The following is a 107,111-nucleotide window of genomic DNA, read 5'->3' as shown; positions in this document are numbered from 1 at the left end:
ACCAAATCACTGCACATAGGAAGCTACCATATGAAGAGTCAAACCATTGGCCCATCTGTCTCAATATTGTCTACATTGACTGGCAGCAGCTTTCCAGGGCTTTAGGCAGCAGTCTCTACCTGCCGTACCTGGAGATATTGAGGACTGAACCTGAAACCTGTATTAAAAGCAGAAACACCCCACAGCTCTTCCCTGAAAAAAACTGGCGACTGGAGTCCTCTGGTTCTGAATGAAGGGCTGATTTGATACAGGAAGCTGCCATATGCAGACTCAGACACATCTAGCTCAGTGCTGATTACACTGACTAGCAGCTGCTCTTCAGGGTTTCTGACAGGATCTGGATACTGGGGCCTGAACCAGAGACCAACTGCGTGCAAAGCAGATGTTCTGACACTGAGCTAATAATGCACAATAACTCCGTGTTCTTTAGATTTTTGGACTGTGTGTGCTCTATCACTGTAATCTTATGGATGGTGATTCCCAGGCAATTATTATGGGATTGTATAACCTAAGCCACTTATGAAGCTCTTGCCTGTCCCATCAAATGCTTGCCTAAATGAAGAGGCTGACTTGCTGGCAGGTACTGGTAGTTCCTGTTGCAGTGGCAAAATTCCTAAGCCGAATGTGTAAGAAGTTGTACGTTGAGATCTACACAAATGGGCAACGGCTCACATATGGGCCAGATAAGCAGGCAAATGGGGCAGGAACCTATGAGCCAATGGCCAGGTAAATGCAGCAATGTGCAGGAAACTCCAGTTCAATGTACATGTAGATTCTGTGCCTTACTGTGGTATTTCGGGGGGGGGGGAATATTCGCAACCCTACCTGGGGATTGAACCTGGGACATTTTGCATGCAGAGCAGATGCTGAGCTGCTACGACACTTTCACAGGACACTGGAGGCCCTCGTTGAATGTCCAGTTGGCATCTTTGGCACTCCTGTCCACGTATTCTGTGGAAGGCAGAGATTATCTGGTTAGTTGACATGATTGCTCTTTAAACACCCCTCTTTCTCTGATGGGAGCCTGATCAGCTCCTTAGTGTTCTCTGCTTCCCATGCACAAAAGCTTATTATGCTACAGCAGGAGTCGGCAACCTTCGTCCCTCACACCATGTGGTGGGCCAGACTAAATTTTTTTTGGGGGGGGGGAATGAACTAATTCCTATGTCCCACAAATAACCCAGAGATGCATTTTAAATAAAGGCACACATTCTACTCATGTAAAAACACCAGGCAGGCCCCACAAATAACCCAGAGATGCATTTTAAATAAAAGAACACATTCTACTCATGTAAAAACATGCTGATTCCTGGACCGTCCGTGGGCCGGATTGAGAAGGCGATTGGGCTGCATCCGGCCCACGGGCCTGAGGTTGCCTACCCCTGTGCTACAGGTTTTGAAAGAGAAAAAGCTTCACCCCTTTTTAAATGTTGGGAAACCAACATTATTATTATTATTATTATTATTATTATTATTATTATTATTACCACCACAGGACTCTTATTCTGCCACCCTTTGCTTTGAGGTCTGTGGAGGAGGCCCTGTGAGTTGCAGGCACCAAGTACAGCATAGTCAATGGTCAGGGATGATGGGTGTTGTAGTCCACAACCTGGAGGGCCATGGATTTCCCATCCCTGATTTATATTACGTGGCGCTTCAAAGCATTTCGCCCTCACAACATCCTTGCAAGGGAGGCTAGGCTGAGAGCCGTGGCTGCCTAGAGAGCTTTGTGGGCCGAGTAAGGATTTGCACCGTTTTTGTTTTCAGGACCCTGTAATCCGAGGGAGACTGGCCTAATGGGTTCCCCAGTGAGCTTTGGGGCCAGGTTGCATCATCACAGCCACCATCAGACAGAGAGCTTCCTGCTGCCAAGTTCGACTTAAAACCATTTTTGTCCTCTCCCACAACAACCCTGCACAATAGGCCAGCCTGAGAGAGATTGGGAGTGGCAACACCAGTCACCCCATGAGCTTAATGGCAGAATGATTTCAGCCTCCCAAAAACCCTGTGAGGCAGTCTAAGCTGACACATCGTCCTCAGGGTGGCCATTTGAACCCAGGTCTTCCTAGTCCTATTCTCCCACACTATATTATTATTATTATTACTACTACTATTATTATTATTTCTCCACGATGGTGTACATGGTTCTCTCCACCATTTTTTCCTCACACAACAACCTGGCCAGGTAGGTGAGGCTGAGGGGACAGTAGTTGGCCTGAGGAGTCAAACTAAAACCATAACATAAACCTTTACTGTACAGTATTGGGTTTTGAAAGGGAGTTTTTATTGTCTGTCTTCTGTGGAGGGGAAAAAGCAGGAACTGGGCCCTCGTCACGTTTGGAGGTTTTGGGGGCGAACTGAGGGCAAAATGGCTCTCCTTTTCCCCGCCCGGCGCGCGAACTATTTCGCGAGGCGGAGGGAGCCGTTTATTGATTACAGGGCCATTCACCTCCTTCTCCCGGCGTTCTCAGCGGAGGCTATTTGTGACAAGCGGAGGAGGAGGAAGAGGGATGGGCTTCTTGTTATAGATCTATGTTTTCTCCCTCCCCCCTCCTCCCCGCTCTCTCTCATAACGCCTTTCTTTCTACTCGCGCATGCGCGAAAAGCCGCCTGACGGATCCTCCCCTGTTTCTCTTTCTCTAGGGGTGAGGGAAGCGCGCCCTCCCCTCCCCTCAACTGCGTGCCGAGGAGCGCGAGGCGAAGGAAGGATTTAAAATACGGGGTGGGGAGAGAGGAAAGGGGCGGAGCGTACATAATAAAACGCCGAGAGAGAGAGAGAGAGCCATGGTGGGTGGGGCTTGGGCGGGGCCAAAGGGGAGCGAAACGGCCGTGCGCAGAAGTAGGGAGGGGAGGAGAAGGAGGAGCAGCTAGGCCAAGCAGTTAATCTGAGAGGAAGGTGGTGGCGGAGGGGGGGAAGTGGGCGGGGTTAGGGGAGTGAGGGGGCGGGGCAGGCCGAGCGGTTGGTTGGGGGCGGCGGGTGGGGAAGGAGGGGAGGGCTGGCCGGCCTTTTTTTCTGCCTCTCGCGAGAGGAGGAGGAGGAGCTAAAGCCGGACGAGGAGGCCCGAGGTCTGCTGTAGCAGCGCTCCTGAAAGGGGTGGGCGAAGGAAGGGAAGAGAGACCGGGCAAAAAACTGCCCGTCCCTTTTGAGGTTTGTGCGCACATGTCAGTCCCTCGGCTGCGACAGGGGCAGCAGAGCCTCAGCCAATAGCAAAAGTGGGCTGGGGGTGGGTGGCATGGTAAATTTGCATATAGGTGTGGAGCCTGTCAAGGAAATACATCTTAGCTCCCTCCTCATTTATTCCCTTCTTAGAAGGATTAATTCTTCCTGTAGATTTATTTCCTTTCTACTCCCCCCCCGCTATAAAAAGGTTCTCCAGAATCTCTTTTAGGGGTTAAGGTGTGAGATCGCGAAGGATAGACCTTGAGCGGGCTTCTTTGTTGTTGTTGCTTTAATTATTTCCTTCTAACGTCTTCAGGGTGCATGGCGGTTTGCAAGCTGCAGAGCAACAAGTCCTTGCCCCGAGGTGTTTGCATTTGGAAAGATTTTTTTTTTAAATCGACATCAGAGGGAGTGGGTGAAAGTGGCTTTAAAGGGGCTGAAGCAGAAAATCAAAAAAGGCTGATAGGATGAACCACACTCTCCCTTATTAAGGAAAGTCTCCTCCGCAGTTGGTTTGACGGGTTGAGGGTGAAGATAGGGAGGATTTCTTGAAATGTGATAGTGGGAAGTTGACATCGTTTTAAAATTTGGCGTGTTGGATGGGTGTATAGATGTGTATACATCTATATGTGCATGAAGCTTGTGGATAACTCTAGAATGAGAGCAATTCTGCCCCACCCCAAAAAACACCCATCTTTTTTTGACCCCCCTTTTTTACATGCCTGCATTGGTTGGTGTCATAGAAATGCCTGTGCACGCTTGAGTGGGAGCTTCAGTCAATCCTGGTGCCTTGATTAACATACCTGTATGTGGCATTTGCATAGCACAGGTTTTCATTAGGTGTTGGTTTGAACCCTCTTGATTGTAGATTTTAATTGTAGGTTTTAAAATACTATGTGTGACAAGGGCTTTTCTGTGTACCTGAGGCAGGCTATTTATTTGTAAAGAGGAATTATTCCTTTCATATGGAAAACCGCTGCTTGTTAGTGTACAGTTCTGGGCTAGATGGACCCTCAGTCTGACTTGGTCTAAGGCACCTTTTTGTATTGTGGCAGTTCTGGTCACAGTATTTCACAGTATCATTTTTGAAGGTTGGCGGCATAGAGCTAAGGAGCATATGCATTCTTGGGGTTGTATCTAAAGCTAGTCCTACTCAGAGTAGACCCATCACAGATAACATACAGAACTAACTAGGGTTTGTTAATTTACTCTGGGTCTAACTCAGAGTAAAACTGAGTTTTCTGCAACCCTTGGTCTTGAGGTAGTATATCTCTAAATCAGTGTTTCTCAAACTTGGGTTCCCAGCTGTTATTGGACTACAACTCCCATCATCCCTGGCCAGTGGTTATACAAATCCTCAAATTATTTGAGTATCTTTTTCCTGTGTTCTCCTTTGGCTCAGTGAATTTGGACTGATGGAAGAGGTCTCTGCTCCCTTGCTAGGATCCATAAGCATTGCAGGAAATAAGTTTTAGGAACATCCTTGCAAACGAAGGCTGAACTGTTCTTTGATATACTTCCTCTTCGTTAACAGCCAAGCCTTTTGGAAGGTGCCATTCTGTGTGTTTCCTTTCAGCCCTTAGTTATTTACTACTGTTACTAAGGCTGATCTGCAATGTGGAAGAGCATCAGGGAGCCTGCAAGCTCTCCTTTTCCTAGCCAAGCCAGTGATAAAACCCATTACTGTACTGAAATAATGGGTGCCTGCTTTCTTGTGCTGGGACCTTTGTGGAAGAAGGACATCCCTTGCCCACTGTAAAAATAAAGCCTCACAATGCTATTGCCAAAGATTTAAGGTTTAATAGACATGACTAACTTGGTTCCGTTAATTTAAATAGCTTTACTTTGTTGGATTCAACACGGATTTATTTATTTCAGCTATTTATATACTGGTTAATCCTCAGAGCATCTTGAGGGGTATACTCAATATTACAGAAATATACACTGTGTGTGTGTGTGTGTGTGTGTAATATTATATAATATTGTCTTGGATTGATCAATTGTACATACTGCATTTTTACTGTATATTTCTTTTGTAATACCATTAACGATGTTCACTGCTTTGTAGGCTTTACTACTCAGCTTTGAGCCATTGAAAATAACGGCCATGCTAACTTGGGTTGATTAATTTCAGTAGGTGTGCTCTTGAGTAAAAAGTGGCTGGATACAACACTATCATAAACAAACTATGCCATACCAAAATTATTAAAAACAGATGGGAGTAAATATGTCTACTCTTTCTCTGACCTACACTTTGATGTTTTTGTCCCCCAATGTTCCCCCCCCCATTGCAAACTCCAATATCTCACTTTTGGTGTCGTTTTTTTATGGCTTAGAAGTATTCATGAGCTCTTAGATTTTCCAGAAATTCCCAGACTTTACAGTTCATTAGCTGTAAGGATAGAAAGCAGAAGCCCATTTTTTTGGGGGGGGGGATCCAGGGTAAAACTCTGTCAAGTGTCCTCTTCTTCCTGGCCCCCCCCCCCGCCCCGCCCCAAGAGGCCTTATTGGGGGCACTCTGGTGTGCATTCAGAGAATCTCCCCATGCCGAATCATCCAATGCGGCAAGGCAGGCTGAGTTTCCCTCTTGTGGTGAAAGTGCGGTGGCGAATCCAGAGCTTGCATTTACTTGCCTGGGGTTTGGCTGTTTTCAGGCTAGGAGCTGGGAGGAAGAAGCAAGAGTAGCGGCGTCGGCAGAGATGGCGCGGCTGGTGGCAGTTTGCAGGGACGGCGAGGAAGAATTCCCCTTCGAGAGGCGACAGATCCCCCTCTACATCGATGACACCCTGACGGTAAGCGGCGGTTGAGCAAGTTGGGCTGTGTGCTGTGTGCACGGAGGAATTGCAACATACCGAGGCAGTATTTTGCAATGCCTAGGCGAGCTCTCTCTCTCTCTCTCTCTCTCGCACCCCCCTCCCGCTCCACTCCACCGCCCTCCCCGGGCTCTAGAAAGGCCCCAGCCCCGCCTCGGAGTTCTCCCAGGACAGTAATTGGTGCGCTTTGCTGCACACACTGTTGCATCAATTGTGCACAGTGCGCTTTCCCCCTTAACCACGTCTCTAACACACACGCATGCGGGGGGGGGGGAACCACACACACAGACGGCCTAACCAGAAGATAGTCGTAGCCATTTTGGAACCTAGGTGTCTGCAAAGAAGCGGGAGGCCTCTGGTGGTTTTGCCTGACGCCTGAAAGGCGAAAAGGTTTCTGTGCGTCTTAAGTGACCTATTAGCTGTCTTGTCACTCAGGCTGTCTCCGGTCCCAAAATCAGTTAGTGAACTTTCCAGGATTTGGTTGCAGTGGCCATGCTCCGCGCAGTTGTGTGGCTTGAGGTTTTGTGTGTGTAGCTATTGTGTGGTGTTCTTTAAAAACAACAGTGCACTGTGCAGCTGAAAAGGGATTTCTTCCTAGACTTATTCTTGCTCTTATTGCATTTGTATCCCACCTTTCTCTCTGAGGGGCTCAAGGTGGCATGCACAGTTCTCTCTCTTATTTAACCCCCACAACAATCCTGTGAGGTGGGTTAGCTAACCCAAGGTGCTCCATTGAGCTTCATGGCCAAGTAGAGATTTGAACCTTGGCCTCTCAGGTCCTAACCACTGCACTGCACCGGCTCTTGAAATGGTGCAAGAAGCATTTTGGATGTGTTACTTATATTTATGTAAGGAGCTTAGTGACCTGACGTATCTCTCCCTAACATGCGTTTCAGGACTGTTTGGGGGAGAGAAAGTGCTATGAGACGATCCAAATTCTGTGACCGCAAAAACTAGAGCTCCCACCTCCAGAGAGAAAGTCTGTCTTATTCTGCAGCCTTTGGTTTGATATCCCAAAGATGGGTGTGTGTCTGGCACTTGGGGCCTGACACTTGGATTATCCACTGTCAGAGGGAGGTTTGGTTAGGAAAAAACAAACTATCCCGCCATTCTCAGTGCCAAATACAGGCTGCTTATGATTATGGGAGTCTTAATTTTTGAGTGAGCTGAAATCAGCTTCCAAAAAAATGTAAGCTTCTAAAAGATGCTCAGGCTCTGATTTTGGTGAACCTCCACCAAGAGGAAGTTACCCAGGAAAAGGAAATAGCTGGGCAGCTTCTAAGATTACAACTCAGCGTCCCATGGCGGTCCCTGGTGATGTGGTTTAAGAATGTAGGAGGAGTCCTTCTGAGTCAGGCCAATGGCCGGTCTTGTCCAGCATGCTGTTCAAACCAGATAACCTGAGTGCAACAACACTACTCTCCCACCTGTGATTCCCGGCAGCTTTTATTCTGGACCTGGTATGCTGGAGAGAGTACCAAGCCATTGTGGCTTAATAGCCTTCTGCTCCATGAATGCCACTATCCTTTGGCACTCTCTGAGCCGGGTCCTCTTTCCTGGACAACTGGACCTCTTTCCGGGTCAACTGGATGGCACCTTTTTAATAGCAAATTTTCAAGCCTGTTAAGCCATTTTGTGTGTGTCATGCTGAAATTCCCTCTTCTACACCACTGCTGCAAGATGTAGCTGTGTCCTCATACACATCTCTCCTCCCCACCCCGCAATAAGAAGCAGATGTGCCCGCAGCCTAGGGGCCTCACTGGGGTCCTCATTCTGCACAGGGAGCTTCCTTCCTCTTCCCCTATGCAGATTATGTCTTAATATGTTTGGATCCGGTAGTTCATCCACTTGCTGCAGCCAGGCTTAATGGAGTGGTGATTACTCTAAGGCTATGTATACACTACCGTACATCAGCCATCCCCAAACTGTGGCCCTCCAGATGTTTTGGCCTACAACTCCCATGATCCCTAGCTAAGAGGACCAGTGGTCAGGGATGATGGAAATTGTAGTCCAAAACATCTGGAGGGCTGAAGTTTGGGGATGCCTGCTACACCTTTAACATTCTTTCCCTCAAAGAATTCTGGGCACTCTAGTGCACCTGTCCCTGAGTTACAGTGCCCAGCAACCCTTAACAAACTATGGTGCCCCTAATTATTTGAGGAAAAGAACAGGCTTCAAACAGGCTTTAGAGACATAGCATGTACAGTGGTACCTCTGGTTATGAACTTAATTCGTTCTGGAGGTCTGTTCTTAAGCTGAAACCGTTCTTATCCCGAGGCACGCTTTCGCTAATGGGGCCTCCCGCTGCACATGCGCCTCTGGTGTGTGATTTCTGTTCGCATCCTGGGGCAAAGTTTGCAACCAGGAGCAGCTAATTTCGGCTTAGCGGAGTTCGTAACCCGAAGCCTTCGCAACCAGAAGTGTTCGTAAATAGAGGCACCACTGTATACAGCCTTACAAAACTGCAGTCCTAAACACCTTTAATTGGGAAGGGCATAAGACCCCATTAGACACAGTCAGTGTTAGAAATTAGCCAGGCGCCAAGTGTGTTTTGCTACTGGCATGGGTCCAATAGCCACTGTGTGGAGATTTCTGGGCGACCACAGTTGAAAAACCTCTGTCTTAGTCCCTGGTTAACACCATTTCCATTTCCACAGTATGTGTTTCCCCATCTTTGATACTGGGACAAGTGAATTGTTGTAAGAGCAAGCTACAGTCAAGCAATGTAGTTGAGACCATAGAATCATAGAATTGTAGCATTGTAAGGTACCCCTGGGGGTCCTCTAGTCCACCCCCAAGCAAATAAACATTCCGTTGTGGCAACTGTAACATAGTTTTAAGGTGCCGTTTGGCACCTAGCTTATATATCAAGAGTTTCTAACGCTGGACACAGTGGCATATTTAACTTCCCAGCAAAAAAATGCAAGGATTTCACTGTACAGTACTTTAATAACTCTTTGAGATGTCGAACATCTCAAAAGGTGCTGAAATGGGTCACTGTGTGTTCCTGCAATGTAGTTACCAGTTGCAGGCCTTGGATTGGGGGACTCGGCGCTACAGCTAGGTGTTTGCTGTAGCCACAAGCTCAGGTGAGGCTTCTTGCATTTTGGTGGAAGGATTTGGATGAGATGAACCATTTTATCTGGTTCCTGCTGAACTGACAGTCTCCTCCTGATCCAAGAACTATCTTACATCTGAGACTTAAAAGCTTGGTCTAAAACACCTGCAGAGCCCCAAGCTGGGGACACCCTGATGAATGTGTCACTTCAGAAGCTGGCTGTGAAAGCTTCCCTCTTGTTCTGCTACGTCTGTGCCTCCAGCTTCTCCCTGACCAAAGCATCCTTCCCGCAGCTGCCTGGACTTGGGATAGTGGCACCCGTGCAAATCCATACTATTTGCCAAACTCCAAATATATTTGGTAGTTGTCAACAGTCAACGCGTACCAGGATTAGTTTGTGGCCCACTAGAAACACGAGCAGAGCAGGACGTGTGTGTGGCGGGGGAAACACACTTTTCTTCCAGGTTGCCAAACTTTGTTGCCTGGTCACCTGGAGGTGCTGCTTGGGTGCCCTAGGTGAGCAGCAGCTTGCAAGCCTGCTAGAGTTGTGGGCAGGGAGGGAGAGAGAGCTGGCGCCAGTCAATGTAGACCAGAAGCATCGTGCACCAGGTATTTTGGACTGCAGCTCCCATAATCCCTGACTGTAGGTCATGTTGGCTGGGACTGATGGGAGTTGTAGTTCAGCAACATCTGGAGGGCTCTCCCAATACCTGATAACCTGGATATGCCAGGATTTGAACCTGGGGCTGCTCTGCTGCTGAGCTGTGTCCTCTTCCCTTTGCGTGAGTGTTGCTCAGTTTCTGTGTCAAGGTGCATATCCTTTCCTTTGATACAGTGGTGATTGGTAACTATAGTGCAGGGCTAGTCCCCTCCCCTCATGACACACCCTCTATGCAGTGTTAGAAATTAGCCAGGTGCGTTTTGCGACTGGTGCAGGTCCAGTTGTGACCACATGGGAGATCGCTAGATGCTAGGTTGGTGACCGACATTTCTCTCTAACTATCCCCTCCAGCTTAAGCAGGTAACCAGGAGAGCTTATTTATTGCATTTATAGTGCGCCTTTTCCTTCAAGCAGTACATGGTTTACCTTCCTCATCTGTTAATCCCCCCAACAACCCTGTGAGGTAGGCTAAGGGGCTGTGACTGACTCCAAGGTCACCCAGCGAGCTCCAGTACTGAGTGGGGATTTGAACCCTGATCTCCCAGGTCCTAGTCAGACACTAACCACTACACCACACTGGTCAGCTCTATAAATTAAGTAGGCAAATAAATAGGGGGAAAGCCAAAAGTCACTTATAGAAGGATCTGAAATATTTTCCTTGAAGCTTGAATTTGTATTATTTGATGTTTTGATGTATTGTAAACCGCTTGAGATTTTTTCTTTAAAATATAAAGCGGTATATAAATGAAACTATCAACAACAACAAATTAATTAATAAATTTCATTGGAAAAAAGGCACCTAGGCATTCCATAGTGGTGACTGTTACCTAGGTTTAAGGTGCTATTTGGCGATTAGCTTATATATCTGAGTTTCTAACACTGTCTCTATGGAAGAGCTTTTAAATACTTCTGTGTACGTTGCATAGGGCTAGAGAAAGGGTTAAGCAGATATTTAAGAAAAGCTCCCATCATTCCTGTCCCGTAGCCACACTGGCTGGGGCTGAGTTGGGAACCCCCAGCAACATCCGGGTGCTGGTGGAAACAGGTTCCCCCAACCTCACAGTTTAAAGGACAGAAAAGATCCTTTTCAAACCAAAGGAGTCTGTGTTTGTGCTCATAAGGCAGCGGGAATGTTGGATTGGACCAAAGTTCACTCCTTTGCCTTCTGGGAGCATGAGTCATTCTTCTCTTCTCAGTGACCTCTGACCTTCTGCAGGATCAAGCCCACCACTTGCAAGATAAGGTTTTCTGTGGTTGGCTTTGAAGAGGGAGATCTGGAGTGGAGTTGGGGATTGGTAAAGTGTACTCCTCACCTTCCATAAATTCATTCTGGGGATTTCTGCCCCTTGCCCTCCAAACACTGAGTGGCTTTCCACATAAGCCAGATATACAATAAACACACAAGCAGTGAATCTAGAGTGTAGTATAAAAACAGCAATATATATATATATATATATATATATATAATTTTAAGAAACCAGATTAGATGAGAAGCTCTGGGGACATAAAATGGTCTTTGACTTTGTGATGAAAAATGAAACCAAATAGGGACAAGCAAATCTCTCCATTTCGATTTCTTCTTTTTCTTCCAGTCTTAAATTCAGCTCTTCAGAATTTTGTTTATTTTTAGATCTTCATGAAAATGACTATGAAAATTCTTCAATGTTTGCGTCTGAATTTCTAATGCACATGTCTTCGTATGCAACTTTGCTTAATATTATAATTTTTGTTAGACGTTCTCCCCCCCCCCCATACAAGGTATTTTTGTACATTAATTTCACTAATACGTGCTTCTAAAAATGTACATCTGACCTACCATGTGCATTTTTGTGCATGACTTGGTTGGGGAACTGCATTTTAAAATTTGGTGAAGTGGCAAGTTGTGATGAATATCTGAGTTGGTGCGTTGTTTCAGGAAGTGCAAATTAGGTAGAGCAGGCACCCCCAAACTGCGGCCCTCCAGATGTTTTGGCCTACAACTCCCATGATCCCTAGCTAACAGGACCAGTGGTCAGGGATGATGAGAATTGTAGGCCGAAGTTTGGGGGATGCCTGCGGTAGAGCAACCTCAGCCCTCCAGATGTTTTGAGACTACAGTTCTCATCATCCCTGACCACGGGTCCTGCTGGCTAGGGATCATGGGAGTTTTGGCCAAAAACATCTGGAGGGCCGAGGTTGAGGAAGCCTGAGGTAGAGTCCCATTTAGATTCAAACCAGGTCAAATTTCTCTCCCATCCCTAGCCTCAAGGTAGGCATCCGGGGGGGGGGGATCTCCTTTGGAAGGTTGTTCCAACATCAAGGTGCCACTACTGAAATGGTTCTTCTCCCAGTTAACCACCCAGTGCATTTCAGAGGACAGTTGCACCACAGAGAGGGGAAGGCAATGAAAGTAGGAGACTCCAGTCCAGTTGGCTACGTATGTGCCCAAGAGGCCTCTACTGCTCCTTCTTATTTGGACCTGGGATATTGGTTCGGTTTTGCTCCCATGAAACCATGTTGCAGAACAAACCTTTCCTTAGCTATAGATCATGGTTTCTTAAGAGCAGAACAAACCACAGCCCTTGGTTCAGGCAGGTCGCTAAGTTCGAAATTGGGTCCCAGTATGAATGGGGAGGATGAAGAGGGTGCAGTTTTGCTTATGCTCAGTAAACCATGGTTTGCGGCTTACTGTGATGTGTGAACTTTGAGCGAAATAACGGGGTGCGGTGCTGTGAAATCTAGAAGGACAAATGCTAAGAATATTCTTGCATGCTCATAACCAAGGCAGGGCTATTTCGGATGTGGGCATGTGCTGTAGTGGCAAGAGACAGTGCAGGGTGGTAATTAAAAGTTATATTTCACAAGGCAGGAGCGCAGACCTGCACACCGACTAGTTGTCACTGTTATGCCACAGTTGCAAAGCACGTGGAATGCTGTCTGCGTAGGGTAACTTTTGGACCTCTTTGAACAAATGCTGAGCCAAAGTACACAGAGAAGAGAAAATGAAAGAGAACTCATTTTTAGCCAGGCTGGTTTAACACTACCCATAGCTATATAGAATAAAGAATTGTACAGTTGGAAGGGAACCAAGGGTCATCTAGTTCAACCCCTTGCAATGCAGGAATCACAGCTAATTAATCCCTGACAGGTGACCATCAAACCTCTCTTTAAAAACCTCCAGTGAAGGGGAGCCCACCACCTTCCGCTGTTGAACAGCTCTTACCATCCAAAAGTTCTTTCTAAGGTTGAGTCGGAATCTCCTTTGTAGCAATCTGATTCCATTCATTTGGGTCCTACCCTCTGGACCAGCAGGAAACAAACTTGCCCCATCATCCATGTGACAGCCTGTCAGATTTTTGAACATGGCTATCATGATTTTTGTTTGGAAAATGAAAATAACAAAAGCCAGGCCGCTTTGCTTTCACCTGTTACACCTAAAAAGGGGCCACCAGACACTCCACTAAAGAGAAATGTGTTAAAGGTGTTAACTGAATTGCAGAGTTTTTTTAATTTTTAAGTGCCCAAGTTTGAAGCTAGATCTTAATTTTGTGAACCCCCCATCCAAAAAAGAACCCCCACATGCACCCTATTAAAAAGCACTTTGATTCTTTCTGGTTCTGTAGTTCTGGTTCATTCTGGTTCTCAAGAGCCACCTGTGCAGAACTGGCTTTGGGATGTTTGTTTTCATTAATGCCACCCCCAATTAATGCCACCCCCCCAAATTCAGAAGTTCCTGGGGGTTTCCTTTGAAAGGCGACGGGGAAATGAAAGTGTGCCGGATCCATTACGCAGACAGTGTTACCATCCAAATTAAGGCATAAGGGGGTGGAGGGTCCTTGGAGAAGGGAGCCACAGTTGTACCTTGCGTGTTCAGGACTTCTGTAGTCCAAACTTCTGATATGCAGAAGCCTCCTTCACACATTCTCTGCTAGAGTAGGAGGCTTCTGCACACTCTTCCAGCTTGTGTTTGCCAAGAGCTCAAAAGTGAGAGATTCTCAGGGGATGCCCGTTTCCGTGCCTCACAAGGTAGACCTGCCAGCCCTTGTTGGGTGTAGATTTACCAAGAAGGAATTGAATCCGGAAGTGTCACAAAAGCGCTGTGCCAATTAGTGTAAATCTGCAGGGTAGTCCTTGCTCCCAGCCGTTCCCCCACCCTCCTCACGCAAGGCTACAGGAGCAGAAAACATTGTACCTTGGAGTCACTTGTTTTTAATTAATGCGCTCCTAAATTGGCACTTTGGGAGAATTGGCTTCTCCCCCACCATTAAGCTGTCACACGTGCGTGATTCCCGCTCTGTAATTTTGTTGCTGTAATTAAGCCGTTGGATCACTTACTCTTGCGTGGCGTTTGGAGGCTGCTGACTACTTAGGAATTGCACAAGCCCTTTGATAAGCAGAAGGACTGTAGCTTAGGGGTTAGAGCACCTGCTTTGCATGCAAAAGGTCCCAGGTTCAATCCCCAGCATCTCCAGGTAGGGCTAAGAAAAGACTCCCTGCCTGCAGCCCTGGAGAGCCACTGCCAGTCAGTGTTGACAGTACTGAGCTAGATAGACCCATGGTCTGTCTTGGTACAAGGCAGTTTCCATTGTTCCTGTTTAACTGGCCGGCTAAACCAGATGAGAGTAGCCGATGGGTCTCAAACCCTCGGTGAGTTAGGGACTTCCCCTACCTGCGAAGACAGGTTCTGGCTGATGGAGCAGATGAGACCAATAGTGGGTCCAGCAGTCAAGAAGGCAGTTTCTGCACGTGCTGTAGAGGGAAGTGGGGGGCAGATGAGGCTCATCCACCTGGAGATGAAAAACTCTGATCCTAAATCTCCGCTGCCTCGTGGGACATCTTTGGGAGAAGAAAAGGCTAAGGAGCAAACCCTCCACAAATTGGGAGCGGAGTCCCTAAGATGGTTGGATGGTACACCTCCTTCCGGCAACTCCTGCAGCCAAGGTGGTGCCAGACATATTGCTCTGCTTCCCTTTGGACCACATCTGCAAGGCTGAGAGGGGGTGTGTCTTGTCATCTGGGCAGCCCAGGACCTCCATACACAGTGCCCAGGCTTGCACCCCAGAGGTGTCACTTTGGTGCTACAAATGCAGCAAAAATGCAGCATGATGGATCTCCGCAGCCACAGCAGCTGCTGTGATTCTCCAGCAGTTTGGCTTCACCCCCACAGGCACGCTCCACTATCTTTCAAGACAGACGGATGCCAGTGTCCTTAATGCTGAACCATGAGGACTGAACCTGGTTAGGAACAAGTTGCAGTGCGATAGTAGGGCATCTGCTTTGCATGCAGAAGGTCCCGCATTCTGTCCCCATAATCGACAAGGCTGAGAATGTCCCCAGTCTGAATCCCTGGAGAACTGCCTCCAGTCAGTGTAGATCAGAGTTCTTCAGTCTTGGGTAGGACTATACCTCCCATCATCCTTAGCTGATGTAGCCAATGATTGAGGATGATGGAAGCTGTGGTCTGACAGCACACATTCCTGAGCCAGATGGACCAGTGGGCTGACTCTGTGTAAGGCTGCTGCCTACCTTCCTAGGAGCATAAATGCTGTCCAGTGCAGCAGATCTTGATGATGTAAAATTTGAGGGGAGTTGCATCTAAAGGATCTCTAGAAAGTGAGAACCAGGGGCAGATCTACACTTGTCATTTATAATGTTAAAAATGCGTTGTTGAAATGTGACATCAGAGGGCGCTGCAGAGGCAATAGAAAACTGCTATTAAGCATTATAGAACTTTTTTTAAAAAAAGGTTTAGAAGGTCAGGAGAATGCTGGATGTGCTTTGAAGTGCAGTAGACCACTTCAGTTAGTGAGTTGGGACCTACCACAGGTTATGGCGTGATCCAAGGTGGGTAGCAACAAGAGCACTACCACCAGGCAGGTATATGACAACGTATTAGGAAGTGGGTCCCCAAATGCATGTTTGGCTAAAAGGTGGATCCTGAGTCTGATAAGACTGCTGCAATATATGCTCAGACTTTGAAAATAACTTTTGCTTAAAATCAAGATCATTGCTAAATGCACTATTCCCTATTGTAAGGGTGCTGTTGCGGCTACTCTTGAGTAAAGACGCTCAAGTCCGCTCTGTTTTTAAGAGTTTTATTGTGCATAGTATTTACAGTGCAGAGAGAGCAGAAAACATGACCTCTCAGTCACTCGCAGAATCCGGGAGTGGACGTTTCCGGCTGCGTGACCAGAACAAGAGCTTGGGCACCCCGAAACGCCTTCTCCTGACCTTACGTTTGGGGGCGTGCCTTAATTCGGGTGCCGGAAGGGGGCTGCATGTTCCCCTCCACCTGTTGGCCAGGGCGTTGCAAAGGCTCTCCAACATCACTGAGCCCTGACACCTCCGTCCCGCTGACTTCCTGATTCCCCTCACCTGACCTGCTGCTGCTGCTCTCATTGGGCGAAGTGCTGGTGAGCAGGAGAGGGGGAGGTTCCCCAGAGGAAGGCCCCCTGACACATATCATCTCAAGTTTTGCCCTTTTCACACTGCTTACAACTTTTTTTCTGATTTCCTCCCCCCTGCACCCCTCTGGCAATATCTGGCTGGATGTGTGACACCTGGAGGCCTCACTCCTGTGCCTTCTTTTTTCTTGCAGATGGTGATGGAGTTTCCTGACAACGTGCTTAACCTTGATGGGCATCAGAACAGTGGGGCGCAGTTAAAGCAGTTCATCCAGGTAGGTTGCTGCCATGCACCTTGAAAGCCGAGCACCAAAATGTCCCCAGCAACGTGATTGCTCTTCTAAGATTTTTTTCATTTTTCATTTTTGTTTAAATTGTGCATTCGTTTAATTGTTTGTTGCTTTATTGCACAAATGCCATGGCATGTTTAGTTGGTTTGACAGCAGCAGCAGAAAAAAACCCCACAAAACATTTCTGCCGCGATTACAATTTTATCATAACCGCAACACCAAAACAAAGATTAAGAAAAGAAAAATATTTCTTTCACAATTGCAAACTTACTGTGCTACAGTCAGGGGGGGGGGTGTAAAAAAAAATCTTAGCTTGTGCTGATATTTAAAAAACCCTATCCATTCTTTATTTTTCTTACTTAACGTTGAATTGGCTTTAGCAGCATGTGCTTTTCTAACATTAAAAAAATAAGTTTAATCTCATGAAACATATCAAAACCACATGGAATATTAGAGAGGTAAAGGTTACTCAGTATAAGCAGAGGCCATACTTTCAGAAATTTGTTATGTCTATATCCTGCTTCTTTTGATCTTAAACAATAAATTATTTTTGGCATTAAAGCTGATTGCCATGGCTTATTTATGTAGTCACTGCATAGAGGTAATTTTGGGATTTTCCAGAGTTCCATCGGGAGAGGGATTGCTTGTTAAACCCCTCTAGGAATTGTAGCTTCACATGAGGACAGGAATTAGGGGTCTCCTAACAACTCTCAGTGCCTGTAACAAACTACAGTCCCCAGAATCCTTTGGGGGAAGCAACAGCTGTTTAAAGTGAGATGATACTGCTTTAAAGGTATCATGTGGATGGGGCCCATGTCTCTTTACAAAAGGTGTTTCAACCGATCGCCCTTCTCTGAAACTCTTCCGCTAACGGCACTGAGTTTTTAACATGCAAATGAAAAAAAAAGCAGTTTGTGAGGCAGGGGTAAAAGATAAAAAACAAGCAGGTCAGTTAAATGCAATACAATATACTGAATATAGGTAGGATATAACAAGAAACACCCTGCGCTCTTTGGATCCTACTTTGTTTACTGTGGAGCCAAAGAGATACATTTTTGAAGAGAGTGCAGCTTCTGTGTACACTCATACCTCGGTTTAAGTACACTTCGGCTTGAGTACTTTCAGTTTAAGTACTCCGCGGACCCGTCTGGAACGGATTAATCCACTTTCCATTACTTTCAGTGGGAAAGTTCGCTTCAGGTTAAGTACAGACTTCCGGAACCAACTGTGTACTTAAACCGAGGTACCACTGTATAGAGTTCTGCATTGCAGTGTAGTGGTTAGTATCAGAGGGACCTGGGAGGCTGGGTTCAAAATCCCCTCTTGACCATGAAGCTCAACTTGGTGACCTGGGGTCAGTCACTCCCTCTCGGCCTGTCCTACCTCACTGGGTTGTTGTGAAGATGCCAAGGAGATGCAGAACGAAAAGGGGTGATATAAATGCAACAGAATAAATTTAATCAGGCCTTTACAAAAACAGAGAGAAGAAGCTCATTTCTCTCTTTCTCTAGCGGCACAGCATGCTCAAGCAGCAGGACCTGAATATTGCCATGATGGTGACATCGCGCGAAGTCTTGAGTGCTCTCTCTCAGCTTGTACCGTGCGTTGGCTGCCGCCGGAGCGTGGAGCGCCTCTTCTCTCAGCTCGTGGAGTCGGGGAATCCTGCCCTCGAACCCCTCACTGTCGGGTCCAAGGGAGTCCTCTCTGTCACTCCCAGCTGCATGAGGGATGCAAAGAAGCTCTACACGCTGTTCTACGTGCACGGGTACGCTGAAGGGGGCAGTGTGGCGGTCACTAGTTTGTGGGCTGGCTTAGGGCAGAATCATAGAATTGGGAGGGACCCCGAGGGTCATCTAGTCCAACCCCCTGCAATGCAAAAAATCTTGTTGCCCAACATGAAGCTCGAACCCGTGACCCTAAGATTAAGAGTCTCATCTTGGAGTGCAGCTCCTATCATCACTGGTCATTGACCTAATGACTGCTTTCTAGGGCTGACGATGGGATGGAGTCCAGCAAGATCTGGAAGGCTGTTGATTCTCCATGCCTGGTGTAAAAGCAGATCATGGATGGAAGGAACTACTGCTATTATTACTAACAACAATAATTTGTTGCTGTTACTAATTTGTTATTAATTTATATGCTGCTTATATGCCAGAATGGCTTCTGAGCAGTTTAAAATGGCAAAACCAGTCTGTAATTAAAATACATAATAAACATTAATTAAATCCTTAATTAAAATAGGCAACCAAACAAGCAATTCAAAAGCCCGACAATTAAAACACAGCGATGAAACCAGAAGTTCAGTTCCGGAGAGGGCTTTCCTAAAGAGGTGCACTTGCAGGAGCCGGCAGAATGCCCATATTGATGGGGGTCAGGGACTCTCGTATTTCAGCAGGGCGGGCCTTATAGGATACTGGTGCCGCCAGTGAAAAAGCCCGCCTCCACGTTACCACAAACCTTGTTAAAAGAAACGTGGGAGGAAGGAAATCAAATCTGCCAACAGTCTTAATGTTTTTATAGGATTTTGCTTTGCAACCTTCTAAAGTTTTAACTCGTGAGCAGCAGCACCTTGTAAAACGCTAATATTCGGCTGCAAGTTAATTGCGCAGCGGGCTTCTGCAATATCTTCTATACCTCTCTGTGGTGATTTTTTTTTTAAAGGTCCAAGTTAAATGAAATGATTGATGCGATTCCGAAAAGTAAGAAGAACAAGCGGTGCCAGCTGCACTCCTTGGACACGCACAAACCCAAGCCCTTGGGGTAAGTTCTTCAGAAGCAGTGTCCCTCTGTGCAGAAGCCAGAAAGGGGGCTCTTCCACGAGCAGGAGGGGGAGCACCTTCCCAGTCAAGTGGCTTTGTAAGCTGCTGCAAGCAGGGCAGCAAGGGTGAAAGAAGCAGGGTAGCTGAAATGTGCAAGGTTTAACACACAATTTAAGAAGCATCCCTATACACGGATGCTCTGTTAAAGTACCCAGAATAGTTCTGGGACACCCTAAAAGTGGCGGGTATGAAAAGCAAAGCAGTCCGTCTCACTATAATGTAAGCTTTATGTTGTGAACCGCTCTATGGATGGAGGGCAGTATACAAATTTAATAAATCCACCCCACCAGGCGGGGCCCACCTTCTAGCTTTTGGGTGGCAGGGTGGGATAGAATTTAATAAATCATAATAAAAACCTAAGTAGAAACTGGCCCCCTCTGGCAAATGTGACTCTAGAAAGACAAGCTGAATCTGGAAAGCCTGACTTGAGCTGTTTTGCTTATTCATCCAAAATAAGAGTATAAGAGAAGCTCTGCTGAATCAGAGCAAAGTCTTGGGAAGAGTCCTGCTGGGGGCCCATTTGGTCCTGCGTCCTTTCTCCGTAGTTGCTAACCAGATGCCTCTTCCGGGAAGCCAAAAGCAGGACCAGAGTGTAGCAGCTCACTCCTCCCCGGTTGCGATTCCCAGCAACTGGTCCTCTGAGGCGTATGGCCTCCCACAGTGAACACAGAGCATAGCCACCGAGGCTGTTGCAGCAGACCTCTAACAAGCTCCCGGAAAAGTAGGTCTTTGGTGTTTGTTCCACCTCCTCTTCAAAAGTATCCCAAATACCTCTATGTTGCTAGGTCAGCCTCCCACAACCTGGTGCTCTCAGATTACAGTTCCCGGTGCTGGCTGGGACAGGTGAGATTGGCAATCCCAAACACTGCTCTATTGGCAGCTGTCTTCCAAAACATCTGCAAGGCACCAAGTGTGTAAGACTGCATTCGATCTTACGGCTTGCTCCTGGGTTGGAAGGAAATCATTCCATTCAATGTGGGAATGAATGAATGAGGTTCCCTTGCTTTCCCTGGACCCCAAGAGCTGGGCAAACTAACAACAACAACAACAACAACAACAACAACAACTATTATTATTTTATTGTTTATACCCCGCCTATCTGGCTGCGTTGCCCCAGTCACTTGGGGCAGTTTCGAACAGATATGAATACATAAAACATCAAATATTGAAAACTTTGCTATACAGGGCTGCCTTCAGATGTCTGCTGGGAGGGCATTCCACAGGACGGGCGCCCCAGCTGAGAATGCCCTCTCCCTGGTGGTGGTTATTATTATTATTTATTAGATTTATATACTGCCCTTCATAACAAGATCTCAGGGTGGTTCATAAAGTAAAAATACCAAGTTAAAAACACATATTACAGTGAGGGAAATGCCAAAAGGCCCTTGGAGCTGGATAGCAGTGTCCGGGCTGGATGATGGGGGTGAAGCCATTTAGGGCTTTTAAGGGTCAGCAGTAGCAGCACTTTGAATGGTGCTCCTAAGGGTCAGGAGAGTTGTTGTGCCCACTGACGTAGCCGCTAAATTCTTGTCTTAACACTGTGTGCTGCAGCGAAGGGAACGGTAGCGCCCTGAGTGCAGAGAAGTTAGGTGCAGATAAAAGAAGTAGTGAAGACGACAGGAAGGAGAGCAGGTGTAGGATCACTTTCTACTATGGACCTTTCCAAGGAGCAGCCAGGTAAACGTGTTCCCGTTGCCTCCAGCCCTCCACACTTGGGGCGGCTTCGTTCTGCTTTAACCCGCACCGCTTTCCCCTCCTCCCCTGCAGGGGTTGCTGGATGGACGTGTGGGAGCTGATGTCTCAGGAGTGCAGAGACGAAGTAGTTTTAATCGACTCCAGCTGTCTGTTAGAAACATTAGAAACTTACCTCCGGAAACACAGGTGAGCAAATGGAAAAGTGTATTTTCCTAGAGTGGCGCTCGAGTTTCTTAACTCTCTGTCCAGCAAAGTTGGGTTTTTGTTGTTTTTTAAACGGCTTATATGCACGTGTGAAATCTCGGCCAGTTTCTGAAGCTCCTTAGAGTTCATGTAACATTTTTGCATCAGCAGCTAAGGAGCTTACGGGGCCCTTCCTGGAGGAGCACACCGCTGAGGGAGAGGGGGGAATGAGGCTCCCAGACAGCTTGACTGTTCAGCATTTGTCCTGATCTGTTTGCACAAAGCTTGCACTGAAGTTATACTGCGTTGTATAAAGCATTTCCCTGTGGTGCCAATGTGGTGCAGTGGTTAGAGAGCATTAGACCGAGACCTGGGAGACCAGGGTTCAAATCCCGGCTCAGCCCCAAAGCGCTCACTGGGTTACCTCGGACCTAGCTGTTCATTCTCAGCCTAATTTACCTCACAGGTTTGCTGTGGGGAGAAAATGGGGAGGAAGCAGAAGCATAAAGGCCACCTTGAGCTCTCTGGGGGGAAAGTGGGCTGTAAATGTAATAAATAAATACTGCTTTTTGTCATTGTACTTAATGTAAAAAGTCTGCAATGTTTTAAAAGGTGAATTATGCACAAGCTCCAAATCAGCTTCAGTGGTATAATCCAATTTTTTCCAGTATGTGGTTTGAATCCAGCCTGACAATAGCGGCTGCCTGGAAGCGCCCTAACAATTCTTCTTTTACATCCGGCACAGTCTGAGACTGGATGAGACCCCTGCTTAAAAGCATGGTGGGTGAAGAAGATGAGCAGAAGCTGGTCCCTGTAGGACCCAGGTGCATTAAAACGACATACAGCGGGTTGTATCCGACATTAGTCCTGCTCAGATTACACCTATGAATTTTTTTTTTAAAAAACCAAACTTTATTTCGATTCTTTAAAATATTACATAAAGAAAAGAAAATTTAATACATAAAGAAATAATAATCAAACATATACATCATTCAAAGACGTATAACCAAAAAGCAAAAAAAGACAAATAATAATAATAAAAGAAAAGGCAATAATCAAAGAAAACAAATTATCCAATCCAATAATATAATCAAATAATATATCAAATAATATATAATACAAAATGATAGTACAAAAAGAGAAAAGGGAAAAAAAGAAAAACATTAATAAAACTTTAAAAATTTGGCTTCCTATTGTTTGCGCACCGCTTTCCTTTACTTAATTTCTCTTATCTTGCTTTATCTAAGTTACTATTTACACATGTTCTCCATATTTCCCTGCATATCTTTCAATCTAAACAAATCAAGTCAGTATTCATCCCTTCTTTTTTCAAATAGTCCTCAACATATTTCCATTCTGTTTTGCAACTCTGTTTGGGGATATTTCTAATTGCTGCTGTCATTTTTGAAAGATTCATAAATTCTACTAATTTTTCCTGCCACTCTAGAATGGTCGGGACTCTTTCCCCTTTCCAGTTCTGTGTGATGAGGAGTCTGGCTGCTGCACATGCGTAAAGGAGAATATTTTTGGACTTCCGGTCTACTGCGCTGGCGAGAGGGCGCAGAAGCCTCGAGCTCCGAGGCTTCTGGCTTTTGTGGAGGGGGGGAATCCCGCGTGGGCGCGCGGACCCCCCAAAACCCCGGGTTGTGCTTCCCGGGGGCTTTTTGGCCCGGCAGAGCTCCTAAACGCGGCTCCTTCGCTACCCGAGAAGCCCGTAGAGCTCTCAAGAGTTAGCGGAGTGGTAGTTGCGGGAGCCATCTTGGGCACGTTCATCACCTCCAGAAATGAAGCCCTGATCCTTCAGTCAGTCAGCAGTGGATGCCTTCCGTAAATTAAAGGATTGGAAAAAGAACACGTGAGTAAAAACTTTAAGCGGCAATATTTTTTATTAAAGATGGACATGGTGGGAGATTTTTAAAAAACGGAAGTCGGTCTCCCACATTGAGTACTTTAAAATACAGTAATCCGATCCCTGACAGGGGAAGGGAGAGGAGCAACCAATTCGTCAGAAATAAGACTTTGAAACCCTCCAGGAGACCGGACCTTGGTTCCTGGAGAGATCAGTGAATGGACTTAACATTTTGTTGATATCATGATGAGATGATATGATTTATTTGGATTAATGGAATAGCCAGGACGGGACTTAAAATGGTTTCCACTATGTAATTTGATTCCTGCCACATCCGGCTTCACTATCTGCTGTTTTCCCACGGGACTTAAGAGCAATGACGATGGAAGTTCCAACACTATCACAGGATTTCTATTACCAAAAGGTCTACCTGGAACTTTTGTACATTAAAGATGAGCTGGACAAGAACAACACGCAATGGAGACAAATTCATAAAAGACTTGAGGAGCCAAGTGACAACATGGAAAAAGACGAGGAAAGAGGACAGACCAGCTCTGAGACAATAAAGGAAGAATTACAAATGACAGACAATAATGACATTCAAGAAGAATTTCAAAGTTACAAAGAAGAGGAGGAAGAAGGATGGCAAAATGTCCCACAAGTGAGAGATGTGGGTCTGATTCTGGACTTGATTAAAGAACCCCTCAACCGAGAACCAGGGAGGACCCTTGCACTCCCAATGAGAGAGGGAGTGCTGGGAAACCACTGGCAAACTGGGATGGGAGGAGGGTGCTGGGAAGCAGCAAGAAAAATGGGGAAACAATATGCTGGGTTCACAAAACATTGTGGGAAGTTTGCGGTAAGGGTGGGGGTGGGCTAAAAAGTTTATTCATGTGATTTAAGGCTGGATTGATTGGGAAAGTCTGACACTGGTATGAATTATGGAATTTGCTGGATTTTCTGGGTTACCTGGGTCCGGGGGAAGGAGGGAAGAATGAAGTATTAAAAGGGAATTCTTTTCTGATGAAAATTTAAGTTGGGGAATTAATTAATTAGAATGTATGTATATAAAAATTGAGTTAATAGATAAAAGTGAAAGGATATAATTAGAGAGGTAATTTTAATCAATTGGAAAATAATTGGTATTATGTGGAAACTGTTCCATAAGGATCTGGAAATGGGGAACCAAGGGGGGGGGACCGGGGGAGTCTAAATGATATGATGATGATATAAGATTATTAGATAATTTTTTCTTTTTTCTCCTTTTTGATGCATTTTTTGTCTTGTTCTGTTTTCTTTTTGTGTTTTCTCTTTTTTCCTATTTTTCGTATTTTTGTATGGTTTCTTTTATGTGGAAAATGAATAAAGATGAATTAAAAAAAAAGTAAAGGAGAATATTTTTCCTATCTTCTGGGAGATTCTCTGGCACCATACTTAGCAGAAATAATTCTGGCTTCTTATCAAATGTTATTTTTAGCATCTTTTTAAATTTCTCATATACCAAATTCCAAAATTCCCTAATTTTACCGCACTGCCACCAACAATGGTAATAATTTCCAATCTTTTCCTGACATTTCCAACATTTATTTGAATTTACCTTATAAATTTTAGCAACTTTCTCTGGGGTCAAATGCCATCTATACATTAATTTTAGCATATTTTCCTTTATCCCCACACACGCTGTAAATCTCATCCCTTCTTTCCATAATTTGTCCCACTGATTACTGTATATGGGTCTTCCGATATCTTGGGCCCACTTTATCATGGTTGCCTTTACTATTTCATCTTTCAGTTCCCATTCCAGAAGGTAATTATACAATTTTGCTAATGATTTTTCCCTATTTTCTATCAAAAATTCCTGTAATTTAGATTTTCCCTCTTGAAACCCAACTTCTTTATGTTTTTGGAATAAACTAGATTATACCTATGAAAATTAATGGACATGCCGCAGCTTCACTCTGTTAATTCCAACAGGTTTTGTGTATGTCTCTTTTGCTTTGAGTTTTGTTTTTTGTTTTTGCAAAAAGGAGGTTTTTGAACTATTAAATGATGTATAAATTCTTTCAAAGCAATAGATAAGTGTTTGTCGCAGTGCACAAAAAACCAAAACCAAAAAGATGCAGTGGCGCTGTTAATGCGGGTGCAAATTAAGATTTGGGATTGTAGAAAGGGAAAAGGAGCGGTCTGTTCCACCCCAAATTCAAGATGCAGCCATATAGTGCAGGAGGGAACTCCTGGTTGCTTCTGACTGGCAGCAACTCTGGGCAATGAGTTCGCCCAGCCCTGTTGCCTTAACTGGACTATCTATTTTTTTTTTTCTTACTAAACGAAAAGTTTGGTTAACATAGGCATTGGCAATTAGCTATAAACAATACAATTTGATTTTAATCACGTCTTCTAAAATATTTTGACATCTGTTTTGGTATCGTGCTTTTGAATCTGGGAGCCAACTTTCACCATTGTGGTTTCGTATTTTGGTTTGTCTGCAGCCACAGTTTCCTGGTTCAGATGTAATGAGAAACCATGGTTTAATGGACACTTCCTGGTTTTTCCATTCCAGGAGCGGAGCAGGAGCCTAGGGGGCTCCATGTGGGTGCACAAAACTCCCTTGTTTCTTGGCTTCTCAAGCCGAGATTTGGCTTAGTCACAGCTGTCCCCTGCTTTGTCTGTGAAAGGCCCTCGGTCTACCATAGTAGGGCTGGGAATGTCCCTTGCCCCAAACCCTGGAGAGCTGCTTCCAGTCCTACAACTGGAGGTAACCGATTTATACCAGCTGCCTTTCATATTTTTCAAGTTAAAAGTCATCCCAGGTACTTTTTGGGATCCCAATATGGATACAAGCATATCATAGTGATTTAGATAAGATACACTCAAGTTTCTTGAGACGTATCCTCGGGCTCCCAAAGTCAATCAAGTATGAGAGACGATGTGTGCAGAATTAGGTATACACATGATGGAATATTGGGCGTAGACTAGCACTATAAAACACTGGCTGCGTTGCCATTTTCATTCCCAACCTCTGAGTCCGCTTTCCAATTTACTTAAGGACTCCTATAAATCAAGATGGCTCCAACTCATACCCAGCAAAATTAGATATTTCGGTATTTACTTGGAATTATTGTATAATTCTAATGAGCAATATATTTATCACAATATCCAAATTAGATTAAGGGATATTGAAAAACAAAACATTGAGTCACCTGTAAGTGAAATCTGCTCCCCCAGGGTCTATGGTTTAAATACACCCTTTAACAGGATCACAGGCCCCAACTTGGTGGAACGCTCTTTCACTGGAGACCAGGGCCCTGTCATCTTTCCGCAGGGCCTGCAAGACAGAGCGGTTCCGCCTGGCCTTTGGGTTGGACTTAGTCTGATCCCTGTGTTTTTCCTCCCTCATGGCTTGGATTTATGGACAACTTAAAATCAGGCTGCATTTTAAATTTTAATACTGTATTTTAATCTGTATTTTAATCAATTTCTTTTTATGTTTTACTGTAATTTTATTGGTGTGAGCTGCCCTGAGCCCGGTTTTGACTGGGGAGGGCGGGGTATAAATAAAAATTTATTTATTTATTATTAATATTATTATTATTATTATTATTATTATTATTTCTCAAAGTTAATAATTCCAGCCCAATGCAGTGCATGTATGCTAGCCCGACTGAATGTTTCCCCCTCAGCTTTTGTTAAGGGCAGATATTTAAACATCCCTAGAAATGAGAGACATTGCAGATGTTATTTGAATGTGCCGGACACTGTAGAACACATTATTTTCTACTGTCTACTGTACAACTAGCTGCGTAAATGCGTGTTATCCCCCTTTTTGGGTGGTTTAACATCACGGCGCAATGAAAATATCAGATTCTACCTGTCCGGTATTAACCCGGAGGTAACTGCAAGGGTAGCTAAGAATCTGTCAATAGTACCGTGTTTCCCCCTTTTTAAGACACCGTCTTATAACTTTTTTTTCTCAAAAAAACACAAGGTGTCTTATTTTCAGGGGATGTCTTAATTTTTTATTACGATTTTTATTATGGACCCACCCTGGGGAGCAACTTCTTTTAAAAAGAGACACGGAAAAAAGAGCAAAGGTAGCGGTGAGGGAGGCACTTTGTGCATGCTTAGAGACCACCCCATCCCCAGCTATAAACCCACCCCGGCTTTCCAAGATTTCCAAGACCCCTTTTCCCCGGCACTGGACTGGCGGGGGGGATGTGAAGGGGGTGTCTCTCTGTGCATGCTCAGAGGCAGCCTTGTCCCGGGTGCCGCTATGGGAGGGGAGGGAACTCACCCAACCATGACCCAGATCCTGGCCACGATGAGGCGGCGTGCGCCAGCAACGGACTGAGCCAGAGCCCCTGGCGCAGGCCAGCGTTGAGCTCACTACTGGCCCCGCCGAGCGCAGCCACGGGCCCATCGCCCAGCCCGCCTGCCTGCCTCCCGCTTCCTGCCCACAAAATTCCGGCGGCGGGCCATGCAGCCCACGCTGCTCCGGCGGGGCGGAAGGGGCCAGCAGCGCTTCCGCTGCCGTTCGTGCCCTGGCGCCGCGGAAGGACCCGCGGGCCTCCCACCGCCGCTCTGCCTTGGGCCATGCGGCCCACAACGTTCCGGCGGCGCGGAAGGGGCCAGCAGGGCTCCCGCCGCCGCCCGTCACCCTAGCAGGGCCAGCGGGGCTCCCGCCGCCGCTCTGCCTTGGGCCATGCGGCCCACAACGTTCCGGCGGCGCGGAAGGGGCCAGCAGGGCTCCCGCCGCCGCCCGTCACCCTGGCAGGGCCAGCGGGGCTCCCGCCGCCGCTCTGCCTTGGGCCATGCGCTCTGCCTCGCCGCTCTGGCTCGGCACTCCGCCTGGTGCTGCTGGACGTTCCGAGCGCTCGGCGCTGCGGAACGCTCCACTCTGCAGCCGCCTGTTCCGGCGGCGGGGCGGCAGGCCTCCTTGGCCGGGCCAGGAAGAGGCCAGGCCGCTGGCTGGGCGCTCCGCCCGGCACTGCTGTGAGCTCTGAGCACTCGCCGCTGCGGAGCGCTCCACTCTGCAGCCGCCTGTTCTGGCGGGGGGCGGCAGGCCTCCTCGGCTGGGCCAGGAAGAGGCCAGGTGGGTGGCTGGGCGCTCCGCTCGGCACTGCTGTGCGCTCTGAGTGCTCGGCGCTGCGGAGCGCTCCACTCTGCAGCCGCCTGTTCCGGCAGGTGGCTTGCCGCTGCAGTAGCTGGTTCCAGGCCCTGCTGGCTGGCTGGGTTCCGCTGGCTGGCTGGGGCGCTTGGCGGTCTCGCTGTACACGGTATGAGAGGTATGTCTTATTTTCGGGGGGTGTCTTAGATATAGCAACTCCTAAAAAATGCTGCCATGGCTTACTTTATGGCTACGTATTAAAAAGGGGAAAACACGGTATCTCTTGGAGTGGTAAATGACACAGTTTAGCGGGAAGACAATGAAACGAAAATTTGTTACTATATAATCTTGCATGGCTGCTTCTTTGTACATATTTTAAAATTTGTGTATATTTTAAGATGGTCCATCTCTGTAATGCCTAATGAAGGTTTGGAGAAAGAAAGCTGCTGCCAGTCAGTGTTGACAGTGCTGGCCTAGATGGCCGGACTACTCTGAATCCAGCTTCCTCTGTCCCTGTGTACAAATCCTTCATCCTCCACCAGAGAGAGGTCTTTACATAGATGACATGTCCTCTTTCCCCTTTCCAAACAGGTTTTGCACTGACTGCAAGAACAAAGTCCTGCGGGCTTACACCATCCTTATTGGCGAGCTGGACTGCAGCAAAGAGAAGGGCTACTGTGCCGCTCTCTACGAGGGGCTGCGCTGCTGTCCTCACGAGCGCCACATCCACGTGTGCTGCGAGACCGACTTCATCGCCCACCTCCTTGGCCGAGCCGAACCCGAGTTCGCAGGAGGGTATGAGTATGTAATTTGCTAGAGTGGGCTATCTAGCACTTTTGCTTCCTTTTTAAAACATTTTTTTCTCCTTTTTACTGAATGTATATTTCAGATATATACATGTGGTGTGCGTGCCTCTCTTCCATCTCTCTCTGCTGCATTGTTGGCCCTTTTGCGGGGAGACAAGCTCACCTTCCTCGCGCAAACGCTACTTCCAAGTTGTGTGTGTGTGTGTGTGTGTGTGTGTGTGTTTGCAGTGTCATCTGGGCCCTAACTTGGTGTGTTGACTTGCAAGCAAACCTGGAGGCGTCTCTAGCTTTGTTTATTTGCATCTATTTTTAACCCGCCCTTCGCCTTGCGGTCCCGGGGCTGCTTATACACACAGCTCAGTGCAAAGGTACATGGGGCTACCTTTGAAGGTGACCCGGAAACTACAACTAATCCAGAATGCGGCAGCTAGACTGGTGGCTGGGAGCGGCTGCCGAGACCACATAACACCAGTCTTGAAAGACCTACATTGGCTCCCAGTATGTTTCCGAGCACAAGTGTTGGTGCTGACCTTTAAAGCCCTAAACTGCCTTGGCCCAGTATACCTGAAGGAACATCTGCACCCCTGTCACTCAGCCCGGACACTGAGGTCCAGCTCCGAGGGCCTTCTGGCAGTTCCCTCACTGCAAGAAGCGAGGTTACAGGGAACCAGGCAGAGGGCCTTCTCGGTAGTGGCGCCCGCCCTGTGGAACGCCCTCCCACCAGATGTCAAAGAGAAAAACAACTACCAGATTTTTAGAAGACATCTGAAGGCAGCCCTGTTTAGGGAGGCTTTTAATGTTTGATTGGTTATTGTATTTTATTTTTCTGTTGGAAGCTGCCCAGAGTGGCTGGGGAAACCCAGCCAGATGGGCGGGGTATAAATAATAAATTATTATTATCATTATTAAAAACATGCGCCCTGGCTTCCTGTCCACGGCTGAGCCAGAGTCAAGGTCCTTGTATTAATTTACAAAGCCCTAATCGAGTTGCCTTGTCCAAACCCTTATACCCCAGCTTGATTACGAAGATCACCTTCAGGAGTGTTGCTGGTCATCCTCCCAAGTTGGAAAGGCTCATTTGACAAAACTGAAACTGTCATTGCTGCCAGGCTTATGCGGACAACTAAGAAAAAAACTTTTCCGCCACAGTCAGCCGGGGGTATTAATTTTTGCATGGTTTTTCTCTGCATTGCAATTGTTGCATATCACATACAGTCATACCTCGGTTTAAATACGCCTCGGTTTGAGTATTTTCAGTTTAAGTACTCCGCGGACCTGTCTGGAACGGATTAATCCACTTTCCATTACTTTCAATGGGAAAGTTTGCTTCAGGTTAAGTATGCTTCAGGTTAAGTACAGACTTCCGGAACCAATTGTGTTTGTAAACCGAGGTACCACTGTACATGTTTCTAAATGAAACTGCAATACCCTAGTATTCTTATAAATAGATAGAGGTACTTAGCGCGTGAAACGGGAAGGATATTCTGATCTCCCACCCCTAAAAGCCTGTGCAAGAAATGTGTATGATGAGGCCAGATCCGCCTTTGGATAGTTTTTGAAATAGTTGTCTGCTTGCTGACTGACGAAATAGGAGTTTGCTGGATGAGGCCAGTGGCCCATCTAGCCTGGCATCCTGTTTTCACAGCAGCCAGCCAGGTGCCCAAATGGGAATCTCAAAAGCAGGACCCAAATGCATGTGCCCACTCCCCTTCTGTGATTTCCAGCATCTGGTATTCAAAAAAACTACTGCCTCCAGTTTTACTTGGGAATATTGACATGCTGCACAAAAACAGCTCCAGGGGGTTTATTTGTTATGATACGTATTTTTGTGTTCTTATATTGTAAATAGCCCCGTGATCTTTGGATGAAGGGCGGTATAGAAATTTAATAAATAAAAATAAATAATAATATAGGTCTACGACCGCAGATATTCTCTCTCAAAATATCATTGGACAGCTCTTCCTATCATACCTCTTGTTCCTTTGCATTAAAACGAGTTATATTTGTACTAGGGTACCCCCTGCTTTAAAAAGAAAGCAAGAAATGGTGTGGGATGCCTTTCTGTCGTCCCTGCAGTAACCCCCCCCCCCAAAAAAGGGAAATGGATCTAGCAGAAGGCATTATTTCATCCTCCTCTAATCCACATTTCCACCCCCCTCCATGCTTGCTTGCAAGAAGAGAAGTTTTTAAATTATATTTTTTGAGCTTAGGTGCACTTGGGATAGTTTTAGTTGTCAGCTAATGAGTGTGCATGCCTCTCTCAGCTGGTTGCTGGGGAGTTTTCTCTTTGCAAAGTGGCTTCAGCAATTGCGGTTGTGAATTGCTTGCTGTGATTTCTTCCACACGCTGGGGTGCGAGAACAGGAAACCCAAAGTATTTGTGTGTCCTCTGAGGACGTGTGGAAACCTAGGCCAAGCAATTTGCTAGAGGGCTCTCCTCTGCATAGGTGATGGTGCAATGATGCCATTTTTTATGTGTGTGTGTGTGTGTTTTCTGGCATCTTAACCTGCGTGTGGCATAAACTTCATTATAACTAGATGATGCTTCCCAAATACCTTTCGGGGCTCCAGTTTATCTCCACACAGCTGTGTGGCTCTTTGCAAGACCTGGCAGTTGGCTGACCATCGGTGCTTTTGCAGAGTTTCCCAAAGCCTCCACAGATTGCCAGGGCTTCAAAATGCTGCACACAGCTCTCTGCAAGCCATTATGTCGGGCGATTGACAGCTCCGCAGACCTGCGCACGTGTAAAAAAAGTAACCTGTAGGGGTGGGGGAGATAAAACAGGGATGTGGGGGCTGGTTGACTGCTCAATGGGCACTGAATTGTACCTTGATGAACAGGTGTACACACAATTGATTTGCTTGGGCATAACTCCCAAAGACACAAAACATCTGCGGTTGTAGTCTTTGTCTGCAATTCACAGTGCTGTTTGATCTACACGTTATAAGAATTTAGGTTTTAAGGCAAAGATGGGGAACCTCCAGCCTGGGGTTTAATAAGACCCTGCCCATTTGGTCTGTGAGGCTGTTTAGGCCAAACCAGGCCCACCTGCCCTACACCTGATACCAATATGATGCCAAGTGTAGGGTCCCGCAGTCAAAGCCTCACGCACCGGCAGCCACCAGTGGTTGTAGAGGCTTGCGCAGCACTGTGATGTCAGATGCGTGGGTCAAAGGTGGCCTGTGGAACAAATCCACATCCCTTATCCCTCTTCGAAGGTGCTTAGGAAACCCCATCCACCACCGCCCCATTTCCATGCCATCTGTTTTCATTTTAAAGCCTCTGTCATTTTCAAAAGCAGCCTGCCATGTGACATTGGAGGACCACTTGCTGTTTTGAGAGGCAGACAACTGAGGCACAGCCCTGCTGCACACACAAAACAGATGGTGTAGTCCCCTGGATCGAAGCTTGTACAGTGGTGCCTCGCTTAACGAATGCCCTGCTTAACGAAATTTCCGCTTAACGAAAGGATTTTTCGAGCGGAGGTTGCCTCGCTAGACGAATGCGTTTTACAAAAAATTCGTCTAGCGAATCGCGGTTTCCCATAGGAATGCATCGAAATTCAATTAATGCGTTCCTATGGGCAAAAAACAATTTTTTAAAAAATCAGTGCATTCCTATGGGATTCGCTAGACGAATTTTTCACTATAAGAAAAGACCCATGGAACGAATTAATTTCGTCTAGCAAGGCACCACTGTATCAAGAATGCAAAGGGAGGGCCAGGTCTCAATCTGGTGCTTGGAACGAAGAACCCTGCACTATCCGCGTACTTGGCTCTTTATAGTTTTAATTCCGATTGGTACAGATGCTTATTTTTAACGGTTCTTAATATTATTACTATTACACACCCTGAAATCTGGTGCTTTCTCCACCACCGAAGATCATAAGCACATCAAAAGGGTCCTTGATCAGACCCAAAGTTTGCTGTTCTCAGAGTGGCCAACCAACCAGTCGGATCTCTGCATCACTCCCAGTTCTAATCCAAAATACAGCAAAGAAGTCGCTCCCATGTGTGTCTTAAGTAGAAAAAAACACCCTTGGGACTGATTGGACTCTGTGAAATTCATCCCCACTGGGAAGGCTCCCACTCCAGCTCTTGCTATGAGGCCAGCATAGCTCCTAGATATGAGAGGAGCCAGGACTACTTCGAGAACATCCCTGTCTTAGACTGTGTCAGAATCATAAGTTGGATCGAGTATACCCAGAGCTGTTTCTTTGAAGGCCAGAGCTGGTATTCAGAAGCGTGCCACCTTTGACGCTGGAGGTAGGGCACAGCCATAGAAGTATTTAGCAGCAGCTTTTAAAAAGCGTTTTGCAAAAAGAACAATATAACTGGCTCCCTGGTAGCCGTGCTGAGGTTTTACACTGGTAAATAAACCTCTGGTCCTTTCTCTGTTCCAAAAATGGCTTCCAAAGCAGACTTGATTTGCAGGAGATCTGCACAAGGCTGGCAAATCGGGAGGAACTCCCCTTTTAACAACTCTTGTTAACCCTTTAACCCTCCAGGCGAAGGGAGAGGCATGCAAAGACAATCGACATCGCCCAAGAGGAGGTCCTGACTTGCTTGGGGATCCATCTTTACGAACGGCTGCACCGCATTTGGCAGAAGCTGAGGGCAGAGGAGCAGACTTGGCAGATGCTGTTCTACCTTGGCGTTGATGCTTTGCGCAAAAGTTTCGAGGTACAGTCATACCTCGGTTTAAGTACGTCTCGGTTGGAGTATTTTCAGTTTAAGTACTCCGCGGACCCGTCTGGAACGGATTAATCCACTTTCTATTACTTTCAATGGGAAAGTTCACTTCAGGTTAAGTACAGACTTCCGGAACCAATTGTGTTTGTAAACCCGAGGTACCACTGTACTGAAAAAACAGGGTGGATTTTTCCCACTTGCCTGCAACTAAGGTTTTAAAGAGCTGTTGGAGAAGACTTGAATTCAAAAGTTGAGTGTATAATGTATGGGGTGGAGAGAGAGAGAGAGAGTTGCTGCATTTTGGGCTGAGAAGATGTCATAATAGTTGCTTTGGGGAAAGAAAACCAAGTCTCCCTTCGGCTCCCAGGCTCATGCAACTGAGCATTTCCTCCTCTCTTGCTTTCCTGCACAGATGGCCGTGGAAAGAGTCCAGGGCATCAGCCGGCTGGAGCAGCTCTGCGAGGAGTTCTCCGAAGAGGAGCGGGTGCGAGAGCTCAAGCAGGAGAAGAAGCGCCAGAAGCGCAAGAACCGGAGAAAAAATAAGTGTGCGTGCGAGATCCCCGCTCCCTTGCAAGGGGTGGAGGAGAAGAAGAGGAGCCAGGACAAGGTAAGTGCTGGCCTTCCAACTTTGTACACCCACTCCTCAGGTCTGGATAGGATAGGGTTATATGAGATCTGAAGAGCACCGCAGCCAGCACCCTGGCTACTGCATTTTGGACCCCTTGAAGATTCTGAGTCATCTTCAGGGGCAGCCCCACGTAGAGCCCAGTGCAGTAATCCAGCCTGGAATTTACCAGAGCACGGAGTACAGAAGCCAAGTCAGTTCTGCCCAACAGGGGCTGTAGCTAGCGAACCAGTCATAGCTGGAAAAAGGCACTCCTAGCCCCCAAGGTCACCTCAGCCTTCAGCAACAGTGTTGAATCTAGAGGGCACCAGGTTGGCAAACACTGATGTTGCAGCAGATCTGTCTTAACAGACCTCCACATAGGGATCTCCACTTCTCAAAATGTTTCAAAACGTGCTGCTATGTTTTTGTGTTCTGAGATTTATGCTGTAGTTTTTTCATTTAATATTGCAGTGCTTTGTAATTTAGATTCTCAGTTTCTTTGTTTGCTGTATTCATCACTGTTTGGTAAACTGCTTAGAGATGGCCTCTAAATTTCAAGCGGTATATAAATTACCTTATAAACAACTAAACCACCAGGCCTGCCTGCGTTGAGAAAAGGAATTCCTCAAATGACATTTTTAATTTGGTTGCACAGGCTTGTCGCTGGTTGAGTCCAGGCCCTTCTCTTGCCCTCTGTCCTTCTGCTGCCCTCCATGTTTTCCTTCTTTCCCTCTCGTCCTCCAGGAAAACTTCTTGGAAAGCGGTTGCAAAGCTTGCGGCAGCACAGAAGAGAGAGGCAGCTGCATCGAGGTCATTGTGACCAACGAAAACACTTCCTGCACTTGTCCCACTGCTGGCACCTTACTGGGTTCACCCAAAATAAAGAAAGGTATGTTGAGCTGATTTGGTGGGATTCGTCTGGGGGGAAAAAACCCATCAAGCAGTAAAACTTCAGCGCTGTTCCTCTTGATCAGGGGTCAGCAAACTTTTTCAGCAGGGGGCCGGTCTACTGTCCCTCAGACCTTGTGGGGGGCCGGACTATATGAACAAATTCCTATGCTCCACAAATAACCCAGAGATGCATTTTAAATAAAAGGACACATTCTACTCATGTAAAAACACCAGGCAGGCCCCACAAATAACCCAGAGATGCATTTTAACTAAAAGGACACATTCTACTCATGTAAAAACATGCTGATTCCTGGACCGTCCGCGGGCTGGAATTAGAAGGCAATTGGGCCACATCCGGCACCTGGGCCTTAGTTTGGGGCCCCCTGCTCTTGATCCTCAGCTCTGATGCATTTTGAGCTGGTCTGCACTCTTTAGGGAACCCTTCTACACTGAAATATGGAAACGAATGTTTTGCAACAATATATGCTTACTAGGGGCCGCTCGCCAACCCACCACCGCTTCCCCCACAACTCTCCCTCCACAACTCACACCAAACCCCCCTTCCCTTGCAAGCAAGCCACTCTGAATTGCCTCCCACCCCCCTCCTTTAAATGTCATTCCTCAGCAGCTCACCTGGTCTGCCCAACACCTGCCCCACTTGCTTGCTTGCGAACGTCCCATGCTGCAGTTGACACGGCCACCTACTGGCAGACCAGAGAACTACAATACAATATTTACAGAACTAAGACTACAGTGGTACCTTGGTTCCCGAACGGCTTAGTTGTCGAACAAATCGGCTCCCAAACGCCGCAAACCTGGAAGTAAGTGTTCTGGTTTGCAAACTTTTTTTGGAAGCCAAACGTCCAACGCGGCTTCCGCTTGAGTGCAGGAAGCTCCTGCAGCCAATCGGAAGCCGCACCAACAGTTTCGGGAGTCGAATGGACTCCCGTAATGGATTAACTTGGGGAACCAAGGTACCACTGTATATACAAAGTGAACTGAAAACACTCTGTGTTGTATGCTACCTCCAGGACATGCCCTTTAAAACACCTCATTTAAAGTACCATAGTCATTTGTTTGCAACAGATCCATTCCTTGATCTAGACCAGGATTCTAAAATGCTGTTGTCTAAGACTAGATTATTATTATTATTATTATTATTATTATTACTATTACTATTAGTAGTAGTATTCTCTTGTACCCCACCCTTCTGGCTGGGTTGCTCCAGCCACCCCAGGCAGCTTCCAACTGTGTATAAAGGAACACACCAAAACATCAAAAGTTTCCTGAAACAGGGCTGCCTTCAGATGTCTGCAGTATGAGGGATTGGCTCAACTAAAATATGCCAGCTAAAATATAGGAGGGGATGATATTTTCAAAAGTGTAGTATTTTTCTTCAGAACTATTGTTCTTACTGGTATACAGATGTTAAAAAACCCCCACAATATTCACAGAATACTCTCAGCTTTGATGCTATATAATGTGATTTTGCTCTGCTGAGCAATCCCCTTTTTTCCTTTCTGTCTCTGTCCCTCCATTCTAGGTTTATCTGCACACTGCAATGGCAGCGATTGTGGCTACTCCTCCAGCATGGAGGGCAGCGAAACGGGGTCGCGGGAGGGCTCGGACATTGCTTGCACTGAAGGGATTTGCAACCACGACGAAAACGGTAGGCCTGGTGCAAAATGGTATGGGGCAGGGGCGTAGGATACACCTGCGGCCCCTGAGGCTGTGGGACTCCAACCTCCATCAGCCCTGGCTGGGCAGGGAATGGAGGGACAAGCAAGCAGAGCAGTGCATGTAAATTTTGCAGAGTAGCTTCTACACACATGCACACACCCCTCTCGACCACCCAGGCAAGCCAAGAGGACCTGCAAGCATTCAGTGAGGGCGCAGAGTGGGGCCTGTGTGTCTCCTGGGAACAGCCCCATGGGCCAGTGAGAAAGCGATCTGGAGGGTTGTGCTTGGCCCAGGGTTTCTTTTTAATTAAAGAAGACCACCTTCTCCCTGGCAGGCGATGACTCCTGCCTCCATCGCTGCGAGGACAAGGAGGAGGACGGGGACAGCTGTGTGGAGTGCTGGGCGAATTCGGAAGACAACAACATGAAAGGCAAGAGCAAGAAGAAGAAAAAGAAAAGCAAGAAGGGCGAGGCCGAACACGTAAGTCTGAGGTTTTTCTCGGGGAGCCTGCTCTGGAAGGCCGCATGCTCCTGCTGCTGCTGCTGCGGCCCAATGTCGTCTAGGGGGAGCCAAACCAACTCGAATGAATGAGTTTTCATTTCATCACATTTTTGGACCCGCTTTCCCTCCAAGGAGCTCAAGGGGACATACGTCCTTCTTCCCCACCCCATTTAATTCCCAGCCCAACCCTGCGAGGTGCAGGCTAGGCTGAGAATGAGCAACCTGCCCAAGGTCACCGGTGAGCTTCATGCCACACAAAGGTTGTTCTTCCCCTCCTCCCCTGCTCCTGCCCCATCTCGGTGAGTGGCAGCAGAGTCACTGCCAGGAGGGGTGACTCCATGGCGCATCGCCGGTTGCTCCTAATTTGGGTGTGGGTGTAAATGAGTAACCCTTCCTTCCTTCCCTGGATGCGCGCTTCCGGCTTCAGATCCAAAAGCTGAGCAACTGCGCCGTAGACCCGAGCAGCCACGAGAGCTCCGCCAATGCCACGCACACGGAGTTCCACCGGGACAAGACCAAAGACCCGCACACCGACACCTGCTGCCGCGCAGAGAAGGGCGGGCAAGCGTGGTTGGAGCACAGGAAAACGGCGCTGTCGTGCGCAGAACTTCCAGAGGCAGCCTCCGCTCCAGACTCTGGGAAAGGTGCCAAGAGCTTGGTGGAACTCCTCGTAAGTAGACGGAGAGACTTCCTTTTCTGGGTGGATGGTGGCGCCGAGCGGGCTGAGGGCTGCGTTGGTTTGCCTCTTAGCTGCCGAGCCAACTTGGGACTGGGCTAGCTAAAATGCCAAGGGGTGGGAGGCGTCCACCCAGGAGCCGAATGCAGCCCCTCAGGCCTCCCCAGTTGGCCCACCAGGCTGTTTTGCGAGAACCGCGCCCTTACCTGATGATGCTCCAAGTGAGTTTCCGGTTGTTCTTTGCTGGAGCAAAGCACACTTCCCAGTGCCCACGAACCAGCGGTTTCGACTGTGGCAAGTTTCCTAGGCCCAGCCACCAGATCCTCAAATATCAGGTCTGTATTTTGAATAAGAACATAAGCCTGCTGGATCAGGCCAGTGGCCCATCTAGTTCCAGCATCCTGTCCTCACAGGGGCCAAGCTGATGGCCAGTCGCCATCGATAGCCCTCCGTGAATTTGTTCTATCTTCTTTTGAAGCCACCCAAGTTGGTGGCTATCACTGTGAATTCTGTAGTTTAACTATGCGCTGCTTGAAAAAATGACTTTATCTGTCCTAAGCCTTCCAACACTCAGCTGGAGAAGGTGGTGGGGCTCTCCTTCACGGGAGGTTTCTAACCAGAGGTCAGGTGGCAATTCTGTAGATATGATTCCTGCATCTGATCAGATGACCCTGGGGGCATCCCTTCCTACTCTACTTTTCTGTTACTTTTAGCGGGTCCACTCTGAATAGGACTAACATACAGCAGAATGCCACCTGTTAATTTTAAGAAACTGGCAGAAAGTAGGGTTGAGATCAGCATCGGGATGCCTTGCGTGTTCTTTTTTCATCTTCCCTCCACCGCCTCTTCCCATTTGCAGGATGAATCCGAATGCACTTCCGACGAGGAAATCTTCATCTCGCAAGACGAGATCCAGTCGTTCATGGCGAACAACAAGTCTTTCTACAGCAATAGAGAGCAGTACCGCCAGCACCTGAAGGAGAAATTTAACAAATACTGCCGCTTGAACGATCACAGGAGGCCGGTTTGTAGCGGCTGGCTGACGACAGCCGGAGCGAACTAAACCCAATAAAATTAGCTCTGTCTTTCAATGAAAACTTTCGAGACGACTACTGCGCCTTTTCTGTCTTCGTAAACAAAACACTTTTCTTTAGCAACTAAACAAAAATCTTACCTTTAAAAAATCAATGTGGCTTTCTGTTTCCTTTCATTCTTTTTTTCCTCTCTGATGCCCCTACTCCTGTGCAGGAGGCTGGTGGAGGTGATAACTTTTAATTTTGGGTTTCTTCCCCCTCCCACCCCTCCTGGCACAATGTTTCAGGCTTAGATCTTTAGTTTTGGGTAGATTGAGGCAAGCCCTTAGACCTTCATAATTTAAGCCATTTCTGTCTCTCTCTTTCTTTCTTTCTCTCTCTCTCTCTGTCTTTTCATTCAATGTTTCTCTTAACTGTGACACTTAACAAACAGACAAAAAAAAAGAAACTTAGTGGCAAAAGTAATGTTGTACTTATAATTCTGTACAGAAATGACTGAACTCAATATAAAGATTTTACAAAGTAGACATCCATTTGCAAAAAGAGGAAAAATGTTCTGGATGTAATATGTTGAAGCGCAATGTGCAAAATTTAAAAATAAAGAATATTTATTAATATGCATAGTAAAATCAAAAAAAAAAAAAGGTGTGCATGTTTCTACTCCTTGCGGTGAAAGAATGCTGAAATGTCTCCAGAGCCAGGCATGTTTTCCCTATGTTAGAAGAGGGCTGGGAAATCTGTAGCTTGACCAGTTGGTGCTGGACTACAACTCCTACCATTCCTCTCTGCTGGCTGGGGCTGATGGGAGTTGGAGTCCAACAGCATCTGGAGGGCCACTGGTTAATCACCCCTGTGTTGGGACTACTTTTTGTAGTTGATTTTTTTGTTTCTTTCCCGCTGTTAGAGCAGCTCACAACCGTTCGTTTCTAAGGCCCCTCCATCTGCACAGCACAATCATGGCTCCTCCCCCCTGAGAATCCTGGGAACCGTAGTTTCATACAGGTGCTGAGAGTTTGTTAGGGCCCCTATTTCCCCTGCAGAACTACAATTCCCAGAGTTCTCTGGGGGAAGCTACGGCTGCTTAAAAGGGCATGGTACTGCTTTGAATATAGAGCGTAGATGGCAGCAGATTGTGAACCCATTGGATGCCAAATGGGGCAAAGAAATAGAGAAGAGGCAAGAGGGTAGTGAAGGCGATTAGGCAACTTCACGGAGGATAAAGCTACTAATGGCTGCATCGTACTTCCAATATCAGCTCTGAATACCAGGGGAACTGGAGAGGGAGACAGCCTTGTATGATGTCTTGAGCTCCTTGGAAAGAAAGGTGAGAAAAAATTGAAGTAAACTGAAAACATATCTATTATATTACATGCTTGCTGGAAGTGCCATGGCCCAGGTGGGTGGCCGTCAAAACCGGTTAACGTATTTAAACACCAACTCTGGACAGGCCGCACACGAGTCTTAGGTTGACAGTTCTTTTGACTTAAGGGTGGTTTTTCGTTTTTTGTTTGCTGCTTTTTAATATATTGTCAGTCCAACTGTGCCCCAGTGGTGGAGCATCTGCTTTGCATGAATGAAAGTCCAAGATCTGTGGCATCTCCCGGTAGGGCTGGCAAAGATCACAGTCACGCTTACCAGTTTGTGGGAACATTGTGGGGCTATCTAAGACCATTGCTCTGACGAAACCTCTTTCTATCCATGGTATGCTATTGATCTTCTGAACTAGTGAGGCTCCCACAATCCCTGACCCGTTCCCCTGGTGATTTGCAGTGGCACGAACCGAACCACCACTCTGAACTTGTTTGCACGGTTGGAAAATGGGTGCTTTTCCGATGGAGTCGGGCTGCATAGCCTCGGGAGAGGCGTCGAGCAAAGAGCTCTCTGCGTTGTACGTAGGCAGAAGGTTGAGTGGCCCTTTCAGCAGAAAAATGCTCAGCTTTGCCTGCAATGGCAGGTGGTGAAGCCGGTATTAGATTTACGCCTTCCCCACTTCAAGAAACATATCTTCTCACATCTGCTACATTCTCGGTAGCAGCACCCGCCCTGTGGAACGCCCTTCCACCAGATGTTAAGGAAATAAGCAGCTATCCTAATTTTAAAAGACATCTGAAGGCAGCCCTGTTTAGGGATGCTTTTAATATTTAATGCTGTATTGTTTTAATATTCAATTGGGAGCCGCCCAGAGTGACTGGGGAGACTCAGCCAGATGGGCGGGGTATAAATAATAAATTATTATATTATTATTATATCCCAGTCTAATGTCTAATAATGCGCGCACACATGTTCCAGAGCCACAGGCTGTTAAACTAACAGACTGCTCCTGTTGGACAGATGCACTGCAACAATTTGTTGCAAGTCCCATTTCCTTTAAGTGCAAATCTCTACGTGTGCTTTTACCACAAACACTTTTATTGGAAAGGTGCATGAACCTCATTTCAAACAAACCGCTTCTCAAAAGCAAGAATGCACTGGTGAATTGCAGTACAGTTTAAAACCTCTGGTTAAAAACTGCCTTTTTGTTATGTTTAAATCAGTACAGTACAATGCACTATGAAGAATGTAGAGCCAATTAATATGACGGTATAGACCAAAACCCCAGTAACAGCCACTGGCTACCCATTTAAAAGCAGCCTTAAAGAGGGAGGCCTTTAAGGAGCATATAAAGGCGTCCATGGACCGTTTAACAAACTGAAGGACATCATCTTTCTATGCTCCTCCCGATGGTAACATGCAGATGCGGACAGATAAACCCCTGCTTTAATAAGCCGTTTACATACTGTCTTCTCTCTTTAGCGACGAAATGTCTGATTACTGGAACGACGTCTGAGTACATCACAAGTGGACTCTTTGTTACTGCATTTGGAATTGTTTAAGATAAAACCTATTTTGAAAAGAAACTACTTTTGCCATTTTTATGGACGTTTATTGTTTGTTTACGGAGTTGCCTTGGTGATATTGTGCCAGTTGCAGTAGTCAATGTATCACCACCCTGTTCACTGTTTTATTATAAAAAAATACAACCGGTCCAGGGGGTGGCACTGCCTGTTAGCTTCTGCCTTCTTTGTGTTACCCTTGTAGAATCCAGCCGCTATAGCGCCATCTACTGTTGGACTCCCTGTTTTCCACCCTATGAGTTCCAGCAGTCACCAACCGCTGCCACCACCACCTCATGGAATTGGCCTCACTCCTGGATCTGCTACCCTGATTGTAAGCTGGTGCCTAAGATCCACTTCAGAGGCCCTGGTTGAGGTGGGTCTACTGCGAGATCAGGGATTCAGCTCACGTTTCAGCTGAGCAAAAAAAAGTAGGGAGTGGGGCAGGTCCAGGGGGGCCTGGGCAGAGTAGGTGTGGCTTGGTGTGAGTTCTGAGGGCCAGATAAAGAAATTCTGAGGGCCACAGCCAGCCCACTGGACCCGAGAAAGAAATTCAGCCTCTGCTGAAGCACCTTCAGAAAAGAGGTATCAATTTGCAACTGTGCCAGGATGCACATGTACGGTATATAGAATATTCCACCTTTTCTCCAAGAAGCTCAAGGTGGTGTATATAGTTCTCTCTATTCAATCCTCACAACAACCCTGTGAGGTAGGCTAGGCTGAGAGGCAGTGGCTGGCCCAAGGTCATCCAGCGAGCTTCATGGCTGAATGGGGAGTAGATAAATAGGAACCGCTACAGCGGGAAGGTAAACGGCGTTTCCATGTGCTGCTCTGGTTCGCCAGAAGCAGCTTAGTCATGCTGGCCACATGACCTGGAAGCTATACGCCGGCTCCCTCGGCCAATAATGCGAGATGAGCGCGCAACCCCAGAGTCGGTCACGACTGGACCTAATGGTCAGGGGTCCCTTTACCTTTACCTTTACCTCCCAGGTCCTAGTCCAGTCCAACACTCTAACCACTTTACCCAATGCTGGAACATTTGCAAACATCTGCTAGCTTATAGACAGGTTTTTCTTCTGTGCTACAGTGGTGTGGGGGGAAATCGAAACCCCAGACCCACTTGCTTCCATGGGGATGTTGGCAATGTTTGAAATCTACCCCCGCCCTCCGCTTGGTGGTTTATGTTCTGATCCTAAACATACATGCAAAAGAGTAAGGCTACTTAATACGGTATAGGTGGCTTGAACCATGCAAAGAACTGTACTGTACTGTGAAATTGTAGGACTCTTTAGCTGCAGTTTTATTGTATTTTATTATAGTGATGGTCACTGTGTGCCATTAAAAAAAAATAGTAGACACATCTCTCTTTTATTGAGGATTTTAAAAACTATGAACGACTTGTGGAGAATAAATTACAAGGAAGATCAAGCTATTTTTATAGGAAACCAGAAGGCAGGGTTGAGAGAGAGAGAGAGGCAGGCAGTATGGTCTAGTGGGTAGAGTCTTGCTCTAACGCTGGGGGGATCCCGGTTCAAATCCTCCACTGCACTTCTCCATGAAGTTAATGGGCCAGTCAGGCGCTTTCTCTCAGCCTGACCTACCTCGCAAGCTTGTTGTTTGAAGATGAAGCAAGGATATGCGTTTGATGACCACAGCGGTGCATGCGGCGTGTGTTCGGCGGGGGTGGCTTTAGACTAGAGGAACCTTCGCCAACCTGGTGCCCGCCAGATGTTTTGGCGTCCTGGGATTCCCCCTCCCCCCCAAAAAGGACCACGAGCCAGCCTGGGCGTGGGTGCAAAGAGTTCTGCCCGACCTGGGCGGTTTTGCCGAGGAGCCGAGCTGCGCGCTCTCGTTCTCTGTGTCTCCAGCAGAGGCTGCCCTTGGCGAAAGAGGCGCGTAATTACGCTCGTCTGTCCCGCCTCTCGGCGGGGATCGTCGCTGGGGTCTTGCGCCTGGGCTGGCGGAGAGGGAGGAGGAGGCGGCTGCCGAGGAGGAGGCGGAGGCTGGCCGGGGAGCCCCGGCGGACGGGCAGCCGGGGCAGCAGGCGGGCGCGCGGGCCATGGAGCGCTGGAAGGGCCGCGTGGCGCTGGTGACGGGCGCCTCGGTGGGCATCGGCGCGGCGGTGGCGCGGGCGCTGGTGCAGCACGGCATGACGGCGGTGGGCTGTGCTCGGAGCGTGGACAAGATCGAGGTAGCCCGGGAAGGGAGGAGAGGAGGAAAGGGGTAGAGAGCAAGAGGAGGAGTGGGGAAGACAGGAAAGGAGGAAGGAAAGGGAGATAGAGAGAGAAAGGAGAGGAGAGGAGAAAGGAAGGGAGAGAGGAAGGGGAAGAGGAGAAGGAAGGAAGGAAGGGGGATGGAGAGGGGAAAAGGAAGGGGGAATGGGAAAAGGGGGAAAGGAAGGGGAAAGGGAAGAGGAGAGAGAGAGAGAGAGAGAGAGAGAAGAACCAGAAAAGAGAGAAAGAACGAAGGACGGAAAAGGAAGGAGAGAAAAAGAAGGAAGAAAAAAAGGAAAGAGAAATGGGAGGGGAGAGAAAAATAAATCAAGGATGAAAGGAAGAAGGGAGGAAGAAAGAGGAAGGGGAAATGAGAGAAGGAAAGAGAGCAAATAAATGGGGGTAGAAGGAATGGGAAGTAGGAGAGGAAGAAAAGGAAGGAAAAGAGGTCGAGAAAGGGACGGGGAGAAAGAGGAAGAAAAGAGAGATAAAGGGAGAAAGGGAAGGAAAACTGGGGAGGAAAGGAAAAGGAGGGAGGGAGGAGGCGCAAGAAGGGGAATAGATGAAAGGAGGAAGGAAACGGGAAGGGGAAAAATAGGGATAGGAGGAGGGGCTTGGGGAGGGAGAAATGGAAGTGGAGGGGGAAAAGAAGGGATAAGGACACTTTTGGAAAAGGAGGAAAGAAGAAAGAGAATCGGAGATAAGGAAAGAGGGGAAGGAGAAATTGGTGCAGTTATCGCGAAGGGAAGGTATTTTAACCAGGGTGGTTGGGATTTTTTGGGGGGTGGGGGGAATCTTCCTTATTGGCTCTCTCAGAAGGGGAAGAAGACTCTAAAGTATGTAGGGGAAACCTCTGTGACCTCTCCCCGCCCCCCTTCCTCTCCATCGCCCTCTTTCTCTTCGCTGCTCCCGCATTCATTCATTCATTCATTCCGCAGACAATGCTCAGAACACATGGCGTGGAGGGCGGGCGACCTTCTCCCTTGCTTGGATCTGTTTACTCAGCGGGGACGGGGGGTGCGTGTATTGAATTGGCGGGTGAGGGGGAGCTGCGTGCGGTGTAGCAAGGGAGGGGGGCAAGGCAAGCACGCGCCGTTGGGTGCAAAAAGCAGAAAGGGGTGGGATCGGGGCGCGTATTTTCCATTAACTGAGCAGATGGGGCAGAATGGAAGGCAGAGGCGTCTCTGCTTGCAAAGGGTGCCTCCAAAGCGGCCCTTCTCCATTCTCCTTTGTTGGGGGAGGTGAGTGGGTTAGAAAGTCCAAAAACAACTCCCCCCCTCTACTTTTAGCCTTTTACAGAAGAAGGTGTTCTCCGTGTGTGGTTTTCTTTAAACTGAAAATTCTATCTCCCAGTGTTAGAAGAGTTTCTCATCAAAAGGATTGTACATACGGTATTGTGTCGTACGAGTCGCACCTTTTTTTTCCTGGTTTCTAAGATGAAGACACCTTTTTATATTGCCGGGCTATATAAAGTCCCGTTTCACTTTTCCCAAAGATCATCTCGACATTGGAAGAATTAGTTTCGGTTGAATGACGGCATTTACTTTTCGCAGAAAGCTTATAGGCAGTGCCGTTTCCTTAAATCTATCTTATCAATCTGCCTGCCTGCCTGTCCAGATAGATAGATGGCAAGCTTTTGAATTTATTTCAGGCCCCATCAGCACTTTACATTTAAAACAGCGTTATCTCACTTTTAAGCAGTCATGGCTTCCACTCAAAGAATCCTGGACGCTGTACAGTAGTTTGTTAAGGGCGTTGAGTCCATGGCAGAGAATCTGCTTTGCACGCAGAAGGTGGCAGGTTCAATTCCTGCCGTATATCAAATGGGAAAGACCCTTGGCTGAAGCCCTAGAGCTACCAGCCAGTGTAAGTGAGAGATGGGGAACTCCCACCTGTCCTAGGTGGCATGGTTAAATTGTAGTCTAGGAGCATCTTCCAGAGGGCTACAGGTTCCCCACCCCTGTCCCAGCATTCTTCACATTTCCCCAGACTTTGTTGGACTGCAACTCCCTTCCTTCTGGGCTGTTGGCTGACTGTGGACAATGGGAGTTGTAGTCCAGCAACCTGGGGCTCCCGACTAGCCTAGATTATGCGGAGGCAGAAGGACTTATTTTGAGCCAGCTCAAAGTGGAAAGTGTGCCTGATCGACTCCCAGCCCCCCATCCTCAGTGGGGCAGACCCAGAGTGTCTTGAAAAGGCTGGAGGAGTCCCTGTTTAGCTGGCGGTTCTGCAATCTCTTGGAAAAATCAGATAGAATCTCTGAGGGCAAAGTGTGCAAAGGAGTCAAAGGTTGCAGGTTTCAAGCAATTGCACGGTTTATTTGCGTTTGGAAGGAGGGAGTAAATACTGGCATTTTTTCCACAGTACACTCTCTCTCTCTCTCTCTCTCTCTCTCTCTCTCTCTCTCTGTGTGTGTGTGTGTGTGTGTGTGTGTGTGTGTGTGTGTGTGTGTGTAATACTTTGGGACGGAGGCTCTAAAAAGTTAAATTGGGGAACTCAATGCCACAAAGTGTGGTGATGGTCCCCAAAATAAGGTCTGTTCACAGGTGTTTACTTTTGAAACCAGGGATGGGGGACTCCCAGCCCTCCAGATGTTTATGGACTACAACTCCCACCTTCCCTGATCGTTGTGCAGATTGGCTGGGGCTGATGGGGGCTGTAGTCTGACAACACCTGGAAGGCACCGGGTTGGGGAAGGCTGATGTCTAGATTGCTTCTGAACTAGGTTACTGGTTTCTCTGTCTGAGCCTCTGTAGCAGGGGTCCCCAAACTAAGGCCTGGGGGCAGGATGCGGCCCAATCGCCTTCTAAATCCGGCCCGCAGACGGTCCGGTAATCAGCATGTTTTTACATGAGTAGAATGTGTCCTTTTCATTTAAAATGCATCTCTGGGTTATTTGTGGGGCATAGGAATTCGTTCATATTTTTTTTCCAAAATATAGTCCGGCCCCCCACAAGGTCTGATGAACAGTGGACCGGCCCCCTGCTCAAAAAGTTTGCTTAGCCATGCCACCCCACTCAGTTTGCCCCAGTGGCGGTCTGATCCTGCTGGACTCCCTGAAATTGTGGGTCTCCTTACCTGCAGGAGGTGTTGACTGACACCTTCATTATACAGCTTCCAGCTTTTGACACTTGAGGTGTATATTTTAAGGACCCACCTTGTTTTTGTTGCTGTAAGTTGTACCAGGGACCCAGGTGGCGCTGTGGGCTAAACCACTGAGCCTAGGGCTTGCTGATCAGAAGGTCAGCGGTTCGAATCCCTGTGACGGGCTGAGCTCCCGTTGCTTGGTCCCAGCTCCTGCCAACCTAGCAGTTCGAAAGCACATCAAAATGCAAGTAGATAAATAGGAACCGCTATAGCGGGAAGGTAAACGGCGTTTCCGTGTGCTGCTCTGGTTTGCCAGAAGCGGCTTTGTCATGCTGGCCACATGACCTGGAAGCTATACGCTGGCTCCCTCGGCCAATAATGCGAGATGAGCGCGCAACCCCAGAGTCGGTCACGACTGGACCTAATAGTCAGGGGTCCCTTTACCTTTACCTTTAAGTTGTTTTTAGGCTGCTTTACTGTTGTCACCTGCCCTGATTCATTGGAAATTTTTAAGTAGAGGTTGGATGGCCACCTGTCAGGGATTCTTCAGCTGGGATTCCTGCATTGCACGGGGTTGGACTAGATGACCCCTGGGGGTTCCTTCCAAATCCACAGTTCTATGATTCAGTAATAATAATAAGGATGATAATTTCACACTACAGATAAAGGATTCACCAGTCCACGCATCTTAAGTTAAACATATGTTAATATAAACCCTCCAAATAGGGTTTTGGTACAAAACTGATGTCTCACTAAATGTGTCTCACCTTACCTGCTTAGAATAACAAGACTGTACATCCATTGTAGGCTTAAAGGATAAAAAATAAATAAAATCAAAATCACAATAACTTCAACGCCTCTCAAATGGAGTGAATGTAGAAGCCGGTTAAAATGCCAGATCCTCGTTGGTGTAAAGTTAATGGCACATCCTTTTGCTGCGCGTGGCTCAGAGATGCCTGCGTGCGATGAGAATGCAGGATAAATATTCATGCATATATTTCTACCTTCTATACAAGATGTGCAGGAGCCCCCTTGGAAATATGGAAATAAATCTGGTGCTCTGTTATCAGGTGGTTGTGGCAAGCTCCTTAAGCGCCAGTATCCATGTCAATGTAACCAGGCCGATATTCCCAATAAATTGTCAACAGTTTAAAAGTCGTTTATTAATAACACAACCCAGGTGGGTGAATGGGTTGCCTGCCGCCAACAACGCGTGTCCAAAATAATTTCCAATATGCAGTTCCTCTTTTCCTGGTGTTCGACATTCTCATGGGTCTATTTTTTAAATTATTCTGTATGCTTATATCCCACATTTCCTGTAGGGAGCTCAAAGTGGTTCTCCCCCTCCCCCTTTCATCCTCACAACAACCCTGTGGGGGGTAGAGCAGGTCGAAAGCCCCGAACCATTATCATAGAATCATAGAGTTGGAAGAGACCACAAGGGCCATCCAGTCCAACCCCCTGCCAAGCAGGAAACACCATCAAAGCATTCTTGACATATGCCTGTCAAGCCTATGCTTAAAGACCTCCATAGAAGGAGACTCCACCACACTCCTTGGTAGCAAATTCCACTGCCGAACAGCTCTTACTGTCAGGAAGTTCTTCCTAATGTTTAGGTGGAATCTTCTTTCTTGAAGTATGAATCCATTGCTCCCTGTCCGCTTACATCCCACTGGCCCTTTCATTCCCCCAGCCCAGTGTTCTGCTTGCAGCAGCGTGGCATAGTGGTTAGAGCGGCAGTCGTGAGGCTTGGCGGGGTGGGAGGGGAAGACTTGAAACTGAATCCTGATAACACTGCAAAAAGTCAGTGGGTGTCCTATTCACTGTCTTTCAGCTGAACCTACCTTGCGGGGACTTGGGTGGTGCTGTGGGTTAAACCACAGAGCCTAGGGCTTGCCGATCAGAAGGTTGGCAGTTCGAATCCCCGCGACGGGGTGAGCTCCCGTTGCTCGGTCCCAGCTCCTGCCAACCTAGCAGTTCGAAAGCACGTCAAAGTGCAAGTAGATAAATAGTTACCGCTCCAAGCGGGAAGGTAAACGGTGTTTCCGTGTGCTGCTCTGGTTCGCCAGAAGCGGGTTTGTCATGCTGGCCACATGATCTGGAAGCTGTACGCCAGCTCCCCCGGCCAATAACGCGAGATGAGCGCCGCAACCCCAGAGTCAGTCACGACTGGACCTAATGGTCAGGGGTCCCTTTACCTTGCAGGGAGGCAGAGTGGAAACAGTACTGTGCCTCTGGGCTATCCACTCCCCACCTCCACCCCCCCAATCCTTGTCATTAGATGGGCAATGGACAACAACAACAACCACCCAGGAGATGGCAAGTGTTTCTGCATGCAGTTGGCTTGGCTTTTGGGAAGAGATGGCGATCCTCTGTCATCCTAAGGGCTGCATTTCATTCTGGACAACCCCTCCAAGGCAAATTCCCCCTTCTAGCTTGTACAACCTGCTACCTTTCTGCATTCTCCATCTGGACGAGTAAAGGGCATAGAATGATTGAATCATGGAATTGTCGAGGTGGAAAGGACGACGAGGATCATCTAGTCCAACCCTCTCATGCCTAACGCGGGGCTCGAACTCACGACCCTGAGATTAAGTCTCACTCTCTACCGACTGAGCATGATCAGAACAGCGTTAGAAACTCAGATATATAAGTGAATCGCCAAACGACACCTTAAAACTAGGTTATGGTCACCACGACACAATGTCTAGGCACCACATATTTTTTTTTGCAGCAAAATTGGTTGCTGCTGCTAGTATCCATTTCATATACATTTTAAAGAAAAAACCTCAAAGCGGTTTACAGCACATTCAATATCAAAGAAAGCAATCCAGGATAAAACAAAGTTAAGCTTCGAGGAAAACATTTCAAATCCTACTCTTAAGTGACGGTTGGTTTTCGCTGTTTTGTGGTTTGCCTCAGGGGCAAAACCCTGCAGGAAGGCAAAAACACAAAAAGTGGGTTCTGGCGAGGAGGTTTGGCCCGAGAGGGGGTTTGGCTTAGTAAGAGTCCCAAGGGGCAGACAGAAAGGCATTTGGCCCTCAGGCCTCAGATACCCAATCAGTGTTTGAAAGTGTTTTCTAGGGTAGGAATGGCAAAATATCAACTTCACCCGCCCTGGGTCTTCATGGACAGCAAGGGCTTCCTGTTTGAGCTGAGATTTGGCCTGGTCCCTGACAACATTCCTAATATATTGTGTCCCTTTGACTGCGATTCCTGGCTTTGTCCCTCCAGGCTGCATCCAAACTATGAGCCGTGGTGTGGCAACGGGCTCCCTTTTGCAGATAATATTCTTTTGTAGATATGTTATTGCAGAGGAATGCTATATCTTTCACGTGGCGTTGGGCACTCCCGTCTCAGAGGTCAGCATCCAGTGTATATTTAGCTCTCGAAGTGCACGCCCAAGTAGGCGTGGGCGTTATCAGCCGGTGCTGTAATCCTGTCTTGCAAGGTAATCAACCCTGGGCTGGGCCAGGCTTTGGGGGATAAGGTATCTTGCAAAGCCAGGCACCAAAGACAGCGATGCTTATCAGCCATTGTCTCTACGTGGCCCTGGTGTGTCACCCAGGGCTTGAAGGTTGGAAGGTTCAGGACCATCAGAAAAGCATGTGCTCCTTCTTCTTTCTTCCTCTTTGGCGATCACTCGTAGCCGAGTAAGATTGTCTTCCATAAACACGGTTTTAACAATGAGTCCGTAAGTGACTGTGGAGGCCAATTCTGGATCCACACGTCCTTCCACAGTGGGGACATTGGTTTCCAGGCGGGAGTTGATCACTGTGCGGGTTTGCCAAGCGTGCCTTCCTCTTAGCATGTTTCTCCCTTTCGTCCTTTAGTTCAAGCATCCTCAAAGCCCATGACACCTTTGGTAAAGGCTGTTCTCCAACTGGAGCGCTTACAGGCCACTGTTTCCCAGTTGTTGGTGTTTATACTACATTTTTTTATATAGATTTGCCTTGAGAGAGTCTTTAAATCTCTTATTTTGACCACCAGCATTACGCTTTCCATTTTTAAGTTCGGAATAGAGTAGTTGCTTTGGAAGACGATCATCAGGCATCCGCACAACATGACCAGTCCAACAAAGCTGATGTTGAAGAATCATTGCTTCAACACTGGTGATCTTTGCTTCTTCCAGTACACTGGTATTAGTTCACCTGTCTTCCCAGGTGATGTGTAAAATTTTTCGGAGACACCGTTGATCGAATCTCAGCCTGGATATCTCAAATGGTTAGAGCACGGGGCTGAGAATGCCAAGGTTGCAGGTTCGATCCCCGTATGGGGCAGCTGCATATTTGGGTTGGACTAGATGACCCTTGAGGTCATTTCCAACGCTACACTTCTGTGTGTCTATTTGTTGTTCAATGGGGATGTTCTTATGTTCTGCTGGTTTTGTCCCTTGTAGAATTGCAGTGAAACCAAGCCCTCTCTCTACATGACAGAGAGATCTGGGCATAGACCGAATGTATAATTGACCTCAGCATCTTCTTCCAAATCTGGTTTCTGTGAGGAATAGCTGGCGGCGAGGAAGCCTCGCTTCTCTGCCGGAAGCCTCGTAAATCAACCTACCTGTGGGTGTCACCCGTTTGTGTACTTTTCCTTTTTTTAAATTCAAAAGCGGTGTTCGCTTCTCTCTGGAAAACTGTTTTGCAATTGGAATGTTGTATACGGCTCTGTCCACACACACACACCCCTTGAAGAAAAATCTTCAAAAAGGATGATACAGTGCTGGAAAAGGTGCATAAAAAAGCAACCAAAATTACCAGTGTGGAGGGGAGGGTTGGAGTGCCACCTGACCTCTGGAGAAAAAGCACAAGAACCTCGGAAGAGTCGTGCATCTGGGTCAAGCCAAAGCAGAGCCCCCATAGCCCAGCATCCTGTTCTCACTGTGGCCAAGCGGATGCCCTGGAGGGAAAACGAGAGCAGCTTCTCCCCACTTGCAATCCTCAGCAACTGGTCTGGTAGACACCCCCCCAGTCCCCAGGCCACGCCCCTCACTGGCCATAAGTGTGTGGCTGGAAAAGTCCTTGGAATTGTGTCTCAGAATTGTGCCTCTTTCTTCCTGGATGGAAGATGGAGAGGGTGTGTGTGTGTAGAAACTAGCCTGCTTTGCTTTGCAAAGATGACATTTGCATTCCTCTCCCCACCCACTTTTGCGGCTGGCCCCGCCCACCCCAGCATGCGGCCCCTGGAAAGTTGCCTCGAAGGAATGCGGCCCTCAGTCTGAAAAAGTTCCCCGTCTCTGATCGTTTCACAGCGATATTGGTTATGAATGGGTTACTCTGTCTGCATTGCATTGGTGAGCTTATCCCATCTTGGCTAACTTAATGAGTTCTAGGAACCGCTCTCTTTTAAAATTTGAGATTATGTTTTCCTTTCTCTTTTTTTCTTCCGGTCCTCGGAGAACCTGGCCAAGGCAGTCTGTGCAGAGATTAGCAAACTCATTTAATAATCTGCAGCTGTTCGGAATCTCGCCTTCAATAAGATTAAATCGGATTAATAATGGTTTTCAATGCCCCCTTCAGGAATTACATTTTCGATGTCAAGGAAATGCATCATCCGTAAGGCTGAGCATGCTTGTCCATCTTCTTTTGTCGCTGTTCAGATGAACTTCCAGCTCCTGGGCGTTGGGAACCTTGTGTTCCAGATAGGCTTGCCTGTGCTTAACCCAGGCACTCCCAAACTTTGGCCCTCCAGATGTTTTGGACTACAATTCCCATCTTCCCCGACCACTGGTCCTGTTAGCTAGGGATCATGGGAGTTGTAGGCCAAAACATCTGGAGGGCCGCAGTTTGGGGGTGCCTGGCTTAACCATTCTGGGTAGAAAATGAAACCACTGGCCCATCTAGCTCCATATATTGTCTACACTGGTTGGCAGTAGCTTTCCAGGGTTTCAGCAAGGGGTCTCTCCTAGCCCTGCCTGGAGATGCTGTGGATTGAACCTCCTGCATGCAAAGCAGATGCCCCGCCATTGAACTTAAATAAGTTAAGATTCTAGTCCTCATAGGAAAGTAGGGGGCCACCCCCTTAGTTGGCCCCTTAGCCCATTTAAGCTCCCTATTGTTTACACAGACCTGCAGCAGCTCTTCATGGTTTACTTGGAGATGGTTGGGATTGAACCCGGAACCTTTTGCATGCAAGGCAGATGGCCTACCCACTGATAATAAGAATAATATATATTTTTTTATACTCCGCCCATCAGACTGGGTTGCCCCAGCCACTCTGGGCAGCTTCCAACAAAATACAGAGGGAAAGGGGGCGGGGAATCAAACGTTAAAGGCTTCCTGAAACAGGGCTGCCTTTATATGTCTATGAAAAGTTATATAGTTGTTTAACTCTTTGACATCTGCTGGGAGGGCATTCCACAGGGCGGGTGCCACTACCAAGAAGGCCCTCTGCCTGGTTCCCTGTAAATTTAATTCTCGCAGTAAAGGAACCGCCAGAAGGCCCTCGGAGCTGGACCTCAGTGTCTGGGCTGACAGGCTGGGGTGGAGATGCTCCTTCAGGTAGACAGGGTCAAGGCAGTTTAGGGTTTTAAAGGTCAGCACCAACACTTTGAATTGTGCTCGGAAACATACTAGGAGCCAATGTAGATCCTTTAGGACCGGTGCTATATGGTCCCAGTGGCTGCTCCCCGTTACCAGTCTGGCAGCCGCGTTCTGGATGCGTTGTAATTTCCGAGTCACCTTCAAAAGTAGCCCCATGTAGAGCTCATTGCAGTAGTCCAAGCAAGAGATAAGCAGAGCAGGTACCACTCCGGCGAGACAGTCTGCAGGAAGGTACGCAGGATCTCAGCCTTACCTTTAGAGCCACAGCCCTTTTGCTCTTTTGACCCACCACTAAGTTTCCATGCCACTGAAATGCCGCTACCGACATTGCTTTGTGCCATCGATTCCTGACCGTCAAAGTGGCAGAGTGAAAACAACAAATTGCTTAGATCTGCTTCTATAATAATAATAATAATAATAATTTTTTATTTATACCCCGCCCTCCCCAGCCGAAGCCGGGCTCAGAGTGGCTAACACCAAATATAAAACAACTGATTAAAATAAAACTCAACAACAAGACTACATACATCAAAATTAAATTTATTTTTTTAAAACAGAGCCCATTTTCCATTCATAGCAGTTTCTCACTTGATGAGGGGTTCTCTCTTTCTGTCTCTCTCCCTAGTGCAAGGTATAACCACCGTGTGAATAATTTTTAATTCCCCCCTTCCTTAAATGTAATTTGATCGCTACCCTTTGACATCCATCTTCCTTATTCAAATGATGCTCAGAAAAAAAGATAGAGGAAAGGCTCTGTCAGTTAGAGCTCAAACCTTTGCCTTACCTCGCCCGAGGATTGCGCTCCCCCCTTCTTCTGAAGAGCTTTGATGCTCACCGGAAGGGACACACTGTCTCTGACCTGTCAGTCCGGGAGATGGCGACAAGCTTCAGGAGAGCGAGGAAACATCATGTGATGTCTGGATTCCATAGCCTCCAGCGGAGGTGCAGAATCCGGTCAACCTCAGGGCTGATCCCCTTCCCTTTACTGACGAAACAACAAAAATAACCCAGTGGTTGTTTTGCTGTTAACTGGGGTCAAGGGCTTCTTTAAAATGCGGGAAGGATCTGTGCAATAATGCCCTGAAACTCTTGCCTGCTGGTTTCACTGAATGACCTTGAACTCTTTTTATTGCGATGAGAGAGGGACGAAAAAAAGACGTCCGTTTTGTCGTCGACATCACCATCACCTGCACTCCATGCTCTGGTAACTTCCAGATTGGACTACTGCAGTGTGATCCATGTGGGGCTGCCCTTGAAGGCGACTTGGTAAACTTCAGTTGGTTCAAAACGCAGCGGCCAGATTGCTGCCTTCAGATCTCATAGAAGCCCTGTTTGAAGCCAGTTTGCTTCTGGGGCTGACTCAAAGCGCTCACAGTGTTTCAAGCCCTAAATACCTGAAAGACTGCCTCCTTCCCTACAGACCTTCCTGGGAGCTAAGAATGGCAGGGGGTGCCCTCTTTGTTGTTCAACCACCCTCACTAGCTCAGAGGGTGGTGACCCAGGAAGAGGAACGGCTCAGGGAGCTGGGCATGTTTAGCTTGGAGAAGAGAAGGTTAAAAGGTGATATGATAGCCATGTTCAAATATATTAGAGGATGCCATATGGAGGAGGGAGAAAGGTTGTTTTCTGCTGCTCCAGACACGGACACGGGGTAATGGATTCAAATTACAAGAAAGAAGATTCCACCTAAACATTAGGTGGAGTAAGAGCTGTTTGACAGTGGAATTTGCTGCCAAGGAGTGTGGTGGAGCCTCCTTCTTTGGAGGTTTCAAGCGGAGGCTTGACAGCCATCTGTCAGGAATGCTTTGATGGTGTTTCCTGCTTGGCAGGGGGTTGGACTGGATGGCCCTTGTGGTCTCTTCCAACTCTATGATTCTACGATTCTAGGGTCTTCTCTGTGGCAGCCCCTAAATTGCAGAACTCCTTCCTCACAGAGGTGCATCTTCATTGCACAGCTTCCGGTGACGCCCCTCTTTATAACAGTGGCACTTGAGGTTCATATTTTTAGGACGCCAGCTTATTTCTGTAATTCTAAGTTACGAAGCCTTCCTATAGCTAGTGCTCAGGGGTGTGTTCCAAGATGGTGCGCTAACCCAGAGGAAGCTTTCATGTGGCATCCATGAGGCACTTCCTCCCTTCCCCGTGTCAGCTCCTCCAGGCTGGAACTGAGGAGAGTCAAGGTCAAAGGCAGCCTGTCTGGGAGAAACTTTGATGTCTTCTGATTTGTCACCTGAGGCAGTGATGGCTGCCTGGCTTGTGATTAAGCAGAGAGAGAGAGAGAGAGAGAGAGAGAGAGAGAGGGAGAGAGAGAGGAGGGAAAGGCCAGCTGATTCCCCTTCTCTTCTTCATATGTTGTTTTCATCCCTTTTCTTGCCTCCGCTTGCCTTGCTGCCATGACCTTAGTCAACCTGTGGCTGGATGTTCTTAGACTCCCATCTTAGACTCCCATCAGACCTTGCAGCAAACAAGGGCAGTGGTCAGCCATGATGTACCTGTGGTCCAGGGTTTCCAAAAACAGCTGGAGACCCAAATTTGGGAAACCTTGCATGGCCCACCAACATCTGGAGGGAGGGCCCTTGATCTTCTACCCCTGCCTTTACCAATTCCATTCTGATGCCTTCACCTATGTCTCTTCTAGAAATTGGCAGCTGAGTGTCAGAGTGCCGGCTACCCGGGCACCCTCATCCCATACAAGTGCGACCTCTCCGTTGAAGAAGAGATTCTCTCCATGTTCTCTGCCATCAAGACCCTTCACCAGGGAGTTGATGTCTGTATCAACAACGCTGGCTTGGCCCGGCCAGAGCCCTTGCTCTCTGGCAAGACCGAGGGTTGGAGGACGATGATTGACGTGAGTAGAGACCAATTCAATCTGTGGGTTGGTGTGGTTTTTTTTAAGTGGGTTTGTTGGGTGTGAACGCTTGTTGCCACTTTTCTCTCCCTGGCTCGGATCAGCACCCACAGCCCTGCTCCTTGAGAGGCAGAAATATAGAGAGTGTAAGCCCATTGCTTTTCCAAGGCACCTGTGTGAATGTCAACCCCAATGGAACTCATCCGAGCCTTCCAGAGCCCATAGAGTTGAAAGAGGAAGTGGGGAAAGAGGCCATTCTTCCAACTTCCTCCATCAGCTCTATGTGCTTTTCAAGGGAGAGAAGGGTAGCCACCTGCACAAGGGAGCAGGGTGTGATCATGGTGGTGAAAACTTTGCAAAGATGCTGAGGTGTTATCTCTTGCTATGCGGGAGCTAAAGACCAAGCACTCGTTCAGGAATCACTGTGCAGTTAACATACAGTACAATACGTAACCTGCCTTGAGTCCCATCCAGGAAAATGGTGGGGAATAATAATAATAATAATAATAATAATAATAATAATAATAATAATAATAATTTATTATTTATACCCCGCCCATCTGGCCGGGTCTCCCCCGCCACTCTGGGCGGCTTCCAACATACATCAAAATCCATTAAAATCACAGACTAAAAACTTCCCTAAACAGAGCTGCCTTTAGGTATTTTCTAAATGTCAGGTAGTTGTTTATCTCTCTGACCTTGGATGGGAGGGCGTTCCACAGGGCGGGTGCCACTACCGAGAAGGCCCTCTGCCTGGTTCCCTGTAGCTTTGCTTCTCGCAGTGAGGGAATCGCCAGATAATAAATAATAAATGGATAATAATAATTATTAATAATAGTAGTAGTAATAATAATAATACAATGGGATACAAGTCTACTGAAAAATCTCTTTATGTTTAATGGAGCTTACTTCTAGGATACAGGATTGCAGCCTAGACTTTGGCATTGGGAGAAAGCAGGATCCTTGTGCCTTTAACGGCTCAGTGGCAGGCATAAATTCATCAGGTTAGAAATGCCTTGTCTAATAGGGAAATACCATTGTGGGGGAAACTTTCCCTGTTCACATTCAGTCTGATATTTTATTATGCGGGTGACCGCTGATTTATTTTGGGGCCCTTCACTCCACCTGCAAAAGACGGCACACATTCATATGTTGTTCTGCATTGAGGAATTTTATTTTCTCCCCCTTTCTGGGTTCCCTTCCAGCATGAATGGCCACAGCGTGGTCCCTCAGTCCATTGTGCATTTTTACAGCGCCACAAAATGTTCTGCAAATCTTTTGAGAGGGGTTGGAGGCCCCAATCCACATATGGTGTACCAAGCCCAGAAGATCCTTTGGGCAACCGTGTTTGGGGAGTTAATTTCCATCAGGATCAAGGCATATGCCAAGGGAATGTTAAAAAGCCTTCATGCCTGCATCTCACGCATACCTACCAAGTTTCTGTGGGAGAAATAAGGGACCAGACCGGAAGTAGAAGACCGGAAGTAGTGCTGCCGCCATTTTGGAACTGGGCGGAGCATGCTCAGAAGCGACTTTTGATGCTGCTTTGCCCAGTTCCAAAATGGCCATCGCGCCAGAAGTCGCACTGCAGCCATTTTGGAACTGGGCAGAGCTGCATCAAAAGTCGCTTCTGAGCATGCTCCGCCCAGTTCCAAAATGGCCGCTGCGCCAGAATAAACCGGAAAAAAACAAAAAAATCCGTTTTTTCAGCTGAGAACAGCTAGAATAACGGGGGTTTCCCGGGGAAAACGGGAGACTTGTCAGCTATGATCTCACGGTGTTGATCTTTATCAACCTCCCAAGCCATTATTTAAAAGAAGAAAAAGAAAAACACCTAGGCGCAGAACTAAAACCCTCAATTAACTTGCACATCTAGTTTTGGCTCTAAGGTATTCCAGCAAAACAGCTAAACCTGATCAGGTCCTAGGTTTGCAAATGTAAAAAACAACAACATCCACCCCAGTATTAAAATGACGAAACTTGGCAATGGAAAAATAATAGCACAGTGCTTCCCTAGCGTCAAGAACACTTCCCAAAATGCAAAAGCCTCGACTGATTTCTCGACGGCGTTGGGCTTCCCCTGCCTTTCAGGTGAACGTGATGGCTGTGAGCATCTGCACCCGGGAAGCCTACCAGTCCATGAAGGAACGAAGCATCGATGACGGCCATATTATCAACATTAACAGGTGGGCGAAAGCAAAGTGGAGGGATGGCGCAAGAGCAATGCCCTTGAGTTAAGTTTTCAAGCAAGACGTCAGAAGACCTTTAGACTAGCTTACCCAGATGCTACTATTTGTAGTTTCTTGGTCGCTTTATTTTTTAATGTCTTAAATAGTTGTTTCAGCTGCTTCGCCAATTATTTTATTGTTTTATTCTTTTCGTCAACTGCTTTGAGGTTCTTTTGGTTTTTCTTTTTACAGTTAAGCAGTATATAAATTGTGGGGGGGGGGAAGATAAATAAATGTGTGAATAACAGTGGCTAAGCTAAATGCTGTCAAGTTCAGGGCTTGTTTGCCAAACAGGGAGGCCCAATGAGCCAGAGGTTCTGCACACCAGTTTATAAAGTCACTAGCTGGCCGTGCCACGCGTTGCTGTGGGTTATTTGTGTGATTTCCCCTACCCTGTGCCGATCCATGACGTACCCCTGTGATTCCCCCACTCCTCCCCTCACACACCCCGGCTTAACCCAATGATTCCCCCCTCATCCCCCTCCCTCATCCCTGTGAATCCCCCAACTCCTGATCCATGACCTATTATGCCCCCTCTTCCCACCACCCTGGCTTATCCCTGTGATTTCCCCCCCTCTCCTCCCCCTAACCCCGCCACTTACCCCTGTGATTTCCCTCCTCTCCTCTGTTCAACCACCCCCCTCCCGGGTTATCCCTGTGACCCGTTCATTTTGCACACAATCATTCCCCCAATGCACGTATTCTGTAAAATTTTGCCCTGTCCCAACCCTGACTCCCCTACCCACGTGTGTTATGTGAAATAACATTTACCGGTATTCTACCCAAAGGCACGGCCCTGTAAAAGGCCCATATTCAGTTGATTCTATGCTGCAGCCTATTCGGCCCCCCCATCCCCCCCCAGGCAGGCCCCTAAATCCACTCAGCCTAGTCTGCAAAGCCGAGGCGAGATACTGTGGAGAGGGCAGGTTTCATCCCTGTGTCTCCCCCTCCCCTGTTCTGACCCATTACCTATCCCTGCCCCCTATTCGCCCCCCCCCCCAGGCAGGCCCCTACCTCCACTTGGCAATGTTGGGCCTTGTTGCTGCAAAAGGCCTGTTTTCAGTTGGTTGGGCCTTGTTGCTGTAATAGGCCTGTTTTCAGTTGGTTGCTGTGGAATTTTGCGATGTCATCTGGTGGCGCGGCTTTCGAGGCAGCAGTGGGCAATCTGCCTTTCTATTGGATGCTGCTGGAGCTTCTGCTGGTGACGTCTAATTTGGGCGCCACTTTTTTGTGTTTAATCATTATTTTAGGTATGAAAGGTTTGCTTTTTTGGAAAAAAAATTATGCCAGATCCCTCACTGATGGGCATGGAACGTTGTGGCCAAATTTGTTACATTACAGTTCAGTGGTTACGGAGAAAGGCAGTATATAAATTGTGGGGGGGGGGGAAGATAAATAAATGTGTGAATAACAGTGGCTAAGCTAAATGCTGTCAAGTTCAGGGCTTGTTTGCCAAACAGGGAGGCCCAATGAGCCAGAGGTTCTGCACACCAGTTTATAAAGTCACTAGCTGGCCGTGCCACGCGTTGCTGTGGGTTATTTGTGTGATTTCCCCTACCCTGTGCCGATCCATGACGTACCCCTGTGATTCCCCCACTCCTCCCCTCACACACCCCGGCTTAACCCAATGATTCCCCCCTCATCCCCCTCCCTCATCCCTGTGAATCCCCCAACTCCTGATCCATGACCTATTATGCCCCCTCTTCCCACCACCCTGGCTTATCCCTGTGATTTCCCCCCCTCTCCTCCCCCTAACCCCCCCACTTACCCCTGTGATTTCCCTCCTCTCCTCTGTTCAACCACCCCCCTCCCGGGTTATCCCTGTGACCCGTTCATTTTGCACACAATCATTCCCCCAATGCACGTATTCTGTAAAATTTTGCCCTGTCCCAACCCTGACTCCCCTACCCACGTGTGTTATGTGAAATAACATTTACCGGTATTCTACCCAAAGGCACGGCCCTGTAAAAGGCCCATATTCAGTTGATTCTATGCTGCAGCCTATTCGGCCCCCCCACCCCCCCCCCCAGGCAGGCCCCTAAATCCACTCAGCCTAGTCTGCAAAGCCGAGGCGAGATACTGTGGAGAGGGCAGGTTTCATCCCTGTGTCTCCCCCTCCCCTGTTCTGACCCATTACCTATCCCTGCCCCCTATTCGCCCCCCCCCCCAGGCAGGCCCCTACCTCCACTTGGCAATGTTGGGCCTTGTTGCTGCAAAAGGCCTGTTTTCAGTTGGTTGGGCCTTGTTGCTGTAATAGGCCTGTTTTCAGTTGGTTGCTGTGGAATTTTGCGATGTCATCTGGTGGCGCGGCTTTCGAGGCAGCAGTGGGCAATCTGCCTTTCTATTGGATGCTGCTGGAGCTTCTGCTGGTGACGTCTAATTTGGGCGCCACTTTTTTGTGTTTAATCATTATTTTAGGTATGAAAGGTTTGCTTTTTTGGAAAAAAAATTATGCCAGATCCCTCACTGATGGGCATGGAACGTTGTGGCCAAATTTGTTACATTACAGTTCAGTGGTTACGGAGAAAGGCTGTGACCTCTGTGCACGCAATGCCTACATTTTTATATATATAGATAACTTTCTGTGGAGTTCAACTCTGCGGAGTTCCTCTGTTGAGGAATTTTATTTTCTCCCCCTCTCTGGGTTCCCTTCCAGCATGAATGGCCACAGCGTGGTCCCTCAGTCCGTCGTGCATTTTTACAGCGCCACAAAATACGCCGTCACAGCGCTGACCGAAGGGCTGAGACAGGAGCTCAGGGAAGCGAAGACACACATACGAGCCACGGTGAGTTTAGCTTATGCCCGCTCTGGGCTCGCCAACCTTTACTTGGTGCATCAGAGTCGGTGCATTGGGCGTCAGTGGCGCAAACAGCATGAGACAAAATGGCTGACATAGCACAAAATGGCAGATGGGCTGGAGGGTGCAATAAAAATGGCCGCCACATCTGAAAGAGCAGGGGAAGGGCCACAATGGTCTCTGACCATTGGCCATGCTGGCTGGGGCTGATGAGAATGGGCCTACATCTGAAGGCCACAGGCCCCCCATCTCTCTGCTGTGACGTCACTTGAGAGGAGATGGTCACACCAGAGCTCAGCGAAATCAGGATGAATCCTTGCTGGACATTTCCTGACTGAACGCAGAAAGATGTTTTATACCGAGTCAACCATTGGTCCATCTAGTTCAGTATTGACTATGTCAGTGGATGGGAAACCTTTGGCCCCTTCGGAGCTTATTGGGACTACAACTCCTATCATCCTTGACCAGCGGCCATGTTGGCTGCAGCTAATGGGAGAGAGGCCTACAGGTCCCCCATCCTTGGACAATAATAATAATAATAATAATTTATTATTTATACCCCGCCCATTTGGCTGGGTTTCCCCAGCCACTCTGGGCGGCTTCCAACAGAAAAATAAAATAATATATTAAACATTAAAAGTCTCCCTACACAGGGCTGCCTTCAGATGTCCTCTAAAAGTCTGGTAGTTATTTATCTCTTTGAAATCTGATGGGAGGGCATCTCTGCCTGGTTCCCTGTAACTTGGCTTCTCGCAGCAAGGGAACTGCCAGAAGGCCCTCGGCACTGGACCTCAGTGTCCGGGCAGAGCGATGGAGGTGGAGACGCTCCTTCAGGTATTCTGCACCGAGGCCGTTTAGGGCTTTAAAGGTCAGCACCAACACTTTGAATTGTGTTCAGAAACGTACTGGGAGCCAATGTAGGTCTTTCAAGACCGATGTTATGTGGTCTCGGCGGCTGCTCCCAGTCACCAGTCTAGCTGCCGCATTCTGGGTTAGTTGTAGTTTCCGGGTCACTTTCGAAGGTAGCCCCACGTAGAGCGCATTGCAGTAATCCAAGCGGGAGATAACTAGAGCATGCACCACTCTGGCGAGACAGTCTGCAGGCAGGTAGGGTCTCAGCCTGCGTACCAGATGGAGCTGATAGACAGCTGCCCTGGACACAGAATTGACCTGCGCCTCCATGGACAGCTGTGAGTCGAAAATGACTCCCAGGCTGCGCACCTGGTCCTTCAGGGGCACAGTTAACTCCATTCAGGACCAGGGAGTCCCCCCCACCCGCCCGCCTCCTGTCCCCCACAAACAGTACTTCTGTCTTGTCAGGATTCAACCTCAATCTGTTAGCCACCATCCAACCTCCAGGGCTGGACTGCAGGGACTGGTTGTGGCTCTCCAGGGTTTCAGACGGGTCTCTCCTTGTCCAGCCTGGAGATGCTGGGGATTGAACCTGGGGCCTCTACCACTCAGCTCTAAAAATAAAAGATGCTAGTCCTCATGCCAGTGCTGAATTAAACAGGAAAGCAGGAAGGTGCTGGTCCATCTTGCTCAGTATTGCCTACACTAATTGGCAGCGGCTCTCCAGGACTTCCGGCAGAGGACATTCCCTACCTGAAGGTGCTTGTCATAGAACCTGAGACCTTCTGCATGCGAAGCACACACTCTGTGCCCAAGCTCTTCCCCTAAAAATGGAGCAAGTTTCCCGTCCTCATGGTTCTGAATCGAGGGCCTGTTTAAAGAATATCCCAGGAAACTGCCTTCTACAGGTGAAACTCGGAAAATTAGAAGATCGCCGAAAAGTGCATTTATTTCAGTAATGCAACTGAAAAGTTCTACTTACAGGTAGGTAGCCGTGTTGGTCTGAGTCGAAACAAAATTAAAAAATTCCTTTAGTAGCACCTTAAAGACCAACTAAGTTTTTATTTTGGTATGAGCTTTCGTGTGCATGCACACTTGTGTATCTGATGAAGTGTGCATGCACACGAAAGCTCATACCAAAATAAAAACTTAGTTGGTCTTTAAGGTGCAACTTAAAAGGTGAAACCGATTCATGAGAGAGATGCATGACATGCAAAGCAAGATATGTCAAGCCTTTATTTGTTGCAATTGTCATTATTTGTCGTTAGGCGGGCCAATTAGAAATGGAATGGAATTAATAAAATGTAACAGCGATGTTTATTTTTATTTTCGTATTATTGTAACGATTTGTTTTATTGCTGTGGAATTTCCAAAAGAAAAAGAAAAAAAACACAATAAGTTGCAGTACTGAAATAAATGCACTTTTCGACGATATTCTAATTTTCCGAGTTTCACCTGTACATCAGTCCACCTAGCTCAGTGTTGCCTACACTGACTGACAGGGGCTCTGCAAGACTTCAAATCGGCACTTTCTCTCCCAGCCCTACCTGCAGATGCTGGGGACTGATCCTGGGACCTTTTGCATGCAAAGCAGATGCTGTACCACTGAGCCGTTCCTCCTTGACCTACGGCAGATTACGGAGCCTCAGCATCTGCCGCGTTGCTGTTCAGCAGCCAGACCTAATCTGCAGTTATTTTTCTCATCAGTGCATCCGATCTGTTCCTTTGGATTGTGTATGGGGGAGCTCTACCCATTAGACCTCGAGTGATCATTAAGGGCTGTTTTCCTGGAAACACTGCTACAAAACCGGCCAATCATCCCCCCCCCCAATCTCTTTTGCTCTGTATTGAAAAGAGGAGTTAGCAAATCCCGTTAGGGTTGCTGTGTTTTTCTTTGTTTGTTCCTTCCCTTTCCCTTTTCCCTTTTAGTGTATATCTCCGGGACTGGTAGAGACTGGATTTGCTTTTAAACTCCACGATAATGACCCAGAGAGAGCAGCAGCGACGTACGAAAGCATTAGGGTAGGTGGCTGAGCTTGGATACGACAGGCAGGGGAAGCAGATGAACTGCACACGTTTGAATAATTTCGGTCTATGTGAAGAGCCTGCTCTTGTCTGTGCACTGAGATGCCCCCATAGCACTTCTGGCGGGGGTGGGAAAAGCGGTTTATTCATTTACTTACACGGAGCGCAAGGTAGTTCTCCCCCTCCCCCTTATTTCCTCACAACAACCCTGCAAAGTATGAGCTTCTGTGTGCATGCACACTTCTTCAGATACACTGAAACAGAAGTCACCAGACCCTTATGTATAGTCAGAGGGTGGGGAGGGGTATTACTCAGAAGGCTGGTGGGAATGGGTGATTGGCTGATAGGAGTGGTAAACCTGTTGACGACTATTTAATTGCTCATCTTCTAACATTGTGTATGCCATCAAATGCCAACAGTGCCCTTCAGCTCTCTATACTGGACAAACAGGCCAAACCCTACGCCAAAGGATAAATGGACATAAATCTGACATCAGGAATCACAAGACAGAGAAACCAGTAGGAGAACACTTCAATCTTCCAGGACGTTCTATACAAGATCTCAAAGTAGCTGTCTTATTACAGAAAAATTTCAGAAACAGACTGGAAAGAGAAGTTGCTGAATTGCAACTCATTACCAAGCTTAAACCCATGGAGAGACCTGGTCTGAATAAAGACATCGGATTCTTATCTCATTATACATGATAAAGCTTTCTCACCCCTTGCTTTTTCCTGCAAGACCAATTGCACTAGTTAACAGTCTAACAGTCATCAACTGGTTTACCACTCCTATCAGCCAATCACCCATTCCCACCACCCTTCTGAGTAATACCCCTCCCCACCCTCTGACTATACATAAGGGTCTGGTGACTTCTGTTTCAGTGAAGAAGTGTGCATGCACACGAAAGCTCATACCTATGACAAACTTAGTTGGTCTCTAAGGTGCTACTGGAAGGAATCCCCCCTCAACTACGTCAGACCAACACGGCTACCTACCTGCAAAGTAGTTTAGGCTGAGAGCGAGCGATTGGCCCAAGTTCACCCAGTGAGAGCTAGTCTGGCGCACGAACCACTACACCACACTGCCTCAATCTTTATCTGTTGTTGTTACAAAAAAATGGACCTGTCTGCTGGATCAGGCCAAAGGCCCATCTTGAGTCCAGCATTGCATGGGGTTGGACTAGATGACCCTTGGTGTCCCTCCCGACACTACAATTATAAGATTCTATGATTCTAGCCCAGTGTCCTGTTTTTTTTTTTTTTTTACAGCGGCCAAGCTATTTACTTGCTTCTTTATTTACTGCATTTTTATCTCACTTTTTCTCCAAGGAGCTCAAGGTGGCATACATGGTTCTTCCCTTCCTCATTTAATCCCCACCACAACCCTGTGAGGTAGGTTAGGCTGGGAGGCAGTGACTGGCCCAAGGTCATCCAGTAAGCATCATGGCCAAGAGGGGATTCGAACCCTGGTCTCCCAGGTCCAAATCTAGGACTCTTAACCATCACACCACACTGGCTCAATCTATGATCTGCTGTTGTTGTTACATAAAAGAACCTGGCTGCTGGGTTGACCCAAAAGCCCATCTGGACCAGCAACTTTCACAGGGGCCAAGCACATGCCCCAAAGTGAAACCTGCAAGGGGGAGCCGAGTTCAAGAGCAACTCTTCCCCACCTGCAATTCCCGGCAAATGGTATTCAGAAGCCTCCTGCCTCCTACAAGAGAGGAGGTAGAACATCGCTCTCATGGCTTGGTAGCTGTGGATGGCCGCCTCCTCCATGATTTTGTTCCTTCGCAACCACAAGGTGAAGTGACAGCCTGTTGCATGACTTTAGAATCATAGAATCATAGAGTTGGAAGAGAACACAAGGGCCATCCAGTCCAACCCCCTGCCAAGCAGGAAACACCATCAAAGCATTCCTGACAGATGGCTGTCAAGCCTCTGCTTAAAGACCTCCAAAGAAGGAGACTCCACCACACTCCTTGGCAGCAAATTCCACTGTCGAACAGCTCTTACTGTCAGGAAGTTCTTCCTAATGTTTAGGTGGAATCTTCTTTGGAGCAGCAGAAAACAACCTTTCTCCCTCCTCTATATGACATCCTTTTATATATTTGAACATGGCTATCATGTATTTTAATGTTTTGTTGGAAGCCGCCCAGAGTGGCTGGGGAAACCCGGCCAGATGGGCGGGGTATAATAATAATAAATTATTATTATTATTATTATTATTATTATTATTATTATTATTATTACCCCTTAACCTTCTCTTCTCCAGGCTAAACATACCCAGCTCCCTAAGCTATTCCTCATAAGGCATTGTTTCCAGGCCTTTGACCATTTTGGTTGCCCTCTTCTGGACACGTTCCAGCTTGTCAGTATCCTTCTTGAACTGTAGTGCCCAGAACTGGACACAGTACTCCAGGTGAGGTCTGACCAGAGCAGAATACAGTGGTACTATTACTTCCCTAGATCTAGATGCTATACTCCTATTGATGCAGCCCAGAATTGCATTGGCTTTTTTAGCTGCTGCATCACACTGTTGACTCATGTCAAGTGTGTGGTCTACCAAGACTCCTAGATCCTTTTCGCATGTACTGCTCTCAAGCCAGGTGTCACCCATCCTGTATTTGTGCCTATTTAAATATGAAATATACAAATTCATGAAGGAGAAAGGCTCTCGGGGGCTACTTATGATGCCAGCAAGCAGGCCACCCTGTAAGAAGCAGGAGATGTTGTGGGGTAGCAGTCTTTCAAACGCGAGGGCCCCAAACCGTGAAGTGTATGAGCTTAGCAATAAGTCTTGGAGGGTGCACACACTCTGAGGGTGCCTGCTGCAACCAAACTCATTCTCGTTTCTTCATTTCCCCCTCTCCTTCCAGTGTCTAAAAGCAGAAGATATGGCCAACGCCGTCATATATGTGCTCAGTGCTCCACCTCACGTGCAGGTCAGTCGAAAAACCAGCACAACCCCTTCAATTCAAGGAGAAGAAGAAAGGAAGGCTCTTTTCTCGTTGGCTAGGCCTCTGCATCTGCATACCTGCCAAGTTCCTCTCTGAAAAATAAGGGACCGGACCGGAAGTAGCATACCGGAAGTAGCGCTGCCGCCATTTTGGAACTGGGCGGAGCATGCTCAGAAGTGACTTTTGATGCTGCTGTGCCCAGTTCCAAAATGGCCGCCACACCAGAAGTCGCACTGCAGCCATTTTGGAACTGGGCAGAGCAGCATCAAAAGTCGCTTCTGAGCATGCTCCGCCCAGTTCCAAAATGGCCGCCGCGCCAGAATAAACTGGGGGAAAACAAAAAAAATCCGTTTTTTCGGCTGGGGACAGCTGGAAAAACGGGGGTTTCCCGGGGAATACAGGAGACTTGGCAGCTATGTGTATCTGTTGGCTGTGCTGGAAAGGACAGAGATGCAGGGGTTATCTTTCCCTTCAGCTCGATGCGCTCCTCAGGCTGGTGGCTGGCTCCATGACGACCAGCCCTTGTCTCCTTTGTGCAGGGGATGGGGAAGAACCAAAGTATTGTAGAGTTGCAAGGGAGGGTCATCTAGTCCAGCCCCCTGCAATGCAGGGATCCTGCCCGCAGCTTGCCAGCGGATTCTGTGTGCGGGCCTCAGGCAAGTGCAGGAAAACTTTGGCCTTCCACATGTTGCTGAGCTACAGCAGGAATGGGATCAAGGGAGCTGTGGTTCAGCCGCCTCCAGAGGGCCAAAGGTCCCCCCCCCTTTCTGGTCTAAGGGTAGGCAGTGCTCAAAACTGTGTCAAAACACACACACACACACACACACACACACACACACACACTGATTGTGGCAACCGAGATTTCCTTCTTGCGTCAGAGCCAGGGAACCTTGTGACTTTCTAGATGCTACTGGGCTCCAGTTCCCATGAACCCAGACTGATTGAGTGAAAAAAATTGTATGCCGCTTAACTGTAAACGCCACCCAAAGCGGTTTACAAAACACCCATGAAATATACCAACATGAAATTACCAATTCATGTCAACATTTAAAAAATCAGCTGGAGCTGATGGAGATTGGAGACGAAAATGTTTGAAAGGCTGCAGCTTCCCGACCCCTGATCTGAATAAAAAGGTCTTTCGTCGGTCAACAGAAGACCATTGGAAAGGGAGCGAAAGAAGGTTCCGGAACGTAGCAGCAGGCCTTGAGAAAGCCCTTTCTTGAGTTCCTGTCAAACGAGCCTCAAATATCGGCATAGCAGAGAGAGGGGGTGTGGTATTCAGAGTCCTCTTGCCTGGTTCATGGTCCGGCAAGAGGTTGTTTTTGGGTTCATGGGAAATTCCACCCATCCTCTGGCATAATCCATTTTCCTGGGACTGTGGAGACACTTCACAGAGAGCGTGGTGGTGTGGTGCCATTTCTGGAAGGCGTCCAGAGACAATGCAATAGATGTACCAGTGGACACTCAGAGCCTCCTTAAAATTCATTCTGTTTCAGTACCACAACACTTTGGCTGACATGTGCCGTTGTCTCTTCTAGATTGGCGACATTCAGATGCGGCCTACCGAGCAGGTATCATAGCAAACGGAAGAGGATTCGCTGCTGGTGCGGCACAGCAGGGGGTGCGGAGCGCCATTGATCCGCTCAGGGTTTTCCTTCTGTGACGTTTTAAGTGCTGCAATAGGAAGACTCCATCCTCCTTCTCCCCCCATTACTCTCCCATTTTGAGCCGACGTCAGCGGAGCGGAAACTCAGAACGGAAAGGGACTGTTGATTGCGGAAGTCTTCTCCACCGTGCTCCAATTCAGTAACAGAGAAGCCGATCCCAGAATCCAACCTCAACTGACTTCAGGGGTGTGGGAGTTTAGGATGTTCAAGACGGCCTAGCTGGCGTTTGATGAATGACTTGCCAGCTCCCCTCCATTGCTGAATTTCCGCCAACGTCACGTGGAGCATTCTTTCCTCATTGCTCTTTGCTACCGCCCCAAACTCTCGAAACAAGCCTCGGTTTCTGCATCTCTCTCCAATTCACCTGTGATGAGCACTGCAACAATTATTCCCCCTTTGGAACTGAGGATTCGCCTTAATATCCATTTGGCTAGAAAGATGCTTGAGCCATGAGTCGCCATTTTCTGCCGCAGGACGACTCTGTTTCCCACCGCCATTTTAGCTGTTGCGACTTCCTTTCCAAAACAGAACCCCGGGAAAGGTGGTTTGGAGAAAGGGAGTAACGGTGCTGTTAGCGACCTCTAACGATTCCCCGATCGCAAAACCATACTTCCCAGGGTTCCTAGGGAAGATGGGGGATGGCTATGAAACCAAATTGTTTGTGGTGAGGCTAAACCAGGCACCCCCAAACTGCGGCCCTCCAGATGTTTTGGCCTACAGCTCCCACGATCCCTAGCTAACAGGACCAGTGGTCAGGGATGATGGGAATTGTAGTCCAAAACATCTGGAGGGCCGAAGTTTGGGGATGCCTCCTTCAAGGCCAGCCTTTGCCAACCTGGTGCCCTTCAGCTGCGTTGGACTACAACTCCCATCAGCCCCAGCTGTCGTTCAAAGGAGCTGGAAAGGCACCCAGTTTGTGAAGGCTTCTCTGGCCAATCATGGGTGCCCGCACCACATTTTATGAACTGCAAAGTAATACAACAATTTGTTAATGATATATTTGGTTCATGTAAAATGTTGGGGTGTGTGTGTGTGTGTGTGTGTGTGTGTGTGGAGCAAACACGTTTTTAATAGAGAGAAGTGTGTGTGTTTGTGTGTAGGGGGCAAGGGCATCTCATTGCTACTACCCACCTTTTTAAAACACAACAACCCTACCTGGTTGTGCATTCCAGGAGAGGAATAGTGTACAACGAGACAGAGGAGACTTCCAGTTGCCTGATTCAGCCAATCTCAAAGAACAGTGATGGAGATGGGCCAGCTGGTAGCTGCCTCATGGGGCCATCAACTTAGATGACTTAGGCAACATTTGCAGAGGATGAACCCACACTCATGGAGCCTCCAGGTGCAGAGGAAGTCTACCTCTTAACGCCAGTTGCTGTGGGGCAAACATCAGGAGAAGGATTTTTGCCTTCAGGCTCTGCTTAAGAGTATCTGGCTGAGCAGTGTTGGAAACAGGATGTTGGGCAAGACAGGGTTTTGATCTGATTTAGCAGCATTCTTCTTACATTTTGTCCACCTCTGTCTGAGGCTTTAATCCCAAAGGCGCACAATAGGGAGTAAACCCTGCTGAGCACAATAGGACTTCCTTTGGCGTAAAAACGCTGTTAAGGCTCCACATTCTGTTTGACTTGTTTAATTTAACAGAACCACTTCTCTCCCTTGAATTACTAGCCTTATTTAGAAGTTATAGAACTGTAGAGTTAGAAGTCACCACAAATACTGGTATCACTTCACCCCACCCTTGCTCCAAAACACTCCAATGTGTTCTGCAGAGGTACTCTATTAGGTTTTATTATTTGGTGGGCTGCCTCACACTGCCAGTTGCCTTGGTGCAAATTTGCTGGACAGGTATTTTCCCAAGCCGGACTCTTGGCTATATTTCTGCCGCTTGTTCGAATCTCCCTTCGGGTGGGCTCATTTGGAATCAGGTGGACGTAGCAGCTGGGATTCTAGCACTGCAATGGCAAAAATAAAGAATAAAAGGAAGAATCCTCTCTGTGCGTTTTAAAAATCCCTCGAGTGTTGACAGTGATGCAGGAAACGCTCTAACTTATCAGTATGTTCTTTAACTGTGAATTGTAAAATAAAAACAAAGGGGAAAACTGTGTTTCGGATCTGTACTTCTTGTAAAGGGAAAAAAATACGAATTTAATGATAAACATGAAAGATGGATGGGGAATCGCAAGCCCTTCCTTCCGAACCAGGGAGGAGCGTAGCTCAGGGGCAGGAAGCCCCAGGTTCAATCCCTGGCATCTCGCAAGTAGGGATGGGAAAGACCCCTATCTGAAGCACCCTAGCAAGCTGCTGCTGCTGCCGGTCAGTGTAGGAAACGCTGCTGACACACACGCGCCGGGCTTGCTTCTACACAAGCCAGGCATCTTTCTACGTTCCTCGACGGCCGGATGGGGAAACGCCGCTAAATGGCTTAGCCAGCAGGTGGCGCTGCGGGACAAGCACGACGCTCTCTCGCCGTGGCCTCTATGGTTGGAAGCCACTTCCTCTTCAGGCGGAGAAGGCAGCAGCCCACGTGGGTGGCCAGGTAGGTTTGCGCGCTGCCAGGAGGGCATGCAATCCTGGACGGGGTTGCTGCAGTTTGGATAGAGAGCAGCTTGGGCAGGGAGGCTGGGCTGCAGATCTCTCTCTCTCTCTCTCTCTCTCTCTCTCTCCCCCCATTTTCAGCTGAGTTTGTTACTAGCTCCTCAGACAGACCACAGGGACTAGCAACATGAACTTTTCTATTTGCAAAATCAGGGAGGGAAGGAGGAGCAGAATTTGCCAAACCCAAACCAAACCTTTCGAGCCTTCGTCCCTGGGGGTAACTGGAAGGACCTTGCGGTGCTAATCCTGAGTTATCTCTGTAATAATAATAATGATAATAATAATTTATTATTTATACCCCGCCCATCCGGCTGGGTTTCCCCAGCCACTCTGGGCGGCTTCCAACAAAGATTAAAATACATTAAAATGTCACACATTAAAAACTTCCCTAAACAGGGCTGCCTTCAGTTGTCTTCTAAAAGTAAAATAATTGCTTATTGCCTTGACATCTGCTGGGAGGGCATTCCACAGGGCGGGTGCCACTACCGAGAAGGCCCTCTGCCTGGTTCCCTGTAGCTTTGCTTCTCTCAGTGAGGGAACCGCCAGAAGGCCCTCGACGCTGGATCTCCGTGTCCGGGCTGAACGATGGGAGTGGAGACGCTCCTTCAGGTATACTGGGCTGAGGCCGTTTAGGGCTTTAAACGTCAGCACCAACACTTTGAATTATGCTCGGAAATGTACTGCAAGGCTTTAGCTGCTATTATCCAGGGTGCAGCGATGGCCTTCAGACGTGGGTGGCTTTTAAAAGATGCTCAGGCAAACCTCGGCTGGATATGGATTGCCATTTATTATGCCACCACCTCCAAGGAGCTCAAGGTGGTGTGTGCATGGCTTTTTCCACTCTTCCGCCCCCCTTTTTATCCTCACAACAACCTTGTGAGGTAGGTTAGGATGAGAGACAGTGAGGTCACCCAGTGGCTGACTGGGGATTCAAATCCTGGTCTTCTAGAGCAGGCACCCCCGAACTTTGGCCCTCCAGATGTTTTGGACTACAATTCCCATCATCCCTGACCACTGGTCCTCTTAGCTAGGGATCATGGGAGTTGTAGGCCAAAACATCTGGAGGGCCGCAGTTTGGAGATGCCTGTTCTGGAGGCTAGCACTCTAACCATCACACCACGCTGGTTGGCCAAAACAAGTTCTCATGGTTCTGAATTAAGGGCTGATTTAATACAGGAAGAGGCTGTGTACGGAGTCAGACCCATTGCCTTGTCTAATTCAGCATTGCCTACGTTGACTCACTCTGGCATTTCAGATGGTACCCAGAGATGCCATGGACTGAACCTGGGGCCTTCCACATGAAAGCAGATGCTCTGTTTAACTAAAACTCAATGAGGCTCCTACCATTGCTATAGGAATTATTCAACCCCCATTGCAAATCAGGTTTATTATCAACATTTACAGACTTTTCCAGCTGTTTGAAATGAGCACATAAAACAAAAGCAATTGAAGTAGCTCAACACAACGGATGCTTCAAGTGGTCTCCCCAAATTCAGCTGAAATTGCTTAGCAAACTGTAGATGATTTAAAATAAAAAATTCCTTCAGTAGCACCTTAAAGACCAACTAAGTTTTTATTTTGGTATGAGCTTTCGTGTGCATGCACACTTCTTCAGATGATTTGTGAGTGATAAATAATAATTCCTGCATGAACTGCTGGGTGGGGGAGTCAAGACCAAGTGAAAAAGCCTAGAGCACATCAGATCAAAGTTGATTTGGGGATTTATTATTATTATTATTTTATAATTATCATGCATGCTCAGGTAGGGCTTACAAAACATAACAACTAATTGCACAGTTCTCAAAATAGCTAAAATACGGAACGAAACTATGTCATCAGGCCGTTAAAATATAAATGTCCATGATTCAAAATATATGATAATATAGCACACTGTTTGAAAGTGGAAACTCTGGGCAGGAGATATTGGAAAAAGTTTCTGTTTCAGGATTTTCCAGATAGACCACATAATCCATGTCGATTTTGCATATTGAACGTCAGAGATGGCACTTCTCCTGTCTTTTAAATCTGGCCTATGGGACGCTGCAAGACTGTCCTGCTCCTTTAGAACCATCCGGCATCTCTCCACGCGGAGAAAACCTCAGGCAGGGGAGCGTGAGCTTCCTGGTGGGGTGAGCAGCCAAGTGATTCCTGATCATGGACTTGAAACAGCCAAGGACCAGAGCGAAGCCCAGCTACGTAAACCCCGGAAGGGTCGTGTCCTTCGGAACGAGCTCTGGCGGCAATTTCGCGCGCAGACCGCGCCGTCTGACAGGGAGGAGCTCAAGAACTTGAGGGACGACGATTTCCCCGAGAGGAAGCGGAGCCCCCCGCAGAAACCCCTCCCTGTCGAAAGGACCAAAGGCTCAGAGATCTTGTTTGGGGTTGCTCCCTGCTCCTTGGCTCTGGCCAGATCCAGGAGGAACTTTTCCCAGCTCTTCCTTAAGGCTGGCAAGGGCACTCCATCGCCTGCGCTGGAAGAATTCTCCCGGCGCGCCAAGGACAGGGGGATTCCAGTGAAGGTGGTTCCAAGGAAGGTTCTAGATGGCCTCTGCAAGGGCGGTGTCCATCAGGGCGTGTGCCTGGAAGCCACGCCCCTCCGCCCCATTGGCTGGCAGGAGGCGCTGCCCCTTGAGGTAGAGGGAGGGCCCGCTTGCGAGGGGTCGCAGCTCCTTTGGCTGGCTTTGGAGGGGATACAGGACCCGATGAACCTGGGAGCCGTCCTGCGGTCTGCTCACTTCCTGGGTGTTGACAGGATTGTGATGAGTCAACGGAACAGGTAAAAGAGCACCAGGTGAATTATTTCGGGGACGGGGCTGTAGCTCAGGGGCAGAGCATTTGCTCTGAATGCGGGGAGGCAGATCCTTACCTGCCTATTTGATTCGGCGCAGGCATGAGGACTAGAATCTTAATTTGTTTTTTGCTGAACAACCAGATAAAGCATTTGCTTTGGGGGCAGAAGGTTGAGTCCCCGCCATCCTGCCTGCCTGCAATTACTTAGGAGCAAGTGCCATTAGCCTCGGTGGGGTTTACTTTGGAACAATCCTGCATCAGGCCAACTTGAGCGCAGGCTGTGGGTTGGATTTTTAATTTTTAAATTTAAATTTAAATGTGTTTAGTCTTGTTGTTGAATTGTATTTTAACTAGTTGTTTTATATTTGTGTTAGCTGCTCTGAGCCCGGCCTTGGCTGGGGAGGGCGGGGTATAAATAATAAAATTATTATTATTATTATTATAGATGCAGTTTTTTTTCATTCTCTCCGTCCCTGCGGAGACGGGTGTTGCTAAGAGAACCAGCTTGTGGAGATCTGCCGGGAAGCATTTAATAATTGTTGCCCCTACCCCGGGCTTCTCTCTTTGTAGCTGTCCCCTGACACCAGTGGTCAGCAAAGCCAGCTCGGGGGCCATGGAAGTTCTGGACGTATTTAGCACAGATGATCTTCAGGGCCTTCTTAAGGTAACAACCCCCGCCCCCCAAACCTTTTCCCTGTTGGTCTTTTAAATTAATGGTTACAGGCAACTTCCTGTACGTCCAAGGCATGCACAACTTGGAGGGGCAAAAACGGCACGAAAATAGCGCCTAGCTAGCAGTCCCACGAGCCTTTGCAAACACAATCCCACGAGTCCTTGCACTGACATTTGAGGCCTGTGGGAAGTTGGATTTTAAGCAGGGAAGTTTGGAGAGAGCGCTTGTGGTGGATTTTGGTGGTTTTTCAAGGGTTTCCAGACTGTGTTTGCAGACCTTTTCGATGGTGTTTCCGTAGATGTGATTTCGCTTAAACGCACGGTGTCTCAGAATGTAATCCCCGTGTCAATGGGAGATGTACATTGGGAGCCTGTACATTTTTATCCCGCCTTTCCTCCGAGGATCTCAAAGGGGTGGACGTCATTCTGCCTCCTTCCCCATTGTGTCTTCGCAACAACCCTGTGAGGCAGGGTAGGATCAGAGACAGAGACAGGGTCACTCAGGGAGTTTCATGAATCGGTGGGGCTTTGAGGCCTGGTCCCTCAGGTGCTAGTCTGACACTCAGACCCCAGGGGTGACTCTCCTGTGTGGGGAGATCGCAATAAAGAACACAGCGGGAGACAGAATGCGGATCCGGAAGGTCGCCCAGAATGAAAGCAGGCGCCCCCTTTTATTGAAAATTTTAAGAACTGTCAATGTTTAACCAGAGGTGCATCCTTCATCCAATGACAATTGGTCAAGCCCCAAAGAGGTGGTGTTCTTGCATAGGTCACATCCTGCCAACACCCCAAAAACCCACCATAAGGGAAGTCCCTGTTTCTCACGTTCACCATGATCATGCCTCTGTCACCTGCCCACTCCTCAAACATCCCCCTCCTCTCTAACTCGTGATCCTTGGGGTTTTTCCACCACTCTGCCATTTTCTCATTGTCTTTCTCCTCACCTGGGTCTGACCCTTCAGGCTTGGACCAGCCTCCCCTGTTCTAACCTGCTCTAACCGGTTCCATCAGGATCCTCCCAACTCTGGCCAGTCCAGTAGTGACCTGCTGCCCTCTAATGTCCCCCTGACCCAACTTGTGAATGCATGTTTATGCATACTAATGTACAGGAAGGTTTGCCAGCACTGTACGTTGTGTTTGACAGCTGAGGGTTTTGATAGCTAGCTTTTTATCTGATGCGGTTTGCCGACATCAATCTAAAATCACTGCTACACTCCTGTAGCGCTTGCAAGCAAAGCACCAGGAAAGGATGCTGGCTTGTCTGCTTTGCATGCCAAAGATGCTGGGTTCAATCCCCGGCGTCTCCACGTAGCCCCAAACCCTGGAGAGCTGCTGCCAGTCAGAGTTGACAACCCTGAGCTAGATTCAGCTTGAGGCAGCTTTCTGCGAACCCATTTTAAACCCAGAACCAAGGGGGCTAGAATCTTTGTTTCTGAGCTGGAAAGATCGTAACTCAGCGCTTTGCATGCAGACAATCCCAGCGTTTCAACTCCCAGCGTTTCCGGGTTGGGCTGAGCAAGGCTCCCTGTCTGAATCCCTGGGTGGGGGGTTGCTGCCATTCAGAGCATACTGCATTGACCCGGATAGACAAATGGCCTGACTCCATAGCAGACAGCTGGTCTCTTATTCCGCTCTGTTGCATTCTAGCATCTCCTCCGCCTTGCTTGGAGTGGCTGCTGTGCCCCGTTCGGCCACCCAGTGGCAGCGTTGTACAAGGTTTTAAAAATAAGTTGGATTTTGCTAGGTGGCCAGCCCTGAGGTCTATACGAAGTGGGGTGGGCACATAAGATTGAAAGCTGGGTTTACAAAGCTGGGAGAAGGATGGAATTTATCCGATGAGCACCTGCCAGGTGCATCTGGGCGCCGGGACACACACGACATAAGCCCAAGACTCGTCTTCCCACCAGTTGGGCATTGAGTCGGCTGGGAGGTGATTTAAAGCTGGCTGGCCTTTCAGACAATGAAAGGCAAATGGCCTAATTTTTCAGCCACCTTTTCTCTGCCCCCTTTCCTGTGGATCTGGGGAGCCTCCCCCTCCGATCTCTGCCAGCCGCCCCGCTCTGGAACGACCCAATAAAGAAGCCATTTAGAAGGTGTTGCAACTTAATTGAAACATCTGTGCGGACCGCTTCCCTCTACTATAAATGTGCAATTTATGAACATTTGGGCCATTGAGGCGCTCTGTTTAATTGGGTCCACATTGGCCAGCTTCACCTTTGCCGCAGAGCGGGCATAAATCCCAGCGTTGTTACGGCCTGGAAATGGCAGGTTTTTTTCAGAAAACGAGGCAGATTTCCCCCCCTCCCCCCTCTAAAATGGATTTTGTAGCTGGTTGTGTTGAAAGGATGAGCTGGGAGCATGTACGCAATAGCAACTTGTTTTCCTGGATCAGAGCAAAGTCTGTGTCCGGGAGGGGCACGACCTGCTTCCCTCTTGATGTCATTAGATTCCACCTCCAATCAGCCACAGCCAGCATGACCAGTGGTTAGAGATGATGGGAGTTGTAGTCCGGAAGCACCTGTGCTAAGCTGTTCCTCTACCCCCCTCTCACAGTAGCTAGAGGCAATGCCTTTCTTAATTTCCTCCAAGGAGCTCAAGGGGGAGTATGTGGCTTTACCCCGCCTTGCTTAGTCCCCACAACAACCCTGTGAGGTTGGTTAGGCTGAAAAGCAGTGACTGGTCCACGCCTGTTCCTGCAAGCTTAATGGCTGAGTGAGGATATTATTATTATTATTATTATTATTATTATTATTATTATTATTTATTACTTATAACTCGCCCATCTGACTGGGCCTCCCCAGCCACTCTGGGCAGCTTCCAACAGAATATTAAAAACACAATAAAATACCAAACATTAAAAACTTCCCTAAACAGGGCTGCTTTCGGATGTCTTTTAAATGTCAGATAGTTGTTTACTTCCTTGCCATCTGGTGGGAGGGCGTTCCACAGGGCGGGCGCCACCACTGAGAAGGCCCTCTTCCTAGTTCTCTGCAACTTGGCTTCTCGCAGTGAGGGAACCGCCCAAAGGCCTTTGGAGCTGGACCTCAGTGTCCAGGCAGAACGATGGGGGTGGAGGTGTTCCTTCAGGTATACTGGGCCAAGGCTGTTTAGGGCTTTAAAGGTCAGCACCAACACTTTGAATTGTGCTCGGAAACATGCTGGGATTTGAACCCTGGCCCTTGCCTGGCACTCTAACCACAGCTCTCCATTGGCGCTCAGTTTGATGGGCCCTCCGCTCCATCGGCTGGAGAGAGACTCCCAGCTATCAAGGGATACTTGGACTTCCTCTGGGTTTGAATTCCTGGTTGCGATGGAGGTTGGGCCCACCTCCATAGCTTGCAGATGCTTTTGGTTCTGTGTTGAGGTTTCATTTTTTGAGGTTCCTGGTAACCAATGAAGTTTGAGTTTCTGATTTGAACAGTGAACAAACAGCAAACCAGCGCAGATGTACCTTTTCCTTCCATATCATGGAGTTAAGCTGTTGTGGGAATTTATACGGAGTAATCCTCAAGTTTGCCCTTTTCTCTTGCTCCTTTCTCACCCCCCTTTTCTTCTGGAAGGCAAAATCAGAGCAAGGATGGGAAGTCCTTGGAACAGCTGCCCACACCAAGGACCAGGATTCTGTTCCCATCGTGAGTTGCTTAGATTTCCGCTGGATGAGACCCACCATCCTGCTGCTAGGTATGTAACATCGCGTCACTTAAATTTTGGGGAAGCCCTGTACAATGGTACCTTGGAAGTTGAACGTAATCCATTCTGGGAGGACTTGAGAAGGGTTGAGGACTTGAGAAGGGTTGAGAAGTCCCCGGTAGGGACTTCTGACAGGAGCTTCACAAGGTCATTTTTGATAGCGAAGCCTACCCCATGTATTCGATATTCTTCTTCAGATAGACCTTTCCAGAAGAATGTGTAGCCTCCTTTTTCTTCCTTCAGTTGTCCCTCGCCTGCTCTTCGAGTCTCTTGAAGTGCTGCAATATCGATGTTAAAACGTCACAGCTCTCTTGCAATGATGGCAGTTCTGCGTTCAGGACGCTCACTCTCTGTGTTATCTGACAAAGTCTGTATATTCCATGTTCCAAAGTTCAATTGTCTTTTACGACCCCTAGGTGGTGACCCCACTGGGCGCGGTTATCCAGTCAGGGAAAAAGGGAGGCAGACTATGTTCAGGGCACCTTTTTCTAGCCCCTCCCCCTTTTCGGGGTGAGCAGAGCGGATCCTAAACAGGGCTGCTCAGTCATGGACGCAGCTGCCGAGCTGCTCAACTGCCTTGTTCCTTGAGTCAGAACGACTGAGTCTGTATGGGTAATGGTAATAACGGGGGCAGGATCGTGAAATCTGGAAGCCCCTCTTTATGAACCGGCACGTGGGTGGTGGATTGGAGGTCTTGTGATACCCCTGACAAATGAAGGAAGCCAGGTAGCAGACTACAAGAACTTGGGTCCGGGGTGCGTTCCAGTTTTTATTTTTTATTTGTTCGATTGATGTACCACCCTTCCTCGCAAGATCTCACGGCCACCCGCAAGATAAAATATGAAGTACAGTGGTTAAGTACCCAATCGCACCCCGAAAAGTACTTAACCCGAACGGCGCTTTAGCGCATGCACGAAGCGCCAACAGAGCACTTCTGCGCATGCGCAAAGTGCGCAGAACACTTCTGCGCATGCGCGCGCAGTGGAACCCAGAAGTAAACACTTCCGGGGCCGCGGAGTACACATCCCAAAAGTACGCAAACCGCAGCGTACTCAACCCGAAGTATGACTGCAAAAGCACAAATAAGTAGCTGAAACCAAAACAACAAAATGATAGGCCCTTATTCCACAAACAAATTTGAAAGGCTGTAGAATATTGGTCAGCCAAAGGGTTATTGTGGGATATTGTACCGTAGACAGCCCTCCAGACCTTTCTAGACTCTCATCGTCCCTGGCCATTGGCCGGTCTGGCAGAGGATGCTGGGAGTTGTAGTTGCACTACCTCTGGAGTCTCACAGACGCCCCACCCCCCACCCCTGTCCTGGCTTTACCTGTGCCAAACCAAAGTATTGTGCACCCAGCGCCTGCCAGCCCATAGGCTTTTGGAAAGAGAACAGGGAAGATATCTTCCCCACTGTCCTTTATCTTCAGCACCTGGCTTTGAAGAGAGAGACTGTGTCCGAACATGGAGGGTCTCTCCCAACCCCCAGGGAGGGCAGCCGGTTCCCCTGTGTTACAGGACAGAAGTGGACTTTCCCCCTTCCACCGCCAAGGAGTCTCTCCTGAGTTATGTGCTGGGGGCTGTTTGCCCACGGCTGGGAGCATGAGAGATGCTTTGGATTATTCCGCTGCGGCGGGAAAGGCATTGGTGCCCCAGTGGTCCTGTTTCCTTTCCTTGCCAGGCTCATCTTTAACCGAAACGCTGATTGAAGCCGGGAAGCTGACAGGACGCAGTGGCGTCGCTCCCGGGGCTCAGATACCTTTTCGATTACAGGGAGGAAAGAGATACTGGCAAGCCGGGGGCGGGAGTGATGAGCTGCGGGGAAATCCATCTCCACAACAGGCGGCGGGACGACGAGCCGGGGACTCTGGTGACAGTCGGGGGCTGTTACTTTGAAGGACGGCTCGGCTCGTCCCTGCGAGGGAACAGAATCTCTTTCGTTGGGGCTGCGGAGCAGAGGGGCTCCCGAGAGCGAGCCAGCTTCTTCTCACTGCCAGTGATTTCCGCTCTCTGTTGAGCGCTTGGCAGAAGAGAAAATTGGACAGGGCAGGGAGCCTGGGAGATATGGGGGAGAGGGAGGAGCCTGCGGTTTGCAGAAAGATAGGAGAATCTGAAAATTTGCAGCAGTTGGATGGGGACAGAGGAGGCCCATCTGCCTGAGATCTTGTGATGGAGGGCGGTAGAGAAAACTAATAAGTAATAAGAATCTAATCTAGCATACTGATCTCACAGAAGCCTGCTGTCCCTGCTTGGGATTCCCCTTGACTGTTTTTCGGAGACATACATTGTGGATAGTAGCCATCGATAACCCTTTCCTCCATGAATTTGTCCCACCCTCTTTCAAAGCCCTCCAAGTTGGTGGCCATCCCTGTTTCCTGTGGGAGGGAGTTCCGCAGTTTAACAGTGTGAAGACGTCCCTCATGTCTGTCCTGACACCTTTATCATGGAGGTAGTGTTGCTGTCTCATGCTCTGGGACATTGCCATGGATCATGCCCCCCCCCAAACATCTTTTTAAAAAGCATCTCTCAAGTGTTTCTGGGTGGGTGGTCAATTTGAGGGAGATTAAATTGGACAGAGAGGGACGCGGGAGGCGCTGTGGGTTAAACCACAGAGCCTAGGGCTTGCCGATCAGAAGGTCGGTGGTTCGAATCCCCACAACAGGGTGAGTTCCTGTTGTTCGGTCCCAGCTCCTGCCAACCTAGCAGTTCGAAAGCACGTCAAAGTGCAAGTAGATAAATAGGAACCGCTACAGCGGGAAGGTAAACGGCGTTTCCATGTGCTGCTCTGGTTTGCCAGAAGCGGCTTTGTCATGCTGGCCACATGACCTGGAAGCTATACACCGGCTCCCTCGGCCAATAAAGCGAGATGACCACCACAACCCCAGAGTTGTCTGCGACTGGACCTAATGGTCAGGGGTCCCTTTACCTTTACCTAAATTGGACAGGGGAGTGATCTTGTGTAGGATATTGTTGCCTAAACCCAAGTTTATTTACCTGGGTGTTTCTGCCCTGCCTTTCAGCCCCAACGGCTTAGCAGTCTTTTTAACAAGAAAACACAAGCCCTGCCTGATAATATCCATAATCTAAAATACAAACACACCCTACCTTAAAAAGAGCCATGGGGAGTTGAAAAAGGCAACTGAACTAAACTCATTGCCTGTTAATCAAACATGTTGAGATCAGGTTCAGGGGATGAAGATGGTGATGTTAGGGGAAGAGGACCTATGGGGGAAGCATGATGCATTTCGTCTGGAGAACACAGAATCGTAGAGTTGGAAGGAACCCCAGGGGTCATCTAGTCCAGCCCCCTGGAATGCAGGAATCACAGCTTGCACAATAGCCCCGTTTTAAAATATCTAAAGGGGTGTGGCATAGAACAAACATTTATTTATTTATTCAGTTTATATACTGCCCTTCATCGGTGCCTCCCTCTTTTATTTCAATATCTTTTTGGTTCTGATTTGCTTTCAGATATTTTTTAAAAAAGAAAAGGCACGAATGCTAAACAACAACATATCCTCGCACTAATGAAATAAAAGCAGCTTTAATGCCAGATTTGCCAACTTTTTCAGCCCATAGGCACATTTGGATTTTTGAGCGAGTGTTTTGGGCTCCCACTTCCTCTGGTCCATTTTTTCACACACACACACAGATCTGGGTAAAAGTCGGAGCCTTGAAATGGCCATAGAGGTAAAAGAGGAAGTGGGAAAGAGCGCCACTCTTCCTACTTCTCTCTCCAGCTCTATGCTTTCTTAAAGGGACAGACACGATTTTATTTATGTCTCAGGGTGTGGTTTTTGTATGTGTCCCTCAGAGGCTTCACAAGCACTTAGGGCAAGACCATGAAATTAAAATCCTGGCGTTTTATTGCATTGTGTTTTGCCCGTGTGCAGGAAATGAAGGTTATGGCCTTTCTCCGGGGACTAGAAGCTTGTGCCAAAGGATGTTGACCATTTTCCCAGGGCGAGAGCTGCCGCCTGGGATTGAGTCCTTAAATGTGTCTGTTGCAGCTGGTAAGAGATTCCACCCTTGAACTCAACTCTCCTTGACGCTTCCTCCCCCCCTTGAAGCTTCTTCCTTCCTGAGCAAGCAAGTAAAATCTTGCCGACTGTTAAAACTCTTCTAATACTTTTTTGTTGTTGTTCTTTTTCTTTTGATAAAATTCTTCCTCAGGAATCCTCTTGCACTCGATCTGCAGCCAGAGAGAGACAGAGAGAGACCCGTGATGCTTCTAGAAGAAAAAACAAACGAAAACACTGGGCCTTTGAGGAACTCACCCAGAAGTCCTGGGATTAGAGGAAGCTCCATCCGGGAATATTCTGGGCCAGAAAGAAAGGATTGGAGCACAGTCCTCACTTCTACTCTCTTCCGCCAGATGGGGTTGGTGGAGCAGCCTGGCCACAAGGCATCCACAGCTGTTACGTGACAGAAGGTGTGTGTGTGTGTGTGTGTGTGAGAGAGAGAGAGAGAGAGAGACAGACAGACAGACAGACAGACAGACAGACAGACAGACAGACAGACAGAGAATGAATGTGCTCTGCAATACTTTTAGTCCTGATGCTGATTCATGATTGTTGTTGTTTAGTCGTTTAGTCGTGTCCGACTCTTCGTGACCCCATGGACCATAGCACGCCAGGCACTCCTGTCTTCCACTGCCTCCCGCAGTTTGGTCAAACTCATGTTCGTAGCTTCGAGAACACTGTCCAACCATCTCGTCCTCTGTCCTCCCCTTCTCCTAGTGCCCTCCATCTTTCCCAACATCAGGGTCTTTTCCAAGGATTCTTCTCTTCTCATGAGGTGGCCAAAGTATTGGAGCCTCAGCTTCAGGATCTGTCCTTCCAGTGAGCACTCAGGGCTGATTTCCTTCAGAGTGGATAGGTTTGATCTTCTTGCAGTCCATGGGACTCTCAAGAGTCTCCTCCAGCACCATAATTCAAAAGCATCAATTCTTCGGCGATCAGCCTTCTTTATGGTCCAGCTGTCACTTCCATACATCACTACTGGGAAAACCATAGCTTTAACTATACGGACCTTTGTAGGTAAGGTGATGTCTCTGCTTTTTAAGATGCTGTCTAGGTTTGTCATTGCTTTTCTCCCAAGAAGCAGGCGTCCTTTAATTTCGTGACTGCTGTCACCATCTGCAGTGATCAAGGAGCCCAAGAAAGTAAAATCTCTCACTGCCTCCATTTCTTCCCCTTCTATTTGCCAGGAGGTGATGGGACCAGTGATTCATGATGGCAGGGTGTAAACCCAGCCCCCTAAAACGCTATTGCATCTCAATGCGTAGCCAGGCATGTGCATAGAAAAACTTCAATCCTAAAAAAAGGTCAACCAAAGACGGCTTTTTGGCCGGCCCTCACCGCCCTTCACTTCATCAAATCTTACAAACCTCCGGTGTATTTTGATCTGTTTGTGTGTTGGCCAGTGGGAGGTGAGCTCAAGCTGGGCGGAGGAACGACCCCCACCTGATCCAACCTGCCTCTCTTAGCCTGCCGAAGGTGGTTTTGGATCCCTCTCCTCTGTAATCTCAAAGGTGGAGGGGTTCCGGGGTTGAGCAAGGGGTTAAGAACTGCATTGAGCGCAGTGCAAAAGCCCGAAAACGCTATACAGATATAGGAAGATGCTCTACTGAATCTGGCTAGTGGTCTGCCTAGGCCAGCTTTTCCTTAGCCTCTGGAGTCTTCCCTATGTATGGTGTATCGGAAAAATTGTATCCCGTTCTTGGCAACAAGGATCCATTTCAGTCATGTGTACCTTGGCCTGTAGCAAACTATTAAAAGAACACAAATGAAATGTTTCATTGGCTTTGCTCTCCCTGTTCTGCAGAAGTCTGTTTTTTTAATTAAAAAAATAAAATATAAAAATAAAATTAATAAAAACCGGGGAATTGGTGTGAAGTTTCAGATTCTTAGGAAGTATACTCTTCCCACTAGGTGGTGGTAAAGATACAGACTGCGGTTTGCTTCACTATGGGCAGAAAACAGTTTTATAGCAAGATATCATTTCATCCTTTCTTGTTTGCTGGAAGGAGATGGGAATAAAAACCATTTCTTTATCCTTGATACCAAGATCTGATTCTCCGTATTTGTGTGTGCGCGTATTTTGTAGCTCTCTGCATGAGAAACCCATTTTTTAAATAAAAAAAATGGAATGCCATTTTGAGGGCAATGATTTTTATATTATTAATGATTATTTGAGAGATTTCTAAATGCTTTTCAAGACCCCCCCCCCCCCGGCAAAAAGTGGTGTAGGAAATAAACATGAAAGTATAGCAAACTCAGAAACTTTTTCTTCTGCTTAAAAAAACACCTACTCTGTGGTAAAAAATAGCAACAGATGGTGCCAACAAAATACCTCATTGTACAAGACTGGGTGGTATCTGAGTAAGCCATGGTCGGAGCAGACCAGTTGAAATCACTGGACTTAAGTTGGACCCTATATTGTGCTATACTCTGAAAGCGGGATTGTACAGTACTACTTTAAACAATCTTGGCTCTCCGCAAAGAGTCCTGGGAACTGTAGTTTGTTAAGGGTGCTGAGAGTTAAAATTTCTAGTTTGCCGTTTTATAAGAACAGAAGGAGAGCCCTAGTGGGTCAGCCCAAACTGTTCAGAACAATGAGGACTGGAATCTTAAATCTTAAAAATAAAGGGCAGGGCTTCCACTGAATGATAGAAAATCAGACTGCGATCTACTCACAGAGTTAAAAACTGGCAGTGATCTACCCCCTTTTTGGGGTTCAGGCCAAAGTCGTCGAGTTTTTAGGAAGGAGGAAGGCCCATTTTTGGGGGGTTCGGGTCAAAGTTGTTGAGTTTTTTCAGGAAGGAGGTAAAATGCTGAGCTTTTTTTTTAGGGAAGCCACAGTTGTTCAGTTTCTTTGCGGGGAGCCAATGATCTACCAGTGATCTGCAGATGTCCAGTGATCTACCAGTAGATCACGATCTACCTGTTGGACATGCCTGAGCTAGACGGACTGACGGTACGGCCGAGTACAAGTTTGCATACTGATCTCCTATGTTTCTAAATGCAATCATTGCCTCCTCCTCCTCCTCCTCCTCCTCCATTTAATTTCCTGGGTATTTTTAAATGTCAAAAGCGTCATTTTTATAATCTTCCTTTTCCTTTCTTTTGCCTTAAGCCTGAATATAATTGTCCTTGTGATATAACTGTAGAGAAGCACACCCCAGTATTTTGTTTTAATGGAAAAGAAAAACACCCTCCCAGCTCCATTTCATAAAGGAGAATTTTAATTGTCACTTTTCGCACACATCAGCACGATTGGAAACAAGCTCCCTGATTACTTTTGTGGTTTTGTACACACACAGCCGATCTTTTGATACCTGGAGAAGGAGGAAGAATTGTTGTGATGGTAATTTGAAAGTGACTTTTCTCATCCCGGTTGCCTTGTCAGGGATTTGTTTCAGGGATGTCTTTTCCAGAAAGCAGATAATAATTTTTATGCCATCGGCGGTGGTGGTGGGAGGTTTCCCCCCGGCAACTGCTCCTCTGAAATGCTGGTTCAATAATCAAAGCGTCTCTGAAGACCAAAAATAAGAGAGCTGTTAAAATGTTTGTCTGCATATGGTGTTAGATTTTTGCCAGACTCACCTGATACACAGAGAGATCTCGGGAATCTTTCATGTCCGGTTTCATTCGGAAACGCAGGACTCTTCTGAAAGTGGAGATTCCTCGGCTTCTGAGGTTTTCATGGTCAAAATGATTTGCCAGCTTTCTCCATTCAAGACCTCTGAAGAAATTTCAAGACAGGCCTGTGATGCACTGAAAGTGTGGCCCTTCATAATCTCCATCTGGCCCCCGGGATTCATTCCCAGGCCACACCCCCTTACCCAGGCCACACCCCTCCCTGGCCCTGTGCCACACCCTCCTTGAGTGTTTGTATCTGGCTGGGCTATGTCCTTTTGCTCTGAGAACACCTCTCCCTTGCCTGGAGAAGGATCTGCGCAAGTGTTTGCAGGAGCTAGCCTGACCGCATGAAGGTAAAATTAACACCAGTAGTTCCACCAAATTTGCCTCTGGCTCTGTCTACCTACTTGCATGTGGGGAAGGACCATGGCTCGCTGGTAGAGCTCTGCCTTGCATGCAGACGGCCCTAGGTTCAATCCCTGGCATCTCCAGGATCGGTCTGTAGAGCAGGAGAGACTCGATTTCACGGTCGTGGGTTCGAGCCCCACGTTGGGCAAAAGATTCCTGCATTGCAGGGGGTTGCACCAGATAATTGCTGTGGTCCGTCCAAACTATAATTCTATGGCTGGGACACTGACACACTGGGGAGCCGCTTCCTGTTAGTGTAAAAAGGTAAAGGCAAAGGACCCCTGGATGGTTAGGTCCATTCAAAGGCGACTATGGGGTTGCGTCGCTCATCTCACTTTCAGGCCGAGGGAGCCGGCGTTTGTCCACAGACAGCTTTCTGGGCCATGTGGCCAGCATGACTAAACCGCTTCTGGCGCAACGGAACACCGTGAAAGAAACCAGAGCAGCGCACAGAAATGCTGTTTACCTTCCCGCCGCAGTGGTACCTATTTATCCACTTGCACTGGTGTGCTTTTGAAAGGCTAGGTTGCCAGGAGCTGGGACAGAGCAACGGGAGCTCACCCTGTCATGGGGATTCGAACCGCCGAGCTTCTGATTGGCACGCCCAAGAGGCTCAGTGGTTTAGACCACAGCGCCACCCGCGTCCCGCCAGTAAGTGTAGGCAATACTGAGCAAGATGGACCCAATGGTTTGACTCGGGATGAATGTTCCCAAAGCTAGCCCATAGTGCATTGTGGCCCGCAAGCTGGAAAAAAGTGGCTTCCCACCCCTGCTGTAGCTCGCCCCCCACTCGCTCTCCCCAAGGAGTTCCGAGGAGCCTTCACGGAACCCCAGAAAACCATGTGATATGTCACATCAGCGGGATTTAGAACATAAGAAGAGCCTGCAGGATCAGGCCAGCGGTCCGTCTCTAGTCCAGCATCCTGTCCTTGCAGCGGCCCAGCAAATGTTCGTGGGAAACCAGCAAGCAGGATCTGGGCGCGAGAGCCCTCTCCCCTGCTGTGACTTCCAGCAACTGGGACTCAGATGCCTCACGACCTCCAACCGTGGAGGCAGCGCATAGTTACCGTGGCTACCAGCTACTGGTACCCTCTCCTCCATCAATTGAAGAGCTCCAGGTGTGCTCCATCCGACAGCCATCACCAGCCTCACCCTCCTTGGGAGAGTTTTGCAAAAGGCCTGTTTCCCCACCTCCCACCCCACCACCCCAAAATAAACAAGTGCTGCAGGCTATTATTATATCTTGTTTTTCCCTCCTCCTTTTCAGCCGCGTCTACCTGAGTCAACGATACCTCTGGGTGCCTCGCGGAACCCTCCAGCCGCGCCAAAGCGATAATCGGCGTTTGTAAATGTAATCAACCTTGAGGTCTTGTCACTTGCGCAGGTGCAATTAACATTACCATCTGCTAATCCGTGATTAACGATGTTTACAAATATGCTACAACGTGTTGAAAAAATACGTTGGCACTTATTTCGAGACACCCCCCCCCTTCCAGGCCCACCCCCCCTCCCAGCTTCCCAACCCGCCTCCCGATTTTCTTTGGCAAATGTGAGCAGGCTCCTGGCCCATTAAGGAAAGGAAGGCGCCGGAACGCTTTTCCCGGCGGAAGTTAGCCTGTGCCCCTGCTGTTAATTTGCTGAACATTTTGATTTATTTATTTATTTAACTTTCATTTTCATCATTTAAAAGCGCTGTTAAACTTCGGAACCAGCTGTAGCAATGACAGGTCCGGGAGCTGGGGGGGGGAGGGGGTCACCCGCTGCTAAACGGGATCTAATTGCAAAGGAACCGAGGTGCCAACTGCAAATCAGAAGGGGGGGGGGCAAGGAAATCTTGGTTGCGGAATGACATATGGTGAGCTTCGAAAAGTTTTGTTTAGAAAATCTTGAAGCCCGACGTTAAGCGACGTGTTAATGAACTGGCAAGGTGTTGCTGTTTTTATTTTTATTTTTTACGGTGGAGTCATAATGAGATGTTCACAGAATTGTAGCATCGGAAGGGATTGTCTAGCCCGCTGCAATGCAGGAATCACAGCCAATACTTATTGAACTGGCAAAAGGATATTATGAGGCTTATGATGAGGATTAAAAAAATTATATTTTCATGGTATCTGTATACCACTTGACTTGTAATTAAAAAAAACTCTTTAAGTGGTTTGCAAAAAGCTTACAGGTAGAACATTCTTATATATAAGCATCGGTTAAAAGCTGGCATTTAGAAATATTAACAAGGAAAAAAGCTCAAAACACGTGTTGGCATTTTACATGTCTAGACAGGCTTGCCTAAATAAAAATGTTCTAAGCAGACACTGAATGTCAAGTGCCAGGGAGTTCCAAAGTGTAGTTACTGCCACACTAAAAGTTGGTTGGTTTGTTTTTTAACAGGGACTGCACAAATAATTGAAGTTATTTTTCCCCCCATTGCATGAATAGGGTTGTAACCAGTAAAAGTTCTGCTTGGACTGTAGACCCATTGAAATTAATGGTCCTAAGTGATGCATGTCCATTAATTTCAAGGGATGTACTCTGAGTATGACTCGTATTAGGTGCCCGGCACCCAAAGGCTGTTAGTGGAAGTACCTTGCTTGGGAAAACATTCAACCAACTGGGGGCTGCTGCTGGAAAGACCTTCTCCCTCGTCAGCAGAGGGAGCCAGAGAAGGGCCTCGGCTGATGAAAACAGGGTCCAAATGTGCTCAAGTAAAGAGAAGTGTTTTGTTAAATATTGGGATTCTGAGCCTTATAGGGCTTTGCAGGTTACAACCATCACTTATAAAGCACCTATGTTTTTCTAAGGGCTGTGCAGAGTTTATAAGTCAGGCCTTGCTGGCACAAAAGGATGTAGGCATGGGGAGGGCAAAGGAAAAGCATACAGAAGTCAGAAGCTAGTTATTGAAGTTATGTAAAATCAACAGCACAATCTAATCTGGGCAGGTGAGCCCTCAAAGGGTCATTGGTCCAATCCCCGGCAATCGCAGAATCCTTGAGATGGCCATCCAAACTCCGTTTAAACCTCCAACCTCTGTTTAACCTCAGTGAAGGAGAGCCCGCCAGCTTCCCAGATGGTCTGTTCCACTCGTCCTGTCAGAAGGTGTCGTCAGAATCTCATCCCTTGTCGTTTGAGCCCATCGGTTCAGGTCCGACCCTCCAGAGCAGAAGAAAACAAGCTTGTTCCGTCTTCCGTGTGACAGCTCTTCAGAGACTGAAGATGGCGATTATGCCGACTCACAGAAACTAGCCTGCTGCAAAAAGATAAAAATTTTGTGCCTCCCCCCTGCCCACTTTTGTGTCTGGGCCCACCCACCGCTGAGCATGCGGCCTCCAGAAACTTGCTCAGAAAGGAATGTGGCCCCTGGGTTGGAAAAAAGAAAACCCCTCCCTCCCTGGTTGACACCGGCAACTTTTAACAGTACGATGAGGTTGGCAATCTAATGGCAAGTCAAATAGGATGCGCCAGGGTTCCCATTACCCACCAGAATAAATTAGGCGCTTGTTTCTGTCAATATGTTCGTGGCTTCACCTAGGCTCATTAGTGGCTGCCTTGAATAAGAGGTGCTCATTGGAGAGGCTGCGTTTTCTCTCCATTAGCATCGCCGGCTAATACACATTTTAATATAAACACCAGTTCTAAATGGCTGCCTGGCTCCTCTTCCTAATGTTGCTTTTAAATGGAAGGTTCTGAACGGAGGAAGGGGGGGGGGGCTCTGACGAATTTCCTAGCCAATATCGGAGAGGGAGGTGAGCAAACACACATTGCCAAATATACTCCTCCTGCGAGCATTCATGAGGTTCTGGCTTTTTCTCCCAGCATTATTTCACTTTGTTTAATCCTCTGGAGCGTGCTTTTAAAAACAAAATAAATTTGGTCGTCTCATTTTCGACACAGCTCATCTTGACGTCGTGTGTGTGTGTGTGTGTGTGTGTGTGTGTGTGTGTGTGTGTGCATGCGCCAAACATTCTGCATTATAAAATGCACAGAATAGAATTGGGCTGGAGTGAAAATGTTATGTGATTGGAATAAACCCAGAATGCTTTGGGGCTGCTTTATAACATCTCCAGAAAGAATAACTGTTTGTGTGTGTTCGTTATGTTGCAGTTTAATGAGGCTTGTAGCTGAAAGATAAAGCGGTGTGTGTGTGTGTGTGTGTGTGTGTGTGTTTAGGTGGGGGGTAGAAATAGAAAACCTTGCAAACAGTGATGGGGTGGTTTTTGTTCTTTATATTACCTCTGTTTCTCTCTGTGTATGTATATCTCTCTATGTCTCTATCTCAGTAGGCAGAGCGTGAGACTCTTAAACTCGGAGTTGTGGGTTTGAGCCCCACGTTGGGCAACAGTTTCCTGCATTGCAGGGGGTGGACTAGATGACCCTCGTGGTCCCTTCCAACTCTACGATTCTATGATATATACTGTATTTTTCTTTGTATAACACGACCCCATGTATAAGACGACCCCTATTTTTGGGAGCCCTCAACAGTTGTTGAGCTTCTTTTGTAAGTTCGCTGAGCTGTTGAGCAGCTTTTTGACGATCTCCCGCTCTGGATGATGGAACTGGTGCCGTAATACACCGCATGCTGGCACTCACCAAATACTCTTCCTAATCCGAGAAGAGTGGGTAAGCAACACTTCCCTGCCGTAGCACCAGCCCTCGCTTACTTAGCATATTAACCCGTGTATAAGACAACCCTCAATTTATCACAAAAAAAAATCCAGAAAAAAGGGTAGTCTTATACATGGAAAAATATGGTGTATCTCATATATATCTCACAAGCAGAAGATTTTGAGGGTAAAACAGTGGAAAACAATAAAGCCAGAAGTTCTTGCCTTCAGAAGCCGGCGGAATGCCAACACTGATGGGAGCCTTTCATATTTCAGCAGGAAGGACATTTCGCAACACCCTGTAGAAAAGGCCCATGATCCAACATCACTAGGGGTTCTGAAAAGGACAGGGCTGGAACAAGTCCCTCTTATGAGAAACATTTGGAGCTTTTTAGTTAAGAGAATAATTAAGGGGTTGGGGTATGATAAAACTGCCTGGCAAGGCCAACACAACCAGCTAACAGAACCCTGATGATTATTGGCTTATGGTAACTTGGAGGTGGGCTTTTTCACTGGTAACACCAGCGCTCCTTGTACCTCTCCTCTGTTCAGAACGGATGGGAGAGCACACATCCAATCCTTGCATCCAATGAAAGGTGGGCATGTTTAAGCAGTGCATGTTCGATGTAGGAGGGGCCAATAGTTGCCAGATCTGGAGTATTCCATATTGTGAGATTTCAGGCTCCAAACCTGAGAGCTAAGTGTGGTCCCTGGTGACGTCACAGGAGGAGGCCTCAGATGATGTCACAGAGGAAGTCTCTGGAGATGGAGGTTAATTGGGAGAGGGGAGCGGAGGAGGGCAGAAAACACACACCTACCTGCCAGCGTGTCTCTGATATAATTTGAAGCCAGCTCCTACTAGACTGAAGCTTGCAAACTGCATACAGGGTCTTAATAATTCTTTATTATGATTGAGGGCGCTCTTGCCCACCTGCCAGCTGGAGGGGGCCAGGTGAACCTGGAGGCCTGGCAGCTTTAGGAACTGAGCCAATGCAAACAGGAACTAAGCAGGAGGGAATGAACAGTGCTTTGTCCGTTGTGGGCTGGCTATTTTTTAAAGTATGAGATATTTACTGAGACATTTCATGGGTGCTGTAGGAGCTACTGCTGGGCAAACCGGTGCCTGCGAGTGTCATGTGGATGAGCCCCTGTGTGTGTGTGTGTGAGAGAGAGAGAAACAGAGAGAGACAGAGAGAGACATACAAGTTGCAAACTCATTTTCTGCTTCTGTCTAGATCAGGCATCCCCAAACTGCGGCCCTCCAGATGTTTTGGCCTACAACTCCCATGATCCCTAGCTAACAGGACCAGTGGTCAGGGATGATGGGAATTGTAGTCCAAAACATCTGGAGGGCCGACGTTTGGGGATTCCTGGTCTAGATGAATAGGGTCAGTAGATTTCCCCCTGGTTGTTGTTGTTGTTTGCCTTGCAACACCCAAATGAGCCAAATGAAGGATGGAGCTCCCTTACAGGACTGCTGTAAAAGCTTGTGGGGAAACCCTTCTATGAATGCAACGTTTTCTCATTTCACTACTCTGCTTAGAGAAGGGGGACAAGGGCAGCAGCTCTTGGGTTCTGTGCAAAAGATAAATAAATCCTTGCAAGGAAAAAGCTAGCAGAGCAGGGAGCGCTCCCTGTCACACTTGCTTTTTATTTATAAGGAGTTTTTTTTACACATGGCAGCCTTCTAAAATGATATTTCTCGCTTATATCCTGAAGTCGCACAATGCATTCAGAGCATAAGAGCCCTGCTGGATCAGACCAAAGTCCTCTCCGCTGCATTTTGCAGTTCTGCAAATGTTGTGATGTGATTCTCAGCTGAAAACAGTGTTATCAAAATGCAAAACGAGAGGGGGAAATGCCTTTTAGAAATCAACCTTTTGAGAAGAAATGTGTTTGGAAGTGTTGAAAAGGAGACTGAAAACAGCCCTGAAATACCTCCACAAATGTGGGTTTTTGCACGGCTTTGACAAATCCACAGATTTGAGAAGAAACGAGACAGAAAGGAGTTATGAGTGAACACACCACTGTTGTTTATTTAACATTATTAATTTCATTTATGAACCGCTTCCTGCAAAGTACCTCGAAGCAATAGATCTGCACTGTTGTGCGTATGGAAAATTAGAACAGTGACACCTGTAAAACACAATTGCATATATAAAGCTATTTCAGATAAATTCTACTTGGAAGGCTTGTGGAAAGAAGAGGGGACGTGAGAAAAATGACACAGACCTAAGGCCACGAATCAAAATGCAGAGAATTTTATTTTGGGGGGTGTCAATATCGGTTCAGTCAACAAGTTGGGGCTGGCCTGGCCGCCTGCTGGCCACACTCTCAGCGCAAATCCCACCCCCCCAAGAACAAAAATAACTGACGGAGTCATCAATAGCAGGCACAGCTGCCTATTGATCCCCAGTCCAGCCCGGGCAGTGATGCTCCAAGCTACAAAACAGGCTCCTTCTCCCTAGTGACTGGACTGACTATTGACAGATTGAATTGGCTATCGGGGTCCTGTTATGGGAGCAGACGGCTGCTGGATGGGGAATCGAGTTCGGGGTGGGTGGGGAGGCGAGAGGGGCCGTGCGGGGGGCTTGCGTGAGGACCAAGGAGCATGTGCTGGTTTCAAAGATTATTGCAAAACTGCCAAACCTAATACCTCCATCCTCAGGCTTCTTGACCCCGGACCTTACATAGGAACTCAGGAAGCTGCCTTATGCAAGTCCATGTATATCACCAGTATTGTCTTCACTGACTGGCAGAGGCTCTCCGGGATTTCAGTGGAGAGGGGGATACTCCCAGCCCAACCTGGAGACGCCATTGTGGTTTGAACCTCCCCGGTGCCTTTTGCATGCGGAGCAGGTGCTCTCCTCCTGAGATCTCTTCATCTGGAAACGGGCTAAGATTCTAGTCCTCATGCCGGTGCTGAATCCAATAGGAAAGTAGGGAGCTGACATAGTCGCTGGTCGGTCTAGCTCAGTATTGTCTACACTAACCGGCAGTGGCTCTCCAGGGTTTCAGATAGGGGACATTCCCGAAGGAAATGCCAAAGAATGAACCTGGGGCAAAACAGTTGCTTTGTCCACTTAGCTGTGGCCTTGGTTTCCTGGAGCATTTTCTGCTCCAAAATGGCAGCCTAGAGTGATAGGTTGGCAGGTAAATACACCCCACTCAGTGCAAGTCTGTGCCACGTTGCTGCTGGTTGTGGACTTAGGTCCCTGAGCTTTTGCATTATGGATATCCGTCAGGCAGGTAGGTGTGTGTGTGTGTGTGTGTGTGTGTGTGTGTGTGTGTGTGTTTATATATATATATCCCCTGCATTCCCTCTGTGATTGATCCTAAATGCCGGCCATATTTTTTTGGTAGTAAACAATCTCCCAGGCTCATTTCTTAGGGGAGAAGCAGCTGGTCAAGAGCTTTCCCTGAAATTGAATATTATAATGATTTTCAGATAGGAAGGGGTGGCGGCGGAATGATTTACATAATAATCTTTTATAGAGGCCAGTAGCTGAAATACCTACTGAGAAAATGCTCATTCGCCCATCTATTTGGAACAGACACACACACATACACACACTTTCAAGTGGTTTAACTATAAACAAACTCTCCACCAGTTCAGAATCATGGAAAAGAAATGCCAAGCCTCCGCTCTCTGGCCAAAGGATACTAAGCCACATATGCAGGGCTCAACTCGTCTGCAGGGGCACCTTTGGAGTGGGACTGTGGTACCCTCTGAAAGAGAGGCTGCAGGAAGGTTCAGCCCAATGATATCCAGGGGACCCACTGGGATCAGTGGTGTAGCAAGGTCAGGTGGTACCCGGTGCGGAAAATTTCTCGTCACACACCCCACATTGATATATTTTATTTTTCCCCCTGCAAAAATGGTTTGACTTTATTTCATTTTTTTGCGGAGCCAAAGTTATTGAGCTTTTTTGGGGGAGCCAAAGTTGCTGAGTTTTTTTACCCACCTCCCGCACCCCCCTTGCGATGCCTCTGACTGGGATGCAACCATTTGGCCTCTTCTGTTGACACATTGTGGCCTTTTGCTCCTCCGAGCTGGAGGAGGAGTGAACCAAGTCTGGGGCTGCTGTGTGGCCAACGGGGGTACTGGACCAGACCCTTGATGCAGGACGCCTCTGAATTGAGTTGCTTGGAAGACCAGTCATGCTTGTGGGCTTCTCCTTGGGGCATCAGGTTGGCCACTGCAAGAACAGGATGTTGAACTAGATGCACCCTCTTTCGTTTGACCCAGCTGCAGGAAGGAAGCGAGAAGGTCAAAGGGCCCCCCCATCTACTCCAACATCCTGGTCTCACAGTGGCCAATTTGATGCTTCAATGAGAAGCTCAAAAAGCAGGATGCCACAGCATCTTCCCCCACTTGCGATCACCAGCAACTGGTATTCGGAGACACATTGCCTCTAACAGTGGAGGCAGAATGTCACCATCATTACTCAAAGCCATGGATAGCCCCACCCTCTTTGAATTATTTGTCCAATACAGGTGGGTGGTCATCTCTGCTACGTACCTCTTGTGGGTGTGAATGGCATAGTTTTAGCTGTGTGAAGAGGTCTCCCCCCCCCTTTGCCTATCCCGAATCTCCCAACATTCAGCTTCATTTGATGGTCTCAGGTTGTAGTACTGGCAGCTCCCCATTTACGCAGGGGTTACGTTCCGAGGCATTACGCCTGTTGGTGAAACCACATATACTTGAAACCCATCAAAACAGCTGGCAAACATCACATTCCACCCCTGTTCTGCCCTTTTAGTGACGTTTCAGTGACATATTTATGACATTTCCGGGTCACCTCCGGGTTTGGGGTAATACATCTTGAATGTGCGTAAGCAGTGGGCTGCCTGTAGTATGAGAGAAGGAGATGATCCTTTTACTTAATCTGAAAGGCCTTATCTTCATGCCCTTATGCCGCTGTTTCAGAGCCAACAGAGCTCAAGAGCTGGTGGTTTGGAGCCCATCAAACTTCAAAATCCAGGACTTGGAGGACCTGGGCTTAGACCCTCACAGACTCTATTCCCTGAGCCTTGCTTCTCAGAGGTGGGGCAGCCACTGTGGTACTGGACTACAACTCCCTTCAACCCCAGCCATTGGCCATGTTGCCCAGGGCTGATGGGAGTTTGAGTCCAGCCACCTCCGGAGACGCAATGCTGGCTATGACTGCCTTAGAACAATCTGGTGATTCTGGTGCAAAGCAAAAAGTGATTGTCTGAAGGCCAGGACGTTGTCTTCCTAAGAGCTTTGTCTAAAGTGCACCAGTGGAGCCAATTTAAAAGGCTTCCATCCGTCTCTGGCCTATGTTGGAGCCAGAGCCTCAATGGGAGCTCTCCGTGGTGCTGAAACCACAAGCCTGCCTTGCTGCTGTGGGTATCTGGCAGAAGCGGGTCAGATCCTCAGGTGACAAATAACAACCATGCAAACCTAACAGGTCAACTCAAAAGTAAGTTCCACTGAGTTCAACAGGGCTTGCTTTTGTTTGGTATAGGATAGGGTATAGGATTGCACTTCAACCGTTCTAAAAGGCCCACGGCAATTTCCCTTGTAACCCTGTGCTGAATGGGTCTTTGATGGCCTGGTTTATAGGGAGTCTCCTTGCAACCTTTTCTTCCAGAATGGCTCCTGTGCCAGTCTCCCCAGGAAGTGTGCCTGATTATTCCAAAAAGATGGGAAACTTTCCCCAATTTAATGTTATCTTAATAATAAAAAGGGGAAGGGCTATAAGTTCAGTGGTAAAACATCTGTTTTGGATGTATGAGTCCCAGGTTCAATCCCTGGAATCTCCAGGAAGAGCTGGGATAAACTATCTCTCACCCTGGAGCTAATAAAATAAGAACACAAAAGAGCCCACTGGATCAGGCCAATGGCCTCACAGTGGCCAACCAGGTGCTTGTGGGAAACCTGCAAGAAGGACCCAAACACCAGAGCGCTCTCTCCTTCTGCAGTTTCCATCAGCTGATCTTCTCCTGCAGGAGCGAGTTCCACAGTTTAACAGGCAATACTGAACTACATGGGCCAAGGGTCAGACTCGGTATACGTTTTTGAAATATAGGGCTGTATCCAACTGAGTTGCACTCCAGGTACACCCATCGAAACTAGCGGGCCTAAGTTAGCCGTACCCATTTAATTTGAATGGGTCTACTTTGAGTAGGGCTAACATTGGCTAGGCCCCAGAGGGCCTTCTGTGCCCATTTCATGCCCTTGCCTACATGGGCTCTCTAATGTACTGCATCCCAATGTCTTTGAGACTCTGTAGGCTTGGTACATTTGTGCACAGAAGGTTACAGGCTTATTAAAAAATGGGGTGTTTTGTCCTGTTTTCGTGGTGGGGGAATGGGTGTCAAAACAGATGTGAAAAAAAACCTTCCTTCGATTTCCAAAGGCTGCCCGGGGAATATTGTTAACTAATTATTGAAAACAGAAGAGGGGGGGCTGCCTTCCCTTTTTTTTTTTTGCATTTTACGTGGTCTTCCCCCTCAACAGCTGAGTATTTAATTAGGGCTGATTGTCGTTAGCATGTTCAATAACTACTCATTAGATAGGGGGAGGTATCCACTGATCCAACATAGCTCGGAGCGCAGGAGAACGGAGGGTGTCCGTAATTAAGGACGCAATTTATTTTAGCAAGTCATGTGTACAGAGGCAAAACACTTTAGCTTAATTTTTTTTTTCAAGGTTAAAGGGTAGAGCGATTTTGTTTGCTTCCCCTTTAATAAAAGGTCACAAGAGCTTTTGCTTGAGGTCTGTCTTAACTGCCTGATGGCAGAAGAGATCTTCACTTTCCTGATCTGGGATGGAGGAGGTTTGCAATGATGCGCTTAGGTAATTTTAGGCTGTAGAAGTGTGGTGTAGTGGTTAGAGTGTGGGGGCTAAGGCCTGGGAGACCAGGGTTCAAATCCCCACAGGGCCATGAAGCGTCTCTCTGCCTAGCCTACCGCACAGGATTGTTGTGAGGATAAAAATGGAGTCGGGAAGAATGTCAATCATAGAATCATAGAATCATAGAGTTGGACGAGACCACAAGGGCCATCTGGTCCAACCCCCTGCCAAGCAGGAAACACCATCAAAGCATTCTTGACATATGCCTGTCAAGCCTCTGCTTAAAGACCTCCAAAGAAGGAGACTCCACCACACTCCTTGGTAGCAAATTCCACTGCCGAACAGCTCTTACTGTCAGGAAGTTCTTCCTAATGTTTAGGTGGAATCTTCTTTCTTGAAGTTTGAGTCCATTGCTCCGTGTCCGCTTCTCTGGAGCAGCAGAAATCAACCTTTCTCCCTCCTCTATATGACATTCTTTTATATATTTGAACATGGCTATCATATCACCCCTTAACCTTCTCTTCTCCAGGCTAAACATACCCAGCTCCCTAAGCCGTTCCTCATAAGGCATCGTTTCCAATCAAGTGGTGGCACTCTCCCCCTAGGAGGAGTTAACCCTTTCCTGCATGCAACACTCCTCCGCCGACCGAGAAAGAAGTTTATGTTGATGTGAACTGCCCTGAAACCTATGCTGAATGGCAGTGTACAAATTTAACAAACAAACAAACAAATCTATTTTTAGTTTATTGGCTTCTTATCTTCTTTTTTTTAGAAATGAAAAAATAATAAAAACACACATTTTTATTAAGTTTTTTATTTTATTAATCCTCCATGACTAATTTTACTAATTGCAAATTGTAAATAGTGAGTAGTGGGTTGTTGTTTTTTGATGTAAGTTTTTTTTGTAAATTTCCGTTATCTGGTTTATACATTTTTTGTTATCTCGCTCTGTAGTGCTGCTGTAGTCTAAGGGCTAATGAAATAAGAGTTCTTCTGTTCCACTTCGAATTGTGCCCAGAAATGGACTGGAAGCCAGTGGACCCATTGTAAGAAGGGAGTGTTTTCGTTCTCCTTGTAACTGGCTCCGGTCAGCAATCTGACCAGATCTCTACATTTTAAAGGAGGATACACTCTTGCAATTGGCTCATATCTTTTGGAGTGAGAGAAATCAGGGCCTCCAATTGTTCTGCAAATATAGCTTGAGTTAAGAACTGGTTATCTCTCTGTTTCTCGCCCTAGGCGACGTCAGCGGTGGATTTATATATGGGTGCCTGTGCATGTGTACACAATTTGCCTCTGCTCCAGACCCTCGACAGAGCGCGAAGGAAAACCTTGTACGCGTTGATTTCTGAATAGCTCCTGACAAGAACTTTGCATTTCCGTGAAATTATCTTGGCGTGCATAATTTCTTTATTTATCCCCTCCGCAAAGTTACGGGTGTGTTAAAAACTGCTCCTGCGCCTGGAAATACTGCTGTTTATCATTCAGTGCCTTTGGACACACCTCCCCACTTTCAAACCCCCCCCCCCCCCAAGCAAATTGAGCTAAACATTTACACAAAAGCACCTTTATCTCTCTAGATGGAGCTCTGTCTGTACGCAACGGTGCGAAACCGTGGCAAAGGATTTCCGTTTCCCCCATTGCTAGGTGATAGGTATCCTTTGTTAGCAGAAAACGTTGCTTTCTGAATCAGAGTCATCTCCTACATAACATACCTTTCCACACAAGGTGGCCGAAATCTGGGGTGCCCTCTTCCGGGTCCACAGCCTCCCTGGAAGTGTTTTTCGGGGGGGGGGGGGGGAGTAGCGATCTTGCGTGGCTCCCCAAAACACACAGTGTTTGCCCTAAAAAAGTGCAACTTGAAATCATACGAGATCCCAGCAGCCATTTTGGCTGCTGTACTCTCGTAAGAAAAAATGGGGTGTCTCATTTTTTTTCTGGGGCGGTTCTCTGGTATGATATAAGGCTCCTTGGGAAATAACTTTACAGCTTAGGCCCCAGGCTATCAGAAGGACCCTGTTCTCTCATATAATGCTGCCTTGGCCCTTTCTCTCAGTCCTGCCACCCTCGCAGGCACGCTTAGTGGAGAAGCGAGAGATGGCCTTCTCGGTGGCTGCTCCCAGATTTTGGAATTCCCTCCCTAGAGAAGCTAGACGGGCTCCCTCCTTGCTGTCCTCCTGCCAGCAAGGGGCTACTGTTTTATTCTGACAGGCCTTTGGGAACTGACTTCTTTTAAAAATGAAAGTGCTTTTAATACTGCCGTGTCATTACCTGAATTTTAAATGTTGTTTTAAATAGAGTTTAAATAGAGTTTAATTACTTTTTAATGATTCTCTTTCTTATGCTTTTTTTGTATTTCACTTGTCTCGTTTTAATTTTTGCAAGCCACCTTGTATAAGATGGTGGGGGTGGGGAAATGCAGGCTATAAATAAATATAATAGTAAGGTTTTTTTTTTAAAGCAGGGTTTGAGGTGTGCGGTTCTTTTAAAGATAAAACGGGACAGCATGAGATAGCAAAGGCTGGATGCTGTCAGTGGACATTTTATGACATAAAAAACCACATGGGTGTCAATAACGGTGGGGGGGGGGCTGAATCTTACATTCAACGGTGTTTACATATGAAATATGCAAAATGTTTCCAAAATAAGTTAGATCAGCTAAAGTGTCATTTCCCAAAACTTTTAGGACTCATCATTTTAAATCAGGTCCTGCTTGTGGATTCCCCACAAGTGTCTGGTTGGCCACTGTGAGAACAGGATGCTGGATTAGATGGGCCACTGGCCTGATCCTGCAGGGCTCTCCTTATGTTTCGAACAACACCTAAAGGTCTAGAAGTTCCCCATCTTTGAGCTGACCCCCTGGCCCTCATTTACCAGGACACAGGACCGGCGAGAGAATTCTGCACACTTAGGCAATCTTTCAGATTCCAGCCCCCTCTCTGCAGCTCATTTAATAAACACGCAGCTCCATGGGAATGCCAGGATTTATCGTTCAGAGGGGAAGTGTTTAGACCAAAGGCTGGCTTCCATTGTGTTAATTATGAAAATGTAAAGATAATCTATATTTAATGTCAACTTTTTGTCAAATTTGCAGAAGAATTAGGAGGGGAGATGCATGGGTTGGGGGGGTGGGTGGGAGTGTGACATGCGAATGGAGAACAAGGTGCAATTAAAACTCCCGAAATGTAGTGGAGACTAATTGGGAAGGGATGACAAATATAGTTATCATCGTCGACTAATTAGCGGGGCCTGCTTCAGTGTTTCTGCGCTTGATTAATCCTGACTATGTGTTAATAAGTTATGGGAGCTGGGTTGTAACTTGCGAATATACACTATTTGCTTGGCCATCCAACTGGGTAGGGACACGGGTGGTGCTGTGGTCTAAACCACTGAGCTGAGGGCTTGCTGATCGGAAGGTTGGCAGTTCGAATCCCCGTGATGGGGTGAGCTCCTGTTGTTCGGTCCCAGCTCCTGCCCACCTAGCAGTTTAAAAAGCACGTCAAGTGCAAGTAGATAAATAGGTAACGCTCCGGTGGGAAGGTAAACGGCATTTCCGTGCGCTGCTCTGGTTTCGCCAGAAGCTGCATAGTCATGCTGGCCACATGACCCGGAAGCTGTCTGCGGACAAACATCGGCTCCCTCGGCCTATAGAGCGAGATGGGCGTGCAACCCCAGAGTCATCTGCGACTGGACCTAATTGTCAGGGGTACCTTTACCTTTACCTTTTACCAACTGGGTAGAAGGATGGTCTCCCTGGGCCTGCACATGTAAAAAAAGGTCTTGTGAAAAAGGTGCTATGTCATGTTAGCTGTGGAGGATTCTGGGACAAACTATTCCTTAAACCAGAAAGACTACTCTGGATGTAGCGGCCCACATAGCAGGGGCGGTGTCATGCCTCGCCCTGACCTGCTACCAGACAGAGAGTCCTCGGAGGATGAAGCTGAAGAACTTGAGGAGCAGGCAGGGCTCCCCTGCATCCCAAAATCGGAACCCTTTTTTTGCAGGGGAAGATAACTTCCCAGGAAATGATGGCTTGGCGCGATGGCTATTATTCTGGTTGCACTGTGGCTGAAATCACGAGTGGGAGGAATGCTATTGCATTCAGGTCCTACTTCCTGGCTTCCCACGAGGCAACTGGTTGGTATCAGGGACTGGCTGGATGATGAGGAGGGGTGGGAGACACCAGCCGGGGGAAACCCCCAAGGGAAACCCCAGAGGAGGAAGGCTCAGAGCCCAGGGATTGGGGGTGGGACACCGAGGAGGGGTCAGAGAAAGAGGATTGGGAGGATGGGCTGAATGCTGAAGGGGCAGCAGGGTTTGGTAAGCAGGAAGAGCCGGTGGCAGGGAGCAGTTCAGACTCTGAGGCTGAAGCAAAGGTGGTGGTCAAGAGCAGGGGTCAGCAGACTTTTTCAGCAGGTGGCCGGTCCACTGTCCCTCAGACCTTGTGGGGGGCCGGACTATATTTTGAAAAAATATATGAATGAATTCCTATGCCCCACAAATAACCTAGAGATGCATTTTAAATAAAAGGACACATTCTATTCGTGTAAAAGCACCAGGCAGGCCCCACAAATAACCCAGAGATGCATTTTAAATAAAAGGACACATTCTACTCATGTAATAACATGCTGATTCCCGGACCGTCTGAGAGCCGGATTGAGAAGACGATTGGGCCACATCCAGCCCCCGGGCCTTAGTTTGGGGACCCCTGGTCAAGAGGATCCTGTAGAATCCAGGGAGTCTCCCTCTCCAGCTGCAATAAACTCCCCTCTTTCCTGGTCTCCAAGAACATGCTGAATAATTAGGAGGGCAGAATTATGTACAGAAGCTGTACAGAAGCAGCTTGAGACTGCTTGGGAAACATCTGGGAGAGGAGGAAACTTAGATGGGGTAGAAGACAGGAACCTTCAGGCCTGGCAGTTGAAGGGGCAAGACTGGTTGGAAAGTGTTGTCAAGTTGTATGCCGTTAACTTCATTGCCTTGTGTCTTTCATGCTGACCTGTTTCTGACTCCAGCCCTGACAATTGGCCACTGGGATAGCAGGATGCCAGGCTAAGATTTAGCCTGATCCAGCAGGGCTCTCCCTATGTTCTTATTAGCTAGAAACCGATTTCGTGCTGGAAACATGTGCAGGGCGGAGTATTTGCTTGTGCCCACTTAGTCAAGCCAAACGTCAATTAAAATTAGATCTGATGCCCCGATAAGGCAATTGCGAGCTCAACAGCTGGGAGAAAAATGATCTTAGCTTTCCTCCATCGTTCAGGGTGCAGGGACATGCCAAAAAAACCCGCAACCCAACTTGTAACACTAGATCAACTCGGCTGACACATCCATTGTGTCTGGAGATTTACGCCTTTATCTTTTTCCGTTGAAAGGTAAGACTAATAGTAAAATGTTAATGCCGTATTCTGGGTAATGCCATACATAAACGAATTACATCACACGTGGACGTAGATAAATCACAGCAGAATTCAGAAAGTAAATTGGTTGGATAATGCACAAGTACTGTATAGCAACTGCGTAGGATTGGGGCGGGAGGAGGCAGAAAGATAGCTCTCCAGCCTCCCACTTGCTGCACATAGACAGAGGCTCTTACTTGGAAGTAAGAAAGAGATATTTATTCAGGCCAATAGTGGTACAGGCTCAAGCTGAAGACAGAGGGCTCAGGCATCATAAGTTTCAGGAGCAGGGCAAGAAGTTCAGAACTGCATGGAATAGATGAAGATGTCCCAACAAATTTTCCCACCCTTCTGCCAAGTTCTTAAAGGTGGGGTGTGACACACTTACTGGAGAGATGCTCACCTTGTGGGAATATTGAGACTGCAAACACAAGCTTCCTTGGCGCAGGTGAGTCTGCTCCCTTTTCCAAAATGTTTGGAGTCAGGGTGAAAAGGAGAGAGCCTCTCCTACTCCAATCCAGGTTCCCAGCATTCATTCTCTCCCTCTGTTTCTTGTTCTTCCTGAGTCAGAGCTTTCCAACCCAAGCAGGGAAGCTTTAGGTCCTTGTGATCTCATAAATTCAATTCAGTTCACTTTTAAAGGCAAACCCACCTAACCCAGACTTTCCAACAATCGTATAAGGACCAAAACAGAGTTATCCTTCGAAACTGGCACTTCTCCAAATTTTGCACTGCTGTTCTTTGGTCAAATAATGTGTACATAATAATAATAATAATAATAATAATAATAATAATAATAATAATAATAATATATTATATACCCTGCCCATCTGGCTGGGTTTCCCCAGCCACTCTGGGCGGCTTCCAACAGAAGAATAAAATAATTGATTAAAAATTAAAAGCCTCTCTAAACAGGGCTGCCTTCAGATGTCTTCTAAAAATCTGGTAGCTGTTTTTCTCTTTGACATCTGATGGGGGGGGCGTTCCACAGGGCGGGTGCCACTACCGAGAAGGCCCTCTGCCTGGTTCCCTGCAACTTGGCTTCTCGCAATGAGGGAACTGCCAGAAGGCCCTCGGTACTGGACCTCAGTGTCCGGGCAGAGCGATGGGGGTGGAGACGCTCCTTCAGCTCTACTGAGCCAAGGCCATTTAGGGCTTTAAAGGTCAGCACCAACACTTTTAATTGTGCTCGGAAAAGTACTGGGAGCCAATGTAGATCTTTCAAGACTGGTGTTATGTGGTCTCGCCAGCCGCTCCCAGTCACCAGTCTAGCTGCCGCATTATGGATTAGTTGTAGTTTCCGGGTCACCTTCAAAGGTAGCCCCACGTAGAACGCATTGCAGTAGTCCAAGCGGGAGATAACTAGAGCATGCACCACTCTGGAGAGACAGTCTGCAGACAGGTAGGGTCTCAGCCTGCGTACCAGATGAAGCTGATAGACAGCTGCCCTGGACACAGAATTGACCTGTGCATATACTAGGTGGAAGGGTCTGTTTTAAAAAAAACAAACCCACATATCAGTGAAAATAAAACAAAAATGCGTTGTTTTAGGGGAAAATTGCTTTGCAAATGCATATGTCTGTTGGGCAAAATTGTATATAAACATATGCCTCTGGGGAGAAATTCGCATTAGAATACAGATGAATTACCATTGGGGTTAAAAACAAAACAAAACAATTTTGCATTCTGATGTGGAAATGCAGAGGACTTAACTTATACTGGGAAAATGAGAAGATGAAAGGAACCGAAATGGAAAGGGTTGTCCATCCCTAGGGATGGTCACTGGTATTGACAGTTTAGATGCTACATTGCACCAGCTCAGTCACATTCGCATCATGCATTTAAAGCTGTATCATACTGCTTCCAAAAGTCATGGCTTCCCCCAGAGAATCCTGGGACCTGTAGTTTGTTAAGACTGCTCAGAGTTGTTAGGAGACCCCTACTCCCCTCACAGAGCTACGTTTCCCAGAGTATAATAATAATAATAATAATATAATAATAATAATAATAATTATTATTATTATTATTATTTATACCCCGCCCATCTGGCTGGGTTTCCCCAGCCACTCTGGGCGGCTTCCAACAGAAACATTAAAATATACTAATTTCTTAAACATTAAAAGCCTCCCTAAACAGGGCTGCCTTCAGATGTCTTCTAAAAAATATGGTAGCTGTTTTCCTTTTTGACATCTGATGGGAGGGTGTTCCACAGGGCAGGCGCCACCACAGAGAAGGCCCTCTGCCTGGTTCCCTGCAACTTGGCTTCTCGCAATAAGGGAACCGCCGGAAGGCACTCCTTGGAGCTGGACCTCAGTGTCCGGGCAGAACGATGGGGGTGGAGACACTCCTTTAGGTATACTGGACCGAGGCCTTTGAAGAGGGATTGATGGTTAAATAACTCTGATAACTGTACCTCTGTACCCCCCCCCAAATCCTAGGAACTATAGCTCACCCCTCACTGAGCAACTCCTAGCACCTTTAACAAACTACAGTTCCCAGGGTTCTTTGGGTGTGTGTGTTGCTTTATGTGTGTTAAACATGCTTTCAATGTGGATATCCTCCTAGGCTCGTCTCCCTGCCAGCAAATCGAATGCTCATTGAACAGCCGACCGTGAGCTAATCTCATGCAAACAAATCGGGATGGATACTCAGTGAACAAGTAGCCTGGAAGCAACCTGTGTCTCTTTTTAACCCTCTCTATTGCGGGTGGTGCTGTGGGTTAAACCACAGAGCCTAGGGCTTGCAGATCAGAAGGTCGGCGGTTCGAATCCCCGCGACGGGGTGAGCTCCCGTTGCTCGGTCCCAGCTCCTGCCAACCTAGCAGTTCGAAAGCACCTCAAAGTGCAAGTAGATAAATAGGAACCGCTACAGCGGGAAGGTAAACGGCGTTTCCGTGCGCTGCTTTGGTTCGCCAGAAGTGGCTTTGTCATGCTGGCCACATGACCCGGAAGCTGTACGCCGGCTCCCTTGGACAATAATGCGAGATGAGCGCCGCAACCCCAGAGTCGGTCACGACTGGACCTAATGGTCAGGGGTCCCTTTACCTTTATCTTTTAGAAACTTGATTATAGTTCTGGAATGATTATAGATAGGTGCAGGGAAAGAATGTGCCGAAGTGAAATTTTGCTGTTTTGTGTATTAAAAAAATGGAAAGGCTCTTTGGTGAAAACGTGCCTCAAAACCCCCACCCTGCACCACTGCCACCCACCATACCCCTCCCCCCAATAATTATTATTTTGCTGGTGGTGGGTGAATGTGTTCGTCCGTGGCAATGCTCTATTTCTCCTCTCAGAGACAACCCAACCCCTTGGCAAGCGAGCGGAGCCGTTCTAAGTGTGTGTGTGTGCGCATGCTGAGGGTGAACTTAGCTCCGTTGCCATGGAAACGCTGCTCGGGCAAGGGTGCCTGCTTCCTGTGCGCAAGGAGTCCCGTTGACCTCACTTAGAATTATTAGCTTTAGCCAAATAAAATAATTTGTATTAATAAAGAGGCCATTTTCT

General features: G+C 47.7%; 3 protein-coding genes across 9 annotated transcripts; all 3 read left to right on the top strand.

Moving 5' to 3' along the window:
- The first annotated feature begins 2,594 nt into the window (after window positions 1–2,594).
- GGNBP2 (gametogenetin binding protein 2) lies at window positions 2,595–39,516 on the top strand. Of its 5 annotated transcripts, none has more exons than XM_088657489.1 (15): window positions 2,595–2,645; window positions 5,815–5,952; window positions 16,270–16,350; window positions 17,877–18,130; window positions 19,027–19,125; window positions 20,736–20,861; window positions 20,952–21,065; window positions 28,607–28,816; window positions 33,329–33,503; window positions 33,925–34,119; window positions 34,864–35,008; window positions 36,554–36,679; window positions 37,025–37,170; window positions 37,619–37,861; window positions 38,727–39,516. In XM_088657489.1, the coding sequence occupies exons 1-15, from the start codon at window positions 2,595–2,597 to the stop codon at window positions 38,928–38,930; spliced, it is 2,307 nt and encodes a 768-aa protein (XP_088513615.1). In that variant the 3' UTR covers window positions 38,931–39,516. The 5 variants fall into 5 exon arrangements, with proteins under 5 accessions (XP_088513615.1, XP_088513614.1, XP_088513613.1 ...); XM_088657488.1 differs by lacking the exon at window positions 2,595–2,645 and adding an exon at window positions 3,038–3,148 and having other exon boundaries at window positions 28,607–28,810; XM_088657487.1 differs by lacking the exon at window positions 2,595–2,645 and adding an exon at window positions 3,038–3,148.
- A 4,205-nt stretch (window positions 39,517–43,721) lies between these two features.
- Window positions 43,722–71,098, top strand: DHRS11 (dehydrogenase/reductase 11). Of its 2 annotated transcripts, XM_060268504.2 has the most exons (7): window positions 43,728–43,965; window positions 56,255–56,464; window positions 58,556–58,650; window positions 61,349–61,478; window positions 64,272–64,364; window positions 67,246–67,311; window positions 68,865–71,098. In XM_060268504.2, exons 1-7 carry the CDS (start codon window positions 43,834–43,836, stop codon window positions 68,904–68,906), a joined length of 768 nt encoding a protein of 255 aa, XP_060124487.1. In that variant the 5' UTR covers window positions 43,728–43,833; the 3' UTR covers window positions 68,907–71,098. The 2 variants fall into 2 exon arrangements, with proteins under 2 accessions (XP_060124486.1, XP_060124487.1); XM_060268503.2 differs by lacking the exons at window positions 64,272–64,364; window positions 67,246–67,311; window positions 68,865–71,098 and adding an exon at window positions 63,884–64,237 and having other exon boundaries at window positions 43,722–43,965.
- A 365-nt stretch (window positions 71,099–71,463) lies between these two features.
- On the top strand, window positions 71,464–84,630 carry MRM1 (mitochondrial rRNA methyltransferase 1). Of its 2 annotated transcripts, XM_035139756.3 has the most exons (6): window positions 71,464–71,532; window positions 73,537–74,367; window positions 74,952–75,045; window positions 78,614–78,734; window positions 82,637–82,756; window positions 82,917–84,630. In XM_035139756.3, the coding sequence occupies exons 2-6, from the start codon at window positions 73,592–73,594 to the stop codon at window positions 82,967–82,969; spliced, it is 1,164 nt and encodes a 387-aa protein (XP_034995647.1). In that variant the 5' UTR covers window positions 71,464–71,532; window positions 73,537–73,591; the 3' UTR covers window positions 82,970–84,630. The 2 variants fall into 2 exon arrangements, with proteins under 2 accessions (XP_034995647.1, XP_088513842.1); XM_088657716.1 differs by lacking the exons at window positions 71,464–71,532; window positions 82,637–82,756; window positions 82,917–84,630 and adding an exon at window positions 80,425–80,737 and having other exon boundaries at window positions 73,447–74,367.
- The last annotated feature ends 22,481 nt before the right edge of the window (window positions 84,631–107,111 follow it).

The sequence above is a fragment of the Zootoca vivipara genome, chromosome 14 (genome assembly GCF_965207765.1).
Source record: "Zootoca vivipara chromosome 14, rZooViv2.hap1.1, whole genome shotgun sequence".
Taxonomy (NCBI): domain Eukaryota; kingdom Metazoa; phylum Chordata; class Lepidosauria; order Squamata; family Lacertidae; genus Zootoca; species Zootoca vivipara.
The sequence above is the reverse complement of the archived record's forward strand: the minus strand, read 5'-3'. Positions and strand labels throughout refer to the sequence as shown.

Coding starts and splice junctions, on each gene's coding strand:
- GGNBP2 (XM_088657489.1), top strand. CDS start 2,595: ATGCGCGAAAAGCCGCCTGACGGATCCTCCCCTGTTTCTCTTTCTCTA. Junction 16,351..17,876: donor AGTTAAAGCAGTTCATCCAG/GTAGGTTGCTGC, acceptor CTCTTTCTCTAG/CGGCACAGCATGCTCAAGCA. Junction 37,171..37,618: donor AGAAGGGCGAGGCCGAACAC/GTAAGTCTGAGG, acceptor TTCCGGCTTCAG/ATCCAAAAGCTGAGCAACTG.
- DHRS11 (XM_060268503.2), top strand. CDS start 43,834: ATGGAGCGCTGGAAGGGCCGCGTGGCGCTGGTGACGGGCGCCTCGGTG. Junction 43,966..56,254: donor GGAGCGTGGACAAGATCGAG/GTAGCCCGGGAA, acceptor TGTCTCTTCTAG/AAATTGGCAGCTGAGTGTCA. Junction 61,479..63,883: donor AGACACACATACGAGCCACG/GTGAGTTTAGCT, acceptor TTTCTCTCCCAG/CCCTACCTGCAGATGCTGGG.
- MRM1 (XM_088657716.1), top strand. CDS start 73,592: ATGGCACTTCTCCTGTCTTTTAAATCTGGCCTATGGGACGCTGCAAGA. Junction 74,368..74,951: donor GTGATGAGTCAACGGAACAG/GTAAAAGAGCAC, acceptor CTCTCTTTGTAG/CTGTCCCCTGACACCAGTGG. Junction 78,735..80,424: donor ACCCACCATCCTGCTGCTAG/GTATGTAACATC, acceptor TTTCCTTGCCAG/GCTCATCTTTAACCGAAACG.